At 49.0% G+C, this 105,567-nt stretch overlaps 3 protein-coding genes and 1 long non-coding RNA gene across 10 annotated transcripts; 3 read left to right on the top strand and 1 right to left on the bottom strand.

Annotated features, from left to right (window-relative positions):
- Positions 1–19,814: 19,814 nt before the first annotated feature.
- On the bottom strand, positions 19,815–21,813 carry LOC109943383 (uncharacterized). Its single transcript, XR_002266047.2, has 2 exons — positions 21,046–21,813; positions 19,815–20,970 (listed from the first exon to the last, which is right to left on the bottom strand). It is a non-coding gene; the product is annotated as an uncharacterized lncRNA (long non-coding RNA).
- Positions 21,814–21,909: 96 nt separating this feature from the next.
- LOC100192773 (carrier YEL006W) lies at positions 21,910–27,115 on the top strand. 4 transcript variants are annotated; one of them, XM_035959373.1, is made up of 10 exons: positions 21,910–22,613; positions 22,710–22,805; positions 23,679–23,840; positions 24,741–24,847; positions 25,033–25,081; positions 25,161–25,270; positions 25,973–26,067; positions 26,161–26,249; positions 26,347–26,441; positions 26,559–27,115. In XM_035959373.1, exons 1-10 carry the CDS (start codon positions 22,481–22,483, stop codon positions 26,805–26,807), a joined length of 1,185 nt encoding a protein of 394 aa, XP_035815266.1. In that variant the 5' UTR covers positions 21,910–22,480; the 3' UTR covers positions 26,808–27,115. The 4 variants fall into 4 exon arrangements, with proteins under 4 accessions (XP_035815266.1, XP_008647348.1, NP_001131441.1 ...); XM_008649126.3 differs by lacking the exon at positions 23,679–23,840; NM_001137969.1 differs by lacking the exon at positions 23,679–23,840 and having other exon boundaries at positions 21,978–22,613; positions 22,710–22,793; positions 26,559–27,114.
- Positions 27,116–60,904: 33,789 nt separating this feature from the next.
- Positions 60,905–63,472, top strand: LOC103630240 (PAR1 protein). Its single transcript, XM_008651308.4, has 3 exons — positions 60,905–61,304; positions 61,413–61,748; positions 63,202–63,472. The coding sequence occupies exons 1-3, from the start codon at positions 61,232–61,234 to the stop codon at positions 63,327–63,329; spliced, it is 537 nt and encodes a 178-aa protein (XP_008649530.1). The 5' UTR covers positions 60,905–61,231; the 3' UTR covers positions 63,330–63,472.
- A 7,896-nt stretch (positions 63,473–71,368) lies between these two features.
- On the top strand, positions 71,369–76,792 carry LOC100192945 (CAAX prenyl protease 2). Of its 4 annotated transcripts, NM_001138125.1 has the most exons (8): positions 71,420–71,736; positions 71,844–71,906; positions 72,009–72,197; positions 72,459–72,570; positions 73,914–73,982; positions 75,251–75,313; positions 76,181–76,261; positions 76,380–76,781. In NM_001138125.1, exons 1-8 carry the CDS (start codon positions 71,506–71,508, stop codon positions 76,511–76,513), a joined length of 942 nt encoding a protein of 313 aa, NP_001131597.1. In that variant the 5' UTR covers positions 71,420–71,505; the 3' UTR covers positions 76,514–76,781. The 4 variants fall into 4 exon arrangements, with proteins under 4 accessions (XP_008647358.1, XP_008647357.1, XP_023155993.1 ...); XM_008649136.3 differs by lacking the exon at positions 73,914–73,982 and having other exon boundaries at positions 71,369–71,736; positions 76,380–76,792; XM_008649135.3 differs by lacking the exon at positions 75,251–75,313 and having other exon boundaries at positions 71,369–71,736; positions 76,380–76,792.
- Positions 76,793–105,567: the final 28,775 nt, after the last annotated feature.

The following is a 105,567-nucleotide window of genomic DNA, read 5'->3' as shown; positions in this document are numbered from 1 at the left end:
ATCGTTCATCGTTCGTTCATAGTTCTTATTCATCGTTCATCATTACTATTCACCATTCATCGTTCGTTCATACGAACTATTCAACATCACTATTCACTAGGGAACTGTTCATCGTTACTATTCATCGATCATCCGATCACCCCAAATTTCAACTACTCATCCATCATGTTGTCCAGTCCACCTAAGACCAGCCAGACCCATATTCCAGTCATACGAACTCCGGTGACTGTGATTTTCATTCCAGTAGGGAACTTCCCATCTGGTCACCCATCCTATATTTCTCCAAGTTGAGCACGCTTAACTTTGGGTTTTTCAAGCCAGACTTCCAAAAAGAAAGGCAAACCATGTTTGTATGGATACGTCTTCAATCCTATAAAACCTGGCCCAAGATACCACAGCCCACTCGGACCAGAATACCACAACATTCCAGCTATTTGGGTCCCGCCTCACTGCTGTCTGATGTGACACAGTAGGTAGGAACAGTTTCCACCAACATAAACCTCTGCCCAAGAAAAGCCCAAAAATAATTCCTCGCACCCCGCTCAAAAATATATTTGTATTTTTGATTTTCCAAATATCTCTAAATATTCAAATTCTAGAATATTCCAAGAATATTCCTTTTCTTTTTATCCTTATGATTATAAAATCCAAAACTCCTCCATCCAAACTCAGATTTCAGTCATTCTTGTTTCTAAGTTCTTATCAAACTATTCCCTATCCAACCATGTCATCCCTTAAGCATGGTCCATATTCCAGAAAACTCCCAAAATACTCTTGTCCCATATTCTGCCTATAACTCTCCTGTTCATACTAAGTCAAACGAATCATTCATCACTATTCTCACCAACAGTGAACTTCACTGTGCTACACCACATACACCCAGCTACCCTCTCCCTCTCCACACACACTCAACACCCTCAGCCAAGGCAAACACCCCCACCCACTCAGTTACTCCGCTCTGCCGGCCACAAGTATAGTGTCGCTTCGCCTCCAGTCCACCCTCCTGGTAAGCACCTCCGCTCCACCACCAGTAATATCACAACACCACATGACACAGATTCTACTCAAGACTCTACCCATCCATGTATCGCTATTTTGAACACTATACTAAATATTTGTTGGTATACTTGCTGGTTTGTATGTTTGCTTGTTCATGTTGCATAGTTATCGGAGCGTTCGTGCTGCCTCGTGGAGGCCAGGTCTGCAAGTCTACGACAGGCGGTGGAGCCAGAAGCCAGTTCCGCGAGCTCTCCTTCCCTCTTCGCCGGATAAGCACGACAAGCTCACTGGATCCCTTTGATGCATAAATTACCTATGCTTTTTCAACCACAACCCTCATCCTGTTATTTTATGCATGATATGATTTTGAGACAAGTTATTATAGCCACCCAGCCGCTTGCCGCAATCAATCCTTGATATATTTGTTACAAATGATTTGAGAAAAGGTGTGAGTTTTCAATAGAAAATGCTTTTCAAAATGTGTATGATGAAGGGTTTTCACCCTTATCACCTTTGAGTAGGGATGATCAGGGACTCCCTGGTTTAGGGGAGGGCCTAAGGTGAAGGCTCAGCTGGTTTAGGCGTGAGCAGAAGGATTGTCCCCTCATATAAGGACCGGTTTGTCATCTTTCACTACCTGTACTCACGATAAGTACAACCACTCGAGAATGTGTGGGCAATCACTCAATCTGAACTCGTACGGTCCAACCCCAGGGTTATGAAGGCTGGGGAGCACCGGGAGGATAAGGAGGGGAATGTTTTGTCCGGTTTGGGCATGGCGGTGGCCTGACTCCTTCCGGTATAACCGTTAAGGTTAGGACATGCGAGGAAAGAAAGAGATTCGGCATTCGGGTCTCACGACGGTGAGATCGCAGAAACCGGGCTAGTGGGTAAAGTGTACACCTCTGCGCATAGTTTGAAAACCTATTCGAATAGTTCGTGTCCACAGGAATGGACGAGTCTGGTATGGTATGACAATTAATGTTTTGTTTTCAAAAAAAGGGGTGCGTTTGAGAAAAGTGGTTTTTAAAAGGTCCGGCGGTTGAGCCGTGAGCTATGGTGGACGGGAAGTCCAGTAGCTGTTTTTGAAAATGAAAACCAGTGGGAAATTGCTGAGATACCCTGGATGGTTTAGTCCAGGGGATTTTGTTCTATATTGAAAAACTTCCTGCTCTTTTGGGAGAGGATGAGCTTTGCAAAATACAAAAGGTTTTACAAAACAACCCTGCATAAAATATTGTTGTTTCTGCAAAATATCCTGAGCTCCAGATATTCCATGCATTATATCTGATTTCCCCATTCCGCGGGTGAAGGTGGGCTGCTGAGTACGTTTGTACTCACCCTTGCTTATTTGTTGTTTTTCAGAAAAAAGGAGATCGGGTAAGAGTTACGATTGTTCCCAACCTTGCCTGTGGCTGTTGGACCGCTGAATTGCTTCGCTGCGTATATCGGGCTGCTTCAGCCCCACTCTGATGACATGTCCCGAGTTGTAGACCAACTCTTAAAGTTGTTCGCCATATTTATAGGTTTGTAACGTTTAAGCAGATCAGTAATCATCTGATGTATAAATGTGTTTACTAGCCTCCTAGGACTAGTAATTGTATCACATTTGAGTCCCAGAGGATTGGGGCGCTTCATGTATCACCTAGTGCCTCAAGAGTACAACGAATGTGAATGCACTAGAGGGTCTCAATCACTCACTAGAATGTGATCTCAATCAACTAGTGTGAGTGTTTGAGTGGGAGGCTCACAAATGAGTTCAATGTCTGCTAGAAATGGCCAAGAGAGCCTCCACACACAAGCGACCCTTCTATTTATAACCCCTCTACTCAAATGTAGCCGTTATGAGCAACTTACACAGTTTCTGCGTACACGCGGACGGTCCGCGCCCTAGGCCGGACGTTCGTCATACCAGTAACGGCTATATCGACCGTTTGAACCCTGTCAGAGCTGTCAGAAAAGTCAAGGTCGAACGGTCCACCCACTGGGAACGGATGGTCCAGAACCTGACACACTTGAGTAACAGACAGCTTGAACTGTCTTAGAAAAACGAGCGGGCGGTCCGCCAATCATGGTCGGACGGTCCGCACTTGAACCACTTACCGTCCGGCTAAAAACCTCGGAAGGTCCATAGTACAAAGTCCCAGAAACACACAGTCCCTGCCCAAACTTGAATTTTCTTATGTGTACGGTCCACCTGCCGAGACCGGACGGTCCACCACAACTAGGCAGGGACATCCCTCTCTGGTAGAGTCACGGACGGTCCAGCCATCTGGCCCAGACGGTCCGCCGACCTCAGGGAAGCACATTTTTGCGCTATCTCAAGAAAAACTTAATTTTGAAATCTGTAGCGTTGTTAGCCCCTCATACACATATTATCGTTTATGCTCTACGAGGCACTAAATTATACACCATTCAAGTTCATTGACCCCTCTTAATAGTAAGACTGTATATCCTACTAATCTAGTCAGTTTCTTCTCTAAGCACCTACTGACCGGCAAAAGAAAAAACCTATGTTTTACCTTTGCCTTCACTTGATCCACAATCAATGGTTATGATTCTTCAAGAACTTTGTTGTACCTTGTGGTTCATTCCTGCAATCTTATCACTCGAGGAACTATTAGTCCGTAATCGGTTGTCATTAATTACCAAAACACCACTTAGGGGCCTAGAGAATTCACAACATGGCGTCATCACGAAGGATGCGTTGAGGCGAAGCAACTTCGTGTGGAGCACGTGGCCATCAGATCAAAATCCCAGGAGTTGGTCCATTTCGCCTTCGGCTAAGTGGATAGGCTCTATGTATCTACTATCTAGGGGTAGTTTAGACTAGTGAAATAACCCTATATAAATAGATGGGTGAGCTATTGTGGATAGCCAACTTTTTTCTATCTCTTTAAGCATTTGTGTAGAGAACACTTAGTTTCCATTTCCTAGTCTCTAGCTCTAGCCTACACTTTGCCTCATGTAAGTGTGATTTAGTTATTGAATTAGTTGCTTCCATGATCAGTTGTTCATATAATGCCTTGTGTTAGTGCATCACAAACTTCGTTCTACATTTGTTTAGCACCCATTGTGAATTACTCTTCATAGTAGTTAACCAACCTTTCTTGTAGTTAGTTTCTTTCCAAATTGTTTATTGATAATTTAGGAGCACATGATTTTAGTGCTTTGTTTAGGTAGTCCTATCTAACTCCGTTTATGTTAATTGTAGAAATGGCTATAGAGATCAAATTGCTCTGCAAAGCCCTCGCTTCCTTGCTTACAACACTTGAGGACCATTGTGCCGCCATCATAGATGTGGTGAAGGCTTCCTTTGAACCAAGGAGCCTTTTTGAGTTTAATGAATTTAACCAGGCATTAGTAGACATCGAGTACCTTGCCAAGAACCTAGATCAGCTTGCCCTAGAATGCAAACATGAAGTTAACTAGTTGGATGCACCTAATGATGACGACTTGGTCGATCCAGATGATGTGCACCTAATGGACTACGAAGAGTCAGACATAGCAGAAGAATACATGAATTGTACCTTCTTTATGGAAGGCAGTAGTGACTCCTCCAAATGACATCATGGTCTAGATGTTTGAGAGTTAGGTTGTGGGCTTTGTGAGGTTAAGTTGTTTGTTATGGTTGCAAAACACTATGTGTTCTGAGTGGACATGCTCTATGTTTGTATGCCATTGAGTGTACAACTCACGTTCAAACTTGTGTGCTTGATAATAAAATGACACGACAGTGAGCTTTTGTTGGTACTTGCAATTGTGTTATATATGAATTGCTTATTCATGAAGTATGTTCCAGTATATGAGAATTCTACGCTTTCTTTGGTTTCAAGATGGCTTATGATTGGAACCACCTGATGCCCCAATATGGCAGTTATCTGAGTCAGGCAACTATCAACAACATGGACAATGACCCCCCTACAAGACACACCATTTGATGATGTTCTAGAGGGATCAAGACCACCATTAACAACAAAGAAGGGGGCCACTCGCACTAAACTTGCCAACCTTTCATCTGATGTACATGTCACTGAGAGCACCTAGAGGGGAGGGTGAATAGGTGATCCTGTAAAATTTAACACTAAATTTCCACAAGCTTGATTATAAAGATATTAGCGCAAGTTAATCAAGTCTATGAGGCGAGCTCTTGCGAACACAAACAATCATAGAGAGGAGCAACACAAGAGACACGCGATTTTTATCCCGTGGTTCGGCCAAGTAACACTTGCCTACTTCCACGTTGTGGCGTCCCAATGGACGAGGGTTGCACTCAACCCCTTTCAAGCGATCCAATGATCAACTTGAATACCACGACTTTCTTCCTTATAGTCTTTCTCCCGTTTGCGAGGAATCTCCACAATTTGGAGCCTCTCGCCCTTACAATTGAGATCACAAAAGGCACACAGAAGTAAGGGAGGGGAGCAACACACACAAGAGTCAAATCCGCAGCACACACACGCACACAAGCTAAGACTTGAGCTCGAAACGTAGCACAGTGAGTTCACAACTCAAACAGAGCTCAAATCACTAACACAATCGATCAAATGTGAGGAGGTGGAGTCTGGGAGTCTTAGAATGATTAGTGAATGCTTGGTATTCTCCATGCGCCTAGGGGTCCCTTTTATAGCCCCAAGGCAGCTAGGAGCCGTTGGAGGCCAACTTGGAAGGCCAAACTTGCCTTCTGTCGGGTGGTGCACCGGACAGTCCGGTGCACCACCGGACATTCACTGTAGCTGTCCGGTGCGCGATCACCTTCCATATTTGGCGCATCCGACCGTTGGTCCTTGGGTCGGTTGGCGCACCAGACACTGTCCGGTGCACACCGGACAGTCCGGTGTGCCCAACCGACCGTTGCTGCGGGCCACGCGTCGCCCGGAGATCGCGCGGCCGACCGTTGATGCTGGCGACCGTTAGCTCACCAGACAGTCTGGTGCACCACCGGACAGTCCGATGAATTTTAGCCACGTCGCCCCGTTCCTTTTCCTGAGAGCGACGAGTTCACCGCCAATGACTCACCGGACAGTCCGGTGAATTATAGCCATACGACTCCGTCGATTCCCGAGAGCAGGTAGTTCACCAGAGGCCAGCCTGGGGCACCGGACACTGTCCGGTGCGCCACCGGACAATCCGGTGTGCCAGACCGAGCTAGAGTTTGACTGCACACAGCCACGTCTTTTCCAATTCGTTTCTTCTCTTCTCAACTCTGTTTCTAGCACTTAGACAAATACATTAGTACTAAAAAACAATATACTAAATCTAGAAACATACCTTGCATCTTGATTTGCACTTTTCACACATTTAGCACATGAGGACTCAATTAATATGTGTTGAGCATCTAATCACCAAAATACTTATAGAAATTGCCCAGAGGCGCATTTCCCTTTCAATCTCCCCCTTTTTGGTGATTTATGCCAACACCTCATGAAGCAACAAACGAAGTGCAACATCAATGCAATTAAAGACCAAATTGTTTTTGCTTAATAATTTGGCATATTTGGATCATTCTTTGCCACCACTTGGTTTGTTTTTGCAAATCAAATTATTTTTTCTATCTCTAAGTCAAACACACTTGATTGGGCAACTCGAGAGATAGTCCAAGAGAAAAACTGATCAAGTGCCAAAAACTCCCCATTTTCCCCATAATCAAAATTCTCCCCCATGAGAGACCAAATTTTGCAATAAGAGTATTGTGGACAAATAACAAATTCTGACTCTACTATTTTCAAAATTCTCAAGTGGTTGGCGGATCCAGTTGCTTTGGCATTAATTTCTCCCCCTTTGGCATTAAGCACCAAAACGGGATAATTTTTTGGCCCTTTAACCCCATTGCCTCACCAAAAATGTCAATTAAGAGCAAAAGGCAATGAGAGGATAAATATGAACTTGGAATTAAATACACTAATACCGGAGTGTAGTGGAAGTCTTTTCATTGTCCAAGTTCATCTTTCCCTTTCAATGCACCTTTGAGACTACATCAAGTATACTCAAACAAGCAGGTTAGTCTCAAGGGGTCAAGTTGTAGCACATCTCCCCCTAAATATGTGCACCTATTTGCATATGGACTTGTGAGGTCCGAGGAGGACTTGTACAACTTGAGCACCATAAATATATAACGAGTAATGTAAATGCTCAAGGTAACATGATCAAAGGCATAGAACACATGTATGCTATAGATCAATCCAAGTTACGTGAATCTAAGACATTTAGCTCACTACGCAACCTGCAAAATGTTTTCTCATCCAACGGCTTGGTGAAGATATCGGCTACCTGGTTCTCGGTGCTAATATGGTACACCTCAATATCTCCCTTTTGCTGGTGGTCCCTCGGGAAGTGATGCCTGGTGTCTATGTGCTTAGTGCGGCTGTGTTCCACAGGATTATCCGCCAAGCGGATTGCACTCTCATTGTCACATAGGAGTAGGACTTTGTTCAGATTGTAGCCAAAGTCCCGGAGGGTTTGCCTCATCCAAAGTAGTTGCGCGCAACACTATCCTGCGGCAACATACTCGGCCTCAGCGGTGGATAGGGCAACAGAGGTTTGTTTCTTAGAACTCCAGGACACCAGGGACCTCCCTAGAAATTTACACGTCCCTGATGTACTCTTCCTATCAACCTTGCACCCGGCATAATCGGAGTCTGAATATCCAATCAAGTCAAAGGTAGACCCCTTTGGATACCAGATCCCGAAGCAAAGCGTAGTAACTAAATATCTAAGAATTCGCTTAACGGCCACAAGGTGACATTCCTTGGGGTCGGATTGATATCTAGCACACATGCATACACTAAGCATAATGTCCGATCTAGTAGCACATAAATAAAGTAAAGAAACTATCATGGACCGGTATGCCTTTTGATCAATGGATTTACCTCCTTTGTTGAGGTCGACATGCCCGTCGGTTCCCATCGGGGTCTTCGCAGGCTTGGCGTCCTTCATCCCAAACCTTTTGAGAAGATCTTGAGTGTACTTTGTTTGGGAGATGAAGGTGTTGTCTTTGAGTTGCTTCACTTGGAACCCAAGGAAGTAGGTCAACTCGCCCATCATCGACATCTCGAACTTTTGAGTCATCACCCTGCTAAACTCCTCACAAGACTTTTGGTTAGTAGAACCAAATATTATGTCATCGACATAAATTTGGCACACAAAAAGATCACCATCACAAGTCTTGGTAAAAAGGGTGGGATCAGCTTTCCCAACCTTGAAAGCATTAGCAATTAAGAAATCTCTAAGGCATTCATACCATGCTCTTGGGGCTTGCTTAAGTCCATAGAGCGCCTTAGAGAGCTTATACACGTGGTCGGGATACCTGTCATCCTCAAAGCCAGGGGGTTGTTCCACGTACACCTCCTCCTTGATTGGCCCATTGAGGAAAGCGCTCTTCACGTCCATTTGAAACAGCCTAAAAGAGTGGTGAGCAGCATAGGCTAACAATATTCGAATTGACTCTAACCTTGCCACAGGAGCAAAAGTCTCCTCGAAATCCAAACCTACGACTTGGGCATAACCTTTTGCCACAAGTCGAGCCTTGTTTCTTGTCACCACCCCGTGCTCGTCTTGCTTGTTGCGGAACACCCACTTGGTTCCCACAACGTTTTGCTTTGGACGTGGCACCAGGCTCCAGACTTCGTTTCTCTTGAAGTTGTTGAGCTCTTCCTGCATGGCCAACACCCAGTCCGGATCCTGCAAGGCCTCTTCTACCCTGAAAGGCTCAATAGAAGAGAAAAATGAGTAATGCTCACAAAAATTAGCTAAACGTGAGCGAGTCGTTACTCCCTTGCTGATATCACCCAGAATTTGATCGACGGGGTGATTTCTTTGGATCGTCGCTCGGACTTGAGTTGGAGGGATCTGTGGTGCTTCTTCCTCCATCACTTGATCTTCCCGTGCTCCCCCTTGATCTCGCTCCTCTTCTTGAGGTACCTGTCCACCATCTTGAGTTGGGGAATGCACCAGTGTCGAGGAAGAGGGCTGATCTTGTTCATGTAGTTCCTATGGTCGCACATCGCCTATCGCCATTGTGCGCATTGCGGCCGTTGGAACTTCATCTTCATCTATATCATCAAGATCAACATGCTCTCTTGGAGAGTCATTAGTCTCATCAAATACAACATCGCTAGAGACTTCAACCGATCCTGATGATTTGTTGAAGACCCTATACGCCTTTGTATTTGATTCATACCCTAGTAAAAACCCTTCTACTGCCTTGGGAGCAAATTTAGAATGTCTACCTTTCTTCACTAGAATGTAGCATTTGCTCCCAAATACACAAAAGTAAGATACATTGGGTTTGTTACCGGTTAGGAGTTCGTAGGAGGTCTTCTTGAGGAGGCGATGCAGATAGAGCCGGTTTATGGCATGGCAAGCTGTGTTCACAGCTTCCGACCAAAACCGCTCAGGCGTTTTGTACTCTCCCAGCATTGTTCTCGCCATGTCAATTAGTGTCCTGTTCTTCCTCTCTACCACACCATTTTGTTGTGGTGTGTAGGGAGTGGAGAATTCATGCTTGATGCCTTCCTCCTCAAGAAATTCTTCAACTTGTAGATTCTTGAACTCGGACCCATTGTCGCTCCTTATCTTCTTCACCTTTAGCTCAAATTCATTTTGAGCCCTCCTTATAAAGCGCTTTAGGGTCCCTTGGGTTTCTGATTTGTCCTGCAAAAAGAACATCCAAGTGAAGCGGGAAAAATCATCAACAATTACAAGACCATACTTACTTCCCTCGATGCTAAGGTAGGCAACGGGTCCAAAGAGGTCCATGTGAAGAAGCTCCAGTGGTCTTGATGTCGTCATCACATTCTTGCTATGATGAGTGCTTCCCACCTGTTTCCCAACCTGACATGCTGCACAAGGTCTGTCTTTCTCAAAGCAGACATCAGTTAGTCCTAACACATGATCTCCCTTTAGAAGTTTATGAAGGTTCTTCATCCCAACATGTGCTAGACGGCGATGCCAAAGCCAGTCCATATTAGTCTTAGCCATTAAGCATGCATCTAGATCAGCATTCTCTTTTGAAAAATCTACTAAATAGAGTTTGTCGTCTAATACACCCTTAAATGCCAATGAACCATCACTCCTTCTAAAGACAGATACATCTATATTTGTGAACAAACAATTATAGCCCATGTTACATAATTGACTCACAGACAATAAGTTGTACCCGAGTGATTCAACTAAAAACACATTGGAGATAGAATGCTCGGATGTAATGGCTATCTTTCCCAATCCTTTAACCTTGCCTTGGTTCCCATCTCCAAAGATAATTGCATCCTAGGAATCCTTGTTCTTGACGTAGGAGGTGAACAAACGCTTGGGTTTTAGGTACCCAACTCTTGTTGGGTCCTACAAGGTTAGTCACAATACTTTTTGGAACCCATATGCTAGTTTTGTCTCCCTTGCATTTAGATCCCAACTTTCTAGCAACTACTTTTGCATTCTTACATGAAAGAACAAAAGAAGTGTTGCAAGCATGAAAAACAGTAGTAGGTTTATTACACATTTTATGATGCACAACATGATGTTTCCTTGGCCTACTTCTACCATGCACAAAAGTAGAGCTAGAGGCAAGCATAGCATGTGAATCATTGTAAGCAGTATGAACATAACTCTTATTATAATGTGGATGACTAGCAATTTTCCTATCATAAATAAAAGCATGGTTCCTTTGAGGACTACTAGCCATAGGGACCTTCCCTTTCTCCTTGTTGAGAACGGGAGCCTTTTGACTTGTTAAGTTCTTGGTTTCCTTTCGAAAACCAAGTCCATCCTCAATTGAGGGGTGTCTACCAATAGTATAGGCATCCCTAGCAAATTTTAATTTATCAAATTCACCTTTGCAAGTCTTAAGTTGAGCATTAAGACTTGCCGCCTCATTGTTTAATTTGGCAATAGAGTTAAGATGTTCATCACAAGCATTAACATCAAAGTCCTTGCATCTATTGCAAATAACTACATGTTCCACACATGATCTAGTTGCATTTGCTTTCTCTAGCTTAGCATTTAATTCATCATTTAAATTTTTTAAACTAGAGACAGATTCATGGCAAGTAGACAACTCAGATGATATCACTTCATTTCTCTTAATTTCTAGAGCAAGAGATTTTTGAACACTAACAAATTTATCATGTTCTTCATACAAAATGTCCTCTTGCTTTAATAAAAGTCTATCCTTTTCATTTAGAGTATCAATCAATTCATTAATTTTCTCTACCTTAGCTCTATCTAAACCTTTAAACAATTCAGAGTAATCTACTTCATCATCAGAAGATTCTTCATCACTAGAAGAAGAGTACTTAGAGGAATCTCGAATACGTACCTTCTTCTCCTTGGCCATGAGGCAAGTGTGGCGTTCGTTGGGGAAGAGCGAAAACTTGTCGAAAGCCGAGGCAACCAATCCTTCATCATCGGAGTCAGATGAGGAGCAGTCAGAATCCCACTCCTTTCCAAGGTGTGCCTCGCCCTTCGCCTTCTTGTAGTTTTTCTTCTTCTCCTTCTTCCCGTATTATTCTTATCTCTGGTCATTATCGTTATCGGGACATTGTGCTATGAAATGACCAGTCTTATCGCATTTGAAGCAGGAGCGCTTTCCCCTTGTCTTATTCTTGGAGGGGTACTCTTTGCGTCCTTTGAGCGCGGTCTTAAAACGTTTGATGATGAGGGCCATCTCATCTTCATTTAGCCCGGTAGCCTCCACTTGTGCCACATTGCTTGGTAGCGCCTCCCTGCTGCTTGTTGCTTTAAGAGCAACGGGTTGTGGCTCGTAGACGGGTAGTGGACCATTTAGTGCATCGTCCACGTATCGAGCCTCTTTCACCATCATGCGCCCGCTCACAAATTTTTCAAGAATCTCCTCGGGCGTCATCTTGGTGTACCTGTGATTTTCACGAATAAGATTGACAAGATGGGGGTCAATTACAGTAAATGACCTTAGCATGAGTCTGACGACATCATGGTCCGTCCATCTTGTGCTTCCATAGCTTCGGATCTTGTTGACCAGGGTCTTGAGCCTGTTGTAGGTCTAAGTTGGCTCCTCTCCCCTGATCATTGCGAACCTTCCCAATTCTCCCTCCACCGGTTCCATCTTGGTAATCATGGTGGCATCATTTCCCTCATGTGATATTTTGAGGGTATCCCAGATCTGTTTGGCGTTATCCAAGCCACTTACTTTGTTATACTCATCCCTGCAAAGTGAAGCTAGCAAGACAGTAGTAGCTTGGGCATTTTTATGAATTTGTTCATTAATCATCATAGGGTTATCCATACTATCGAAATGTATCCCATTTTCCACAATTTCCCAAATGCTAGGATGGAGAGAAAATAGATGACTACGCATTTTATGGCTCCAAAATGAGTAATCCTCTCCATCAAAGTGTGGGTGTTTTCCAAGAGGAATAGAAAGTAAATGGGCATTTGAATTGTACGGAATACGGGAATAATCAAAGGAATAGTTTTGATTAACCGTCTTTTTCTTTGACAAAGAATCGTCGTCGTCATCATCGTCTCTTGGTGAAGAAGAAGATGCATCGCTGTCGTAGTAGATGATCTTCTTGATGTGCCTCTTCTTCTTCCCGTCCTTCTTCTTGTGACTCGAGCCTGAGTCAGTGGGCTTGTCGTCTCTTGGCTCGTTGAAGATGGACTCCTTGTCCTTGTCGTTGACCACCATCCCCTTTCCCTTAGGATCCATCTCTTCGGGCGATTAGTCCCTTAGATGAAGAGTACGGCTCTGATACCAATTAAGAGCACCTAGAGGGGGTGAATAGGTGATCCTGTAAAATTCAACACTAAATTTCCACAAGATTGATTATAAAGATATTAGCGCAAGTTAATCAAGTCTATGAGGCGAGCTCTTGCGAACACAAACAATCACAGAGAGGAGCAACATAAGAGACACACGATTTTTATCCCGTTGTTCGGCCAAGTAACACTTGCCTACTTCCACGTTGTGGCATCCCAATGGACGAGGGTTGCACTCAACCCCTTTCAATCGATCCAATGATCAACTTGAATACCACAGCTTTCGTCCTTATAGTCTTTCTCCCGTTTGCGAGGAATCTCCACGATTTGGAGCCTCTCACCCTTACAATTGAGATCACAAAAGGCACACAGAAGTAAGGGATGGGAGCAACACACACTAGAGTCAAATCCGCAGCACACACACGCACACAAGCCAAGACTTGAGCTCGAAACGTAGCACAGTGAGTTCACAACTCAAGCAGAGCTCAAATCACTAACACAATCAATCAAATACGCGGAGGCAGAGTCTGGGAGTCTTAGAATGATTAGTGAATGCTTGGTATTCTCCTCCATGCGCCTAGGGGTCCCTTTTATAGCCCCAAGGCAGCTAGGAGCTGTTGGTGGCCAACTTGGAAGGCCAAACTTGCCTTTTGTCGGGTGGTGCACCGGACAGTCCGGTGCACCACCGGACAGTCACTGTAGCTGTCCGGTGCGCGATCCCCTTCCATATCTAGTGCATCCGACCTTTGGTCCTTGGGTCGGTTGGCGCACCGGACACTATCTGGTGCACACCGGATAGTCCGGTGTGCCCAATTGACCGTTGATGCGGGCCACACATCGCTCGCAGATCGCGCGGCCGACCGTTGATGCTGGCGACTGTTGGCTCACCGGACAGTCCGGTGCACCACCGGACAGTCCGGTGAATTTTAGCCACGCCGCCCCGTTCCTTTTCCCGAGAGCGACGAGTTCGCCGCTGATGACTCACCGGACAGTCCGGTGAATTATAGTCGTACGACTCTGTCGATTCCCGAGAGCAGGTAGTTCACTGGAGGCCAGCCTGGGCAGACACTGTCTGGTGCGCCACCGGTAGAGATGGCAGTGGGTACCCACGACCCGATACCCGATGGGTATTTACTCCATTAGGGTATGTATGTGGGCTAAATATTCTACTCGTGGGTCTGTTATTGGGCAAAAATCTTCACCCAATGGGTAAACGGGTATTAGAACGTTCCGCCTTCACCCATACCCGTTAACCCGTGGGTATAAAATACCCAATATAAACTTAGCCCTAGCATGAACTTGAACTTTAGTCATCCATCGTTTTTACTATTTAACAACCTTTTAGGCCATAATGTCATAGAAGGCTTAACGACAATTTAGTGACCATGTAATGTAACATGTAATGTGCTATGTAGTACTATCCTAGTGTCACTATTTTATCCAATTATCTTTGGTGTGTTGAATGGATGGTTAAATGATACTAGAAATTTTGTAATGGTATTTAGATGGATTACTTGTCATTTGTATAATATAATATTTTGATAGATGTTTCATTTTTGTGGGTACGGGTGACCCGATGGGTGACTCATACCCACATGGGTATGGGTATGGGGGTAAATCCATATCCACCAGTGTATATGGGTGACCCGATTGGGTTATTTTTGTGTCGTGGGTATGGGTATGGGGTAGTAATACCCAGTGGGTATTTACCCATTGCCATCTCTAGCCACCGGACAGTCCGGTGTGCCAGGCCGAGCTAGAGTTTGACTGCACACAGCCACATCTTTTCCAATTCATTTGTTCTCTTCTCAACTCTGTTTCTAGCACTTAGACAAATACATTAGTACTCAAAAAACAATATACTAAGTCTAGAAACATACCTTGCATCTTGATTTGCACTTTTCACATATTTAGCACATGAGGACTCAATTAATATGTGTTGGGCATCTAATCACCAAAATACTTATAGAAATTGCCTAGGGGCGCATTTCCCTTTTAGTCACACTGCATCGTGCATGGCTCAGTATGAGTTGTGATCCCATCATCAACATAGGTCAAAATAAGCAAGATTCTTAGAACAGGATTACACAACTATACAACTCTAGGCATGGAGACACTCCTGAAAGGTCTACGAAGTCACTTATGAGTAGGTGGGACAACATCAAGTCTTAATGTTCACTTTTTTAGATACATGGCTACGGTGCTTCATCAAAATCCTAGTGGTCTAACAAGTGAAGACAAGGCAAGTATGAGGATGATCATGTGTTTTCATTTTCTGGAACAATTTGCCTTAACCTGTACTGCTACCAGTCTGATCATGTTTTTTTAATTTTATAGACATCTCTAGTTGTTATCAGATTTGGGTCTGTTGAGAAGAAGCCATTTGACTTCTTGCATTGTTGGGATGTACTTAAGGATGAACCAAAATGGGTGGACCATCACATTGGACAACAACCACGCACCATACCTCTTATGCCAAATGAGTCATACATGATTGATTTGGATCTTGAAGACTCAATACCAGGCATCACAACATAAAAGAGGACTTTGGGACACGATTCTAGTAAGGCTAAGGGCAAGAAGCCAAAATCCATGACCACATCGGAGACTGACTCTAAGCACTCTTGCAAAGGATTCGAGAATTGTCTTTGCAACGTTTGAGCATGTACCAGAACCCAACCAATGTGGAGGGGAGGAAACTGCAGGAGTACACCCGTCTACGCAAACAATAAATGAACATTAAGAAGAAGTTGTCCATTGAGCATGAAAGACTAGATATGGAAAAAAGCAAGCAAGAGACAAAAGAGGTGCTAATGATAATGGGCGAAGATTTGAACATCTACAATCCTATGCAAAGGCAATACTACCTGCTTAACCAACAAAAGATTATATCAAAACTTTTGGGCCAAGGTGGTGCCACAGTTTGAGGATCTATTGTGGAATATGTCGTATGTTGTTATCAACTTCTATGTACTTTGCATGAGAACTTTGTTTTCGTATTCATTTTTGTTATGAACCATAATGTAGTTCGCATGACATCTTTGATGTGATGAAGTGTATTGGAGTTTGTGTGAGAACTTATGTTATGAACTATTATGTAGTTTGTTATGAGATTTGAGTCGCCATTTTATTTAAGATCATGTAGTGTTCATGAACAAAGTAGTTGGCTAGTTAAGACAATACTTCGTAATTGTGAACATTACATGCACGACCTCACAATACACTTGGAGCAACAGAGATACATCACACTAGTTTATTGCCTTACGATGACAAACTAACATGGACGATACGACAACTAGGGTTGGAAACGAGCCGAGCCGAGCTCGGCTCGATGGCTGGCCAAGCTCGGCTCGGCTCACCCATTGCATGAGCTCAAGAATGAGGCTCGACTCGGCTCGAAGTTGGCATGCGAGCTGGCTCGGCTCGCGAGCCGCTCTATGATAAATATTAGTGCATTATAAAATAATTAAAATTATATAAATGTGGAATATACAATCATCATTCAGTATTATGAGCAATCTAAATTATGAAATGTCATAAATTCTTCATCAAAAGCTAAGAAACGACCCTATTATTTAAAGAATTATCTAATATCCATTGCTATTTATAGATTAATTAATTTGGCATAGCTCGTGAGCCTAATCGGCTCGGCTCGCTCCTTTGACGAGCTCGAAAAACAGGCTTGGGTCGACTCGCCCGAGGCTCGCGAGCCGCTCCAAGCACGAGCCGGGTTGTGAGCCTCGAGCTTTTTTAGCCCTACCGATAAGACACATGGACAATAGGAACACAACCCACTAACTTAGCTTAACAATGACAAACTAACTTGCACGATAGAAAGACAACACACTGACTTATTGAAGCGTCCCGGTCCTCTGGGACTCAAATGTGATACAATTACTAGTCCCAGGAGGCTAGTAAACACATTTATACATCAGATGATTACAGATCTACTTAAACGAGACAAACCTATAAAGGTGGCGAACAACTTTAAGAGTTGGTCCACAACTCAGGACATATCATCAGAGTGGGGCTGAAGCAGCCCGATATACGCAGCGAAGCAAATCAGCGGTCCAACAGCCACAGGCAAGGTTGGGAACAGTCATAACTCTTACCCGATCTCCTTTTTCTGAAAAACAACAAATAAGCAAGGGTGAGTACAAACGTACTCAGCAGCCCACCTTCATCCGCGGAATGGGGAAATCAGATATAATGCATGGAATATGTGGAGCTCAGGATATTTTGCAGAAACAACAATATTTTATGCAGGGCTGTTTTGTAAAGCATTTTGTATTTTTCAAAGCGCATCCTCTCCCAAAAGAGCAGAAAGTTTTTCAATATTAGAACAAAATCCCCTGGACTAAACCATCCAAGTATCTCAGCAGTTTCCCACTGGTTTTTCCTTTTTCAAAACAGCTACTGGACTTCCCGTCCACCATAGCTCACGGCTCAACCGTCGGACCTTTTAAAAACCACTTTTCTCAAACGCATCTCTTTTTTTTTGGAAAACAAAATACTAATTGCCATACCACACCAGACTCGTCCATTCCTGTGGACACAAACTATTCGAATAGGTTTGAACTCTGCGCAGAGGGGTACACTTTACCCACTAGTCTGGCTCTGCGATCCCATGGCCAATGAGATCCGAATCCGAATCTCTTTCTTCCCTCGCACGTCCTAACCTTAACGGTTATACCGGAAGGAGTCAGGCCACCGCCGTGTCCAAACCGAACAAAACATTCCCCCTCCTTATCCTCCCGGTGCTCCCCAGCCTTCATAACCCTGGGGTTGGACTGTACGAGTTCAGATTGAGTGACTGCCCACATAGTCTCGAGTGGTTGTACTTATCATGAGTACAAGTAGTGAAGGATGATAAACCGGTCCTTATATGAGGGGACAATCCTTCTGCTCACGCCTAAACCAGCTGAGCCATCACCTTAGGCCCTCCCCTAAACTGGAGAGTCCCTGATCATCCCTACTCAAAGGTGAAAAGGGTGAAAACCCTTCATCATACACATTTTAAAAAGCATTTTCTTTTGAAAAACTCACACCTTTTCTCAAATCATTTGTAACAAATATATTAAGGATTGATTGCGGCAAGCGGCTTGGGTGGCCATAATAACTTGTCTCAAAATCAAATCATGCATAAAATAACAGGCTGATGGTTGTGGTTGAAAAATCATAGGTAATTTATGCATCAAAGGGATCCAGTGAGCTTGCCGTGCTTATCCGACGAAGGGGAAGGGAAGCTCGTGGAACTGGCTTCTAGCTCCACTGCCTGGCGTAGACTTGCAGATCTAGCCTCCATGAGACGGCACGAACGCTCCGATAACTATGCAACATGAACAAGCAAACATACAAACCAGCAAGTATACCAACAAATATTTAGTATAGTGGTCAGAATAGTGATATATAGATGGGCAGAGTCTTGAGTAGAATCTATGTCATGTGGTGTTGTGATATTACTGGTGGTGGAGCGGAGGTGCTTACCAGGAGGGTGGACTGGAGGCGAAGCGACATTAGGAGGGTGTTTGCCTTGGCTGAGGGTGTTGAATGTGTGTGGAGAGGGATAGGGTAGCTGGGTGTATTTATAGCTGGGTGTATGTGGTGTAGCACAGTGAAGTTCATTGTTGGTGGGAATAGTGACGAGTGAATCGTCTAACTTAGCCTGAACAGGGAAATGATAGGCAGAATATGGGACAAGAGTATTTTGAGAGTTTTCTGGAATATGAACCATGCTTAAGGGATGACATGGTTGGATAGGGAATAGTTGATAAGAATTTAGAAACAAGAATTATTGGAATCAGAGTTTGGAAGCCTGGTTCGAAGGAATCTCAAAGTTAAGCGTGCTCAACTTGGAGAAACCTGGGATGGGTGACGAGACGGGAAGTTCGCACTGGAAGGAAAATCACAGTCACCGGAGTTCGTATGACTGGAATATGGGTCTGGCTGGTCTTAGGTGGACTAGACAACATGATGGATGAGTAGTTGAAATTTGGGGTGATCGGATGATCGATGAATAGTAATGATGGTAAATAGTAATGGTAAATAGTAACGATGAATAGTAATGGTGAATAGTGATGGTGAATAGCTCGTATGAACGAACGATGAACGATGAATAGTGACGATGAACGAACGATGAATAGGAACTATGAACGAACGGACGAACGATCGAATGATCGGACGAACGAACGATCAAAATTTTGGCAGCATAACGGCAGGACAAAGATTATCTGGAAGAACGATGAATAGGGACTATGAACGAACGATGAATGATGAATAGGAACTATGAACGAACGATGAACGATCGAATGATCGAACGAACGACCGATCGGAATTTCGGCAGCATAACGACAGGAAAAAAGATTATTTGGACGAACGAATGGACGAACGAACCATGAACGATCGGACGAACGATCGAACGATCAGACAAACGAACGAACAAACTAAGAACAGGGGGACGAACGATCGAAGAACGACCGAACGATCCTTGTGGTAGTGTGTGCTTGTGTGGAACATGGAGTGGGTGTGTGGGGGGGGAAGAGTTGCCATGAAATGGCTTGGGGTGGGATGAGAGGAGGCCCTTGCCCCTCTATTTATAGCCATGGTGGGGGATTAGGGGGAGGGATGAGAGGATTAGTGGGAGGATGAGAGGATTAGTGGGAGATTAGCATGGATTTGTCTTATATGAGTGTAATTAGCTTGCAGAGCTCAACGTATGACACCAGAGGCATACGTATATGTATGAGCATGAGGAAAGTTATGAAGTAAATATTTGTAGGGACTTGAAAAATGATTCGGAAGGTATTTCTCAAGAGAAAAATATCTGGAGATATATCGGTGGAATATTTGGACAGTATTTCTGGAAAGAACTTGAAGGGGATTACTCAGGAAATATCTAGGCGGTATTTCTGGAAGAATTTGAGGGGGATCACTGGAGAAATATCTGGGCAGTATTTCTGAAAAGAAATTGAGGGTGATCACTGTGGAAATATTTGTAGGATATTTGAGGAGGATTTTGGAGAGAATATAGACCACTATACTTCATTTGTTGATATCAACTCGCAAACAAACATTTTGAAATGAAATTTGAAATTCATTTTGAATTTAGAGCAAGTTTGAGAAAATTTCAGGATTTGAATTTTTGGGATGCTACACTTATTGGTAGACTCTCATAGAACATTACATGACACAAGCTTCTACTAAATGTCGGCGCCGATACGTGCCCAGTGATGCTCAATCAGGTCCCTCTGCAGTTGCTGGTACTTCTGTGGATCCTTAAGCTTCTCGTGTTGTTTGAGGATGAAGCGATTGCGTTCTTCCAAAGATCTGTGAGTTGGATCTACAAATTCAGTTGTGTTGTCGAAGGTAGCATGCACGACCATAGGAATTTCGTCCTCAACTATCATATTGTGAAGTATGATGCATGTCGTCATGATGTCGTGAATGTTGGTTGTCGACCAACCGTACACAGGACCACATATCACTGCACACCTAGCCTGAAGCACATCAAACGCTCTTTCTATATCCTTTCTAGCGAACTCTTGCTTTGTTGCAAAGTGCTTTGTGCGAGGCTCAGAAGGGCGTCAGACTGTTTTCACAAAAGCCAACCAATAAGCGAAATATCGTCCGCAAGGTAATACCCCATGTCGTATTGGTTACCGTTGACCGTGAAAGCAACTGAAGGTTCCTCCACATTGAGATGCCTTTTCGAATGTGTGGGCGATGCAAAACATTGACGTCATTACTGCTATCGGGCATGCCAAAGTATGTGTGCCATATCCATAAGTCATAAGATGCATCCGCTTCTAGGATCATGGTCGGGTGCTTCCCTTGGCCTGTGAACATACCCTTCCACACGGACGTGGTAGGGCAGTTTTTTCACTCCCAATGCATGCAATTGATGCTTCCAAGTATCCTAGAAATCTACGTGACTCACAGACTTGGAGTAGTCGTGTGAGATCATGGGGTGTATGCGGGCGCAGGTAGCACAGAGCAAATGCAGTTACGATGGCCTTACAGAAGCGTTGAAGAGCCTCATGTGCAGTGAACTCTGCAATGAGCACGTACTCATCCACGACATTAGGAGGAACACCATAGGCGAGGATGCGGATGTCGCCAACAACCTTCTGCACAGTGTAGAGTCCCATCCCTCCGACGCAGTTAGGACGCTGCACGAAGTATGGGTCAACCTGTTGGACTGTACCCACAAGGCGCTCGAACACATGGCGACACATGCGAAACCTACAAGTCAAAAGTTTATGACATGACCTAATTGAGTGTCTTTGAAACAAACAAGAACCAATATAGCAGACGTACCTCCTTCAGAATTGGGCATCAATGTAAGCTGGATGATATGAGAAGTAGTCGGCTACAATCCTTGAGTGACCACCAAAATGGTCTCCGGGGATCCAACTCAGTCGGGAACGGAACCACCATGTCGACGCTGGTTGCGTTCAAGCCGACGCCTGAGGTAGCTGATGGTCGCTAACTCGAGCTCGTCGTCATCAGCTTCCATATCCTAAGCCATGCACAAGAGAACGTTGGACTCAAGAAAGGTGTCCATTGCTGTTTGTGGTAGCAAGAGTTAGAAGTGATGAATGAAGTGTGAAGGTGGCTCATGTGTTATATAGGCTACCGTGGCTTCGGCCATAAACCACGAGGTAGTCTTCTCGTGAAAGCCAATGTGTGTCTTATGCATGAATCTATTGTCTTACGGGAGAAGACGCGACTAGGCTTGTCTATGAAGCCAGTTTAGCGAAAAACGATAATTTGCAATTTTTATAACTATGCACGTTGTTATCGAGCAATTATTTTCTTAGGCACGAGGTCATAAAAATGGCATAGAAAAAGGATAGTGGCTCGTTGTACAATTTAATAATATGTTGAAGAATTTAAATTTTAACTATTATGTCTACGATATTTGTTGGCGAAATATTTATACATTCGAAAATATGTTTTATGGAATAATTATTAATTTCTTCAATTAATAATGAAGTACGTTGCATACAAGTTGAAAGTTAAAAGATAATTGAATAAATAAGGTAGTCGTGTATCCTTAACATTATAGGTATAAATGACCGAATTTAGATGATGCTTTTGAAGATGAAAAAAAGTATAAAGGACAAGAATATTTAGAGAGCACTTAAAAGAATAAAGAATTTTTTTACGTAACGGAATATAGAGTAAGTTGGAGAGAGTCTCAATGACATTGTCGCCGGTCCTTGATCTCCATGGCTCTAGCGTTTAGCCGCAGCAGCGGCCAGCACGTGCACGCCGGCGAGGATAGCGCGGTCCCGGCGGTTACCACCACACAGGTCACTGACACTAGCTCTCAATGAAATTGCGGACCCGCAACACAGTGGGAGGTTACCTCCCAGCTCGGGCCCACTCCAGTCCAGCGGTCCAGCCCCGTGGGTACACCATACACGGTCCCCTCGCCTCCCTCCGAGAAGGAAGAAGCTCAGGCGAAGCGAGGCAGAGGGATGTCGTGACGACGAAACCGAAGCCGAGAACGGAAGCGAGCCTTACATATACCCGGCCCCGTCCCAGTGCCCTCGGCTTCCGCCCCAGATACCAAACCCTAACCTTAGTCGGCCGTTCCGCAGGCCCGCCGGCGGCGACGCCTTGTGTGCCGCGTCCGTGATTCTCTTGCACAGGGAAGCGTTTGGAAGGGGACTCCCTGCCTAGTGCACTGGCCGCAGCGACGCGCGGCCGAGGCGCGGATCGGGGAGGGGAGGACGGCTGTGGCGAGATGGCGGGTGACGTCGCGACCTCGCCAGCCCCGGCGCCGCTGTCCGTGTCCTCATCGTCGCAGAACCACCACCACCACGGCCCCACGACCGCCCGCGGTCTCCTCTGCCACGCCGGCGCCGGTGCCTCCGCTGGTAAGTGGTAGCTTTTGTGCTGGAACTCCCCCTATTCATTTTGGCCTCTGGTTTCAATCTTTGGGGGTTTGGAGGTGATTTGAGCTTTGGGCGCAGGTGTGGTGGCGGCGACGTTCGTGTGCCCACTCGATGTCATCAAGACCAGGTTCCAGGTCCACGGCTGGCCCAAGCTTGCCACAGGTACAATTGGAGGTGATGACTCCCTCCAACAATTCCTTGTGAATTTTGCTTCAATTTGTTGCTTTTTGAGTTAGAAACACGCACAAACCTGTTTGGAACAGCGAGCTTATCCTGGTGTTATTGAGTTGTGCTGAGGATGTAGGAGGGGTGTATATGCTGGGAAGTATGGAATGTTTGCATGGGAAGAGGTGGCGCATTGTAGTCAACCTATGTGATTTTTGTGCTTGGTTTTGTCTGTGATGTCATGTGGACAATTTGAAATTCAGAGAGGTTAGAGAAAACCTGCTTAGTATGGGGAGACTTCTTAAGTTTTCGCTTGTGGTGTCTCTTGGTGACCTGGACCATCCAAGATTCGGGGAATTGTGAGAGAATCTTTTTAGTAACTGAGGATCCACATTTAGGTTTTGTAACAGTTCAAATATTTTTCTTGGACGGATGTCTTATCCTTAAGGTTTACTATTGTTGGGTTGTGTAGTTGTCTAACGGTCATTTGTATCCCCCTGCATGATTTGAAGTATCAGTGCTTTCATGGGAATGGGACAAGGGGAGGTATCACGAGTGTTGTGTTGTCGTTGTGAATTTACAATGTCATGCAGGTTCGAGAGTGGAAAAAACATGCAAACTCTCACTAGCAGGGTTTGTACTTATTCGTCTATGCACGTGAAAAAGTCAGAGATTAGACATATATTCGAAGTTCCAAACAATGCACACAAGATTAAGTGTCTGTGGGCATGATGTCTATTGTCATTTTCCATTATGAATGTCTTTTTTGACATATATGGAGTTAGTTCTTTGGTTATACGTGTAAAATAGAGTATACCTAATATTTCTTAATCTGGTTTTTTTGAGATTTGTATTGAGTTTTGCTTGTATTATGTTATGTAGAACCAATGCACAACATGCATACCATGAATACAAAAAAGTTTAAAACTGTCAGAATGTCCTCACGCTGGCAGATCATCGCATACATGATACATATGCCCCATGTGTTGCTTGTTAGTTATCAATACCAAATTCGTCGAAGTTTCAAACAATGCACACAAAACTGTAAGTGTGTCTCTGGGCATGACATGTCTACTGTCATTTTGCGTTATGATTATGAATGTCTTGTTTGCCATATATGGAGTTAGTTCTTTGGTTATACATGTAAAATAATGTATTAGCTGATATTCCAAGCCTGGTGTTTTTGAGGTACACATCAAGTTTTGCTGATATTATACTACGTCTAAGTGTCTAACTGAACAAGCATATTGTGAATGCAAATAAATTTAAACTGCTATAATGTAACCATGAGTGCTATGAGTATAGATGTTCTCATGCTGGCAGATTATCACATACATATGTGCTTTGTATTTCTTGTTACTACCAAACTTGTGATGCTTAGCTCATTTTTTATGCTACATCTGTGTTCTGCACTAGAACAGTTTTTTTTTTGAAAATGTACAGCAGGGCTTCCCCTGCTGTGGTAGATATTTATTAATATAAAGAAGAAAGCGGACAAAGAGCATGAGCAGTCGCTCCCAAGACATAAACCAGAAATAAACTAACTAGAGCACAGGGAAAAGAACTATCTGCTATCTATAGGAATTTACAAGCGAGGAGAAAAGAGTTGATTTCTCTTCAGAAAAGCGGTTAGCTTGCAGAAGGGTTTCGGCGCGGAATTCTTTTTTCCAGCCAAGGAAAGATGGCCGTCTTTATCATAGCAGCTGCACTAGAACAGTTGTATTGTTGTATCAGGAAATGCCTTGAGCTATTACCAGTGTTCTTAAGGCGCCTAGGCGAGCAAGTGGACCAGAAAACCGCCTTAGCGCCTAGGCGACGCCTAGGCGGGTATGGCGAGCAAGGCGGCCAGTTTTGCCTGGGCGCCTGGACGCCTAGGCGACGCCTTAAGAACACTGGCTATTACATTTGAATTGGCTTTTTATGTGTTGTGTGAATCAATACTAGGTAGTGTAATTATTGGGAGCTTGCAGCAGATTGCTCAACAAGAAGGTTTCCGGGGAATGTATCGCGGCCTATCCCCAACTATTCTGGCACTCTTGCCTAACTGGGCGGTGAGTATTCCCTATATTGTATGCTTTATTTACCATAGATGCATGCAAAGATTTCTGCACAAGAGTACAAATAAAATAACCATTAGACCTTTTTAAAGATTTTTCTGCACTGCATCTGTGGAACTGGAAAATCAATCAAATGCCAATTTCCTTCTATTAGCTTACTGTTCTCTTGTGGAATGCAGGTTTACTTTACTGTGTATGAGCAGCTTAAAAGTTTTCTTTCTTCCAACGGTTAGTTCTTTACCCTACATATGACTTATTAGTTTTTGCCATCATAACTTCTAAGTGCTATCATACATTAATTTTGTAGATGGAAGCCATCAACTTTCTTTAGGGGCAAATGTTGTTGCTGCATCATGTGCTGGAGCTGCAACAACTATTGTAACAAATCCACTTTGGGTTGTGAAGACAAGATTTCAGGTATGCTCGATCTGAAAGCATAGTCTCATGTACAAAGTTTTCTGTGTAAGTGTTAATCAATCGGTATCTATTTGAAAATTTCTTGGGATTCTATTCCCTTTATGATGTTTACTGTAGGTTGTACATTTGCTGAATAAATCCAATCCATGACCCAAGATATGGCTTATGGCCTGCTGGGTTCCTGAAAACATACATACGCTTTTGCAAACTTCCATATATTTTGCTAAACAAAAAAAAATGGAAGTGCCTCAGGTATTTAAGATCTGAGGACTAATATTGAAACTGGCTATAATTTTGTTTTTAAGTGTAAACTGGCATATCTGGATGCTCCATAAGGAGCCAACAACACCACCACAGCAACATCACCATTCACCACCAACAACAAAGCCTTCTAGTCCCAAGCAAGCTGGGGTTGGCTAGATTTGTAACCCAACATGAGCACTAGTCATGGTTAATTCACGTCATGGTGTTTCAGCATAGCAAGTCCTAAGCCTTGATGAAGAAGGGTCGTGTTAGGTTTGGCAAGCCAATGTAATAATTTAGGTACTAAAATGGAGAGGAAACCCAAAAGATGCTCCATCAGGAGCCAATATTTTAAAAAAATCTTTCTATCTTGCCATACTTTGTTAGGAGGCATAGTATATGTAGAAGTTGATGGCTTATAGAAATCCTGTTAACACATAAATATGTTTCTTTTTATAGACCCAAGGAATTAGAGCCGGGCCAATCCCGTATAAAGGTACACTTGCTGCCTTGAGAAGAATAGCACATGAAGAAGGCATCCGAGGGCTATACAGGTAGCACACATGGAATGCTGTTTTTCTTTAAAAAGCTTTATTTATTGACGATTATATGTTCTGATGTGCTTGCTGCTATTTTCTTCTCAAAAGTGGCCTGGTCCCTGCCTTGGCTGGTATCAGTCACGTTGCTATTCAGTTCCCTGTGTACGAGAAGATAAAAGCTTATCTGGCTGAGCGAGGTATTAGTGTTGGTTTTGTTATTTTTCAAGATAAATGATCTATGAAGACCAGCTTGAGTGGCTTGGTTTTAACCACTGACTGCCTGTGCCTTAATAGATAATACTACTGTAGAAGCATTGAGTTTTGGTGATGTCGCTGTTGCTTCGTCTCTGGCTAAAGTAGCTGCGTCAACATTGACATATCCTCATGAGGTACTTAGTCCTTTACATTTGTGATCCTCTAGTAAAATTAATGTACAGATCCCCTATGTACATTGTTTACCTGCTACTGTATCATCTAGGACTTCATTGCTCCGGTAATTGTTACAGGTTGTTCGATCAAGGCTGCAAGACCAGCGAGCAAACTCTGATGCCAGATACAAAGGTGTAATAGACTGCGTCAGAAAGGTTTATCATAAAGAGGGTGTGGCTGGCTTCTACCGTGGATGTGCCACAAATCTGTTGCGGACGACCCCTGCTGCAGTGATAACTTTCACTAGCTTCGAGATGATCCATAGGTCCCTTCTTGATCTATTCCCTGCTGAACCTGAACCTCACATCCAACCTCTAAAGCATTGACCATACAACATCTGTACCCTATCCATGCGGCAGATTAGGACCCCAGTAACCATCCAGCAACAGCAATGTTGTTTACTGTGCCAGATGGCTCTTGTAAAAGAGAATTGTTTTTTTCCCAGATAATAGCTGCCATTCAAAAGTTGAAACAATAGTGTAGGCAGAGCATTAGCATCTGTGTACGTAATAGATTTGTTAGCATGCATTTGGGGTGGAGGTATATGAGCGATGTTGGGTATTTTTTTTATGATGATGACGAAAAGAAAAATGTTACGACATATGAAGGAATGATTACTATATTCTTTTTCACACCTGGTGTGCTGTGATCGTGATTCGTGAATCCGTGATTCTCAGGCCTATAATATATTGTGGCAATTTGCCGGAGTCTGATACATTGGCTTTACTTCTGGTTAGTGTTAAGTGTGATTTTATGGAAGGACTAGCAGAGTGCTCGTATGTTGCTATGGTTTAGTTTTTTACCATTTAGATGTGAGAGCACATCAAGTGTGGAAATTGATGCTTTATAGGAGTAGAGATTTATAGAAGGACTAGCAGAGTGCCCGTAAGTTGCTATGGTTTCTATTTATATTTAAGTATAAAATTTAAAAATATAAGGACATGTTTGATGCTTTATAGGAGTAGAGATTTATAGAAGGACTAGCAGAGTGCTCGTAAGTTGCTATGGTTTCTATTTATATTTAAGTATAAAATTTAAAAATATAAGGACATGTTTGTTCTGTTCGTTAGATAGATGTGAATATTGGTTTAGAGCGAATAACCAAGGTTAATCTTCATTGATGCATAGTTTTAGCTTTTTTACTATTTAGACATGAGAGCACGGCGAGTCTGAACTGGTGCTGTATAGGAGTAGAGATAGAGAAAAGATGAAAACAAAAAATGAAAATGAAAAATGGAAGAGAAAACCATGTGTTGGACAAGTTTCATTTTCTTGCCCCGTTGCTGGGCAGTCCAATTCTTAGGCTTCTTATTGGTTGGAAGAGTGTTTTTTAAATAAATTTTTAATAACAATGTATTTTAAAAACAACACACTTGGAAAAAGCATTTTAAAGCTATCCTTTTGATTGTTCGCGTGCCAAATGTGCTAGCACGTGAGGGTAACCCAATTCAGTAGTTAGCCTTTTTCACCTCCATGTCAGACTGGCAAGGATCAACCAACTCAATTAGCCTTTTTTCAAGAAGTGACTAAGCAGCAAGAAAATTGTGAATTTACTTCATCAGAAAGAGATGCCATCATTTCTTTTTTATAAAAAAAAGAAAGAATTGCACCGTCTATATGTTCTTCATCTCGCTATACAATACGAAATGATTGTTAAATTTCAAGTAGTGAGCAACTCCAATAATTATGTATAATTATACTATCTAAATCATATATTCAGCAAGTCCTCAAATAATATACATAAAATAAAAAAATCCATCTCCTTCGACGGTTCTCTATATATTACTTTTTAAATATGTCAAAACTACCGGTTCAAGTAGAACTATCATCGACGATAGATTTAACTTGGTGAGCTATGTTGGCCTCATGATTTGCTATCATAATTAATTATTTATTTATTTATTTGACATGTGCATGTGCAGCTGATGTATTGTCAATTGTTTAATCTTTAGTTGACTAGCTTTCACAATTGTGCATCGTCGGCGCTCGGCGTATGGCCTTTATTAATATATTTTTACTGCAGAGTCAAAAAAGACACCGAAATACAACAATTATCGTCAGTTTTTTGTTTAGGGAATTGGTAAATGGTTACTAAATGCGGGGAGAAATGATGTTAGTTACGAATTAGCTAAATTTAAGAAGTTTATTTAGAGAGTTGTTGGAGGAGATTTTTTTAGTTTAACCACCTAAATTATTGATTTCTAGATAACTGCTAGAGTTGCTATAATAAATCACAAACCAAGACACTAGTTTCAAACATCTAATGTCCAAAAGAAAACTAAGAGCGACTTCCCGTTATCTTGAAAACTAAGTAGTAGCTAGCCATTCAAACGTGAATTCAAGACATCTGTTTGAATTTGCATTATCCATCCGTATTTCGGTATTTGCATCTAAATTTGAACTGAACTATATGTATTAGAACGTTCGAAAGCAAAAGGCGCGTGGACAACATCTCGCTTTCCAACAAGCTTCCGTGTGTTTTGTGGGAAACATCCAAGAGCGGACCAGTTCATCAGGCTAATCACAATAGAGATTTCATGAGGTGTTTCACGTATTAATTAGCCTGTCACATCAGCTATTTGGATGATATATCACAACATTTAATAAGGAAGAGTTTTATGGAGTTTCATGGGGATGAAACCATGTTAACTCGTTTCCAAGGTCTTGGAAACTGTGTGAAACCTCCACTGAGAGTGTTTTGTTTCATCTTCATATAATTGAGTAAATCCTATTGATTATTTATATGTAGCATTTAAGAAGTATGTTGACATATGAAACAGTGAGATGAAACTCTCTATTGAGAGAGAGTGTTTCATTTATCTATAAAACTGACGTGGCATTTTTGGAAATAGGGACATGAAATTCTCAGTGTGATTAGCCTCAGTCAATAATCTGAATTAGGGATCCTCGTTCGAAGGAGACGAAGGACATGGTATTAAACCGCTGGTCACGCGTTGCTGCCAAGTTGCGAGCCGATTTCCTACCCTGACCAGTCCTGCGCGCGCCCCACTCTTCACGGCCTCCTCTACGCTACTCGTTGCGCCTAACTACTTTTGAATGCTCGTTTGTCCGCCAATGTTGACGTCAACTGCTGCTGTGCATCTAATCATGGAACACACCGTTGATCAACGTAATTAGGCGCTATCTCATTTAGGGAGAGAGAACGAGAACGTTCAACTTTACGTTCATATGTATCTATTCATGTAACAGCTCATTATGGCATAAACCTAAGTGGCATGCACCCTTATATCAATTGATCGAGGACACCGTTTGAATTTGTACTAGACATGGTATTTGGTTCCCCTGTTTTTCAATATATATTACCTCAATTCATTAGTTCTAAACTTTTGATATTAAGGGCTTGTTTGGAAGCACCCAGTTTCTAAGCAATAAGCGTTGGCGCCTATTTGGCACCAAACACTAGGGGTGTACTATCTGGCGGTGTCCTCTGCGGTGGCGCGACTGACCTCGCTGCATGAGTGGCACCTTCCCTGCATCGCGATCGGACGGTCCGTGATGACGCACGATCATCTTCTTCCTCACAGGAACCTAGATTTCACCCCCCAGGGGAGAGATCCTAGGATACTCCGGATCAGCAGGCCACCGGGACGTCTCCAGACAACGTAGAATCGCCTAGGAATTAAGAAATCAAGTCGAGGAAGAGTATCTTGAATAACGTGGATCTTGCCTCCAGTATGGGTGAGCTCTTAGGGTCGTCTTCGGTCGGCATGCCACTCAAGACAGATCTAGATGATGTAGATTCGAATAGATGTGAAGATGATGCCCCAAGGCCGGCATGCCACCTGAGGCGCCCCCAAATGACGTTGAGCTGAAAAGGGTATGATGTGTGAACTACAAATAGGGCTATGTTACATCTACTCCTAGGGCAGGAATAATAAAGAAAGGTAAATAGAGTAGATTGGTTCGATTGCTCAGGGGCTCTCAATCGGTCGTACCCCTTTATATTTGTAGGGGAGGAGGTATGCACCTGTTACTAGGCGAGATCCAACAAATCCCCACGGATAGGTTAGGATAACCACGCATGGGAAAAGTACTCTCGCCCGTGTTTTATCGGTCGTGGGGGGCGCGGACCGTCTGTGCCTAGGTGCCAAATATGGTGCTCAATACATGTCCCTACCTTTTGGTGGAGCTTGGTGAACCAAAAAACACCTGGTACTACTAGACTCTTTCAGGAAACAATAGAATCCACAACTTGCTGTGTTCCCGAAATATGAACTCTAGTCTGATGCAAGTCACTGGCTCTTGTGATCAGTTAGTATAACTATTTGATAAACTCTAATGCACAGATGTCGTTTCAGATTGCATCCTTTTCGGTCATATTTATCTGATCAACATGTCAATAGGCAAAAACTTATGGTGCCCCTAGCCTGAATAAGCAAACAGATCGAGCCAGTAATACAGATCCATCGTTGTATCACCCCACACTTGAGTAGAACAACACGTCGATAATGAATAGACTGAAAAGCACCATGACATCCTTGGAGGAGGATGACCAGACGATCTTGGCTGCACTACCTTTTGGGCTGATTTAGTCGACCTTTGCTTTTGCACATATCGTCTTTTTGACTTCGTTTGTTTTATTGTCCCATCGTGTGGAACAACCTTCTTCATATATTTAGCAAGCTGCTAATCAAAAATAGGGAAATAGGACCGACTCTACTAAGCCGATCAGACGTCCTCAAAGTGTTTGCTTCCTAGTACCTGTTTTTAGGATGTTGTGGTCTGACGGTCTGTGATCGCTGCTGCTTCTGGTCATTCGCGGACCGTTCGGCCTTCATAACTGAACTATTTTGTGCTTGTCTCGGACAGTTCGGCCTTAGTGCCCAGACCGTCCAGCATACCCAGGACAGGTGACCTTGATCGAGTGTCCGATCGTGCTTGCCCCCCGGCGTCTTCTGTCTTTCTTTTGTCCTGAGCCTTTCGAGTAACCACTTTGTGTGATATAAGGGTCATCAATAATAATATTTTTACCTTTGACTTTATCAGCCGCACATGGTCGAACCAATACCATTTTGCTCGTCGGCTCTAATGTGCTGATAGGGACATGTGGTCCGTCAATCTTCATTTCTTGAAATCTCAACTAGCCTTTATTTATAGATGATTGTATTTGCCGATGGAAGACATTACAATCGTTGGTGTTATGAAGAAAGGAGCCATGTCATTTACAATACGCACGCCTTTTCAATTCTTCTATCGGAGGAAGTGTATGCGACAATTTAATGTCACCATTCTTAAGTAATTCATCAAATATTTTATCACACTTAGCAACATAAATGTGAACTTAACTTTTCCCTTTTGTGCCGAGTGCAGGTGAGAGTGAGTAGAAGATTTGGCCTTAGCATACCAAAAAACTTAGTGACATGTAACTTTTTCAACTCATTCCCTGAGTTACTATCGTCGTGATATTCATCATGGGACTCAGGTGGCTGGCTATCTTTATGTCGGCCTTTTGCATTAGGACGGTCACAGGTAGCTTCCCGTATTCCGGACGGTCCAACCTATGTGGTTGGACGGTCTACGAAGGGACCAGACGGTCCGGTACTATATCCGGACTATCTGATCATGCCAGACATCACCTGTGAGCCTTGTGGTGGCTGTGACTCCAGACTGTCCGACGTAAGGTGCCGGATGATTCAATGGACGATCGAACGGTCTGAGATCGTGCGTGGACTGTCCGGCCGTGCTCAAAGTCGATCACCATATAGTGAAGATAACGCCAACGGTTGCCTCGGATACGAGTTCATCGACATATCATAATATGGTTGGGACTTAGAAAACCCATTTGTTGTCGATGTGTTTGGCGCAGTTGTTTCGGTGCCTAATTCATGTGACAAAAAATTAGGCGTGTGAGATTTTTCTAATGCATGTGTCATTCTCTCTCTATCCTTCATCATACTTTTTGTAGATCTACAACCTTTGTCCTTAGTGGAATCACCAAAAATTGTGTTGGCGCTGATCTGGCACAAAACGCTAGGGTGTACCCCCTAGCGGTGCCCTCTGCGGCGGCGTAGACGGTCCATAGCTCTAGACCGAACCGTCCACGACCTCGCTGCAGGAGTGGCTCCTTCCCTACCCGGACGATCCGTGCTTTTGGTCGGATGGTCCATGATGGCATAGGGTCATCTTTTCCTTGTAGGAACCTAGAGCTCACCCCCTGGAGGAGAGATCTTAGGGTGCTTTGATCGGTAGGCCATCTGAGGCATCCTCAGATGACGTGGAGTCGCATATGAATTAAGAAATCAAATCGAGTAAGAGTATCTTGAATGACGTGGATCTTGCCCCTAGGAGGGGTATGATACTAGGGTCGTCTTGGAGTCGATAGGCCACCCAAAACATATCTAGATGACTTAGAGTCGAATAGAGGTGAAGATGATGCCCCAGAGTGGGCAGGCCACCTAGGGCGTCCCCAAACGACATTGAGTAGAAAAGGGTATGATGTGTGAATTGCAACTAGGGCTACGTTTGTAACACCCCGTCCAATCCCTGGACCGGTGGTACTTACTCCTGGCAGCTCTCTAGGATCATATATCGTCCCCACAGACCAACACGGGTCTTGTGTGCACACTTTGTCCTCACTCATGCGCACCCGAGAAAACTTCATGGTCGGTCACCCATCCCAAATTGCTTCAAGCCAAGCACGCTTAACTTGGAGGTTCTTTCGAGATAGGCTTCCGAAAAAGAAGATGCACCTTATTGGTATGGATACTCTATTAATTCTATTAAACCTTGGGTCAGGATATCCCATCCCAGGGGTCAAGATATCACAATCCACCCCCTTAGAAGACCGACGTCCTCGTCGGTCAACTCCAATCCAGGAACCTCCCCTCTTAGCCACGTCTGTGTGTCTAGTGTCGTCATATGCTATGACATGTGACCACTCCGGGCCCACATGCGCCATATACCCGAACCCCCTAGCCCACACACGCCCGTGAAGCCTCAAGGGTCGGCTTTGATACCACTTGTAACACCCCGTCCAATCCCTGGACCGACGATACTTACTTCTGGCAGCTCTCTAGGATCATATATTGTCCCCACAGACCAACATGGGTATTTTATGCACACTTTGTCCTCACTCATGCGCACCCGAGAAAACTTCTCAGTCGGTGACCCATCTCAAATTGCTCTAAGCCAAGCACGCTTAACTTGGAGGTTGTTTTGAGACATGCTTCCGAAAAAGAAGATGCACCTTATTGGTATGGATACTCTATTAATTCTATTAAACTTTGGGCCAGGATATCCCATCCCAGGGGTTAGGATATCACAACGTTGCATCTACTCTTAGGGCATAAATGATAAAGAAAGGTAAATAAAGTAGATTGGTTCTATTGGAATGTGTTCGAGGGTTCTCAATCGATTGGACCCCATTATATTTATAGGGGAGGAGGTTTGGACCTATTCCTAGGTGAGATCCAACAAATCCCCACGTATAGGTTAAGGTGACCACGCATGGGATAAGTACTCCCGCTCGTGTTTATCCTAGATGCCAAATATAGTGCTCAACAATTGTGTCGGCGTTTCGAGACCGGGGGTCCCTCAGGCCGACGAGTGAGTGCCGCGTGCCCCAGCCCAGATGGGTCGAGCGCGTGGGCGAGCGCGAAGGGGGGAAAAGAGCGAGGCGGCCGGAGACCGGCGTGAGAGAGGTGGGAATCCCGCGGCCTTCGTGTTCGTCCCGCGCCCAGGTCGGGTGCGCTTGCAGTAGGGGGTTACAAGCGTCCACGCGGGTGAGGGAAGCGAGCGGCCCCAAGAGAGCGCCTGTCCCGTCCTCGTCCCGCGCGGCCAACCCTCTCTAAGAGGGCCCTGGTCCTTCCTTTTATAGACGCAAGGAGAGGATCCAGGTGTACAATGGGGGTGTAGCAGAGTGCTACGTGTCTAGCGAGGGAGAGCTAGTGCCCTGAGTACATGCCAATGTGGCAGCCGGAGAGATCCTGGAACCCAACTAGTGTGATGTCGTGGCCGTCGGAGGAGTGGCGGAGCCTGGCAGAGGGACAGCTGTCGGAGCGGTTGTGTCCTTGCTGACGTCCTCCTGCTTCCGTAAGAGAGCTGAGAGCCGCCGTCGTCACAGGGCATGCGGGGCGCCATCATTGCCTATCTGGTGGAGACAGCCAGATGGGACACCGGTCTTGTTCTCTGCGGCCCGAGTCAGCTCGGGGTAGGGTGATGATGGCGCTTCCTGTTGACGTGGTTGGCCTACGCCCTAGGTTGGGCGACGTGGAGGCTCCTCCGAAGCCGAGGTCGAGTCTGTCTTCCATGGCCGAGGCCGAGTCCGAGCCCCTGGGTCGGGCGAGGCGGAGGTCATCGGCAGAGGCCAGGATGGTGTCCGAGCCCTGGGGTCAGGCGAAGCGGAGTTCGTCGTCTTCTGGGGCTGAGCCCGAGTCCGAGCCCTGGGTCGGGCGGAGCGGAGTTCGCCGTCTTCCGGGTCTTAGCCCGAGTCCGAGCCCTGGGTCGGGCGGAGCGGAGTTCGCCGTCTTCCGGGTCTTAGCCCGAGTCCGAGCCCTAGGTCGGGCGGAGCGGAGTTCGCCGTCTTCCGGGGCTGAGCCCGAGTCCGAGCCCTGGGTCGGGCGGAGCGGAGTTCGCCGTCTTCCGGGGCTGAGCCCGAGTCCGAGCCCTGGGTCGGGCAGAGCGGAGTTCGCCGTCTTCCAGGTCTTAGCCCGAGTCCGAGCCCTGGGTCGGGCGGAGCGGAGTTCGCCGTCTTCCGGGGCTGAGCCCGAGTCCGAGCCCTGGGTCGGGCGGAGCTTCCTATGGTGCCTTTGGCAAGGCCTTTGCGTTAAATGCTCCTGCGACTTGGTCGGTCGGTGCGGCGATTTAGTCAGGGTTGCTTCTTAGCGAAGGCAGGGCCTCGGGCGAGCCGAAGATGTGTCCGCCGTTGGAGGGGGGCCTCGGGCGAGACGGAAATCCTCCGGGGTCGGCTGCCCTTGTCCGAGGCTAGGCTCGGGCGAGGCGTGATCGAGTCGCTCGAATAGACTGATCCCTGACTTAATCGCACCCATCAGGCCTTTGCGGCTTTATGCTGATGGGGGTTACCAGCTGAGAATTAGGAGTCTTGAGGGTACCCCTAATTATGGTCCCCGACAGTAGCCCCCGAGCCTCGAAGGGAGTGTTAGCACTCGCTTGGAGGCTTTCGTCGCACTTTTTTGCAAGGGGACCAGCCTTTCTCGGTTGCATTTTGTTCCGGTGGGTGCGCGCGAGCGCACCCGCCGGGTGTAGCCCCCGAGGCCTCGGAGGAGTGGTTTCACTCCTTCGAGGTCTTATTGCCTTGCGTAATGCTTCGGCTGGTCTGGTTGTTCCCTCATGCGAGCTGGCCGTAGCCCGGGTGTACGGTCGGGGCCCAAGTTCTCGGGCTGGTATGTTGACGCTGTCAACGGTTTGGCCGGAGCCGGGTTTGCGAGAGCAGCCCCCGAGCCTCTGCACAGGGCAAGAGGGCGATCAGGGACAGACTCGGCTTTTTTACATACGCCCCTGCGTCGCCTTTCCGCAAGGAGGAGGGGGGAGAGCGCCATGTTACCCTCGATGGGCGCCGAACATGGTGTCTCCGGTGAGCTGCAAGCGGGTAATCCGAGTGGACGTCCGTGCCCCGTTCGTTAGGGGTCGGCTAGGGGCCCAGAGGCACGCCCAAAAGTACCTGCGGGTGATCTGCCGGACCCGGTCCCCTAGCGACGGGGTCCGAGGGCTCGATGCCTCCCTCCGATGGGATTCCATTACAAGATCGCTCCCGCTGGTCTCGGAAATGTCCTAGGGTACCTCGGGAGCGCAGCCCGAGCCTTGGTTATGTATCGAACGTACCCCTGGTCATCCCTCGCTCGGCGTTTGAGGCGGCTGTGAACCCTTCGGGGGCCAGCCTTCGAACCCCTGATCAGTAATGGGCGCGGGGCCCGAGTAGCCTGAGGCGGCCGTGGAACCCTTCGGGGGGCCGGCCTTCGAACCTCTGACCAGTAGTGGGTGTAGGGCCCACGCGATCTGAGGCGGCTGTTGAACCCTTCGGGGGGCCAGCCTTCGAACCTCTGATCAGTAGGGAGGCTCGGAGCCTGGTTCCTTCACGGGGAAGGATCCCTTTCGGGGTATCCCCCTTTCCCGGTCCCTGTCGCAAGAGATAGAGAAAGAGGAAAAAAGGGAAAAAGGATACGAAACCGAACGACGCGACGTACCTTTTTTGGCGCGGTTGTTTCGGCGAAGGCGAAGCGTTGCCCGCTGCTCCTGCCAGAAGCGTCGCCTGTCCAGCCGCGGAGTTAATGCGACGGGGCGAGTAGTTGGCGGGGCGGTCGTTGCGCGTGCGCGAGCCGTTCGAGGAACGGATCACGGGCGCGTTGTCTTCACGCCGTGAGAGAGGGGGGGTTCTCTTGCTGCCCCCGGATGGGACGTGAGCTTGGCTGACGACGTGACCGCTGCTCCCGCGCGCCTGCCACCGTCATTACTGCCGGCCCACTTTTGGCCGCGTTGACCGCCGCGTCAGGCTGGCGCTGCTGGGTTGCGCGCTGGGTCGCCTCGAGTCGCGGTATTGGTTCCGCAATCGAGGAGGCGCGGTGGTGGCGCAAGTGGCGGTGCAGTTGCTTGCATGCAGCATCCGGCGCGCCGGTTGTGCGACGTGTGGGCCTGGGCCTCCACGCTGGCGTGTCGGGAGTCGGAGAAGCGCGTCCACTTGGCGCGGTTGCATGCCGCCTGCATGGCTGTCCGCCTCTTTCGCCCGTTGGTCTGGGCAAAAGTGGAGGGTCACTTGTAACCGCTGGGCGGTTGCGTGCACCACGCACAGCGGTTTGGCTTCTTCTGCTCGGAGCCGGTCTGCATGACATGCGGGACCCAGCCCCCGCGCCGCAGGGGAGGGCTTTGGAGCGTGTTGGAGAAGACTCAACCCGTGACGGTTGGGGGTGCAAGCAGGGAGAGTTGCCTTTAAAAGGAGGGTGACCCCTTTCGAAAGGCGACCGTGTCTTCTCGCTCCCTTATGCACCGCGTCTTTCCACCTTCCAAGCCCCCGGATGGGGGATACCCGCCGTCTTTTTGCCTCGTCGTTGGAGGGACGCAACTCCGTGGGAGTTGGTACCTTTCAGCCATCGTTCGGCTTCAAGGATTTTCATCATGCAGCCCGGTTGCTCCTCTCCGCTGGTGGTCACCCAAGACGGTGACCTCCAGCTCCTGGATGGGGAGAGGCAAACCGGGCTGTGATCCCGATCTCGCCCCCAGTGTTGAGGGCGTTCGTCATCCTCGCTGGGGCGGGGAGCGAGGCGAGCCGGGGCTCCACCTCCTGTGCGGGTCGGCGGACCACCTCTTCTTCCAGCTTCTGGTGGTGGCAATCGCCCTCTAGCCCTACGGCGGAGACGTCCTCCAGCCATGCCGGGGAAGGCGAACTGTTGCCGCCCAGCTAGGATGCAACATTCCGCCCTCTCCCTCGCATTCGCGGCGAGGACGGCAGCGAGGGTCTGCCGGTGCGCTTGGGGGCGACCCGCGTTTTGCTGGTGATTCATCCAGAGCTTGTCGCTCCACGGGCTTCCCTGGCGTGGAGGTTGTCCATACCCGTGGAGACGGAACCGGAGTTCCGTTTGAAATGGCACTCCAAATGCCAGTGCTTTTGTTCATTACGACTTTCGGGGCCTGAACATGTATGTAATTTCGGCACGGAGCCGTGTTTTTTCCTCATTTTTGAGCACTAAGACTCGTCTGTTGATTATATGAACCGCTTCACCAAGCATGAGTCGCCCCGTGTCAAGGTGACGAGTGAGGTATCTGTATCCCGGAGGCGTAGGAGTCCCTCGGCTCGGTCGGCCTTGCTGTCCGAGGCTCCTCTAGCTTAGTTAAAGGGACCCCTCGGCCGCTCTTCGATGAGCCGAGGCCAGGGGTAGCGATATCAGTATGAACAGAGGCGGAGTCGGCTCGAAAATGAAACCTGGTTGGCCGGAGCCTAGCCGGGTTGTCCGTTGGCGGGACCGACGTCGGATTTGATCAGTCGAGGCCTCAGGTCGGGCTGGCGCCCTTGGGAGATGGTCGGCTGAGGCCCCAGGGGCAACCGGCCGAGCCGCCTGCTCGGGCCGGATTCCCGGAGAAGTCCCTGGCAGCGATTGCCCGGGCGTGGTGATGACGTCGTCCTTCGGAGCGGAGATCCTCGGACCGCGTCGCCGTCCGAGGCTAGGTCGGGCCTCGCCGAAGGTGTCCTCGATGCCGAGGGTGTTGCTGCCCCCTTCCAGCGTCAAGACCCGAGCCTGCAGGGTCAGAGTGTCTTGTAGCGTGTGCCTTCTGCAGCCGCCGAGGCTAGAATACACGCCCTCGCTGTGTTGTAAAACTGCGTCTCCTTTCCTCTTGTTTCGAGTATCTGGACTTTTTTGTCGGTAACAGGGATGTTTGTGTGAGTGGGAGTTGCTTCTTGCGGAAGGTGATGAGTGAGGTATCCGTATCCCGGAGGCGTGGGAGTCCCTCGGCTCGGTCGGCCTTGCCGCTTACGCGTACTTTCACCCGTCCATGAGGCCCTGCCACCGACTCAGTCGAGAAGGCTCGAAGGATCGCTTTGGCAGAAGAACTTCCGAACATGAAGACTTGTTCGGTCCGCGGAATCACTTTATCCGAACGCGAGTTACTTATCGCAGAAGGTGATGAGTGAGGTATCCGTATCCCGGAGGCGTAGGAGTCCCTCGGCTCGGTCAGCCTTGGCTGCTTACGTGTACTCCGTCGTTTTCAGGATCCACTTTTCGAAGTAGTCAAAAAGCACGAAAGATATTCTGGCAGAAGAGATCTTTTTTCGAGGAAAATTTCGACGCAGAGGGGGTTCCCCCCTTTTAGCCCCCGAGGGAGGGTCAGGCTTTGCCGAGGCGAGGCCGACCCTTCCTTGATGACTAAACTTTGCGTGGGTGCGAGGTATATGAACGACTTGAAAACATCTTAAGGGTAGAAGCGACGTAGCTGTTGGATGTTCCAAGCGTTGCCGTAGACCTCGCCTTGACTGTTGGCCAGCTTGTACGTTCCGGGCTTCAGAACTTTGGCGATGACGAATGGCCCCTCCCAGGGGGGCGTGAGCTTGTGCCTCCCTCGGGCGTCTTGCCGCAGCCGAAGCACCAGGTCGCCCACCTGGAGGTCTCGGGGTCGGACCCCTCGGGCGTGGTAGCGCCGCAAGGACTGCTGATACCGCGCCGAGTGTAGTAAGGCCTTGTCCCGAGCCTCTTCCAGCTGGTCCAGTGAGTCTTCTCGGCTAGCTTGGTTGCTTTGATCGTCGTAGGCCCTCGTTCTCGGGGAGCCGTATTCCAGGTCAGTGGGCAAGACGGCCTCGGCCCCGTAGACCAGGAAGAACGGCGTGAAACCCGTGGCCCGGCTTGGCGTCGTCCTCAGGCTCCAGACCACCGAGAGGAGTTCCTTCATCCATCGCTTGCCGAACTTGTTGAGGTCGTTGTAAATCCGAGGCTTGAGCCCTTGTAGAATCATGCTGTTGGCACGCTCTACTTGCCCATTCGACATGGGATGAGCTACGGCGGCCCAGTCCACCCGGATGTGGTGATCCTCGCAGAAGTCCAAGAATTTTCTGCCGGTGAACTGGGTGCCGTTGTCGGTGATGATGGAGTTCGGGACCCCGAAGCGATGGATGATGTTGGTGAAGAACGTCACCGCCTGCTCGGACCTGATGCTGTTCAGAGGTCGGACCTCGACCCACTTGGAGAATTTGTCGATGGCGACCAGCAGGTGCGTGTAGCCCCCGGGCGCCTTCTGCAAGGGGCCGACGAGGTCCAGACCCCACACAGCGAAGGGCCAGGTGATGGGTATTGTCTGCAGAGCCTGAGCGGGCAGGTGGGTCTGCTTCACATAGAATTGACATCCTTCGCAGGTGCGGACAATTCTAGTGGCGTCAGCCACCGCCGTTGGCCAGTAGAAGCCTTGCCGGAAAGCATTCCCGACGAGGGCTCGAGGCGCTGCGTGATGGCCGCAAGCCCCCGAGTGTATCTCTTGCAGGAGTTCCTAACCTTCGGCGATGGAGATGCATCGCTGGAGGATGCCCGAGGGACTGCGGTGGTAGAGTTCCTTCTCATCGCCCAGCAAGACGAACGACTTGGCGCGTCGCGCTATCCGCCGAGCCTCAGCTCGGTCGAGGGGTAGCTCTCCTTGGCAGAGATATTGCAGGTACGGGGTCTGCCAATTTCGTTCAGGCGTGGCCCCGCTTCGCTCCTCCTCGATGCGCAATGCCTCGCCCTCGGAGACCGAGGGTACCTCGGGTTGAGCTGAGGGTGCCTCGGGCCGTGCCGAGGGTACCTCGGGCTGGACCGAGGGCGCCTCGGGCTCGGGAGGGTCGTCGATCTTGACGGAGGGCTGATGTAGATCCCGGGAGAAGACGTCCGGGGGAACCGTTGTTCGCCCCGAGGCTATTTTTGCCAGCTCGTCCGCAGTCTTGTTGTAGCGCCGAGCGATGTGGTTAAGCTCGAGCCTGTAGAACTTGTCTTCCAGGTGCCGAACCTCATCGCAGTAGGCCTCCATCTTCGAGTCGCGGCAGTGGGAGTTCTTCATGACTTGGTCGATGACGAGCCGCGAGTCACCGCGAGCGTCGAGGCGTCGGACCCCTAGCTCGATGGCGATTCACAATCCGTTGATCAGAGCTTCGTACTCAGCCACATTGTTGGACGCCGGGAAATGGAGGCGTAGCACATAGCGTAGGTGTTTCCCGAGGGGTGAGACGAAGAGTAGGCCCGCGTCGGCTCCCGTCTTCATCAACGACCCCTGTTGGCACTTGCTCTCAGCAGCAAGAAGGCCAACAAGGGAGAACAGTGGAGACAACAGGGTTACGTGCACGGGGGCAATAGCTCTGTTTTTTTCTAGCCTCTCACGGGCACTGTGCGGGGGTATTTATAGGTATCTGAGTGCCCAGCGTCTTGTGTTAAGGACGCATGTGCCCTCAGACACCTATTTTATCCCCAGAATATTCCCATAAAGCAGGGTTACAGACCGTAATTACAAGTATTCCTTTACAAGTTAGGCCCGTAATACAGAGGCGGCCACGCGGGGCCCGTTACAATGGGCCAGATCGCACGTGGGCCTTGGGACTGAACGAGGACGCGCCGTGGTAGGACGTCGCCGCAGGCCTTCGTCAAAGTGCCGAGACCTGCGAAGGGTGTTCCTGCCCGCTCTGTCTCCGTCGGACCAGCGGCTGCAGCGAAGGCCTTGAGCGAAGGGTGGCGTCTTTGCCTTCGCCCCAACATTTGCCCTCCGAGGGACCAGTTCGACAAAGTCACCTGGTGCCGAAGACGTCGCTAGATGGCGGAGACGCTGCCCTCGCTCGAAGTGGTTCCGCGGGGGTTTTTGATGTGACCGTTGATGGACGGCGTACTGTTGGATTGCGGGTTTCCCGAAGCGTCGCGGCCTGTCGGGTTGCGGGTTTCCCGAAGAGCCGCGCCCTGCCTATAAAAGGGGGCGGGGGCGGCGCTGTTTGAACTCTGCCTTCCGCGCTCTATAAAACCCTAGCCGCCCGCCGTCTCGCTGCTCCTTTTCATCCGCTGCTCCCTTTGCTCGCCGGCGTTCTGGCTCGAGTGAAGCAGACCGCCCGCCGCCGACGATGGTACGTAGCCATGCCATCCTCTTCTTCTTCCACCGACGCCACGCCGCCGGCCGCCGCCTCGTCTGAGGAGACCTTGAGTGACGTGATGGTGGAGGAGTTGCGCGCCGGCGACTCTGTTGAATTTGGTGTGTCACGGATGACGTCAGCCCGTATTGAAGATATGCAGCGGTTGGGCTACTTTGGCGGCGGAGTCGCTCGTGCTCCGGGGACGGAGGAAGTCCCCGAGCCGGAGGGCGAGTTGGTTGTTTTCGAGGCGTTCTTCGTCGCCGGACTCCGCTTGCCTGCGCACCGGTTTGTCGGCGAAGTCCTGCGTAGATTCAGCGTTCAAATACATCAGCTGACACCGAACGCCATAGTGGCGCTGGCGAAGTATGTCTGGGCGACGACTTCGTACGGCGGACAGCCGTCAGTTGAAGTTTTTGCGAAGAATTATTGTTTGCATTGGCAGAAAAGGATGGTTGAGGACGGAGTTGCCCAGTTCGGGTCGTGCACATTCACGCCGAAGACCGGCAAGACCACGATGCCAGTGGTGGAGTTGGTCCCGTGCGCCCGCAACAAGTGGGGCAATTGGAATGAATTTTGGTTTTATGTTGCTGAGGCTACTGTCGAAGGCCGTGAAGGGCTCCCCGTGTCCTTAATGTGCTCTCACTATTACTCTGCGTATCCACCTTATGAAGTGGCAGAAGAGGATGCAGACGAAGGGGCCCTTCGGTGCACCGCCGGTCAGAGCAGCGGTCGAGATTTAGTTGAAGAGTTCGTGGCGTACGGGGTCTGGCCCCTGGCGCACGGCTGGGCGCTGGGCGAAGTATGCCCTCGCCAGATGCCCTTTCACGGAGGGAGGGTGGTGCGAAATCCTGCCTTCGCACTGAATTTGCGAAACCGTGACCCGGCCGCCTTTGTGCGTGATGCGGAGAACTTGGCGGTGCGGCTCGTGGGGCGTTATGTGCCGAGGACGGAAGGCCAGCGCAGCTTTGACATCCGCGGGTCAAATGAACGTTTGAACAGGGTCTTCGAATTAAATCAACTGCCGTACGACGGCTACCCCGGTCAAGACGAAGCGGACCGCCGTGGGAAGAAACCGGCGGTGGAGACTGGAGGCGACCCTGCGCTGGTGGCCGCCGCCTCCTCGAAAAAGAGAAAATTAGGTACTGCGATGGGAAGACTTGGGGTGTCTGATAGTTTCGCTAGAGAGTTAATGAGGACGTGTGCGGCCCCGGGGGAGAGGATGTCTTCGCCCGAGCTCCGGGAGTCTTCGGCTCGGATGCTGAGGGTTACCGGGGGTTGTTGGCCTAAAGACATTCCTATCCCCTGCGCGGCTGAGGAGGACTGTTTTACATCTCGCATGGTTCATCGGTGGAGAGTTTTTCCTTATGGGCGAAATATCGGTCATGTTGTGTGGGCAGTGATGGACAAGGATCGCCAAGGGGCGGCGCGAAAACGCCAGGCGACTGTGAGGGTTCACGAAGCCCGGCCGAAAAGGCAGCGGGGAACGGCGAAGGCTGAGGCCTCCAGCGGAGGCAAGCCGCCGCTGCCGGCGAAGATGGGCGCCTCTGCGCCCGGCAAGGCGCCGGAGGTGGCGGTGGGCGCCGGAGGCCCCAAGCTGACGAAGGTGGTGCCGTCCGTCAGCGGAGTGGCGGAGGCTGCGAAGGCGGCCCGAACGTTACCGCCGTCCGGCAAACGCGTTGCCGACTTCGGCACCGAGATTAATGTGGAGGACTATCTTGGGGGTAAGTCTATATAAATATATATATATATATATATTATTTTTTTTATTTTTTTTAACTCGTTGACGCGTTGCAGGGTCGGACGAGGGCCCGCTTGCTCTAGTTGTGCCTGGCGCGGCGATCGCGACGGCTGCGCCAGCGCCGAAGGCGGGGGGAGAGACCCTTGGCGCCGGAGGCGAGGTGTCTGCCCTCGCGCTGGTCAGGGATGAGGCGGGCGTGGCGACCCGCCGGCTGAGGGGAGCGACGGAGGCGTTGAGTCGAGCGACGGAGGCGCTGAGTCAGGTCCGCCGAGCTATGCCCTCTCCGCCCCCCCCTCCTCTTTTTTATTTTATTTATTTTTTTTTATACGCAACGACCTTGCGTGTGTTCTGCAGGTGGCTGACTTCACCAGCCGCACCGCGTCGGGGGCCCTTACGGCAGCTTTGACTGCCGAGGTCGAGGGACTTCGGACGCAACATGCTGACGCTGTCCGTGAGAAGTCGGCCTCCGACAGCAAGTGCCGCAAACTGGCGGAGAAGGTGGCCGCCCTGGAGAAGGAGAAGGCCGACCTCCGGCGCCAGCTGGCGGGGGAGAGGAGGGAGGCCAACGAAGCCATCGCCAAAGAGCAGGCTGCCCAGGCGGAGGCCAGGCTGGCGCGGGCGGAAGGCAATATCGCCAAGGAGCTCGCCGGAGAGCTGCAGCGGCGGCTTACTGCCCTGGAGAGCCGCGCGGAGGGGGCCGAGGCCGCGATGCGAGCGGAGGCCGAACGAACGCGCACGCAGCTCATGACTGCATACCGCGAGCTAGGTGTGCGGACGGGTGACTTCGAGGTGCCGGAGCGAGAGGCCGGACTTCGCTGTCTGGAATGGGTGCAGGAGGAGCTGCAGGAGCTCCCCACTGTCTTGGCGGGGTTGATGGTGTTCACCTCCCTGGTCACCTGCGAGGCAGCAATGAACACGCTCTCTCGCGAAGGCTGCCGGCACTTTGAGGCCCTCGACCAGGCAGATGAGGATTTTGGGCGAGATATCTTTGAGGTCGAAGACCCCGTGGTGAAGGAGTCCGCCGGGGCCCTCTATGACCGGATGTGGAGTTCATACGGTTGTGAGGTGGTCCGGGCGCGGGCCGAGGCTGCGAGGGCTCAGGTAACGTTGTCGTTTGCTCGGCGTTTGCTGGATGCGGTCTGTGCGTGTGTTTGCTGAATTTTTGTGCGTTTTGTCTTAGGCGGAGCGCGGCGAGCGGGTGGACGACTTCGGGGCGCTGAACAGCGCGCTGCCTGACCCGGAGACGACCCCTGCGGAGGCCGCGACTGGAGCCGCCCCGGGACCGACCCCGGAGACCGCGGAAGGTGCACCAGGCGCCCCTGCTCCTGCTGCGGCCGGCGAAGACCTTCCCCCAAAGATGGCCGAAGGCGCGCCCGATGCCCCCGCAGCTGCTGTGCCGAGCGCTGAAGATCCAGCGGAGGTGGGGGCGGAGGCAGCGGCGGAGGCCTCGGCGGAGGCTCCCGCAGCGGCAGGGCCTTCGCAGGTGGCATAGGTGGTGTTTAGGGTTGAGGTATTTTTGGATGTTGTACTGAATTTTGGTTGCTGCGCAGGTTCAAGATTTTGGGCCTGCGCACGCAACCGCTACTACTGAGTTTTTGGCGGCTTCGACCGCGGAAGATGGAAATGAATATGGTGGGTCTGTTTCTGAGTTTTCTGATTTTACTGACTCTGGGAGCTCGGTTGAGTGGACTGAGGAGTCTTCGGAGGGGGACTTGGATTATTTTGCGGCCTTGGACGTGGCTGAGGCGGAGGCTGCGCCACATGCTGCGGACGCGCCAGACGTGCCCGGTCCTAGCACCGGGCACCGACGACGAAGGGCGGTTGCAAAGCGTAGGATTAGTGTGGAGGAAGGGGCCCGGCTTCGCATTAGCAGGGCTGGTCGGCAGGAGCTGCTGTCTTTGCCGGCCGCCGCTGGTGCAGGGGAAGGGGAGTTGCGAAGCCTTTTTGCGGGTGAGGAGCTTAGGATAATGTTGTTTAATTATAGAGAGATGGGGATTATTCCTAAGGTTGAGCCGATGTAGGGCGCGGTGCCCTCGCTTGTGTATGTGTAAAGGCTTGTAAAATGGAGTTGTGTGCCCTCGCGTGCCTGTGCCTGCGAGGGCTGTGTACTTTGTCTGGTGTGATTGGTTATGCTGTGCCAGCATGATTATGATTGGTCTTGGTGTCGTTTCTGCTTTTGTTGTACTGGGTCGGCTGCGCCTTTAGGCGGCTCTTGCGCGAAGTCTCTGCGATAGGCTTCAAGTTTGCGTGCTTGTGTTTAGTCCGGCTGCACCTTTCGGCGACTTCTGCGCGGATAGTCTTCTGATTTTTGCGCACTTGTTGTGCTTAGTCCGGCTGCACCCTTAGGCGACTTCTGCGCGGATAGTCTTCGCGATAGACTTCGGATTTTTGCGCACTTGTTGTGCTAAGTCCGGCTGCACCCTTAGGCGACTTCTGCGCGGATAGTCTTCGCGATAGACTTCGGATTTTTGCGCACTTGTTGTGCTAAGTCCGGCTGCACCCTTAGGCGACTTCTGCGCGGATAGTCTTCGCGATAGACTTCGGATTTTTGCGCACTTGTTGTGCTAAGTCCGGCTGCACCCTTAGGCGACTTCTGCGCGGATAGTCTTCGCGATAGACTTCGGATTTTTGCGCACTTGTTGTGCTAAGTCCGGCTGCACCCTTAGGCGACTTCTGCGCGGATTGGTCGCACGCGAGGGTGGCTAGCGCTTGGCCTCGCGGTGACTTCGAATTGGTCGAATGCCGAAGACCGTTGTTGCGGTCTTTTTTCGACACATGCTTTTGCGGGGGATTTTTCTCACATATATTACATGGCTCCGCCTCGTTAAAAACCTCACCCCCCGGGAGGAAAAGAGTGCGGGCCGGTACAAGATTGTTTGCGGCGAATTACAAGGGCGAAATCAGCCCTAAATGGGTCAAACAAAAAATTTGCGAAGGTTGTCGACGTTCCAGGAGTGCTCTAGGTCCTCGCCGTTTGGCGTTGTGAGCCTGTAAGCACTGGGGGAAGCTTTTGATTTGACTATGAAGGGGCCCTCCCACCTGGGCTCCAACTTGCCCTTGGACTCCGTCCGAGCTGTTCGGATGAGTACGAGGTCCCCCTCGCTGAACTCCCTCGGGATGACTGCGCGGTCGCGCCATGCTTTGGTCTGGGCCTGATATTTGTTTAAGGCCTGTAGGGCGAAGACCCGGTCTCCGTCAATGAGATCTTTTGAAGTTGGCTCATCCACGTCGGGGACGGCTGACGGGACTGTACGCGGGGACCCATGCTTTATTTCTTGCGGGGTCATTGCCTCCGATCCGTAAAGAAGGCGGAAAGGAGTGAACCCGGTCGCTCTGCACTCGGTTGTGTTTAGCGCCCAGACTGCCTCTGGTAATAAATCGGTCCATCTGCCTTTTCTTTCATCGAGGAGCATCTTTTTGACAGCTGTGAATATTTTCCCATTGGCGCGCTCCACGACCCCGTTGGACTGCGGATGATAGACTGAAGCGAAGGCAAGCTTGGTGCCGATGGAGAAACAAAAATCCTTGAAATCTTGGCTGTCGAACTGCTTGCCGTTGTCGACTGTTAGCTCGGACGGTACTCCGAAGCGGCAAACGATGTTCTGCCAGAAGATTTTTTGGGCAGTTTTTGATGTGATTGTGGAAACAGCCCTCGCTTCAATCCATTTGGTGAAGTATTCAACAGCTACGAAGGCGAACTTAAGGTTCCCCTGAGCGGTGGGCAGGGGCCCGACGATGTCCAGGCCCCAGCGCTGGAGAGGCCATGTATGGGCAATCAGCTTTGTATATTGCGAGGGGTTGCCTGACCGAGGGGAGAACTTCTGGCAGGCTTCGCAGGACCTTGTGACCCTATTTGCGGCGCAGATCATTGCGGGCCAGTAAAACCCTTGTCGGATCACCTTGGCAGCCAGGGCCCTTGGCCCTGCGTGCGAGCCGCACGTGCCACTGTGGACTTCGCGTAGGATCTGCAAGCCTTCGGTTTCGGTGACACATTTGAGCATTGGCTGACTGACCCCTTTCTTGTATAGTTGGCCCTCGATCAGAGCGAAGTCCCGGCTTCGATGTCTGAGGCGCTTTGCCTCACTGACGTCGGCTGGATGATAGTACCCCTGTAGGAACAGGGTTATTGGTGCCCTCCAGTCTTCTGTCATGATTAGGTTGACTATACGGTGGCCTTCGCTATCATTAGTTATCTGGAGCCCTTCGGGGCTCCGGACAGCTAGAGTGCCGATGGTGTGGAAAAACACGTCGGAGGGCAGGGGCTCGCCCCTGGCGGCGGCCTTGGCTAAGGCATCGGCCTCCTCGTTCTTGGCCCTATCCACATGCTGCAGGGTGAATCCTTTGAATTGTCTCTCGAGACTTCGGATAGCCGCGAGGTATTGCATGAGGGCGGGGTCTTTTGCTGCATAGTCTTTCTCGACCTGACCGGCAACTATCTTGGAGTCTGTTTTGATGATACATGTGGTGACTCCGAGGGCCCTTAGCTTGCGGAGGCCGAGGATGACTGCTTCATACTCTGCTATGTTGTTTGTACATTTGTCGGATTCCAGAGCGAAGCTGAGGCGTGCTGCATATCTGTGTTTGACTCCGGCTGGCGAGGTGACGACTGCAGCGACGCCTGCCCCCGCATGACACCATGCACCGTCGCAATGGATAGTCCAGACTTTTTCTGTGGATGGGTCCAGCTGTGTTACTGGCCCAGTCCAGTCGACGACGAAGTCTGCCAGGACTTGCGACTTGATAGCTGTTCTGGGCTCGAAGCTGATGTGGTAGCCGGAGAGTTCGGCTGCCCACTTGGCAATCCTCACTGATGCCTCCGGGTTCCTGAATAGTTCGCCGAGCCCCCTGTCTGAGGTGACTCGGACCTTGAATGCTTCAAAATAATGGCGCAGCTTGCGCGAGGACATAACAACTGCGTAGGCAATCTTCTCCAGCTCTGTCATGTTGCATTTGGACGGTGTCAAGACTTCGGAGACATAGTAGACAGGGCACTGTCTGACTGCGCCCTCGACTGTCTGCTCCTGTACCAGTGCCGCGCTGACCGCGTGCGGCGAAGCCGCGACATAGAGCAATAAGGGGAGCAAGGAGTCTGGGCTTGTGAGGATGGCCAGCTCCGCCAGGTACTGTTTTAATGAGGCGAAGGCCGCTGCTTGCTCTGGTCCCCAGGCGAAGTTCTTCGCGCCGCGGAGTGTTTTGAGGAATGGAAGACTTCGCTCGGCGGACCTGGAGATGAATCTGTTGAGAGCGGCCATCCTGCCTGTCAGGCGCTGGACGTCCCTGGCCGACTGCGGAGGCGACATATCGACGATGGCCTGGATCTTGGTTGGGTTGGCCTCGATGCCCCGGCGGGACACCAGGTAGCCCAATATCTTGCCCTGGCGAACACCGAAAACACACTTTTCCGGGTTTAGGCGGAGTCGTGCATCTCGCATGTTCGCGAATGTTTCTGCCAGGTCAGCGAGATGGTCCTCCTTATTCTTGCTGGCGACGACGATGTCGTCCACATATGTGAATATATTTCTGCCGACCTGCCCCTCGAGCACTGTTTTGGTGAGTCTGGAGAAGGTGGATCCGGCATTCTTGAGACCCTCCGGCATTCTGACAAAGCAATAGGTGCCGAAGGGTGTTATAAAGCTGGTGCTGGCTTTGTCTTCCTCCTTCATGTATATCTGGTGGTAGCCGTAGAAGCAGTCGAGGAGGGACATGACCTCGCATCCGGCCGCGCTATCGACTATTTTGTCGATCCGCGGCAACGGGAAATTGTCCTTTGGGCAGGACTTATTGAGACTGGTGAAGTCTATGCACATGCGCCATTTTCCGCTTTTTTTCTGCACCATCACAACATTGGAGAGCCACGTGGGGTAAGCCACTGGCTCGATGAATTTAGCCTCCAGGAGGCGATGCACCTCTGCCTTGGCGGCCTCTGTCTTTTCGTCTGACATTTTGCGAAGCTTCTGCTTTTTGGGTCGCACCGAAGGGTCAATCCCCAAGCTGTGCTCAATTATGGCTCGGCTGACTCCGACCAGATCGAGGGCAGACCAGGCGAAGACATCCTTATTCTTGGCCAGGCAGCAGAGAAGTCTCTCTTCTTCAAGTGAGGTGAGGTCTTCGCTGATAGTTACTGTCTGCTTGGGCGTGGCCTGATCGAGGGGGACAGTCTTGGTCCCGTCTTGGCACTGCAACTGTGCCTTGTCGTGCTGCTTGTCGGTTGGGCTGGCCGGCGCAGGGACCTCGCGCTGGGTCGTGAGACAGTGTACGTTTCTCTGACCGGGCACGAAGTCCCGCTCAATGTTGCGCGCCGTCTGCTGGTTGCCGTAGACTGTGATGGCGCCTAGCGGCCCTGGTATCTTCATACATAGGTACAACCCATGGATAGCAGCTTCGAACTTGTTGATGGAGCCCCGGCCCATGATGGCGTTGTATGGATATACCATGTCGACAATGTCGAAGGTTACTTGCTCACTTCGGGAATTGGGCGCTACACCGAAGGAAAGGGGCAACTCTATCTTGCCAACTGGAAAGGTGCCCTTGCCGCCGAAACCATACAACGGGTTGTCCGAAGGCTTCAGCAAGCTGTGGCTTATACCCATGCGGTCGAAGGCGTGGAGGAAGATGATGTCCGCCTGACTGCCGTTGTCGACTAGGACTTTGTGTAAGTCCCAGCCTGCCACGCTGCAATTGATGACCATAGCGTCGATGTGGGGGGCGCTGCGCAGGTCGACGTCTCGTGCGTCGAAGGTTAGCGGTATGTGGGACCACTTCGTCTGCACGACTGGGCCAGTGACGGCGACATGGTTGATGCTGCGGTAGTGGTCCCGCTTCTGCCGCTTGGTGTCGAAGTCAGTGCTAGACCCTCCTGTTATCATGTGAATGACTCCGCGATATGGTTGATCGGCGAAGTCTTCCTGCTTTGGGGCATGGGGGATGTTTTGGTGTTGCTGGTGTGGTGGTGGGGGTGGAGGAGGTACGATTTGTACTTCCTGATGATGTTGGTAAGCGTGGTGCGGTGGGTGCGGAGCGGGAGCGTGGATATATGGTGGAGGGGGTGGCTGGTAATTATGCGCGACAATTCTGGGATTGTCGGTCGGCTGCGCCCGCGCCATTCTGTCTCTGGTGGCCTTCGTCTCGGGGCAGTCTTTGGTCTGGTGGGCGCAGTCTTCGCCGTGGAAAAGGCAATAGAATCGGCGCGGCGGCTGCTGCGCCCGCCCTCGACCCCTGCCGCGAGTTCCATTTCCGCGGTCCTGGGGGGGATATTCCTGGCGGCGAGGGGGATCAGCAGCAGGCTGTTGGTTGGCGATGTTGTGCACTTGCTGTTGACTGCGGCCATCTCGACCGGAGTCTGGCTGCGGAGTCCTCGTCCACGTGCGGCTGGACTGCGGGGGATCTTTGGGCTTCCGCTGTGACTCAACCTTGCGCTGGTGGAGCTCTTCGGATTTGGCATATTTTTCGAAGAGCTGATATAGCTCCTGCAGGCTCTTGGGTGGATCTCTGATACAATGGCTGTAGAGGACGCCAGCCCGAAGGCCGTTGATGGCGTAGTGGATAGCGATCTGATCGTCGACAGAGGGCAGCTGTGACTTGAGTGTTAAGAACTTGCGGTAATACTCCCGCAGAGTCTCCTTTTCCAGCTGTTTGCAAAGTGAGAGCTCGGCCAAAGCGTCGGTGTCTGGACGGTACCCTTGGAAGTTGAGGAGGAACTTGTCCCTGAGACTTCTCCACGAATCAATGGACAGCGGAGGCAATCTGGTGAACCAGGTGAGTGCTGGGCTCTCTAGTGCGATGATGAAAGACTTCGCCATTGTGGCGTCGTCTCCTCCGGCTGATGCAACGGCGACTTGATAACTCATGATGTACTGCGCCGGGTCGGTGCTGCCGTTGTACTTGGGGTATGCCCCCGCTCGAAAGTTAGCTGGCCAAGGCGTCACTTGTAGGTGTGGCGCCAGGGGACTTCGCTCGTCGAGGTAGTTGACCCCTTGGAATGGCGCGCCGTGCTGGGAGGCGTAGTCATGCTGGGGGAGACGTGGGTTCTCCGGCTGCGCCCGGTACTGCAGGGGTGGGCCATGCTGCCGGCCGAGGTGGCCTTCGCGCGTGTCCTCCGGTTGCGTGCGCTGTTGGAGGGGTGGCTCTTGCTGTAGACCGAGGTGGCCTTCGCGCTGCATCAGCGCGATCTCGCGCTCGAGGTCTTGGGCTTTCTGCTCCTCGTCGCGTATCATTTGCCGCACTTTAGCTAATGCGGACACACGCTGGCGCTTGGCCTCCAGTATCTCTTTCTGCCTCTGGAGATTGCGGTTCCTGAGGCGCAGGGCGCGCAGCTGCAGCTGTTCTTCTGTTGAGACGCCGAGGACCTCACCGTCCTCGGTGAGGTCCGCGCCGTCCTGTGGGGCGAAGCCTGGGGGCGGCTGTGACTGTCCTTCGGTTCCGCAGGTGCGGAAGGTGTCGTCTTCGCCGGTGTGGGGAACATTGTCTTCAGTGGGCTCTTGGTGGGTGGATTGGGTGAGGACGAGGGCCTTGCCCTTTCTTGCGGCCAGCAGTGCTGCCTTCGCAGCCTCGTCAGCCTTGGGGTTAGCTCTCTTGGGTGCCATCGCGGGTGGTTTTGTCGTAGCACGAACGGTGGGCGCCAAATGTTGGCACTTGCTCTCAGCAGCAAGAAGGCCAACAAGGGAGAACAGTGGAGACAACAGGGTTACGTGCACGGGGGCAATAGCTCTGTTTTTTTCTAGCCTCTCACGGGCACTGTGCGGGGGTATTTATAGGTATCTGAGTGCCCAGCGTCTTGTGTTAAGGACGCATGTGCCCTCAGACACCTATTTTATCCCCAGAATATTCCCATAAAGCAGGGTTACAGACCGTAATTACAAGTATTCCTTTACAAGTTAGGCCCGTAATACAGAGGCGGCCACGCGGGGCCCGTTACAATGGGCCAGATCGCACGTGGGCCTTGGGACTGAACGAGGACGCGCCGTGGTAGGACGTCGCCGCAGGCCTTCGTCAAAGTGCCGAGACCTGCGAAGGGTGTTCCTGCCCGCTCTGTCTCCGTCGGACCAGCGGCTGCAGCGAAGGCCTTGAGCGAAGGGTGGCGTCTTTGCCTTCGCCCCAACAACCCCGTCGAAAAACATGGTCCAGAGCTCCGGTTGAATCGGAGCCGTCGGTAGCTGGGTGTCGACCCATTCGGCTACGAAGTCCGCCAAGACCTGGGACTTGATGGCCTTCCGAGGCGCGAACGAGATGGTCTCGCCCATGATTTCCACCGCCCACTTCGCAATCCTGCCCGAGGCCTCTCGACACTGGATGATCTCCCCCAGGGGGAAGGATGACACCACAGTTACCGGGTGAGACTCGAAGTAGTGTCGCAACTTCCGCCTCGTCAGGATCACTGCATACAACAACTTCTGAACTTGTGGGTAGCGGATCTTGGTTTCGGACAGTACCTCGCTGACGAAGTAAACTGACCTCTGAACGGGCAATGCATGCCCCTCTTCTTGCCTCTCGACCACAATCGCGGCGCTAACCACCTGAGTGGTCGCGGCGACGTAGACCAAGAGGGCTTCTCCATCAGCTGGGGGCACCAAGATAGGCGCCTTGGTGAGGAGCGCCTTCAGGTCCCCGAGAGCTTCTTCGGCCTCAGGGGTCCAAGTGAAGCACTCGGCCTTCCTTAAGAGGCGGTACAGAGGCAGGCCTCTTTCGCCGAGGCGTGAGATGAAGCGGCTCAGGGCCGCGAGACATCCCATGACCCTCTGTACACCTTTTAAGTCCTTGATGGGCCCCATGCTGGTGATGGCTGCGATCTTCTCCGGGTTGGCTTCGATGCCCCGCTCGGAGACGATGAACCCCAAGAGCATGCCCCGGGGTACCCCGAAGACACACTTCTCGGGATTGAGCTTGACGCCTTTTGCCTTGAGACACCGGAATGTCACTTCAAGGTCGGAGAGGAGGTCGGAAGCTTTCCTTGTCTTGACTACGATGTCATCGACGTAGGCCTCGACCGTGCGACCGATGTGTTCGCCGAACACATGGTTCATGCACCGCTGGTACGTCGCACCCGCATTCCTCAAACCGAACGGCATGGTGACATAACAGTACATGCCGAAGGGCGTGATGAAAGAAGTCGCGAGCTGGTCGGACTCTTTCATCCTGATTTGATGATACCCCGAGTAGGCATCGAGGAAAGACAGGGTTTCGCACCCAGCGGTGGAATCCACGATTTGATCGATGCGAGGCAAAGGGTAGGGAACCTTCGGACATGCTTTGTTGAGACCAATGTAGTCTACACACATCCGCCATTTCCCCCCTTTCTTTTTCATAAGCAAAGGGTTGGCGAGCCATTCGGGATGGAATACCTCTTTGATGAACCCGGCTGCCATTAGCTTGTGGATCTCCTCGCCTATCGCTCTGCGCTTCTCCTCATCGAATCGGCGCAGAGGCTGCTTGACCGGTCGGGCTCCGGCCCGAATATCCAGCGAGTGCTCGGCGACATTCCTCGGTATGCCGGGCATGTCCGAGGGACTCCACGCGAAGACGTCGGCGTTCGCGCGGAGAAAGTCGACGAGCACTGCTTCCTATTTAGGCTCAAGCCCGGAACCGGTCCGGATCTGCTTGGAGGCGTCGCCACTGGGGTCGAGGGGGACGGTCTTAGCCATCTCCACTGGCTCGAAGTTGCCGGCATGACGCTTCACGTCTGGCACCTCTTTGGAGAGGCTCTCCAGGTCGGCGATGAGGGCCTCGGACTCGGCGAGGGCCTCAGCGTACTCCATGCACTCCACGTCGCATTCGAACGCGTGTTTGTACGTGGGGCCGACGGTGATGACCCCGTTGGGGCCCGGCATCTTGAGCTTCAGGTAGGTGTAGTTGGGGACGACCATGAACTTCGCGTAGCATGGCCTCCCCAGCACCGCGTGGTAGGTTCCTCGGAACCCGACCACCTCGAACGTCAGAGTCTCCCTTCGGAAGTTGGAGGGTGTTCCGAAACAGACAGGGAGGTCGAGTCGTCCGAGGGGCTAGACGCGCTTCCCGGGAATGATCCCGTGGAAGGGCGCAGCGCCTGCTCGGACGGAGGATAGATCGATGCGCAGGAGCCCGAGGGTCTCGGCGTAGATGATGTTGAGGCTGCTACCCCCGTCCATAAGGACCTTGGTGAGCCTGACGTCACCGATGACAGGGTCGACGACGAGCGGGTATTTCCCCGGGCTCGGCACGTGGTCGGGGTGATCAGCTTGGTCGAAGGTGATGGGCTTGTCGGACCAGTCTAGGTAGGCTGGCGCCGCCACCTTCACCGAGCAGACCTCCCGGCGCTCTTGCTTGCGATGCCGAGCCGAGGCATTCGCCGCGTGCCTGCCGTAGATCATGAAGCAGTCGCGGACCTCGGGGAACTCTCCTGCTTGGTGATCTTCCTTCTTGTCGTCGTCGCGGGCCCTGCCACCCTCCGCGGGTGGCCCGGCCCTGTGGAAGTGGCGCCGAAGCATGACGCACTCCTCAAGGGTGTGCTTGACGGGCCCCTGATGATAGGGGCACGGCTCCTTGAGCATCTTGTCAAAGAGGTTGGCACCTCCGGGGGGCTTCCGAGGGTTCTTGTACTCGGCGGCGGCGACAAGGTCCGCGTCGGCGGCGTCGCGTTTCGCTTGCGACTTCTTCTTGCCTTTCTTCTTGGCGCCGCACGGAGTAGACACCTCGGGAGCATCTTCCGACGGGCGGCCCTGGGGCTGCTTGTCCTTTCGGAAGATAGCCTCGACCGCCTCCTGGCCAGAGGCGAACTTGGTGGCGATGTCCATCAGCTCGCTCGCCCTAGTGGGGGTCTTGCGACCCAACTTGCTCACCAGGTCGCGGCAGGTGGTGCCGGCAAGGAACGCGCCGATGACATCTGAGTCGGTGATGTTGGGCAGCTCGGTGCGCTGCTTCGAGAATCGCCGGATGTAGTCTCGAAGAGACTCTCCCGGCTGCTGTCGGCAGCTTCGGAGGTCCCAGGAATTCCCAGGGCGCACATACGTGCCCTGTAAATTTCCGGCGAAGGCTTAGACCAGGTCATCCCAGTTGGAGATCTGCCCCGGAGGCAGGTGCTCCAACCAGGCGCGAGCGGTGTCGGAGAGGAACACGGGGAGGTTGCGGATGATGAGGTTGTCGTCGTCTGTTCCACCCAGTTGGCAGGCCAGGCGGTAGTCCGCGAGCCACAATTCCGGCCTCGTTTCCCCCGAGTACTTTGTGATAGTAGTCGGGGGTCGGAACCGGGTCGGGAACGGCGCCCGCCGGATGGCCCGGCTGAAGACCTGCGGACCGGGTGGTTCGGGTGAGGGACTCCGATCCTCCCCGCTGTCGTAGCGTCCCCCACGCCTGGGGTGATAGCCTCGGCGCACCCTCTCGTCGAGGTGGGCTCGACGGTCACGGTGATGGCGCTCATTGCCGAGGTGGCCCGGGGCCGCAGGCGCGGTGTTGCGCGTGCGCCCGGTGTAGACCGAGGCTTCCCGCATGAATCGGGAGGTCGCGGCATGAGGTTCCGAGGGATATCCTTGCCTTCGGGAGGCAGTGCTCTCGGCCCGTCGGACCGCGGCGCCTTCCAGGAGATTTTTGAGTTCTCCTTGGATTCGCCGACCCTCGGTGGTGGATGGCTCCGGCATCGTGCGGAGGAGCATCGCTGCTGCGGCCAGGTTCTGACCGACCCCACTAGATGCAGGTGGTGGCCTGACCCTGACGACATCGGCGACGCGGTGCTGGAGACCCTGGGACAGGTGACGTATTTCTCCGGCCGGGGGTTGGCCCACCCATGCCTGCCCGACGTCCCGGCGGATCGGCTCAAGCGCTCCTGCTCCCTCGTCGATCCTGGCCTGCGCCCCGCGGACTTGCTCAAGCTGTGGGTCGTAACCCCCCGCCGGAACGGGGACCACAGCTAGCTCCCGCGGGATGTCAGCGCGAGGCACCGGCCTAGGGGGAGCACCGTCCTCCGGCATGCCGAGATGATTGCCTTCGGAGGGACCCCCTAGATCGACGTGGAAACATTCGCGTCTTGGGCCGCAGTCCTCGTCGTCGAGGCTGCGGCTACCGTCGGAACAGTCGGAGAGGCAGTAGTCACATGCGGTCATGAAGTTCCGCATGACCCGGGGGTTGCCAAATCCAGAGAAATCCCAACAGATGTTGGGGTCGTCATCTTCCTCGGACCCAGAGGGCCCGTAGGTCGAGACGTCCGTCAGCCGGTCCCAAAGGCGACCGCAAGCGAAACCCCAGAGGGTTTGTACTCGCCTTTACAAGGGCGCCCGCCAAAGCGAGATTGCTAGGCGGGTTGAGGCGGAGTACAAATGACGTAGGATGGGAATCGGTTGGTACCTTTTGGTCGTCGAGCGGCGATGGAGTCACGTCGAGGACTGACTGCATCGTCGCCTCCGGTACGAGGGTGACGTCCTGCAAGCTTTTCGCAAGCACGCTGGCGTCGTCCACTTGCTCGGGATTGGCGTGTCGCGGGGAGACGGCGCTCGCCTTCGTCTCAAACGCGAGGTCGACGCCCAACGCGCCCCCCGTTGGGGTGCTAGGGACGTCGACTCGCTCGACAGCCGACGAGGTGCGACCTCCTGCTTGGCCTTGGTTGCCCCGCCTCCTCCTCCGTCGGCGGGGGAGAGGATGGGGCGAGCTCGAATGTTGTTCTTCCGCCACGCGGGGAAGACGTCGTCGATTCCGCCGCCGGCGGGCGGGCTGTCGGCCACCATTGTTGTTGTCGCGCGGCGGTGGAAGGAGTATCATGTCGTAGCTGCCGTCGAGGGACATGAACTCAAGACTCCCAAAACGGAGCACCGTCCCGGGTTGGAGAGGTTGTTGGAGACTGCCCATCTGGAGCTTGACGGGAAGCTGTTCGTCAACACGCAGCAGGCCCCTACCTTGCGCGCCAACTGTCGGCGTTTCGAGACCGGGGGGTCCCTCAGGCCGACGAGTGAGTGCCGCGTGCCCCAGCCCAGACGGGTCGAGCGCGTGGGCGAGCGCGAAGGGGGGAAAAGAGCGAGGCGGCCGGAGACCGGCGCGAGAGAGGTGGGAATCCCGCGGCCTTCGTGTTTGTCCCGCGCCCAGGTCGGGTGCGCTTGCAGTAGGGGGTTACAAGCGTCCACGCGGGTGAGGGAAGCGAGCGGCCCCAAGAGAGCGTCTGTCCCGTCCTCGTCCCGCGCGGCCAACCCTCTCTAAGAGGGCCCTGGTCCTTCCTTTTATAGACGCAAGGAGAGGATCCAGGTGTACAATGGGGGTGTAGCAGAGTGCTACGTGTCTAGCGAGGGAGAGCTCGTGCCGTGAGTACATGCCAATGTGGCAGCCGGAGAGATCCTGGAACCCAACTAGTGTGATGTCGTGGCCGTCGGAGGAGTGGCGGAGCCTGGCAGAGGGACAGCTGTCGGAGCGGTTGTGTCCTTGCTGACGTCCTCCTGCTTCCGTAAGAGAGCTGAGAGCCGCCATCGTCACAGGGCATGCGGGGCGCCATCATTGCCTATCTGGTGGAGACAGCCAGATGGGACACCGGTCTTGTTCTCTGCGGCCCGAGTCAGCTCGGGGTAGGGTGATGATGGCGCTTCCTGTTGACGTGGCTGGCCTGCGCCCTAGGTTGGGCGACGTGGAGGCTCCTCCGAAGCCGAGGTCGAGTCTGTCTTCCATGGCCGAGGCCGAGTCCGAGCCCCTGGGTCGGGCGAGGCGGAGGTCGTCGGCAGAGGCCAGGACGGTGTCCGAGCCCTGGGTCGGGCGGAGCGGAGTTCGCCGTCTTCCGGGGCTGAGCCCGAGTCTGAGCCCTGGGTTGGGCGGAGCTTCCTATGGTGCCTTTGGCAGGGCCTTTGCGTTAAATGCTCCTGCGACTTGGTCGGTCGGTGCGGCGATTTAGTCAGGGTTGCTTCTTAGCAAAGGCAGGGCCTCGGGCGAGCCGAAGATGTGTCCGCCGTTGGAGGGGGGCCTCGGGCGAGACGGAAATCCTCCGGGGTCGGCTGCCCTTGTCCGAGGCTAGGCTCGGGCGAGGCGTGATCGAGTCGCTCGAATGGACTGATCCCTGACTTAATCACACCCATCAGGCCTTTGCAGCTTTATGCTGATGGGGGTTACCAGCTGAGAATTAGGAGTCTTGAGGGTACCCCTAATTATGGTCCCCGACAAATTGGTTTATAGAAACTGGTGGTGCTTCCAAACATGTCAGTTTATGCTCCAATTTCTAGAAACTGGATTCCCAGTTCCTAAGAAACCAGAAGCTAGCCTTCTCTAGTTAAAACCAATTTTTACTTGGTAAAATATGCATTGCCTTTAGTTGGTTTGTTAGCAATTACGGTGGTTGACACCGTTTCTAGGCCTATGCTCACTAGAGATAGACTTGTCTTTGTATATCGAAAAAGCTAGAAACTGGTTCCAAACGTGCACACCTAGTTTTTTTCTTCTATAATCCAGTTTTTAGAAATTAGAGATAGAAACTAGTTTCTTAGAAACCGGGGTGCTTCTAAAGAGACATAAAAACAGACAAAACACGTCATTACCCTTTCAACCGAAAATATCGTTATTATCAAAATCTATAGCTACTAATATTATTGTTAACGAGGAAAAATTACTATTCATTAATTTTTTTTGTCAAAATATGATACAAAGTTTTGGGTTTGTCACAACTATGGGCATCCTATTCATCTATACGTGGCCAATGGGGGCCAGCACGACCCGAGTCTATTATGGGTTGGAACAATTTAATCGGGCCGAGACATGACGCGGATAAATAACAGGTCATGTCATGTCGTGTCCACCCGTGGGCCGAAGTCTGAGCTAACCACGACCTGACTAGTTTTAAACGAGTCATGCCAGGCTACCGTGCTAGGCGACTTAGAGCCCGCCTTGTAACAGAGCTAAAAAATAATTTATTTTCCCTTATTTCTATTGTTTATTTTCCCTCATTTTTTGTAATCGAGCTCGTAAAAAGCTCGAAAGTGAGGGCCGAGTTGATCACAATTGTATATATGACGAGCTAGAATGGATCGAGTATGGTTAGGACACAAACAAGTTATGTTGGGCCGTGCTTGGCCTGATGGGCTATTCATGTTTAGTATTGGGTCAAATTGGCCGACTGTAAACGAACCATGCTCGTGTCGTCAAATGGGCTTGTAGCAAGCCCAAGCACGAACTATGATGGGCCTCGTGCCACCTTGAGCACGGTTACTATCGCGCCGTATCAATGCCTGTGTCGTGCTAAAATGGTCGTGTCTCGTGCCGACCCATATAACCACATATAGATTCGTCTGCATTGTTGTTTTTTTATCCCTTTCTTTCCAATTTTCTTTTTTTGTTTTCTATCTCCTATTCCTTTACATCGTTTGTTTTTCCGATTTTCTCTTGTTTTGGTGTCTCATGTTACTCCACCTTCTGTTTTCACTAGTACAATGTTCATGTGTTGCAACGACACATAAATATTCGATAAAATATTAGTATACAACAATTACATAAAATAAGTAATAAATATATTATCATCGACTTATATCTCACAAGTTATTTGCCAACAACTAATACAAAACTAAATTTGAGATCCAGTGCCTCGCAGTGTGCGGCCTCCGTGCCACCCCAACATCGTCCCCTCCACCCTCCCCGTCGTCCCCTGACGCGCCGTCGCCCACCAACGCTATAGCCGGTCCTCCTCTCCCTTGGTTGTTGTTGCCCTTGCGGCGGGGAATGTCGATGTGCTCTATGGTGGTGCGGAAGAATCGAGAGGGGGCGAATACGAGAAAAAGATGGAAAATTAGTGGTTAATATAGGACAATAACGATAGGGAACAGGAAGACAAAGCACCCTTAGTGGCTCCATGATTGGTTACACATTAAGGATGTCAACAGTGTTAATGGGGAGGGTTTCATCCCCATCCCCACTAGGTACCCAATCCCCACATGGAACCAATGGAGATTAATTGTTGAGTAGAAATATTATAATATACATAGATAAACAAGGATTGTCATGTGGGTGAGCGGTAACCGAATAAAAAAATGGATTAAAGCTAGTGAGTGATGATTTTGCATATTTATATGAGATCATATTAAAGTGATTTATTGGATTCAACCTTCATAGTCCGCATAAGAAGATGGTCTAACTCCTAATTAGGGTCTCCCTCATATCTCTAGGGGGAAATTTTATCCTTGTCCTCGCCCCATTAAATTTTGGATCACCACCCCGCCATCCCCGCGGTGGAATTTTCATCCCTATCCCCGCCTAGTCGGGGTCGGATCTATACTTTATATTTAAACATAAATGAAACTTACAAATATATTTAATAGTTGTTTCCTGTTCCGACGACGCACAAACGCTTGTATTAGGTTTACAACAAGGAAACCCAAAGAACGAAGGAGGTAACGACAATCAGCTTGACTCAAACCGGAGATGTTAGGCAGTCTTTGAACACGGGCCGGCACAGCTTTAAACCCCTTCTAGTCTACTGATATATACATCGTTCACCCCAGCACAAGTCTTAAGCTCAAGTCCACCAGCTCGAGCAGCATCAGCGCGTATCCATCATGGCTTCCGTCCTGCACGCAAAGCTTCCGGCTTTCGTCTTCTCCGTGTCGCTTCTCCTCTCCTCTGCACTTGGTACGACGGTAGCCATGGACCATGGTGGTATATGTCCGGCAGCTAGCTAGCACGGCCTGCTGTTCTTCTTACTCTTGTTGTGTTGCTGGCTGTTCGGTTTCCTGGCAGGGGCGAGGGTGGTGTGCGAGCAGCTGACGGCGGAGGTGTGCGCGTTCGCGGTGTCGTCGACGTCGCGGCGGTGCGTGCTGGAGACCACGCACTGCGCGGGGCGGCCGACGGAGTACGAGTGCCGGACGTCGGAGGTGGTGGCCGCGGACGGGCGGCTGTCGGGGCTGGTGGAGACCGACGCGTGCGTGCGCGCGTGCGGCGTCGACCGCGCCACCGTCGGCATCTCCTCCGACTCCCTCCTCGACCCGCGCGTCGCCGGCGCCGTCTGCTCTGCGGCCTGCCTCCGGGGATGCCCCAACATCGTCGACCTCTACGCCAACCTCGCTGCCGGAGAGGGTAAGGGTAACCACGCACTCGATCCGTACATTAATAGTGCTGTGAACTTGTGGCGCGGTTGTTGAGCTGCTTGCATTTCCAGTCAAAAGATGACGACTATATATATTAACAGCAAAGAATACTAAAAATCGTTTCAAATGTAGCTTTTCATGATGGAGGCGCGCGCGGGCGCCATGGCATCCATTAAGACAGAAAACAACACGTACGAGACAACTAGGGAAACATCACAGTCCGGGTACGAGAGAGGACTTTTATTTATGAAAGAAAGAAACTAGCTGATTAGAACGATTGGGCCTAGCTAGCTAGCTAGCCGATCTTGGGGACTTTGGCGACGTTGTCGGCGTTGTCGACGAAGACCCGGACGCGCTTGTCGTTGAAATCAGTGGTGACGAAGGAGCCGTCGGGCAGAACGACCACCTGGACGTCCGGGCGGTCGGCCAGAATTTTCTGCTTGGCCACCTCGGACGGCAGCCCCTCCACCTCCGGCCACGACTTCTTGCTGCGGCTACCGCTCATGGCCGCCGATCGAGACCTGCTATAGCTAAATCGAAAATGATTCGATGTAAACAGAGGGAGGGAGGGAGAGCGAGCGCGCGTGGTTTGCTGTCAAGTGGAGCTTGGCATTTATAAGGATGAATGATGGATGCGGCCTTGCACACGAATCGACCGGCCGGCAAGGCATATCTTAATTTCAGGCCGGATATGCCATTTATTATTTGGTTTCAAGCTGGCATTTGCCATTTGGTGCTAGCTCCATGTGGGTGTCGAATGCGTCCACGGAATACCGAACACGGCCGGCCGGCTTCGCAAGTCTTGCAAGAACTTGTTTTGCTATCATCATCATCATCATCGCGTAGACACGCACATGTTCTGAGATCCGTCCTTCTGCATTGCATCAGCATATGCAGACACACAGCAGTACTTCGTACTCTCTACATTTATAAATATATAGCATAGTTGACTTTTTTAAAAACTTTGACTACTTGTCTTATTTAAAAAATAATGAATTATCATTTATTTTTATGATTTATTTTATCACTTAAGGTAGTTTGTACTTAACTTTAAAAATAACGAGTGATCAAAGTTTTTTTTAAAAAAATCAACAGTGTCATATATTTGTGAACGGAATTAGTATATATTTTTGAGTAAAACACAAAGACTGTTACTCTTTCTTTAGTTCTGTAAAGGTTGCAATATATATCTAAATTAATTAAAGAATCTATAAAGTTAGGAATGTTGGCTCTCCATAGACGCGTTACAAAAGCTAAATTTGAACACTTGTGCTAAAGTTGTGGCTGCTTCTGCCAAATGCTGCTGCTAGTACAACAGTAAAATGGTGCTCTACACAAAGGAACACCCTCAGTATTACTTTATAAGTTTTGGTGCCTATATATATAGTAATTGGGAACATGCCTGAACTAATTCAAACATATATGTATATTTACAATGGCAGGCGTAGCTTTTTCAGAGCTGTGCGAGGTACACCGTGCCAACCCTCGTCGTGCCATGTCACAGCTCCAGAGCTCCGGTGAGGCACACGACGCTCCTGCTTCTGCTCCTTCGCCGACGCCGTCTCCTTGAGCTTAACCAGATTTTTAGACATGATGATGTTATTGGTTTATATATAAATGTATACCAGCAATCATTGTTTAGACAGTTATACATTATACTATTGTTACATGTCTTATGCTTTGATAATTTCACATTGTTTCTGCTTCTCAGAACATGCTTCTGTTTGCACATTTTTCTGTCATCTGACAGACCACATACATGGTTTTTAGAGTCATGCGTAAATGATTTGCAAGCACGGACTAACCCTACCTTCGTCGTAAAGATTTGTGGAAATCAAAGATTCGTAGTGACAACCAGTTACCCTGGTAAAATATATATTTTATACACTTAGTTGCCTGTAGCTTCGATGACTATAGAAACATTGGTAGTCACAGTCATTAAATTGATGCTTCACCGGGAGAGAGAACATCAAAGCATCATTTTTCACTGAGATATAGGTGCTCTTAGGTCGTGTGCTCAGTATAGAGTGTGCATATGGTCGTACAAAATAATGTTTTGCATTGTAGATTGCATTGTTTATAAAGTGAAGTTTGAAATGGTCAGTACGGTAGAAAGGCCATTGGAGATAGGAAGCAACAACTCCAATGGCACCTATTTATGTTTAGCTCTGAGCCTCTGATGGTAGCTCTCCGCGGCGCCAACAAAACACATGGATTCAACAATGTCGACTCGCTTATGTAGGGAAGCTCACTCTCTAAGGCTAAAGTCACTTGACTATAGAGTGGAGTTTGAAGTAAAAGGTCTGGATAGCAAGACTAGTGACCTTAGGCTAAGATTATCAAGCTTGTACATGTTGACAGAGTTGTCGTGGTTCAAGTGTTATGGATGTCCAACTCATCTCTCATGTAAATCCCATCACAACCTCCGCTCGATGCCATGCCAGTAGGAGAGAGAGTGGGAGAGAAAGGGAAGAGAGGAAAATGGAGCTTGCTATCGCGCGCGTGTGTGTGGCAGTTGATAGTGTGGGATATTGGGATGCGAGAACAATGACAAGGTTTATGCGGTTAGCGGCAATGTCGACATGGTTGCGGCTTAGAGTTATATATCCAAGACACCAGGATGTCGGGTAGGTCTAGAGCAAGTGTGGCCATGTGCACAAGATGGGATGGGCACACAACCGCACATGGCAAGAATGACCAAACCCCAGTGACCTCAAAGATCCGCTTGACACCATCCTTGTGGATAGAGAGATAAGCGACACAAGAGGGGGATCAAAGAAAGAAAGATCTAGTAGACCCCCATGTGCTCAAAGGTCTATTAGGACCCAATGTGCATGGATATCTGTCTAGTGTCAGTCTTGTTGAGAATATCTAAATGTCTAGAGGGAAAGGTTGAATATCCTATAAAACAATTTCGAGGGACTCACAAACACTAGAGCAAAGTAGTTAGTAAAATTATGAAGCCTAATAGCCAGTACTTTGTCTAGCTCTATTTCACCAAAGCAAGGCCCCCAAAAAGCCTAATAGCCAATACTTTGCCTAACTCTATTTCACCCAAGCAAGCCCCCCCTACACAAGTTTAGTAGGAATTGAATTCTACACTAAAACACTTCACCATACAAGAGCTACCAACTAAACTAGCTACACTAGAGAGCTAAAGTAGCCAAGCATTTAAGGCTAGCTACTAAATTACTAAAAGCCCTATGTTTGGTTTTGGTAATTGAGACAATCCATGGACTATCTTTTGCTAAGAATTTGATTAATATAGGTTAAGTCTACACCAAATAGTGAGTAAAGCTTGGATATGGATAAAGGGCGACCATTCAAAATGGAGCAAGCTCTTACATGGAAAATAAGGAAGTGAAAAAAACAAGTTGTAAAGGCAAAGGTATAAAGAGGATTTTGTTTTGTCGATCAAGACAATAGAATGTGCGATCAAGTTCAGGATAGATAGTTGTACTATTAAGAGGGGGACTCCAAAAGTTGAAATTTGTTATCTAAGTGCTACTAAGTGTGAAAATACTTGCATATACATTGGACCTAGTGACAAGGTGAGATCACTTGAAAACCCTTTCAAAATGTTTATGAAATGCTAGCTCATTTGCTCACATGTTGGAACAGTTGTGGAGTTGGCACATTTGAAAAAGGTTGAAAACTGAGCTCACAATTAGCTCTGGTGCACAATCAGATTGGCTAGATGGTCACCATTGGAGCAGCAGTAAGTGTAGTGCTTACCCTGGCTATGGTTAGTTATTGGATCGTCCGATGGTAGGATTGGGCATAACATTAGAGCAAGCAGACATATTGTTCATCTGTGTGGCCCCACTTGTTAGCTCATAAGAACTTTAATTATGGTTCATTCTGATGGCCAAGTGTGACTCTAGAACCTCTTTGTGTTCCATCAGATCAAGCTCAACTTTGATTTGATGGATGTTTGATTGGAAGCATTATCGCATACGTTACAATAGCTTTTGCACCATGTAATAATTACTTTTTAGTAAAAGATTAAATGAAAAGGATCCCTATGGGAACTAAGTAATTTCTTGGTTCAAAACTATACGTACTCCCTCAGAATTTAAGTTAAATCATCTCTTTGTAAAGGGATATACACTAGGAATTATTTCCTTAAAATAACTATTTTAAGGTGTATGAATTAATTAATATGAAAATCTACTTTTAATGCTGGAGTTTATTGTGCTTGTGCATTTTGAAGTTTAATATTAAAACTATGATTTGAATTTTGAATTTAGGTTGAAAACTAAAATAGAAAATAAAAGGAAAAAAAGGAGAAGCTTCACCTGCGTCCCTGGGCCGAAACCATAGCCCTAGCCCACTTGCCACTCGTTTTCCTACCCGCCGCCCACCTTCGCACCTGGTCAGCCCCACACGCTTGCGCATACGGTCACTGACGAACGAGCCCGCTTAGTCGATAGTCAGCCCTCACGTGCCTAGGTTGGTCGGTCACTTACATGTGGGGTCGGGGCGTCAGAATCGTCCCTATCCACGGGATATCAATCCTACCGAACTGTTGCGGTGCGAAAGTCGTCTGAACCACATTTGCGCGGATTTTGTTGGTCGTGAGGTATAAAACCGGGGGCCCTGCGTCCCTCATCCATCTTGTCCAAGCGCCACGGAACTGTGAGGGGAGGGGATTATAGCGGCGACGAAAGAGAGCAATCGTGGACCGCCAACGTGATTCTCTGCCCTCGACAGGGTTTGGAGCACGAGATCGTGCCCATGTGTTCTCCGAGACATGCAGGACCTGTGCGAGGAGGAGTCCCAGCATCCCGGGGTAGGCGGTGGCCGGAATTCCTCACCGGTGGACGGGCACAGCCGCGGATCCGCTCAATTGCGATGATAGACGCCCTGCAACACGACTCTCAGTAAGATCTTACCCCAGACTCTTACCTTGGCTCTGAATCGTGTAAAATCTCCACCGGATTCGAGTTTTGGGCGGGATGGTTGGCGCTTGCCGATAATGGCACTGCCGTGATGGCTGCGGGCACCATCGTGTCCAGCCGGCGTAAAGGGTGGAGTGGTGCCACCCATTGATGGTCTAAACAACGGTCAGGACTAGATCCAGTGTCTGGTTCGGTCAGATGGATGTGATCCACCCCATCTGAATCGGAGGGCCAGTGATGTATCTCGCGTACATAAAATTCGAAGCGCAGGATTAAGGTCCAACAGCCACAATAGCTTATCGATTCGACTTAAGTGAGATCTAATCTGGACCATGGCCTTTAAATCTAACGACTCGGATCGCTGCATACCCCTTCGGCCACGCGCAAAATTTCATAACAGACCTTAGGATTTTATAAAACCAACTCGTCGTCCTTGGCCGTGGAGAATTCTTACACCTAGGTCCCTAGAATTTGCAGAAAACACCCCTGGAAGTAATTGTAGGGATAAAATTAATATCAAATGACTCATAAAAGTTGTTTTGTCAATTTATGCATTTTAACTCCAATTTGGTCCATTCAAATTGTGTTAGCCTCATATACATATTTACTATGCAGTAACAAACATTATTTTTCCATGTCAAGTATTTTTATAAGTAGATTTTATTTAACTATGTCCAATAGATTGACCTTCCTAAGCAAAGTCAATCAATCTATAATAGCAATCCAACTAAAGTATGATCTCTACCTGAGTTATAACTTAGATTAAAATTGAATCAGTTATTCGTTTATAATATTCTCCCCACATGCTTTCTATTAATAAACAATGGATATACTTTTGTTGTTAAACCACCTAGGGTCTTCCGAAAACTATGCCTTTTAAAACGTAACTCCGATTTTAGTACTTCTCCAGCCTATGATCTCATAGCAGCGTGTAGAATATTCCTACACAGTTTGGTCTCATGTTTGGTGTAATGTGATTTTTATTTACTTCTTGTCTATTTGTATCTATTGCTACGAGTAGCAGTGAGGTCATGGGAAACCCGAAGACCAACTTGGTGAAATACCTGGAATCTCAGGCCAGAGGCAAGTTGTGCCCTTGATCACGCTTCTTTACCCAATAATGTTCCTGTTAATCATTATGATCTGCTTAGGACAATTTTGATGGGACCCAATAGATTACCCTAGATTGGTTTACCTCATACCTTGTTTACCACTAAACTTTTGGGTAGGATCTGTTATTTCTCTATGTGGTTTTAGGTGTTAAGATTCACATTATTCATGATCATGCTATTTATTGTCAATGAGTTATTATTGTTCATGATAGATCATTATGTTAATTGGAACATGGAGCGAACAGCCGGGAAAACAGTGCTACCACAAGGGTGGTATGGGACGCTCTTGGCTGACTAATTAGGAAAGCAAGTGGACGACTACCCTACCCGAAAGGGGCAAGGACAGTAGGAGAGTTGTCGGTAGAGGGAGATTGTCAGGTTGATCATGCTGCTATGGCTTTTCAGACGAGGATTCCTATATCGCTCTCCTTAGAAACCGTAGCGATTTTCTGAAGCTAGTGGAACTTTGTAAAGGCCTCGTAGTGCTACCTTGCCTCGTCTCCTCAGCAAAGATGAATGGGAAGTCGCGATCCCTTAGCAAATGGATAATACGACTTGTGGATAAAGATGTGTAACCTTTGTAGAGTGTACAACTGGTATATCAGTCGTGCTCACGGTCATGAGCGCCTCAGACACTCACATGATTAAATTATGGAATTAACTTAATATGTCATTTATATTGTATTATGGGATTATAATTAATTTTGATCTCTTATTTATTTGGGTTGATACTGACTTATACTTAATAACTGCTATTAAAACTTTGACCAACTTTAAAAGCAATGCTTAGCTTTAACCATCTTCTTGGGTAAGCCTTACAATTCACGTGAGCCCCCACCGTAAGTGAGCTCATGCACATTATTTCCCACAACTTGTTGAACGATGAATGTATGTGAGCTCACCCTTGCTGTACTCACATCCCCCAGGTCAAGAATAGGTACCACGAGATGAGGAGCATGAAGGAGGTCGTGATGAGTTCGTGAGAGATATAGGACATTGTCTCTCAGTCAACTATGGTTGCAGGGATCGTTGTCTTCATATGATCTAATTATTTAGTTATTTTGTACAGAACTCCTATTATATAGTAAATATGTGACATTCGTTTCTATACATGAGTCGTCATATGTGTGTGACTTCATCCTAGCACACATTTGATTCACGCCTGGATTTGCCCTTAAATCCGGGTGTGACAATTTCCATACGGGCTTACAAATATATGTTAGTACGCTCTTGTTGAGCACTCTTGGTGTTCTAACAAAACCAACACCCTTGTAATCATTCAAGAACACCTCACACTCATCTCTTGACTTGTGCTTTATCTAAATTGAGATTGAGAGGGATCCACTTGCATTTAGTTCTTGTATCTAGTGCACTTGCACTCGCTGTCTAGATGGCTTGGAGGAACTAGTGGTCATTAAGGAAGATTGGTGTTTGTTCTTCACCTCCAACTAATGGTTATTGTGAGAAGTATGGATCCCACCTCGCAGATTGCAAAAGGATACTCTAGTGGATTGCACATGGCTAGTTGGAGTGCACCAATTGAGTGTTCTTGTGGCACTTTGGTGGGTCTATCTTGTCATTTTAGTTAGCTTACGAATCATCAAGTGGGACTGGCCATAACAAAGACGCATGTTGTCAGTAAGCAACTAAACCTCTAGGATATATATTGTGTCATCACTTTCCCTCGTTGGTTTCCCTGCCACACACTTGTATTACTTTGAAATTGCTTGTTTATGTGTGTGGTTGTTTTCCTTAAGCTAGAGTACTTTAGTTGTCATTTTAGTAGTAAATAGTTTTAGTTGTTCTCTCTTTGGACTTCTCTAGTGTAGCTCTTGGTAGTTAGCTTGTGTGATGTTGTGCTTTAGACTAGAAACCAAGCTACTAGAATTGTGTAGGGCTTGCATTGGGTGAATTAGAGCTAGTGCAAAGTAGTTGCTAGTAAGAATTCTTATTGTACTAATCAACCTTTGCTCTATTGTTATGTTTTAGTAGAGAATTTTTTGTAGTGTATTCACCCCCTTTAGCCATTTGGATCCTTTCAACTACTAGACACCAACTATACTAGTGAGATACTAACACAAGCAATATATGAATGCAAATACACAAGTGTAGAGATCAATATCAAAGTGGGCAAGAGATGAACGTAATCAAATTTTCTCCTAGGGTTCAATTGCTTGCTAATAACTCAATCCCAATTATAGCGAGCTTTAGCTAAGTGATTCACATGATAACTAGTTGCTCAAGGTAGCCCACAACATGGCTACCACAACAATAAATCATAAAGATCCTTCAATACACATGAATACATGATCATTCCTCTAGAGTAACCCTTTGCAACTCTATGTAGGAGATCAAAATCACTCACAAATTAATTACCAAGGTAGAGAACATTCACCAACACTCTCCTCAATGACCACCGCTACTCCATGTTATCTAGGTGGCACAAACCACCAAGAGTAATAAGAAATCCACAACTCAATCAATGAACTAGTGCCATTCGATACAAAACAACTAAGCAAATGCACTTGATCTATCCTAATCATGGTTTGGACCAAGCAACAAGCAAAAGATGAGTGGGTGGGGTGTTTTTGAGAGCTAGCTAATCCACTATTAGTCAGTTTTAGTAAATTAGTTAATAGTTAGCTAGCTAGCTAATCCACTACCAATTTTTTAGCTAACTAACTATTAGCTCTAGAGCATTCAAACTCTCCCTTAGTTAGCTAAAAAATTCTAGTGGAATTAGGGAGTGTTTAAATGCATTAGAGCTAGTAGTTAGTCGCTAAAATTAGCTAAAGACAGGGGCGGAGGGCCTAGTATGATGCAGTATTGTCTGAGTTATACCTTGGGTCGGCCCATTTAGAGATTAGGTCTCAGCCGCCACCGTCACTCCGCCAGCGTCTCGCACTCCCGGCCTCGCGCAGTCCCGCTCCTGCCGGCGCGCTCGCCTGCTCAGCTGCTCGCCTGCCGCGGCGGCGCCCAGGGCCCAGGCTGAGGTAGCCCCGTGCCTGTGCGGCTGTGCGGCTGTGCCGCTGCGCGCCTGCGCAGTAGCGTACTAGCGCGCCGTGCCTCAGTGCCTGACTGCAGGGGCACTGCTTGACTGACTGTGCCGCTGCGTGGTCAGCCGTCCAAACACACTGCGCGCCGGCGGCCGGACCGTGAGTATTTGAATTATTGAATAGAGTTCAGTTCACTGCCCGGTAGTCCAAGTCCAATTTATTTCATTATGCGCATGAGTATTTTAATTATTGAATAGATCTAATTTTTCATTCTTCGTTGCGTTAGCAACACCTAAATTTTCCGGCGTCCTCTACCACTGGCTAAAGACATCCAAACATTCTAACTAATAGTTTAACTATTAGTTATTTTTATCAAATTAGCTAATAGTTGGCTAGCTATTTGTTAGTTAACTCATTCTACTAGAAGTTTTTTTAGCTAACTAACTATTAGCTCTAGTGCATTCAAACACTCAATTAGTTAGCTAACAAATAGCTAGCTAACTATTAACAAATTTGCTAAAAGTAGCTAATAGCTCAAGTATTAGCTAAATTGTTTGGATATCTTTAACTAATTTTAGTAGCTAATTATTAGCACCAAACACCCATAGTCCGAAAACAGCGTGTTCTTCGTGCCAAGCGAAGCCACGCGACCGACTGTGTTACGATCCCAAATCTTCACTCCCGACGAAATCTAGAATCCAATGAGCAATCTCGACTGACGCCTGCTTCACCAGATTATGGCGACGCCGGCGGGCCTCCTTCTCGCCTCGCCGCCGGTGATATCAGGTGTCGCGGCGATGGCGGCGTGCGCCGCAATGGCAGTATTCTACGTCGCTGTCCTCTATGCCCCGACGGTCATCCTCCGGTTCCCACCCCCAACCTCACTCCGCACCTTCCTCCACCGTCGCTTCGCCTGTGCCGCCGTCGCATCCGCCGCCTCCGTCCTTGCCACTGCGTCCCTCCTCCGAGTAAGCGCCCCTGCTCTCCTCCGGTACATACCTGATTCCTCCTGTGCAATACCTGAACCTGAACTGAACGAATCTCAAATCCCCCATCTTCTTGTCTTCCTCCTCAGGTCTGGAGCCTCAGCGACTTCGCTGATATGTTTGCTGTGTTCGGCATTAGGAAGGATCACTTGGTAAACAATCTTTTCCAAATAAGCTAGAGTCTCGTACCTCGGTCATTAGCGTTTAGCTTTTCTTGCTTGTATTGAAAGTTTGAAACGCTTGTTCTTCTACAGATTCAGGCCGTGGCTATTCCACTTCTCCTGACATCCCTAGTGTATGCTGGGTCATTCGTCGCTAGAGTGTGGCTCCTAGTGAGCTCGTGGGGCGGTGGCGATGAGGTGGAGATAGGCTGCGCACAGAGGCTTGCACAATGGATCCAAGCTGCTGTTGCGGATGTTATGGTTTGGCGGAACTATGTAGTGGTCTGTTCTTCTTTCCCTTTTTACCATTTTTTGTACTTATAAGATACTACATGCTGTAAACCAGTGATCGAAGGTTATTGTAGCAAACTAGCAATAAATGAAGAATTGTTGACTGAACATCTGAATGTAAGAACCATAATTATCAGCTAACAATTAGTGTAATGCCTTGGCAATTTGTAGTACTGTTTAGGATGCTACTGAGAACACTTTGATTCCCTTTTTTATTGTAGTGATATTGTTTGGTGATGATCTTTTGACCAGGCACCATTTACTGAGGAGCTGGTTTTCAGGGCATGCATGATACCTCTTCTGCTCTGTGGGGGATTCAAAATGTCTACAATTATATTTCTGAGTCCAATCTTCTTCAGTCTAGGTAAATTTCTATAGTATCGTTCTAATTTTTTGTATTCCAAAGGAACCAACTTTGCCTGCATCATTTTATCCTTCTCATGTATGCCCGCACGTCTGTGAACGGGAGCGCAATGAGTGAGGATTGTACTCTGGAGCAGGCTGCAGCGCAAGATAGTAGCTAGGTCCTGAAGAAAGTTCTGGTCCTGTCAGAAGTTTCAATTAGTCAGAGCCTCAGAGGCATTTGATTAGTAATGGTTGTGAGTTTGGTTTGTTAGGATATCTAGTTTGTTACAGGGTTTGGATCATAAGCTGTTATGATCGGCATTCTATATCAATGTCGTGCCAAGCGTCCCTGTTGCGAACCAGCGACAACACCGATATCGCTTCAGTCGGTTCAGGGGATTTGTTTGTAATTTATTTGCTCAAAGATAGGAGTTTGTTTGGTTTGATAAGTTCGTTGGCTTGTTAGGGTTCGGCTATTTAAATAGCCCTAACACTATCATTTGTTTGTTAAGCAAGATCAGTACATAAGGTGTTGCTTCTCGCCCAGAACCCATTTGACGTGCGCCCTCACCTTGTCTTGAGCAAGAAGGGCACCTGCTCACTGCCAGGGGTTCAAACCCTGACTGCTGGTCACTCAGCATTGCGCCCTCGGCAGCCATTCAGGTCCTATCATTGGCAGATTGATTGAGAAGTTAGATGGTGTTGGCTGATTGTAATTGGTGAACTCAAGCAGTAGGTGGGATCTATCATCCACTACCTCTTGCTGTCCCTGCCTCTTGGTCTTGTATGTGCCATTGTTGGTTCCTAAGCCATGGCCTTGGCCATGCCTGAGCACGTCACACGATTAAAGCCTATGCAATATTGTCTCCAATCATCCACGGCCATCACTTCTGGTATTTGCTTTGTCTGGTTCCAATCCCATTTTGCAAGATGTACTCTCCAAGAATATCGACATCGTCATGTCCATTCACATCCATCCTCATGGATCTGAAGCATATGATCCAGTCCTTGATTATGGTGGCAGCTGGCACAAATCGTAAAGATTTTGGAGTCGCTTGACAGCGAAGGTCACCAGCCTCCAAGTGTCACACTATGAGAGCGCCAAACAGGTTTGTGCGCTGAACCTCGCAAAATTGTGTCTGGAACTCTGGATCGCACACTGCATGGCGACAAGGACCCTGCTCAGGATGATAGGTCGATCCGATACGAAGGCCTCAAGTTTTCTGATCTTTCTTGCTCTAATTTGGGATTAGTTTATTAATCAAATTGCTGCATACCACATTTACATTGTATTGCCTATACATTCTCTGTTGTTGATATTCATGTACTCTTCTAATTAGAACTGAACCTTTCTGTTAACAGCGCACTTGAACCATTTTTTCGAACTACACCAGCAGGGATGTAACTTTATGAGAGCGCTATTGATTGTAGGTATATTTCTTTACACGTCTTGTTCTCTCCTTTAGTATCTTCCTGAAATGGTTTGGGAAGAAAAAAAAATTGAGCTAGAACAACTGAGCATTGGTGTCAGAAACTCAGATAACTTTCGGATCTGTATTTAACCAAGTTTATTTGTATTGAAATCAAGGAGAGTTATAAAATATTAGGTTAATATGTTTGTTCTCCAGTGACAAGTTTACCTTTAAATCAGTTGCACTATGGTCTCAAAATATTCACTAAAACTGTACTGCATCTGCATTTCAGAAGAGTCAGCATAGAATACATTAAGCTATAGTCTTAATATTCCTATCTTCATTCTTCTGTGCTATAACCTTAGGCTTGTTGTGCGAAAATATTAACTTCTCAATTCAGATGGTTCCAGTTTAGGGACTGGGACTTATTGCTCTTACAGATTGTATCTGAAGCTAGAAACCTACACTTTTACCTTTTAGTATGCTTGGTAGTTGGTAAGAAAATTGGCATGTTCAAACTCATTAGTATTCTAGTTCTCCATAAATTTTCTCAGACATTAGCATTAAAAATGGATTACTTCTGCTTTATCGATTGTGGTCTTGTGGACACCTGCGAAAGGGCCTCTAGCTTAATGGTTAAGGCTTCCGAGTAGCACCTCTAGGTCCTGAGTTCGATTCCCCTCGAGGGCGAATTTTTGGCTTGGTTAAAAAAAATCCTCTCGCTGTGCCCCTATCTCTCCCGGTTACGTTCTGCGCGCCACCCTCCGGTCGGGCCGTTGCAGAGTGGGTGGTGACGGCCCGCTAGTGATGGGGTAAGGGTTCGAGGATTTTCTCGGTCGGGACCATGTTTCGGTCTCTTCTTAGGGCGTGTTTGGCATGGCTCTGCACCACCCTAGAGCAGCTCTACTCCAAAACTCTAGGTGGAGCAGCTCTGCTCAATAGTTTAGATTGTTTCTCATAATCGGTGGCAGTGGCGGGTAAATAACTCCAAACTCCATGACCAGGTTGCTTTTTGGAGTTTCTGGAGCAGCAAAAAATGTACTCCAAAAAATTGTATTGCAGCTCAAAAAACTCCATAGAGTTTACAACTCTAGAGTTAGGGTGTTTGGCATGCCCTGGCCAGCTCCTCCTTGTAGTTTTGCTCTGAAGCCATGCCAAACGCACTCTTAATATAATACCGGGAGGGCGGTCTTTTCCTCCTCGGCCGAGTTTTTTTTTGTTTGTCTTGTGGACACCTATTTGCTGCACTTTCTGAGCTTGATTTAACTTCTTTCCTTCCCTCCTCAGGTGTCCAGTTAGGCTACACTGTCATTTTTGGGTGGTATGCAACATTCTTGTTAATCCGAACAGGTCTAACTCATTCTTTAATGTTGTGACCTGTGTTATTATTTTCTTGTTGGAACTCTTTTTCTGGTTTTAGAATTGAAGTTTCCATGTTTATCATTCATACTTGGTTCATGCCAGTTCATGCTCGATCGATTTTTTGGGTAATCATTTATATTATAATTACCAGTTATGTTTTAGTATGATAATCCATATTGTCAGAACTTTAAAAGCAAAACCGTATGATAGCAAAATGATGGCTCCATGTTTCATCTTTGGTTTTCAACCATATTTTGGTACATTCAACTAAGGTCCTGTTTGTTTCAGCTTATAGATTATATAATCTGAATTGTATATGAGATTATATAATCTAGATTAAATAATCTGGACGTAGTTGTTTGGCAACCCAGCTTTTTTGAATTTTGATTATTGATTTTAGTCACGTGTTATGTAGCGGGAGCAAGGAAAAATTAATGAAACTTTTTGTTGAGTAAAGAGTGGCAGTAGTGGGTAATTTCTCTTGAAGTTGCCATGGGTAGTGGTTTTTTTTTTGACAAAAATAATCTCAAATAAGCACCCCTTAAGCAGATTATGAGAATATGATAATCTGACCTCTAAATTATATAATCTGTCATAATAATCTGTTTGTTTGTTTTCCATCTAGATTATTTAAGCTGGATTATATAATCTGGGTAGATTATAATCTGAAATAAATAGGCCCAAGTTTATGGATTGTAACCTGCCCGGATGATTGTGCTTGAACTCCAATTTCCTTTGGTTTTATGACATGATGGATGGTATCTACAGATATTTTACTGTTAAGAAAGCTTAGAATCATTTTGATAACAAGGTTTCATTGACGATTGACTTTTAAAAAAAAAAAAAAAACTGCAGGGAATCTGTTATGTCCAATTATTGCTCACGTCTTCTGTAATATGATGGGTTTACCTGTTTTCTCGTCACCACGAACAAAAGGTGTGTGTACATGTATAAACATATGTTCTGTTATCTTCTGATAAAATGAAATAAAGATTAAGGTATGTAAAGTTAATATGTCCAATTTCTTATGTGGCCTTCTATTTTTCTGTCATAGGAGCGGCATTGGTAGCGTTTCTGGCTGGTTCAATAGCCTTCTTTTGGCTGCTTTTCCCTGCAACAAGTCCTGAACTGTACAACAGCAGTTTTGATCGCTGCAGTTGCTGGCATGGCTTTTGCAATTGGAAATAACATAGAACTAGATTGGAAAGCAATGGGTCCTAACTTGAAGCTACTAACAATTGAAACCTCCAGGCCCTAGCTGACACTTCTGACGGATTTTCTATTTGCAGAAACTCCATATGAATGTCTTAAAACGTTTTGTAGAAATGTGTCCCTTGTTTTAGCTTAAGACTCAAGAGCTTAAACTAGCAAAAGATTGTATTTTGCCACTTGTTAAATACGTGCTGATCATGAAATCGCTGTCAATCCCTTCTCAAAGTGGAATTTGACTTTGTTGAGCTGCTTTTATTTATATTGTGCTTGCTACTGCAGCGCCTAGAGTTTGTAGATTACACATCATGGACCCGTCTGATATTGTAAACGAGAGACATGTTTCTAAGTTAATATGCTCCCTCCATTTATTTAAACTACAGTTTAATCCTGGATCCGTCTCGAAGCCGCAGGTTTTTGGTTTTACAAACCTACCGTTTGGGTTCCCATCCTGGACTCCTGGTTATCCTAATTTTAACATTGAGTGCAGCAAACACCAACTGTCATGGTAATAGATTTAGATTACGCGTGCTCAATCAAGTGTTAGGTTTTGTGTTGGTTAAAGTTCAACTAGTATAATACCTTACGCTATAACGATGGTGCACAATCATATTTGATACTTATAAAAAAATAAAACTAATATCGAAGTGAACATATGGTCCACATATTATATATTAAACTGATAAAAACAAATATTATATTTTATTATAGTCAAAAGTCTGAGAATTAAATTGATAAAAGCAAATATTATATTTTATTTTAGTTTTTATCTTAGTTAAAAGACAGATAAAGGTATGAGAGCAAAAGAGTCTGATACTTTTTTATAGCTCACTCGTTTAAGTGGTTTCACATGGTCCGTCTATGGTGTAATAGCCTACTAGACCCATTTGTTAGGCGAGAATCGAAATGGATAGACCTACAACGCATGATAAACGAAACTAGTACTTTAAAATAGTAGAAAAAATTAGACCATCATTATATATATCAAGAAAATAAACTTGCATAATTAGGTTCATCTTTGAAAGTACTGAACAATGTGGAATTCGAGAGCAGGGCTGGCTGGTCGTTGGATACCATAAATAATTGGACTGATTCTGAAGGGCAAGCTTGGTGCACCAGCGAGTCATCATGTCACAAGTTTGAAATGGGTTTTCACCACTCAGACCCTGTTCGGTTGTGAAGGGATGGATGTGGATTAAAGGGGATTTAATCCCTTCTATTCAAAATTGAATAGGTGGAAATTGAATCTTCTTCAATCCCATCTGATTCTTGTGCAACCGAACATGACCTCATACATGAACCTTCAGTATTAGTCTTTTTGCTGAGAAAATCAGTAAAATGATATACCCTAATGTTAATTATACGATATTTTAACATTTTAGATAAGCTGACATATCTCAATATAGTGTAAATCTATGTACATAGCGATTTATTTTAAAAAAGGTACTGCCGGAGAGGGAATTCTCCGGCCGGGTGGCGGAGTGCACCCGCCCTAAATCCTAAGATGAGGAAGGGGCTTAAGCGTTTTGCCTGTCCTGCTAAGCGAACATCAAGCACATGAACACGCGAGGATTTAGAGTGGTTCGAGCCGCCGGAGCGTAATACCCTACTCCACTGTGTGTTGGATTGCTGTGGAAGCTTGAGAGTTGAGAGTCTAAGCCTAAAAGTTGAGCCTAAGGGAGCTTGAGCCGTCCCCTTGTAACGTTGCATGCCTCCCCTTTTATAGCTAAGGGGGGTATGTACAAGAGTGCTGAGCCCCGACATGTGGGTCCTGAGGTAGTACTTAGAGCTACTAATGTTTGTTGCTGGAGCAATCTTCTTGTGCCCTGACATCCGAGATCTGCGTAGTATCGACGTGCATGGGAAGCTTCTCGTACAAGGGATGATGAGCACAGTGCGCCGCGCAGCACGGGCATACTGTTTGACAACGGACTGGACAGGTGTGCTGTCTGCAGGATGGCTCTGGTGCCGCCTGCTAGCGGAGTGGACATGACACATTAAATGCTGTGAGGGCACATCATCTGTCAGCAGGGTGGACAGACGGTGCGTCCTTTCCGCAATAAATGCAGAGACCGCGCGGCCTAAAGGCCTTACGTCAGGCTCCGCCCGCTGGCTTATGTCACGGGCTACAAGCCACGTGGCCGCATCGGGTCTCCGCCTGAGCGGGGAGCGCATGCGCGCAGGGTAAGGCCCGGACGCGTGGCAGTACCAGACCCTTGTTCACGCCGGAGTTTCCCCTGTCCCAGGACCTCGTTGCATCCCAGACCTCACTCGGAGGGATCTGGGTCCCATCGGAGGGATCTGGGTCCCATCCAAGGGACCCAGCATGCTTACTCGGGAGTCCCGGGCCATAACCGGGGGTCCGAGTTGTGCGTACAGGGGTCCGGTGCTCCCTCGCGGGGGTCCGGTTCGACTGATACATCCTGTGATGTATCATCTTTCCTCGCCACACTGTGCCCCTTGAGCGGCCCACGTGGTGGGGTCGAGCGCTGTTCACCGTGTGGCTAGGGAACGCCGTATGGGCACCGTGTCTTCATACCGTAGTAAGGGGTACCCCTGATTCAGGGTACCGACAGTGGCCCCCGGGCCCGCCTCAGGGGAGGATGCGAGCCTACAGGTGGGGCCAAAGTTTGACTGGTGATTGGCTTCGCTGCTCCTGCGCGTTCGTTGATGCAATTACTGCCGTCCCACCATGGTCACGCTGACTACCACGCCTGGCCCGTGACCTCCGCACTTAATGCCTTTGTTGGGTCATGCGCGGGGTGATTCGAGTCGTTGCATTGGTTTTGAAAATTTATCTTCTCAGTCTTCTGCGACGGCCTCGAGGAGGTGCGGTATTGGCGCGAGTGACGGTGTGACTTTTCTGCACCCAGAGACCGGCACGCCGGGTGCATGACATGTGGGCCTGAGCCCCCATGCTAGAGGTTGGACCACCGGTCGAAGCCGAGGGGGCGCACAACCGCGGGGCGGTTGCACGCTCCTTGTGCGGCGGTTCGCCTCCTTGACCGCTGGTTGCGGCGAAGATGGAAGGGCGAATAACCGCAGGGCGGTTGCATGCTCCTTGTGCGGCGGTTCGCCTTCTTGACCGTTGGTTGCGGTGAAGATGGAAGGGCGTATAACCGCAGGGCGGTTGCATGCTCCTTGTGCGACGATTCGCCTTCTTCGTGCTTCGGGCCAGCTTGTATGACATGTGAGGCCTGGCCCCCATGTCATAGGATGGGAACCCTGGTGCGCATCGGGGGAGACCTTGCCCGTGACGCTTTGGGGCGCGAGTGGGGAAATCTGCCTTTAAAAAGGGGTTCACCCCTTGGGTAGCAGCCATGTCTTGCTTCTTTCCCACTCGCGGCGCCCTTTCGCCTCCGAGTTCTCTGTGCCCCTTTGCCTTCAAGGTTTCTGCTTTGCGTTGCCGTAGTTTGCCATGGCCTTGTGACTTCATCCCGAGCACACCCAAACTAAGTGAGTGCTCGAAATGGTATACCACTTGCTTGGATGGAATGCGCCGACACTCAGCGGAAGGATTTGCGTCGGTGTTATCCACTCCGATGATCTTGCCGCTAGAGAGTTTGTGCCTTTTGTCCTCCCTAGCGGGCTGGTGCTACCGGTCTTGTTTTTCCTCTGTTGGAGGTGCGCGACCTTGCGGGAGCAGCGCTCTTCCACCGGTGCTTGGCTTTAAGGATGTTCATCAGCCTCGCGGTGGTGGGGAGCGAGATGAGTCACGGCTTCGCTTCCCACATGGGTTGGTGCCCGCCTCTTCCAACAACATTTGGAGGAAAAGGATGATCACCAGCCTTGTGAAGGAGGCAAACTTCGGCTACGCGGTCGCGGCCAGACCGCAAGCACCGCCTTCCGCCGTGCTCCTAGCTCCAAGGCTTGGATGGTCCTATCCTCACCCCCATAGGGGGACGGAGGCGAGGACCTCTTCATCATGGCGCGCATGCTGAGGTGGTTGCCACCGCTGGGGAGGCTGCCTGACATAGAGGTGGTCGCCGCCGCTGGCGAGGCTGTCCGTTGCAGAGGTGGTTGCCTCTGCTAGCGAGCCGCTCAGAGCCGAGGTAGTCGTCGCCGCTGGCGAGTCGTCGGTGCAGAGGTGGCCGCTGCCGTCGGTGCTGAGGTGGTCGCCTCCGCTGGCGAGCCGCTCAGAGCTAGCTACCACACGGCCCTACTGGTGTGGAGGTAGCTCATATCTGTAGAGTAGAGATGGAGCTAGGACTCCACTTGAAAGCGGATGTAATACTTTTGCTTTTTGTAAGGTACTTTTGAGTACTATTTATTAAGCAGTATTAGCACTTATCTGTGTACCACTTGTCCCTGTTGCGTGTGGTGTAACTAATTCTTCCTTGGTACCTGCCCCCCTGGGATGTAGGCTCGATTTGTCGAGGCTGCAAACCAGCATACCTAAGAAAGAGTTGGCAATGGCCCCCAGGAGGTAGCCTCGACTAGGACCTGAATCTACACACAACTTTGGCTAGGGAGCATTAGTAGTACACCCACAGGACCTGTCATCTGACACTAGCCATCCTTTGATACATGCTCGGGACCTGCAGGGTTTAGTTTGGGAGGCCAATTTGTGTGTCCGAACCCCCTGGATGGTGGTTCTAGGTACTAGGACACCCGTCGCAGAGTGGTGGAGCATGCAAGCCCACGGTACAGGACCAGGCTGAGCGGCTACACGGGTTCCGGACCACCCCAGGAGACAAGTGCCCGTTCTCTAGTTCCGGACCCCAGGTTGTCGGACCCACATGACTTATAGCTCCAAATACTAGGGTACCTATCACGGAGTGGTGGAGTGTGCAGGCTTTCGGGTACGGGACCAGGCTAAGCGGCCACACAGGCTCTGGACCACCCCATGGAACGGGCTACCGTTCTTTAGAACCGGCCCCCAGGTTGTCGCGCCCTCCTGCTTTCGCAAAGAGGTCCTAAACTGCAAGCCTGGCTGTCCAATTAGGATGTCATTATGTCTGATGGAAAGGGAACTGTTTAGGTGGGTTAGATAAAATAATATCTGAAAAACTGCAAGGCAAGACCATGGAGCAGTAGGATAAAACTATCATAGAGGCACATCTGAGGGGTTAATTCTTTTCTTTATAACTTATCATGCATGGGTGCAGACCAACAGTCCGGTCTTATGAGGGCGGACCTCACCGGGTTGGCGTACACGTATGCGTTACCTAGTTACAAAAGGGAGAAAAATTCGACCCCTCAGACTTGCTCCTATGGATAGAACTTACAGAGGTGCTCCAGTGTCAGGGAGAGGCACTCCTTTAGTTGTAGCTAGGCAGTCACCCCCGGGTCGGCGTATTCCCGTTACCTTGAAGGGTCCTTCCCAGCTGGGGGAGAGTTGCGGAGCCCTTCTTGGTTTGGTACTAGCCGTAGGACTAGGTCCCAACCCTGGGTTCCCATCTGTGTTTGATGAGGGAGTCCTCGTCCTCGTGCTGTAGCCATTTCTGCATGGACCTGTCGGAAGTATGGACCCGTGGGGAGTCCTGAAGGGTTTCCGGGGGAAGGCGGGCTTCGGCCCCGTAGACCGGGGAGCACGGGGTCTGTCGGTGTTTTGGGTCCGACCGCACACCCGGGGTTGCCCCTCAAGGTGTTTTTAGGAGTAGGACGGTGTCGACGACTGTAGCAAAATGGTTCGTGCCGGTCGCACGAGGGACAATGGACAAGATTTGCAGGTTCGGGCCGCTTAGAAGTGCGTAACACCCTACGTCCTGGTGAGTATATGAGCGTGGTTACAAGAGGGTTCTCTGGATAGAGGGCGCAGAGAGTTTATGTGGGGGGCTAAGTAGAACAGGGTCGATCCATCTGAAGGGGTGCCCCCTAGGCCTTATATATTCGACCGTGGGGCAGTACACGTGAATATGATAACAACAAGTAGCTAAAAGATAGTGACCCTCTTGAGTTTATCCCTACGTAACCCTCGCCGACTTATCCTCGCATGGCTCTGTTGCATGGGGGCTTCAGCGCGGGAAAGTCGGGTTTCATTCGTTCGACGTTGTGGGCCGTCTGGGTTTGCACTAATCAGTCTCACGTCTTCTTTTCTTTGTTGATTGTCTTTCCCTAGGCCCACGAAAGAATGACCTTACGAATTATTGGGCCCTTGGGCCTTTCGTGAGGCCTTTTACTTCTTTAGTGGACCCAGGGGATATCTATCCCCCACAAGCCCCCGATCTTTGGGTTGATTTAGAGGTAATCAACTCAAAGATCCAAGGTCCAAAAAATGACTTCCTGCTGTCTTCTCTAGCTCTGATCACTCGTTCGACCAAAGTTTGGTTTTGTGCTTGTGCCTTAGAGGTCGGCATTTTGGATTGTAAGACTCTGGACTTCATTGGGTGCACCGGAGGTGCACCCAATGGGTGTAGCCCCCGACCTTTGAGTAGATTTTAGAAGATAATCTACTCGAAGGTCTTCTTCCAAAGGTTATCTCCATTCGCGCTCCTGCATCTCGGTTGAGGATTGGTCTTTTCAATCTTGCTCTACGCCTTAGAAGTCGGCGCTATATTGGTTTAGAATAATACTCCATGGGGTGCACCGGAGGTGCACCCAATGGGTGTAGCCCCCGACGTTCAAATGGATTTTTTAAGGATAATCCATTCGAAGGTCTTCCTTTCGCTTGTGGAAACTGGCATGAAGCTATTTTGCATTATGCTTTGGAGGTCAGCATTATGTCATCAATATTTTGCTGCAAAGGTCAGCGTATATTTTGTCTTTAGCAGCCGAGTTTGCAATCCATCCATATCTTGCTAGGTAGTGCAATTTATTTGCTTCTGCGATTGATTGGACGTTTGACGGACGTTCTCTGTCTAGTCTTCACGTCGCTTCTGTCAGCCATATCTTGTACTTTGCTGGCTATATTTGGCTTTCCTCTGATCCTTACTGATATCTCATTTTTGTCTTGAGGTATTCACTGCATGCCCTGCACGGATGTGACCGTTTGAAAAATATACTGATAATTCCTGGGCGTCCCCCCCCCAATGGGTGTGGGCAAGGGACGGCTTGGTACGCTGAGTGTTTTAGCCGGTTGCCTCTGAGTTGTAATGCGATGGGACGGCTAGTGTAATCATATCCTTTGCGCTGTTGACTGGAGTCCCAATGGGTGTAGTGTTGCATGAAACGGCGTCCGCCGTCTGACGTGTCTTCAGATGGGTGGAAGTGCTTATTGAATGCCTTGCGACTGTTCAGTGACCGCGGTTAGAAGTGAGCGGTTGCCTTTCCCTTCTATAAATAACCCCTTTGCTTCTCTGGTTTCTTCACATCTCTTCGCTGCTCCTTACTGCCTTCTTTTCCTTCCCTCTGTCTGCTCTTATTGGTCTGCAAGAACTGTCCATGGCCAATTTTGATCAAGCTCTAGAGGATATGGTCCCTGAGAACTTGTTGTTGGAACCTGCAGATGCTGATGCAACAGAAACTTGTGCAGCCGTGCCAGATGCTGGGTTGAGGTCATCCCGCGCCTCGTCGACCTTAGAGCATGATCTCGAGGGTCGGGATGCTGACCTGGATCGTCCTGATCCCATGGAAGTAGCTGAAGGCCCGTCAACCTTAGAGGTGGTCACGACAGAGAGCTTGGATCCCTTGAATAGTGCTGACACGTGCCCAGCCCCCGAGGATGTCGCCGGGGAGGACTCAGCTCGGGTGAGGAGTGTAGGCCACTACCCAGCCCCCGAGGGTGTTGCCGGGGATGACCCGGCTCGAGTGGGCAGTGCCAACCTTTACCCAGCCCCCGAGGGTGTCCGAGCGAGGTCTCCTTCCTGCACTTCCATGGATGTTCATGTGGGTTCACCTCCACACTCTGGCGGCATGGTGGTGGCTCAAACTCCGGATCAGGGGGTCGCTTTAGAGGGCAGCATCCCCACTGGTCTGGCGTTAGGCTCTGCTGAATGTACTGAGCTCGTTCCTGCTGGTCTGCTGCAAGCTGCTTCGGGTGGTGGTCTTGCACCTGATTATCCTTTGATCTCTCCTGATTTGGGAATACCTTCGTTCTTCTCCAACCTCCAGGTATTTGTGCTGTATTGTAGCTTGATCCCTACATTACATGAACTGTTGCCATTATACTCATCTGTTCTTCTCATCAGGCTTTAGTGAATGGGATGGCCAGCCAGCTGAGATTGCAGGGTGCTTCTGTCCCGGAAGTGGCTTCGTCTCTTGCGTGCTGGAATCCAGTGTCGCTTCAACGTCGTGTGTCCGAGTTGGAGGCAACAAATGCTGGTTGGTGCTCTTTTCCTTCTTCTTCTTTGCCTTTGTTCGTGGATTGTTTTACCTTCTAACCTTATTTCATTTGATTACCCCTTGATAGGAATGACTCGGCAGATTGCCGTTCTTGAAGAAAAACATTCCCAAGATCAAGCTGAAATGGCTCAACTGTGCGCTGACTTCGAGGAGAAGTATTCTCAAAGCCAGACTGAACTGAATCAAGTCTCCGCTGCTTTGGATGACGCCAACGCTCTGAGTTCTTCTCTTCATGCTCGGCTTGACTCTGAAAAGGTAACTTACGAGACCGTGCCTCACCTTGCTATGCTCTTATTACTTGCTTGGATTCCGAAGGAGTTGATTTTTGTTTGTAGGAAGAGAAACGTATCCTTGCTGCTTCTCGCGACAATCTGGACAGATTATATCGTGATTCTAGCAACTCGCTGACCATCTTGGAGAGGAGCCACCGTTTCACAATGGAGGAACTGGACAATCAGCGTTGCAAGCTGCAGGAATCTTCGGACGAAGTGACCCGCCTTACGCAGTTGCTATCAGCAAAGGATGCCGCCATCAAGGAACTACGAGCTTCTAAGAAATCCATTGCTCAGGAGTTGGAAACCGCTCGGCTGGCCGCTAAGGTTGCCGAAGAGACTGCAGCTACTCTCGAAACCCAGCGCGATAAAGCCATGGACAAGGCTATTCGGGCAGGACGAATCTTGATGAGGAGACCCGGCGTGGTTGTTCCTGAGGACATAAGGGCTGACGTGATCGCTGCTCCTGATTCCTCAAGTCGCCCTTCTTCGTCGGTCGCTCCTGAGAAAGACATTGCCAAATAGAAAACATTTTGCGTGCTTTGAGCTCGCGGTTAGCATAATCAAGTATCTGTTAGAGGATATCAGCTCAGCATTCGAATGATATAATTACTCTCTTATTGTATCAGAATTCATTAGTTCATAAATTTACAGTAATGAAAACGACGCACGATGATTATGAGATTTGTTTGCGGGATATAGAAGTCATCCCCTTAATTGCATGGGCATGAACGTGTTGCGCCGGCTTAAGTCGTTGCCGACTTGAGTCGACTGCTCCGTTAGCAGGGCATAGTGGTCACCCCGAGTTAAGTAAGCGTGAGCATGTTGCACCGCCTTAAGTCGTCGCCGACTTAAGTCGATTCCTCCGTTAGCAGGGCATAGTGGTCACCCCGAGTTAAGTGAGCGTGAGCATGTTGCACCGCCTTAAGTCGTCGCCGACTTAAGTCGATTGCTCTGTTAGCAGGGCATAGTGGTCACCCCGAGTTAAGTAAGCGTGAGCATGTTGCACCGCCTTAAGTCGTCGCCGACTTAAGTCGATTGCTCCGTTAGCAGGGCATAGTGGTCACCCCGAGTTAAGTAAGCGTGAGCATGTTGCACCGCCTTAAGTCGTCGCCGACTTAAGTCGATTGCTCCGTTAGCAGGGCATAGTGGTCACCCCGAGTTAAGTAAGCGTGAGCATGTTGCACCGCCTTAAGTCGTCGCCGACTTAAGTCGATTGCTCCGTTAGCAGGGCATAGTGGTCACCCCGAGTTAAGTAAGCGTGAGCATGTTGCACCGCCTTAAGTCGTCGCCGACTTAAGTCGATTGCTCCGTTAGCAGGGCATAGTGGTCACCCCGAGTTAAGTAGGAATGCAAGTCAATCGTAGATGAACTGAGTATCTTTGAAAACCTCTTTTTTATTGATGACATATTTCCACTTTACAGATTACATCGTTATCCCAGCAGTTTTGAGATACAGCTAGGAATAAAACTTCCTGAGGTGTTCTATATTCCAGGAGTTCCCAACTTCTGTGCCATCCATCTGAGTGAGACGATACGATCCGGGCCGAGTGACCTCTGATATTATGAAAGGCCCTTCCCATAAGGGCGACAACTTGTGCCGTCCCTCCCCCGTTAGAATTCGGCGGAGGACGAGATCCCCTACTGAGAAGAATCGTTGCCGCACAGCCTTGTCATGATAGCGTCTTAGAGTCTGCTGGTATCGTGCTGATTGGATCACTGCATTTAGCCGTTCCTCCTCGAGTACATCAATATCCTCTAATCTGGTGGCTTCAGCTTCTGCTATACTGTCGAAAATCAACCTTGGTGCCCCGAACTTGAGATCAGCAGGTAGCACTGCCTCCGACCCATAGACCATGAAGAAAGGAGTGTTTCCATGCAGGGCCCGGCTAGGTTGGGTTCTCAAGCTCCAAACAACATAAGGCAATTCTCTTATCCATTTTCCTGCGAATTTTTCATTTTTGTCAAAGACCCTTTTTCTAAGTGCCTCCAATATCATTCCGTTGGCTCGCTCAACCTGCCCGTTGGCTCTCGGATGGGCTACAGATGCATACTTGATCTGAATGCTTTTTTTGCTCGCAGAAGTCAAAGAATTCTGAACTGGTGAAGTTGGATCCCAAGTCAGTGATGATACTGTTTGGTATCCCAAATCTGAATATTATGCTTTGTATGAATTCCACGGCTTTAGCAGAGGTTAAAGAGGCAATGGGCTAGAACTCTATCCATTTAGTGAATTTGTCAATTGCCACCAATACATGGGTGTATCCTCCTTGAGCTTTCTTGAAAGGTCCAATCATATCCAATCCCCAGCATGCGAAAGGCCAAGTTACTGGTATGGTTTGTAGCTGCTGTGCTGGCATGTGCTGTTGCTTTGACAGGTATTGGCAAGCTTCGCATCTCTGAACTAACTCGGCTGCATTGTTCTTCACCGTCGGCCAATAGAATCCTGACCTGAAAACCTTCCCGACTAATGTTCTGGATGCTGCATGTACTCCACAATGCCCTGCATGGACTTCCTCCAGAAGTTGCTTCCCGGTGGACGGGAGAACGCACTTCATGAGGACGCCTGACGCGCCCCTCCTGTATAATACCTCCCCAATGAGTGTATAGTGAGCTAATTGTCTGGCAATGCGCTCTGCCGAGTTCTTGTCATCTGGTTCTTCTTCATTCTTTATATACTTAATAATCGGTTGCCTCCAGTCATCAGAGTCTGACTCGGGTTGATCTATGATGTTGCACTCTTCTATTTGATCTGTCGAGACGCTCGGCTGGAGAATTTCCTGCGCGAAGACCCCGGGCGGGACCTGAGTCCGACCGGATCCGAGCTTGGACAGTACATCGGCCGCCGTGTTCCGATCCCTTTCTATATGATGAAACTCCAGACCTTCGAATTTATCTTCTAGCTTTCGGACGGCAGCACAGTATCTTCCCATTGAATCACTTGAACAATCCCATTCCTTGTTTATCTGACTGATGACTACCAGAGAATCTCCATACACCATCAGTCTCTTGACACCCAGTGATATGGCGATGTTTAATCCGTGTATCAAAGCTTCATACTCGGCTGCGTTGTTAGAGGCCGGGAATAGCAGCTGGAGAGCATACTTGAGGTGCTCGCCTCCAGGTGCAGTGAAAAGAATTCCTGCTCCTGCTCCCTGCAGCTTTAGCGAGCCATCAAAATACATTCGCCATACTTCTGCGGTTTCTGGATTATCCGGTACTTGCTGTTCTGTCCACTCTGATACGAAATCAACCAGTGCTTGAGTTTTGATGGCTGTGCGAGGTCGGAACTCGATATCATGGGATCCCAACTCGCAAGCCCACTTGGCTATTCGGCCAATGGCTTCCTTGTTGTGAAGAATGTCCCCTATTGGAAAACCAGTAACTACTATGACTTTGTGGTCGTCAAAGTAGTGGCGCAGCTTGCGGGCAGTTAGAAGTACTGCATATAATAGCTTCTGAACTTGAGGATACTTTTTCTTCGATGGACCTAGAACCTCACTGATGAAGTAGACAGGATGTTGTACCGGATAGGCATGCCCTTCTTCCACTCGCTCGACTACCAACGCAGTGCTTACCACGTGAGTCGTGCAAGAGATATATAGCAGCAAATCTTCAGCTGGTTGAGTCGGCGTAGCTCGCCGGGGCGGCTTTAGTACTGGTGGTGTTGTCAGGAATTTCTTCAGTGCGTCTAGAGCTTCTTGTGCTTCTGTCGTCCATTGAAACTTATCCACCTTCTTGAGCAGTTTGTAAAATGGCAGACCTTTTTCTCCCAGCCTGGATATGAATCTGCTCAGGGCTGCCATACATCCAGTGAGTCGCTGAACCTTCTTTTGCGACCGAGGGGCTTCCATCTTCATGATAGCTTCAATCTTATCTGGATTAGCTTCAATTCCCCGGTGGCTGACAATAAATCCGAGTAACTTTCCTGCTGGTACCCCGAAGACGCATTTCTCAGGATTGAGCTTCCATCTATATCTTCTCAGGCTGTTGAAAACCAGCTGTAAGTCTTCGATGAAGTTTTCTGGATTCTCCGTTTTAATCACCACGTCGTCTACGTAAGCCTCCACACGCTTGCCCCTGTGATCGGCTAAGCATGTTTGAATGGCTCTCTGATAAGTCGCTCCAGCGTTTTTGAGGCCGAACGGCATGGAGGTATAACAGAAAGCACCAAACGGGGTGATGAACGCCGTTTTTTTCCTCGTCTTCTTTTGCCAAACTAATCTGATGATACCCGGAATAGCAATCTAAGAAAGACAGCATAGAACATCCAGCGGTGGAATCCACCACCTGATCTATCCTCGGGAGCCCGAAGGGATCCTTCGGACAGTGTTTGTTGAGATCAGTATAGTCGACGCACATGCGCCAATCCACTTTATTCTTTTTGAGTACAAGAACAGGGTTGGCTAACCACTCGGGGTGTAATACTTCTCTAATAAATCCGGCCGCGACCAAGCGAGCTAACTCGACACGAATGGCCTCTCTCTTGTCGGGCGTGAAGCGACGCAGCTTTTGCCGGATCGGCCTCGCCTGAGGATAGACTTTCAATTTGTGCTCGGCCAACTCCCTCGGGACTCCCGGCATATCCGCAGGTTGCCATGCGAATACGTCTCGGTTATCTTGCAGGAACTGGACGAGCGCGCTTTCCTATTTGTCATTCAAACTGGAGCTGATGATGGCCGCCTTGCGCTCATCGGCAAACCCCAGGTTGATCCGCTTGGTTTCTTCAGTCGGCCGCATCGAGGTCGCGGCCTGAGCTTCGTTTGCCGGCACGGCGAGGTCTTCCTCAGGCTTAGAGTTCGCCGGTGTAGAAGGAACCGTTGACGGCTTGGTGGTGAGGGCTGCTTGGATGGCCACTCGGAAACATTCTGCGGCGCCTTGGAAGTCGGCGCGCACAGTTATGATTCCTTGCGGTCCTGGCATCTTCAGTATCATGTAGGTATAGTGCGGGATGGCCATGAATTTGGCTAGCCCCGGCCTTCCGATGATGGCGTTGTAACCGCAGTCGAAGTTCGCCACCTCGAACCTCAGGAACTCGGTTCTGTAGTTATCCGGAGTCCCGAAGGTGACCGGCATGTAGATGTGGCCCAGCGGGTATTCCCCTTCCGTCGGCACGATGCCGAAGAAGGGAGTGTCTGACTCGTGGAGCTCTTTGAGGTGAACTCCCAAGCCTTGGAGCGTACGGGGGAAGGTGACGTTGATGCTGCTCCCCCCGTCCACTAACACCTTCTTTACCCGGCTCTCTCGGATCACCGGATCGACGAGGAGCGGGTATTTGCCTGGACGGTCAAAGTTGAGCCATTGATCCTCCCGAGTGAAAGTGATTGGGTGCTCCGACCACCGGTACGGGGCGGGAGGGCCGGTGGTCGCCACCAGTATCTGGCGGTCGTTGAGCTTTTGTTGTCTTTTGTTCTCCTGCGACCCATGTCCGCCGAAGATGACGTTGACCTCCCTGTCAATGCGCGGGAAAGCTCCTCCTCCCCCCTCCTCCGGCTGATGGGGCTGTCGTGGTTCACCTGGTCCTCCCCTCGGCGGAGGAGGCGGCAGGGGCTGGAAGGGTCGACCATGTCCGACGGAGTGCTTGAAGTCCCGGCAGTTACGTAGAGTATGGCGCATGTCTTTGTGGTACGGGCACTGGGCGTCGAGGATGTCGTCCAGCGTGCGCTCGCCTCCACGAGGTCCTCCTCGGGCGCGAGAGGCGGGTGGTCCGGCGGCGTGTACTTCTTCACGAGGCCTCTTCTCCCAGCGTTTGTCGGGTGGCTGGTTCGCGTCGCGTCGTGGTGCTGTCGGTGCGGGTTTTGCTCCTCCGATGAGGTCCTGGGCCCGCTCGTCGGCGGTGATGTAGAGGTCGGCTTCCCGGAACAGCTCCTCGGAGGTAGTCGGCGCCTTTTGTAGTATGGCTCGGACGAAAACCGAGTCGTTAGATCCTCTGTAGAAGTCCTCGATCACGGCCGCCTCCGTGACCTCGGGGATGCGGTTTCTCATGGTCTGGAACCTTTTAAGGTATGACCGGAGAGTCTCGTCTCCCCGGCGCTTGATGGATTTGAGGTCCCATGGTTGCGCTGGCTTGTCGGAGAGAGACTGGAAGTTGGCGGTGAAGCGTCGACTGAAGTCTCCCCAGTCGTCGATGCAGTGTCGGGGTAGATGTCGTAGCCACTGCAGCGCATCTTGCCCAAGGACGATGGGCAGATACGCGGTCATGACGTCCTCGGATGCTCCGGCAGCCCGAGCAGCGGTGGTGTAGACGGCTAACCAACCCCCTGGATCCTGCTTAGGTTCATATTTGTCGACATTGGATACCTTGAAGTTGGGAGGCCATTGAATGGCCCTAAGGCGCGGAGTAAGGGCGGATACTCCGCATGTGTCCTCCTGTCGTCGGGGATGACGCCTGTCCCGGGGAGGGGAGTGGCGGTGGTGGCTCCTCGACCGTCCCCGGGTGGTACCACCAGTTGAAGCTGTTGCCGACTCAGTTCGGGTGGCCTGGCTTTGAGTCGGGAAGCCATGATCTCGGTCATACTCCTCCCGACGGCGAATTTCGTTCTCATGCCGCCGTTCGCGCAAAGCATTGATAGAGCTTCGCGCGTCTCGGCGACTGTTGATGGAGTGTCGCAAATCGTTCGGCGGGTGAGCGAGCGGTAGAAGATGGTTGGCCGCCTGAGTGAACAGGCGTCGGTATCCTTCGGCGTCGGGAGTCCGTGGAAGTCCGTCAGCTATCCGAGCTAGAACGCCTCTGACCTCACTCGGCGTGTTCATAGCTCGGGCGAAGTCGGGGTTCAGGTTGCGCCCGAAGAGCGGATTCTCCCGGCGTTGCCTTGCATCTTGCTCGGCTTGCTCCTGAGTCCGTCGGCGATCACGTCGTCGGGAGTTCCTTCGTTCCCTGAAGACGCGTTCTTCCGGAGTTTCCCCTATCTCTGAGACCTCGTCTCGCGAGACAGGCTGCTCCGGATCCCGTTCTCCAGCCGCGTGATGTCGTCGAACGTTCCTGCGTCGGTTCCTCCGTCGGCGAGATTCTCGTTGAGGTGGTTCTTCTCCGGGCGCGGTCGGTTCGTCATCAGAGACGGTGGGCGACTCTGCTCTCCCGATGAAGAGGACGTCGGGGTAGAACGGTACTGCTGTCGCGGCGATTTTCTTTCCGTTCTCCTTTGAGGCCGGAGGAACGGGAAGAACGACTTGCCTCTCCCTGGTCTCCTTCTTCCTCACGACCCGTGTCCATTCTTTCGTCGGGGAAGTAGACAGCGGAGTCTTCCGGGTCAGCGAGCTTCCAGCTCCAGCCTTCCCGGAGACAATCTTTTTCCGAAGAGTCGGAGGTAGCGTCTTTCCGGCATTTTCGGAGTTTGTTGGAGGAGACTTCTTTTCCGGCAGATCCGCGAGGCGATGTAGAATCCCCTCTTCATCCGCTACAGATGAGATTGTCCCGAAGCAGAATATAGATCCGGGACGCACGGTGAACTTGCTGTGGAAGGTGACGGCCATTGAGCTAGCTTGGATCGTCGACACACCCCCTACCTGGCGCGCCAGCTGTCGATGTTTTGGGTCCGACCGCACACCCGGGGTTGCCCCTCAAGGTGTTTTTAGGAGTAGGACGGTGTCGACGACTGTAGCAAAATGGTTCGTGCCGGTCGCACGAGGGACAATGGACAAGATTTGCAGGTTCGGGCCGCTTAGAAGTGCGTAACACCCTACGTCCTGGTGAGTATATGAGCGTGGTTACAAGAGGGTTCTCTGGATAGAGGGCGCAGAGAGTTTATGTGGGGGGCTAAGTAGAACAGGGTCGATCCATCTGAAGGGGTGCCCCCTAGGCCTTATATATTCGACCGTGGGGCAGTACACGTGAATATGATAACAACAAGTAGCTAAAAGATAGTGACCCTCTTGAGTTTATCCCTACGTAACCCTCGCCGACTTATCCTCGCATGGCTCTGTTGCATGGGGGCTTCAGCGCGGGAAAGTCGGGTTTCATTCGTTCGACGTTGTGGGCCGTCTGGGTTTGCACTAATCAGTCTCACGTCTTCTTTTCTTTGTTGATTGTCTTTCCCTAGGCCCACGAAAGAATGACCTTACGAATTATTGGGCCCTTGGGCCTTTCGTGAGGCCTTTTACTTCTTTAGTGGACCCAGGGGATATCTATCCCCCACAGGGTCCCCCTGGGGGTCCATCTAGTTTTCTCCACCGGAGTAGGAGCCTCCGGCGAAGACATCCTTCAGGCCCCCCTCGGGTGACTGATACCCGAGGTCCCGTTCAGCCGCGGTGGTCGACCTTTTCTTTTCCGGGTCAACGACGAGGTGGGGAGCCGTCCTTGGAAGACTCCTCATGCCGCTCGCTGACGCGTTTTGCGAGGTCAATGATCTCGCGACACTCCGCGGCGCTGTGGCGACCGTTGGGGTGCACAGGGCATGAGCCGCTGTTACCCCTCTGCGGTCGTGGGCGTTTGTTGCGGTCGCCCCGGCCCCCGGTCGCGGCTGCAACGATTAGAGCGGTGGACCGTGGCTTCTGGTAGTCACGGTCCTTCTTCTTTTTCTTCTTACCGTCCCGGGGGACTGAAAGTCGCCTAGAGGGGGGTGAATAGGGAGAAACTGAAATTTACAAAGTTAATCACAACTACAAGCCGGGTTAGCGTTAGAAATATAATCGAGTCCGAGAGAGAGGGTGCAAAACAAATCGCAAGCGAATAAAGAGTGTGACACGCGGATTTGTTTTACCGAGGTTCGGTTTTCGCAAACCTACTACCCGTTGAGGTGGTCACAAAGACCGGGTCTCTTTCAACCCTTTCCCTCTCTCAAACGGTCCCTCGGACCGAGTGAGCTTCTTCTTCTCAATCAAACGGGAACAAACTTCCCCGCAAGGACCACCACACAATTGGTGTCTCTTGCCTCGGTTACAATTGAGTTGTTCGCAAGAAAGAATGAAAGAAAGAAGCAATCCAAGCGCAAGAGCTCAAAAGAACACAACAAATCACTCTCACTTAACACTAAAGCTTTTGTGGAATTGGGAGAGGATTTGATCACTTGGGTAAGTCTAGAATTGAATGCTAGAGCTCTTGTAAGTAGTTGGAAGGTGGAAAACTTGGATGACTTGAATGTGGGGTGGTTGGGGTATTTATAACCCCAACCACCAAACTAGCCGTTTGGTGGAGGCTGCTGTCGACGGGCGCACCGGACAGTCCGGTGCGCGAGCCACGTCACCCGGCTGTTGGAGCTCTAACTAGTGGGCCCGCCTGGCTGTCCGGTGGTGCACCGGACAAGTCCTGTAGACTGTCCGGCGTGCCACCCGCGCGTGCCCTGCTCCTCTGCGCGCGCTGGCGCGCATTTAATGCGTTGCAGTCGACCGTTGGCGCGAAGTAGCCGTTGCTCCGCTGGCTCACCGGATAGTCCGGTGTGCACCGGACATGTCCAGTGAATTATAGCGGAGCGGATTCACGAAGCTGGCGAGTTCATAGTCGCTCTCCTCTAGGGCACCGGACACTGTCCGGTGGTGCACCGGACAGTCCGGTGAATTATAGTGGAGCGGCTCTGAGAATTCCCGAAGGTGAAGAGTTTGACTTGAAGTCCCCTGGTGCACCGGACACTGTCCGGTGGTGCACCGGACACTGTCCAGTGCGCCAGACCAGGGCACACTTCGGTTATCCCTTGCTCTCTTGGTTGAACCCATTTCTTGGTCTTTTTATTGGCTAAGTGTGAACCTTTGGCACCTGTATAACTTATACACTAGAGCAAACTAGTTAGTTCAATTATTTGTGTTGGGCAATTCAACCACCAAAATCAATTAGGAAATAGGTGTAAGCCTTAATTCCCTTTCAATCTCCCCCTTTTTGGTGATTGATGCCAACACAAACCAAAGCAAGTATAAAAGTGCATAATTGAACTAGTTTGCATAAAGTAAGTGCAGAGGTTACTTAGAATTGAGCCAATATAAATACTTATAAGATACGCATGGATTGTTTCTTTATTTTTAACATTTTGGACCACGCTTGCACCACATGTTTTGTTTTTGCAAATTCTTTTGTAAATCCTTTTCACAGTCCTTTTGCAATATAGTCAAAGGTAAATGAATAGGATTTTGCGAAGCATTTTCAAGATTTGAAATTTTCTCCCCTTGTTTCAAATGCTTTTTCCTTTGACTAAACAAAACTCCCCCTTAATGAAATCCTCCTCTTAGTGTTCAAGAGGGTTTTAAGATATCGATTTCGAATATACTACTTTCTCCCCCTTTTGAACATAATGAGATATCAATTTGAAAATCATACCAATTGAAAATCATTAGTTTTAAAATTAGGTGGTGGTGCGGTCCTTTTGCTTTGGGCTAATACTTTCTCCCCCTTTGGCATGAATCGCCAAAAACGGATACTTCGAGTGAAATATAAGCCCTTTTTGAAACTACTTTCTCCCCTTTGGCAAATAAAACATGAGTGAAGATTATACCAAAGACGGAGAGTTGCTCGGAGCGACGGCGAAGGATGAGTTATGGAGTGGAGTGGAAGCCTTTGTCTTCGCCGAAGACTCCAATTCCCTTTCAGTATACCTATGACTTGTTTTGAAATTCACTTGAAAACACATTAGTCATAGCACATGAAAGAGACATGATCAAAGGTATATTTATGAGCTATGTATGCAAGACATCAAAAGAAATTCCTAGAATCAAGAATATTTAGCTCATGCCTAAGTTTGTTAAAAGTTTGTTCATCTAGTGGCTTGGTAAAGATATCGGCTAATTGATCTTTAGTGTTAATATATGCAATCTCGATATCTCCCTTTTGTTGGTGATCCCTTAGAAAATGATACCGAATGGCTATGTGTTTAGTGCGGCTATGCTCAACGGGATTATCCGCCATGCGGATTGCACTCTCATTATCACATAGAAGAGGAACTTTGGTTAATTTGTAACCATAGTCCCTAAGGGTTTGCCTCGTCCAAAGTAGTTGCGCGCAACAATGACCTGCAGCAATGTACTCGGCTTCGGCGGTAAAAAGAGCTACTGAATTTTGCTTCTTTGAAGCCCAAGACACCAAGGATCTTCCCAAGAACTGGCAAGTCCCCGATGTGCTCTTTCTATTAATCTTACACCCCGCCCAATCGACATCCGAATAACCAATTAAATCAAAGGTGGATCCCCTAGGATACCAAAGCCCAAACTTAGGAGTATAAACTAAATATCTCAAGATACGTTTTATGGCCGTAAGGTGAGCTTCCTTAGGGTCGGCTTGGAATCTTGCACACATGCATACGGAAAGCATAATGTCCGGTCGAGATGCACATAAGTAGAGTAAAGAGCCTATCATCGACCGGTATACGTTTTGATCTATGGATTTACCTTCCGTGTCGAGGTCGAGATGCCCATTGGTTCCCATGGGTGTCTTGATGGGCTTGGCATCCTTCATCCCAAACTTGTTTAGAATGTCTTGAGTATACTTCGTTTGGCTAATGAAGGTGCCCTCTTGGAGTTGCTTGACTTGAAATCCTAAGAAATACTTCAACTCCCCCATCATCGACATCTTGAATTTCTGTGTCATGATCCTACTAAATTCTTTACATGTAGATTCGTTAGTAGACCCGAATATAATATCATCAACATAAATTTGGCATACAAACAAATCATTGTCAAGAGTTTTAGTAAATAAAGTAGGATCGGCCTTTCCGACTTTGAAGCCATTAGTGATAAGAAAATCTCTTAGGCATTCATACCATGCTCTTGGGGCTTGCTTGAGCCCATAAAGCGCCTTAGAGAGTTTATACACATGGTTAGGACACTCACTATCTTCAAAGCCGGGAGGTTGCTCAACATAGACCTCTTCCTTGATTGGTCCGTTGAGGAAGGCACTTTTCACGTCCATTTGGTAAAGCTTAAAGCCATGGTAAGTAGCATAGGCTAATAATATACGAATTGATTCAAGCCTAGCTACGGGTGCATAGGTTTCACCCAAATCCAAACCTTCGACTTGGGAGTATCCCTTGGCCACAAGTCAGGCTTTGTTCCTAGTCACCACACCATGCTCGTCTTGCTTGTTGCGGAACACCCACTTGGTTCCTACAACATTTTGATTAGGACGTGGAACCAAATGTCATACCTCGTTCCTAGTGAAGTTGTTGAGCTCCTCTTGCATCGTCACCACCCAATCCGAATCTTGTAGTGCTTCCTCTACCTTGTGTGGCTCAATAGAGGAAACAAAAGAGTAATGCTCACAAAAATGTGCAATACGAGATCTAGTGGTTACCCCCTTATGAATATTGCCGAGGATGGTGTCGACGGGGTGATCTCGTTGGATTGCTTGGTGGACTCTTGGGTGTGGCGGCCTTGGTTCTTCATCCTCCTTGTCTTGATCATTTGCATCTCCCCCTTGATCATTGTCGTCATCTTGAGGTGTCTCATCTCTTTGATCTTTTCCTTCATCAATTTGAGCCTCATTCTCGTTTTGAGTTGGTGGAGATGCTTCCGTTGAGGAGGATGGTTGATCTTGTTCATTTTGAGGCTCTTCGGATTCCTTAGGACACACATCCCCAATGGACATGTTCCTTATCGCAATACACGGAGCCTCTTCACCACCTATCTCATCAAAATCAATTTGCTCTACTTGAGAGCCGTTAGTCTCATCAAACACAACGTCACAAGAAACTTCAACTTGTCCAGAGGACTTGTTAAAGACTCTATATGCCCTTGTGTTTGAGTCATATCCTAGTAAAAAGCCTTCTACAGTCTTAGGAGCAAATTTAGATTTTCTACCTCTTTTAACAAGAATAAAGCATTTGCTACCAAAGACTCTAAAATATGAAATATTGGGCTTTTTACCGGTTAGGAGTTCGTATGATGTCTTCTTGAGGATTCGGTGTAGATACAATCGGTTGATGGCGTAGCAAGCGGTGTTGACCGCCTCGGCCCAACCGATCCGAAGTCTTGTACTCATCAAGCATGGTTCTTGCCATGTCCAATAGAGTTCTATTCTTCCTCTCCACTACACCATTTTGTTGTGGCGTGTAGGGAGAAGAGAACTCATGCTTGATGCCCTCCTCAAGGATGCCTTTGATTTGTGAGTTCTTGAACTCCGTACCGTTGTCGCTTCTAATTTTCTTGATCCTTAAGCCGAACTCATTTTGAGCCCGTCTCAAGAATCCCTTTAAGGTTTCTTGGGTATGAGATTTTTCCTACAAAAGAACACCCAAGTGAAGCGAGAATAATCATCCACAATAACTAGACAGTACTTACTCCCGCCGATGCTTATGTAAGCTATTGGGCCGAATAGGTCCATGTGTAGGAGCTCCAGTGGCCTGTCAGTCGTCATGATGTTCTTGTGTGGATGATGTGCACCAACTTGCTTCCCTGCTTGGCATGCGCTACAAATCCTGTCTTTCTCAAAATGAACATTTGTTAATCCTAAAATGTGCTCTCCCTTTAGAAGCTTATGAAGATTCTTCATCCCAACATGGGCTAGTCGGCGGTGCCAGAGCCAACCCATGTTAGTCTTAGCAATTAAGCAAGTGTCGAGTTCAGCTCTATCAAAATATACCAAGTATAGCTGACCCTCTAACACTCCCTTAAATGCTATTGAATCATCACTTCTTCTAAAGACAGTGACACCTACATCAGTAAAAAGACAGTTGTAGCCCATTTGACATAATTGAGATACAGAAAGCAAATTGTAATCTAATGAATCAACAAGAAAAACATTGGAAATAGAATGGTCAGGTGAAATAGCAATTTTACCCAATCCTTTGACCAAACCTTGATTTCCATCCCCGAAAGTGATAGCTCGTTGGGGATCTTGGTTTTTCTCATAGGAGGAGAACATTTTCTTTTCCTCGGTCATATGGTTTGTGCACCCGCTATCGATGATCCAACTTGAGCCCCCAGATGCATAAACCTACAAAACAAGTTTAGTTCTTGACTTTAGGTACCCAAATGGTTTTGGGTCCTTTGGCATTAGACACAAGAACTTTGGGTACCCAAACACAAGTCTTTGATCCATTGTGTTTGCCCCCAACATATTTGGCAACTACCTTGCCGGATTTGTTAGTTAAAACATAAGATGCATCAAAGGTTTTAAATGAAATGTCATGATCATTTGATGCACTAGGAGTTTTCTTCTTAGGCAACTTAGCATGGGTTGGTTGCCTAGAGCTAGATGTCTCACCCTTATACATAAAAGCATGATTAAGGCTAGAGTGAGACTTCTGAAAGGGAATTAGGCTTACACCTAGTCCCTAATTAATTTTGGTGGTTGAATTGCCCAACACAAATAATTGGACTAACTTGTTTGCCCAAGTGTATAGATTATACAAGTGTCAAAGGTTCTAACTCAGCCAATAAAAAGATCAAGTTTTGGATTCAACAAAGGAGCAAAGGGCCAACCGAAGGCACCTCTGGTCTGGCGCACCGGACTGTCCGGTGTGCCACCGGACAGTGTCCGGTGCACCACCGGACATGTCCGGTGTACCAGAGGACTCCAACACAAACTTGCCACCTTCAGGAATTTCCAGAGGCGACTCCGCTATAATTCACCGGACTGTCTGGTGTACACCGGACAGTGTCCGGTGTGCCAGGGAGAAGCGGCCTCAGGAACTCGCCAGCTTCGGGAATCTCCAACGGCTAGTCCACTATAATTCACCGGACATGTCCGGTGTGCACCGGACTGTCCGATGCAACTCCGGAGCAACGGCTAACTCGCGCCAACGGCTACCTGCAGAGCATTTAATGCGCGCGCAGCGCGCGCAGAAGGCAGGCGTGCCCATACTGGCACACCGGACAGTAAACAGTACTTGTCCGGTGTGCACCGGACATCCAGGCGGGCCCACAAGTCAGAAGCTCCAACGGTCAGAATCCAACGGCAGTGATGACGTGGCGGGGGCACCGGACATGTCCGGTGTGCACCGGACTGTCCGGTGCGCCATCGAACAGATAGCCTCCCAACGGCCACTTTTGGTGGTTGGGGCTATAAATACCCCAACCACCCCACCATTCATTGTATCCAAGTTTTCCACTTCCCAACTACTACAAGACCTCTAGCATTCAATTCTAGACACACCAAAGAGATCAAATCCTCTCCAATTCCACTCAAGCCTTTAGTGACTAGCGAGAGAGATTTGCCGTGTTCTTTTGAGCTCTTGCGCTTGGATCGCTTTCTTTCTTTCTCACTTGTTCTTGTGATCAAAACTCAATTGTAACCAAGGCAAGAGGCACCAATTGTGTGGTGGCCCTTGCGGGGAAGTTTTGTTCCCGTTTGATTGAGAAGAAGAAAAGCTCACTCGGTCCGAGGGACCGTTCGAGAGAGGGAAGGGTTGAAAGAGACCCGGCCTTTGTGGCCTCCTCAACGGGGAGTAGGTTTGCGAGAACCGAACCTCGGTAAAACAAATCCGCGTGTCGCACTTGTTTATTCGCTTGCGATTTGTTTTGCGCCCTCTCTCGCGGACTCGATTTTATTTCTAACGCTAACCCGGCTTGTAGTTGTGTTTACATTTGTAAATTTCAGTTTCGCCCTATTCACCCCCCCTCTAGGCGACTATCAATTGGTATCAGAGCCTGGTGCTTCATTAGAGCCTAACCGCTCGAAGTGATGTCGGGAGATCACGCCAAGAAGGAGATGGAGACCGGCGAAAAGCCCACTACAAGCCACGGGAGCACTTCATCGGAAGAATCCCACACCAAGAGGAGGGAGAAGAAGAAGAGCTCCTCCAACAAAGGGAAGGAGAAGAAATCTTCTTCTCACCACAAAGAGAAGAAGGAAAAATCTTCTTCCCACAAGCCGCATCGGAGTGAGGACAAGCCAAAGAGGATGAGGAAAGTGGTCTACTACGAGACCGACACTTCATCAACATCGACCTCCGGCTCCGAAGCGCCCTCCGTAACTTCTAAACGCCAAGAGCGTAAGAAGTTTAGTAAGATCCCCCTACACTACCCTCGCATTTCTAAACATGCACCTTTACTTTCTGTCCCATTAGGCAAACCACCAACTTTTGATGGTGAAGATTATGCTAGGTGGAGTGATTTAATGCGATTTCATCTAACCTCACTCCACAAAAGTATATGGGATGTTGTTGAGTTTGGTGCACAGGTACCATCGGTAGGGGATAAAGACTATGATGAGGATGAGGTGGCCCAAATCGAGCACTTCAACTCTCAAGCGACAACAATACTCCTCGCCTCACTAAGTAGAGAGGAGTATAACAAAGTACAAGGGTTGAAGAATGCCAAGGAGGTTTGGGATGTGCTCAAAACCGCGCACGAAGGAGACGAGCTCACCAAGATCACCAAGCGGGAAACGATCGAGGGGGAGCTCGGTCGGTTCCGGCTTCGCAAAGGGGAGGAGCCACAACACATGTACAACCGGCTCAAGACCTTGGTGAATCAAGTGCGCAACCTCGGGAGCGTAAAGTGGGATGACCATGAAGTGGTTAAGGTTATTCTAAGATCTCTTATTTTCCTTAACCCTACTCAAGTTTAATTAATTCATGGTAATCCTAGATATACTAAAATGACCCCCGAGGAAGTAATCGGGCATTTTGTAAGTTTTGAGTGCATGATCGAAGGCTCAAGGAAGATCAACGAGCTTGATGATCCATCTACGTCCGAAGCTCAACCCGTCGCATTCAAGGCGACGGAAGAAAAGAAGGAGGAGTCTACCCCAAGTCGACAACCAATAGACGCCTCCAAGCTCGACAATGAGGAAATGGCGCTCGTCATCAAGAGCTTCCGCCAAATCCTCAAGCAAAGGAGAGGGAAAGACTACAAGTCCCGCTCCAAGAAGGTTTGCTACAAATGTGGTAAGCCCGGTCATTTTATTGCTAAATGTCCCATATCTAGTGACAGTGACCGGGGCGACGACAAGAAGGGGAGAAGAAAAGAAAAGAAGAGGTACTACAAAAAGAAGGGCGGCGATGCCCATGTTTGTCGGGAATGGGATTCCGACGAAAGCTCAAGCGACTCCTCCGACGACGAGGACGCCGCCAACATCGCCGTCACCAAGGGACTCCTCTTCCCCAACGTCGGCCACAAGTGCCTCATGGCAAAGGACGGCAAACGGAAGAAGGTTAAATCTAACTCCTCCACTAAATATGAATCTTCTAGTGATGATAATGCTAGTGATGAGGAGGATAATTTGCGTACTCTTTTTGCCAACCTCAACATGCAACAAAAGGAAAAACTTAATGAATTAATTAGTGCCATCCATGAAAAGGATGATCTCCTGGACACCCAAGAGGACTTCCTTATTAAAGAAAATAAGAAGCATGTTAAGGTTAAGAATGCTTATGCTCTAGAAATTGAGAAATGTCAAAAATTATCCAGTGAGCTAAGCACTTGCCATGAAACAATAGACAACCTTAGAAATGAAAATGCTAATTTATTAGCTAAGGTTGATTCTCATGTTTGCAATGTTTCAATTCCCAACCCTAGAGATAATAATGATGATTTGCTTGCTAGGATTGAAGAATTGAACATTTCTCTTGCTAGCCTTAGAATTGAGAATGAAAAATTGCTTGCTAAGGCTAAAGATTTTGATGTTTGCAATGCTACTATTTCCGACCTTAGAAGTAAAAATGAAATATTGCATGCTAAGGTTGTAGAACTAAAATCTTGCAAACCCTCTACATCTACCGTTGAGCACACTTCTATTTGCACTAGATGTAGAGATGTTAACATCGATGCTATAAATGATCACATGGCTTTAATTAAACAACAAAATGATCATATAGCAAAACTAGATGCTAAAATTGCCGAGCATAACTTAGAAAATGAAAATTTTAAATTTGCTAGAAGTATGCTCTATAGTGGGAGACGTCCGGGCATCAAGGATGGCATTGGATTCCAAAGGGGAGACAATGTCAAACTTAATGCCCCTCCTAAAAGATTGTCTAATTTTGTGAAGGGCAAGGCTCCCATGCCTCAGGATAACGAGGGTTACATTTTGTACCCTGCCGGTTATCCTGAGAGCAAAATTAGGAGAATTCATTCTAGGAAGTCTCACTCTGGCCCAAATCATGCTTTTATGTATAAGGGTGAGACATCCAGTTCTAGGCAACCAACCCGTGCTAAGTTGCCTAAGAAAACTCCTAGTGCATCAAATGAACATAGTCTTTCATTTAAAACTTTTGATGCATCTTATGTGTTGACTAACAAATCCGGCAAAGTAGTTGCCAAGTATGTTGGGGGCAAGCACAAGGGGTCAAAGACTTGTGTTTGGGTACCCAAAGTTCTTGTGTCTAATGCCAAAGGACCCAAAACCATTTGGGTACCTAAAGTCAAGAACTAAAATTGTTTTGTAGGTTTATGCATCCGGGGGCTCAAGTTGGATCATCGACAGCGGGTGCACAAACCACATGACAGGGGAGAAAAGGATGTTCTCCTCCTATGAGAAAAACCAGGATCCCCAACGAGCTATCACATTCGGGGATGGAAATCAAGGTTTGGTCAAAGGTCTTGGTAAAATAGCTATATCTCCTGACCATTCTATTTCCAATGTTTTTCTTGTAGATTCTTTAGATTACAATTTGCTTTCCGTATCTCAATTATGTCAAATGGGCTACAACTGTCTATTCACTGACGTAGGTGTCACTGTCTTTAGAAGAAGTGATGATTCAATAGCATTTAAGTGAGTGTTAGGGGGTCAACTATACTTGGTAGATTTTAATAGAGCTGAACTCGACACTTGCTTGATTGCTAAGACTAACATGGGTTGGCTCTGGCATCGCCGACTAGCTCATGTTGGGATGAAGAATCTTCATAAGCTTCTAAAGGGAGAACACATTTTAGGATTAACAAATGTTCATTTTGAGAAAGACAGGATTTGTAGCGCATGCCAGGCAGGAAAGCAAGTTGGAGCCCATCATCCGCATAAGAACATAATGACGACCGACAGGCCACTGGAGCTCCTACACATGGATCTATTCGGCCCGATCGCTTACATAAGCATCGGCAGGAGTAAGTACTGTCTAGTTATTGTGGATGATTATTCTCGCTTCACTTGGGTATTCTTTTTGCAGGAAAAATCTCAAACCCAAGAGACCTTAAAGGGATTCTTGAGACGGGCTCAAAATGAGTTCGGATTAAGGATCAAGAAAATTAGAAGCGACAACGAGACAGAGTTCAAGAATTCTCAAATTGAAGGCTTCCTTGAGGAGGAGGGCATCAAGCATGAGTTCTCTTCTCCCTACACGCCACAGCAAAATGGTGTAGTGGAGAGGAAGAATCGAACCCTACTAGACATGGCAAGAACCATGCTTGATGAGTACAAGACTTCAGATCGGTTTTGGGCCGAGGCGGTCAACACCGCCTGCTACGCCATCAACCGGTTGTATCTACACCGAATCCTCAAGAAAACATCATACGAACTCCTAACCGGTAAAAAGCCCAATATTTCATATTTTAGAGTCTTTGGTAGCAAATGTTTTATTCTTGTTAAGAGAGGTAGAAAATCTAAATTTGCTCCTAAGACTGTAGAAGGCTTTTTACTAGGATATGATTCAAACACAAGGGCATATAGAGTCTTTAACAAGTCCACTGGACAAGTTGAAGTTTCTTGTGACGTTGTGTTTGATGAGACTAACGGCTCTCAAGTAGAGCAAGTTGATCTTGATGAGATAGGTGAAGAAGAGGCTCCATGCATCGCGCTAAGGAACATGTCCATTGGGGATGTGTGTCCTAAGGAATCCAAAGAGCCTCCAAATGCACAAGATCAACCATCCTCCTCCACGCAAGCATCTCCACCAACTCAAAATGAGGATGAGGCTCAAGTTGATGAAGTAGAAGATCAAGCAAATGAGCCACCTCAAGACGATGGCAATGATCAAGGGGGAGATGCAAATGAGGAAGACAAGGAGGATAAGGAACAAAGGCCGCCACACCCAAGAGTCCACCAAGCAATCCAACGAGATCACCCCGTCGACACCATCCTCGGCGACATTCATAAGGGGGTAACTACTAGATCTCGTGTTGCACATTTTTGTGAACATTACTCTTTTGTTTCCTCTATTGAGCCACACAGGGTAGAGGAAGCACTCCAAGATTCGGATTGGGTGGTGGCGATGCAAGAGGAGCTCAACAACTTCACGAGGAATGAGGTATGGCATTTAGTTCCACGTCCTAACCAAAATGTTGTAGGAACCAAATGGGTCTTCCGCAACAAGCAAGATGAGCATGGTGTGGTGACAAGGAACAAAGCTCGACTTGTGGCCAAGGGATACTCCCAAGTCGAAGGTTTGGATTTCGGTGAAACCTATGCACCCGTAGCTAGGCTTGAGTCAATTCGTATATTATTGGCCTATGCTACTTACCATGGCTTTAAGCTTTATCAAATGGACGTGAAAAGTGCCTTCCTCAATGGACCAATCAACGAAGAGGTCTATGTTGAGCAACCTCCCGGCTTTGAAGACAGTGAGTATCCTAACCATGTCTATAAGCTCTCTAAGGCGCTTTATGGGCTCAAGCAAGCCCCAAGAGCATGGTATGAATGCCTTAGAGATTTTCTTATTGCAAATGGATTCAAAGTCGGAAAGGCCGATCCTACACTCTTTACCAAAACACTTGAGAATGATTTGTTTGTATGCCAAATTTATGTTG

This window comes from Zea mays, chromosome 6 (assembly GCF_902167145.1).
Source record: "Zea mays cultivar B73 chromosome 6, Zm-B73-REFERENCE-NAM-5.0, whole genome shotgun sequence".
In the NCBI taxonomy this organism is placed as follows: Eukaryota; Viridiplantae; Streptophyta; class Magnoliopsida; order Poales; family Poaceae; genus Zea; species Zea mays.
The sequence above is the reverse complement of the archived record's forward strand: the minus strand, read 5'-3'. Positions and strand labels throughout refer to the sequence as shown.

Coding starts and splice junctions, on each gene's coding strand:
- LOC100192773 (XM_035959373.1), top strand. CDS start 22,481: ATGGCGGGTGACGTCGCGACCTCGCCAGCCCCGGCGCCGCTGTCCGTG. Junction 25,082..25,160: donor AAGTTTTCTTTCTTCCAACG/GTTAGTTCTTTA, acceptor TTAATTTTGTAG/ATGGAAGCCATCAACTTTCT. Junction 26,442..26,558: donor CATTGACATATCCTCATGAG/GTACTTAGTCCT, acceptor TAATTGTTACAG/GTTGTTCGATCAAGGCTGCA.
- LOC100192945 (NM_001138125.1), top strand. CDS start 71,506: ATGGCGACGCCGGCGGGCCTCCTTCTCGCCTCGCCGCCGGTGATATCA. Junction 71,907..72,008: donor GCATTAGGAAGGATCACTTG/GTAAACAATCTT, acceptor GTTCTTCTACAG/ATTCAGGCCGTGGCTATTCC. Junction 75,314..76,180: donor ATTCTTGTTAATCCGAACAG/GTCTAACTCATT, acceptor AAAAAACTGCAG/GGAATCTGTTATGTCCAATT.
- LOC103630240 (XM_008651308.4), top strand. CDS start 61,232: ATGGCTTCCGTCCTGCACGCAAAGCTTCCGGCTTTCGTCTTCTCCGTG. Junction 61,305..61,412: donor TCTCCTCTCCTCTGCACTTG/GTACGACGGTAG, acceptor GTTTCCTGGCAG/GGGCGAGGGTGGTGTGCGAG. Junction 61,749..63,201: donor CAACCTCGCTGCCGGAGAGG/GTAAGGGTAACC, acceptor TTACAATGGCAG/GCGTAGCTTTTTCAGAGCTG.